Source organism: Rhamphochromis sp. 'chilingali' (genome assembly GCF_963969265.1).
Source record: "Rhamphochromis sp. 'chilingali' genome assembly, chromosome: 10".
NCBI lineage: Eukaryota > Metazoa > Chordata > Actinopteri > Cichliformes > Cichlidae > Rhamphochromis > Rhamphochromis sp. 'chilingali'.
In genome coordinates this window covers 14,138,827-14,265,322 of record NC_137937.1, presented here as the reverse complement: position 1 = coordinate 14,265,322, position 126,496 = coordinate 14,138,827, and the positions used below count along the sequence as shown (strand labels likewise).

Here is a 126,496-nt window from a genome sequence, read left to right as displayed (position 1 = left end):
CCGGTATGCCTTTGTAGGAACTGTTTAGTGCTGGCATTATTGTTGTTGTTGTTATTTATAGATTTGTAATTGATTGTAGCTGTGAATAGTAGGTCAAAACTGCTAATACCTTATGAATCATGTTCAATGTTTTTCACGCATTCATTGAGCTGGCTTGTTAAATGCTAGATTTGTTATAAGTGTAAACATAAACAGTATAAAATACTGTTTTACAGACGCTGAGTGTGACAGGGAAACACATGCACAGTAGTGCTTGGATGCTGAAAAGAAAGAAACTCAATGGACTTAAGCATTTTGGCATTTACACAGTGACATTAGCAAGTTGACATCTTTTATCTTTAAATTCCTGTTCTGATTGTTTTTTTTCGTTATCAATTAAAAAAAAAATTAAAACGTAAAAGATTTAATTTGAAAGTTCTACCAGGAAGCTTCATCGTTGTGCTCTGTGTGAGTTGACAGCCGTTCAAACGTCGCTGTGGTGGGAGGAGGAGGGAACGATAATAACGGGAGGAGGGCCACCGCGGGGAGAGTATCAACAGCAGGGCTCAAACTAAACGTGTAGTATGCTCTCTTTCTGATGGATCTTGCACCTGTTTGAGGATCAATGTGCTCCAAATCGACCGAGAGCCTTTCAACTTCTTTCTGAACTCTGTTATAAACTCTCCCGCACGATTAAAGGCACTTTGAGGGAGTTTGGACTGAGAAGATTGCGCACATTTAAAAAGAAAAAGAAAGCCAGTGCTTGGAGTGTTTAAATGGACTTTAAATGGACTGATGTCGGAGTCATGAGGGTGGCATGGGTTAATGGATTTTATTGAAGCTGCGAAGAGTTTTTTTTTTAGAAAGTCTGAGCACCATGGATGTCGAGGAATAACAAGACTTTCTTTTGATCCACGCTCGGACTGAAAGAGGGAAAAAAAATGTGACCACCTGCCTTCTTCTCCCAGCACCTTCTTATTTTTCTTTTAAGTCGTGTATGTGTGTGTGCGTTTGTGGTGTTTGATCTCTCTGAAGAGAAAGGAATAGACGGATAAACTGGGTCTGTAGTAGGAGTCTAAAAGAAGAGCATCAATGGACTGAAACACTGCACTTTCTGCTTCAAGTGAAAAGTGCCTCAAGCAAAGGTAAGGAGCTGGGCGGGCAGAGCTAAAACATCCTCCGCAGGCTAGTCAACACCAAACATCCTGTAGAAGTTTCTTTGTACTAAATCAGCACAGCTTGAATAAGAATATCTGTGAGATTTCTGTCGTCTTAAGGCCATATAACAGGAGCCTTTTGGTTGGTGTTTAAAGTACTCCATTTGGTTCCTTTTGTTATGATTATTGTAAAAAAAATTTTAAACGAGTAATTTTGCCATGGTTAATGCCTAGTTTCCAGTTAAAAAATACTTTTGCGATAACACTGTGCACAGAGTCATCTTTGTGCAGGATTTGTTTATGTTTTGGGTAGCACATGCAGCACTTGTAATCTCCGAATGAGTGTTTCCTTCATGTTAAAGCATTATGAATAGGTTTCACACGTTGTAATGACCCTTAAATCAGCACTGTTCCAGTCAAAATACGTTTTTTTGGTTTGTTCTTTATTTAGGCCCCCTCGTCTTAGGTGGCATCGGCTCTTCTGAGTCAAACAAAAGGTGTACCTGTTTTGTTTCATATAGCAAGATGGGTGTTGACATAAAGGGCTGTGCATCAAAATTTACTGTAGGGTGCAGCAGTACAGTGGCTTATGGCTTGGTGTTTGCCGTTTTATTTTTGGACTAGTTTATCAGGGTGATGCATGTTATGGGACAGAACCTAGTAGTTCTGTCTAAAGAACCTCGTCGTTTTGTGCTAAAGAGTGCAGCAGCCCTGTGCTTTATACATAATATACAGTGTGTGCTTTGTTGTTTCCCTTCCTTTGTTTTTGTTGTGCTTGCTGATTGGTAAAAAGGGAGGTGCATAGGGGTACAGATCACTACTGATGCCTTGTAGTCCCCTCTGTTAGAAAATCACTTTAAAGATTATGCTTGCTTTCAAATTGGAAAGAAATATATGTGCTATTTCCCCCCAAAAAGCACACTACTCTACACTACTCTGCTATTTTCACATGCACTAGTGTTTGCAACAGCGAGGTTTTTTTTGTTTTGTTTTTAAATTGCTTTTGCATTATTTACACTGAGGGAGCACTAAAAGCAGTTTTGCATTTTACTGCTAGAATCCTTAAAGTCTATGTTCAGCAGTCTCAGCTTAACAAAGTCTGTGTGTGTCAGATCCCAGCCCGGGTGTCATTTTACACACGGATATCCCCCCATAATTCAGCAAGCCTTGACATTTTACTGGAATATTGCATTGTTCAAAACACTATGTGGCAAACTGTCCCCTGTAGGCAGATTGTCAGGCTGCAGGAAATTGATTGCACCGAGGAGCAAATTATTCATGAGTCGAAAGTGGTTACTGAAAATGATTCTGTTATTGTGTGTAAGATGGAGCGTCTGCTCCTCCATGGTGAATTTAAGCCTGTGACAGTACTGAGGGATATACAGGAAAGTACATGTAGTAAAGCATAAAGATTAAAGAGAGGGTCTAATAAACTATTTCAAGCTTTGCAGTGTTTCATATTTGGATGCTGTTGCATGTAATAGATCTCAATTTTGACAGCTTTTCCTCTAAGCAGAGAAATGAGCAGCATGCCATTAACATACTGAAAAAGGCCAGTTCTGTGGACGTCCTTTGAGTCTCATTGATCTCCAAGTTAGGCGTGTGCTTCATGGCTGGACCCCAGAGTTTGTGACCTTTGCTTTTAGACCATTGATTTCTTTCACTGTCTTGTTTTGAAAGAAACTTTATGGGACTGACCTGGTCATGAAAGTTTGTTGGGGGGCAGGGAGACTTACAAGAGTGATGTTAGATGCCTTGCTTTACTCAGCACTCACCGTTCCCCTGGAATGTCTGAGTGAGTATTATCCTAGGATAAAACAAAACATGAAATTAAACCACTCATGCATGAAGCAGTAATCTGCAGCAGTATTTGGCTGCTGAAAAAGTGCAGAGTAAAGGTAATACTGTTTTGATGTGCGACTGAAAACGTTCAACCACGGCAAGCAAAGTTTTTCCTGGCTCGGAACGGACCTTTGGGAGAAGAGTAAGCATGTAAGCACGAACGAGCTTGTGTTACCTTATTTGACAGAAATCTAAGAATTTTCTTGGTATTTTCCAGCGTTTGATAAACACAGATGTCCTGTTTAGCAAAGGAAACCCTTATTTAAACAAAGTAGTGAAAAAAAATATTACAGTGTTGGGAGTGGGGGTTTCCTTTGGATTTGGATAAAACTTGTGGATAAAAACAACAAAAAGCTCCCTGTGCAGGAAAAACCCTGGTTCAGTTATCAGTGTTTTTGTGCTAGGTGTTAGGTTACTAACGATTACTATGTTAATCCATATAAACTAGGCTTTCCCCGAGAGCACAGGACTCTACTCTCGTGCCCAATGTGTGCTAAGCTCATTTCCTTTAGTTAAAGTTAATGTCAATACCATTTCTGAGCTTGGTTACAGTGCCAGGGACAAAATCCATGAATCGATCGCTACGCCGTGCGTGCTTGTCCAACCAGTCTGCTTTGGATTACTGATTTTTCAAACCCATTCCTGCGTTAATGATGGTTCACATCTTTGTTCTGGATGGCTGCGTGTTATTTTTACATCTGTATCAGAGTCTTGTGCGTACCTGTTAAAGTTTCTCCTTGAGCAACACTTGTAGTTCCTGCTACAGGCTGGTTTGTGCTGATGCCACGACCTGTCAGGATTAACAAGGATTACTAAGAGAGTAATGCTGCTGCTTATCAGGCCTGTATCTGTCACTGGCATCACTGATGGATCTGCTTAGGTACCGGTGGATAACGCTCTCACACCCATTAGGTCAGGAGTTCACTTTTTGTGACAAGTTTTAACACGAGCGTCACAGAAAACATCAGAGAATATGATAATTTACTCGTCATTTATAGGCCGAAAAAAGACAGCTGAAAAGATCACTTCATTACTCATGGTTACTCCTGCGTGTTTAAAAGTGCACCTTTCTTTTTGTGCATTATTCAGCTCATGTCTGAATAACATAATAGTGTGACACAGATGACAGCCATTGGAAGAGCTCACGCCCACCAGCTGTTACAGTTGACAGGTTGACATCAGCTTGCATTTACTGTTGATGTCATGTCAGATTTCAGACATGTTCGTTCATCCGTGAGAAATGGCACCCTTTTAATGCTTCTTATATTATTAAATATGAATTTGGAGGGTGTGAGGGTCTTTGATTTTACTTTTTGAGTCAAGTACCGGCGCTGTAGTTGTTACTACAGGTTTTGCAAAATTTTGAAAGTTAGTGGAGATCAGAAAGACCTTGAGCAAAACCCCTTGAATAAACCCCAGGTTACCTGGGTTTGTCAAAGCATCACGCGCCTACTTTTTCTCCACCAGAAGAAATTATAGAATCCCAGACGGCAGACTTGTGTGACTTGGCTTACCAGTGATTGATCACTGAACAGCTAGATGACAGACTGTCCTTGATTTGCCTCACGAATTTGATCTCTAATTCAATTACACTATTAACACTCAAAGCAGCAGGGCGGGATTAGACTGGGTGTTACAAATGGCCTGTCCAGAAGGCTAAGTCATGACTAGATCCAAAGCAATCTGTGTCAGTGAAATCCAGCATACACGCATACACGTTACAGAGCCGACAGTCTTATGCTGAAGCTTGGTTTTTTTATTTTTATTCTTGTTTTGTCTTCTCTGTTTTCTTTTTCTAAACACACAAAGGTTGTATTTTTCTTTAGTCAAGCTGGCTTTTCATCTCCCGAGAGGTCACTACTCTCATGATGAGTTAGCGTGTAAGACGTTTTACATGCAAGTATACTAATGTCTGTGCTTTTACTGTAGAACAGGAGCTGTTTTCTTCACACGTTAGTTATATACGTGAATCATGGTTGCTTAAAGGTAGTAATTGGCTTAGTCCAATGAGATAAATAGAAAAAGTTCCTGTGGTTAAATGTTTAGTGGCTTGTTTCAGTTTAAGTGTACTCATTTTAACATCTGGGCTCCCTTTGAAGCCCTCTCTGTTCACATGCCAATTAAATGGCCTTCCTCTGCTCCACTGCCTGAGGAAATAATCTGGTGTCCTCCTGCACCTGCAGACAAAGCCCCCACCCATCTGCCCCACAGGCTTCCCCTGTATGTGGTTGTTTCCACATGAAAGTCCTATATCCCGGTCTAGGAGCACATGCAAGTTAGGACGTATTTATTAGTTTTTTATTTTGTCAAAGTAACTGTGGAGCTGGTAGATAAGACAGTCGAGTGGTGCACAAACACTTCCCACATTTGTTGGCTGTCAGAAGTGACACAAAAAGAACAAAATCAGTGTCTTTATTTCTTTAATCCATTGTAAGAGTGCTGTTTATCCGTCACCCCTACTGACCAGCATTATTCCCACAGTCAGAGTAATCCGCCCTTATTTTTAGTGCACTGAAATTATTTTGTCATCCAAAAACTAATGACTATTTCCCAGACTTGCCCCTGACCACCCTCCTCTTCTTTGCTTGTGCAACCACATTCTTGCCTCTCTGTTTGCTTTAGAAAGGTGCAGCATAAAAGTTATTACTACTACCGCATCTCTCCCCCGGCTCAGCAGAAACGTTGTTGGTGTTGGTCAAGTGCGAGGAGATAAAAGCATCTTTGTGCCGTTCTATTCTGGGCTGTTTGTTTGCTCATGTGCCGCCAAGAGACTAAAGGTCTCAGTCAAATGAGTCAGACGCCCTGTGTTTCTGCAGTGAATCTCTGGTTGTAGCAGCGGCCAATATCCAACACCTCGCTGCTTTCTAAAAATACTCTCCGCCTTATATTACCTAAATGAACTTAAAGTAATAAGCTGGTATTAGGAGTACTGAATGACTTAAGGGAAGTGTGCGAAGGCTTCGTTATGTTTGAAGGTCAGCAACTTAAACTTGTGCCTGCAATCCAATTTGAAGTAGAGGGCCTTGTGGTTCGCTCCAGCTGTTCTCTTTGTTCACTGGGAAGGAGGTCGGCAAGTCGTGAAAAAGTCCGGTCTGTGAGGCTTGTGAAAATGAAACAGTGTTAACAATATAACATCTGGAGCTGGGCGGTGCACCTTTCAATATTGCTCGTCTAACCTGTCAATTGCTGTTGGCCTATTTAGCATTTGACGAGACCTTCTGGATGAGCTGGACCAATCACAAGGACCAGGTTAATCTGTACGTACACCTAGAGTCTTGTAAAGTCCTTCTCTGTGGCCACACATAAACACACACATACACACACTTTGGCCTGTGCAATAAAACATCTACAAGATTCAGACTCCAAGCAATTGCCCTGTCTATTTGTAGCACTTGTTGAAGTAGCTTATTTACCTTAATCCAACCACAGCGCACACGTACAATTTTCCCCAGGACGATGTGTTTTGAAAGAATATGGTTATTTATAAACCAAGAAGCATCTGGAATGCAGTGCAGTTGTTGGCTAATGAGTTGATGTTAACTCGAGGGGTGGGGGGATTACATTTATCTGAGGGGGGATGTGAGGGATGTACTTGTGCAGCGGGGGGATCTGTGAACAGTACAGAAGTATTCTGATGAGGAGTAATCGGTATGTGTGGTCTTCCTTTTTAGGTTGGGAGATGTGTGAAGGAGTGTGACGGACGGCCATGGGACTGGAGAGACAGTGGCTTCAGGCTGTCACCACTGCTGTAGCCATTTGTCTGCTAAGTAAGTATGCCAATGCAAATACTGAGCCATTGCATATATTATCAGTGCATTTGTGTATTTTATTTCTCCTTGTTGAGCTTTCAGAGATTTTTTGCCTTTGGATTTCTTAGAATAACCCCCCAATACACCTGAACTGTCGTGTCATGAATTGAGCAATTTTTCAGCACACACACAGGAAAAGCAAACAATTGTAGATCTTTTTTCTGCTAACGTGATAAAACTGATTCCAAAATATGAGGCCCGATTATGCAACAATGACATTGAAACATTATTTAACATGTCCACATAGGGCTTATGTAGTATTACTGTACAGATTAACAGTGATAACAGTCTTCTTTATTGGATCACGCTTCTTCATCGTGCTTCACCGTTTTGCTCCTTATCGCCAATCTTTAGCGACTGAAATCTCTTTCACGACACTCTTAATAACACTTTTACCTTCAACTTTAAATTTCAGCTTCAATTTTAATTTGTTGAAAGTGGTAAAATGTTTGAATATTTACTCTGTGGCAGGGCAATGGAAATAACAGCTGGTTGTCAGAGAAAATGAGATTGGAGAGGTGATCATAAGATGTTTAAATATGCATATGCTGCACATTGCTTTGGACAGTTGTGTCCTGTCTTGGAACAAATGTAACTTTTCCTAACATTTGCTAATGTGAAGCTTAGTTTGATAATACATTTTCAGTCAATACTGCCTCCTTTGTTAAAAAATAGGCCACTTTATGTTAACTTCTTCATTCAGACCCACCCACAACACTGATGGATTGAGTCTTGGCATGTGCACGTACAGGGCTTGTTGCACACGAGGTACTGAAGTGAAGTGTTGCCACACTTTTGTCTTGTAGTAAGAGGAGTGCATGTCTGTGTGTGGTTCACAATACTACAGCAAGTAGTAGCTATCACTGCCCTTTGCTCTCAGGCTCAGAGAGAGAGCTTGTATGTATTTATTGAATGTATTTATTGAAGTGTAGACCATTTACCAAACACTTTTTTTGCGAGCTGAGTAATGGACAGAAGCGATATGCAAAGGCATAATCTTGATGCTGAAAGTGATACTTAAATGTTACTCAGTCTGATCTTGTGAGATTGCTGCTGTGGCTTATATGGGAAGCGACCAGGGTGCACACTCAAACATAAAGCTGATACATTCATATGCCAGCAGATTAATGGAGAGGAGTGCTTGTCTGAAAGGGGATTAAGCCAACCAGTTGTTTTGCTCCATTTTGCAGTTTGTTTACATATTTTCACCAAAGTTGTTGCCAAATCTTTTACCTGCACTAACAAAGCTCGGATGCTTTGCAAAGCAGCTGGCATATGCTCCTGTTTTGTTTCTGCACGCAGTTTGAATGACACCATGATGACTATGGCACTGATCCAATTCCCTTGTGCTAGAGAGAGTGAAGAGGAGGGGTTACAGCTCAGACATGAGTGGACGAGAGAGAATGGGGACAAAATCCAACTTAAATAATATCTCTGGGTGTGGATTTAGATCAATCCTGGATTTATGCTACCCCCCAACCCTCAGCACGCTTCTGTGTGTGCGTGCTTGTGTTTGCAAGGGGGAGTGATGGTGGTGGGATTGATTGTGCTGGCCCATAGACCATGTGTGGACCCCAGGGGGTAGTGGGAGGTCGACTGGAGCGGCCACAGAGCGTCCTGCTGCCCTGCATCAGAGTATCGCCACCAACCCCCACCCTCTGAGATTAAAGTAATCACCAGGCCAGATGAGTAGCAGAGCAAACACTGGCACCCAGTCGCTCACACACCCACATGAGCACATGGCAGCAAAGGGAGATGGGATAGAGACAGGAGAGACTGCTCCAGGTGTCACTAATGGGATTGCTTTGTGTTTGCAGGCTTTGCAGCAATACGATCTTGTCACCAAATGGCACATGGATGTTTTACATGCCCTCAGATGGCCCGGCTTTTAACAGTCTGGGAAAGTCATATGCAATGTCCACTTCAGAAGAGCATTCATGACACTGTTATGACTCTTTCCACCAGGTTTTCTCTGTCAGGGCCTCTCGCTGCCTGTGTGGTCACAAGCTCTTGTCTTCTCGTCCCTCAAGTTCCCCTCAACTTCTTATCATAGCAAACAATTTTCACAGAAACCAATGACCAGAAGATTTCAAGGAATGTTAATTTAGCTACTTTGGTAGCCATTACTCACTTCAACAGGCCTTGAGCTGCATGATTTATGTGTTTACTCAGATGTGCGCTGTTTTATGGACTTTGCACTGTCAGAAAATGTCTGCAGGGAAACGAGTGCTTTATCCCGCTGATATGCTGTTGTCTTTACAGGTGTGTCTCAAGGTGCAGCATCGTTGGTTCGTGCCCGAGAGGGGAGCTCCGCAGAGTTAAGCTGTAGCCTTGCTCCTACATCCAGTGAAGCCACCACCCCAAGCCTCTTTCCACTACATGTGGTGGAGTGGGTGCGCCTTGGTTACAGCGTTCCTGTCCTCATCAAATTTGGAGTGTATGCTCCTCGTGTTCATCCCAACTACAAGGGTAAGCTTTATTCGGATCTGCTCAGTCATGCACTCCTTTCAGGAAACTGATGAAAGACTTATTACTTGGTTGACAGCGCAACCCCCTGAAGTAGAGGTAGATTCCCTTGAAGACCTCACGTCGTGTAAATCTTTCTTCGCCTGCTTTTTGTGGTTCCACTCCCATAAGTGAGCTTTAAAAGCAAGTAGGAAATAGAGAAAAAGCCAACAACGTAAAAGTCTCTGATCAGCGGACAGATTGCTCAGGTCGTGTTTCAGAAGACTTTTTTTGTGAGGGGAGGGGGTAAAACTTCCTTAGCTCATTTGTCTTGTGTGGGCAAAGATAGACATAAGGAGGTTACAGTGGTATTTTTGAACTACTGGGGAGGGGAAGTTTGGATCAAACAATACCCTAAAAAGATAATCCGTCCAGAGCACGGTCCCTGTAATTACAGCTGGTGTTCAGTCTGTGTGTTTCCAGAGTGCAGTTATACTGCACAGGAAAGGGGAAGGATGAGAATGGATGTGTTTTAGTGGAGGCAGTAAAGGGTGGGGGGGGTGGGGCAGCTGAGCAATAACAAGGGGGGTACCAGTAACGCTGCTCACAAGGGGATTAGGAGTGTAGGTGGGGGCTTGGTGGTCTGATGACAGTGTTTTATTAGTATGCTGAGAGGTGACCCAGTAAGGGGAGATTGTTGTGCTGGAAGGAGGATGGATGAAGCAATCGGAATAATGGGAGTTTTCTTGCTGGAGCCCTATAATCCTGTCATTGTCTACCAGGGGACAAAAGACAAAAAAGGGGTATCACAACCTCCCATTGCTTTGCCAAAGCCAACAGGACTAGTAGGACACCCCAAATCCCATGCAGTCCCAACTAGGTCACAGAAATGTACAGAGAACCTCGCTGGATTTGTTATGTGAGGACATACAGGAGGTGCTCAGAGAATCAAGCTGCTGATTTAGAAACATGTTTTCAGCTTTGGACGACTCTAGAACCCCACTGAACATTTACAGCGGTCGAAGCACAAATCATGCTCCCACCCCCCAACCCCCAAAACATGCAATTGGACTAAATATGTTTAGCGGTCTTGTAGGCCGTTAACCATATTATTGTTTAGGAGCAGCCATCTGATACACATGCAGCCATAATGAAGTAAAGAATGCAGCAGAGACGTAGCTCAGAGTTCAAGAATGTTTAGGGGGTGTCTCCGTGTTTCTGGCAAATTCACCCGTTGCGTGTACTTGTCTGGTGCGGGCTTTTCCCCAGTCTGCATTAGATCCTCATACCTCCCCTCCCACTGAAGGCAGATGGCAGCATGTGAAGCGTGTCAGTGTTGTGGGTCTAATGTATTCTACTCTCAAATTAAAAATGTTGTGGGATTTCAGCTTTAACCACAAGACGGTGAAGTCGGCCACCATTTCCTGGTCTTTGTCTTGGCTTGTTTGAGGACAGGAACAGGAGAATGAGGATGATTTAATTTTAAGGCTTAAGATCAAGAAACGGTTAAGAGATCAAGATAATGAATTATGGGGAAAGAATTACATTGTTGTTCAGTATTTGCAGCATAATGGCCACTTCCATTAGAGCTAAGTAAGGTATCAGACTTGAATTTGTAATACTAAATAAGTATTTAGTGAAGAAAAAGCACTACCAATGGGCTGTCTGCCCTTTGTCTGCTGCTTTGTGTCAAGCTCACTGAGGCTATTAACAATTTTAATCTGGGCAAGTTGTATCTCCATTCCCTTTTTCATCTCATTAAACCACCATCTTTTTGATAATGATATCAGGTGTCTCTAAGATTGCACTCTGCATTTGAGGAGTGTCCCAACTAGACACCAGCCTGTCCAGGTCTCAGAGACCATCTCTCGTGTCCTCTCGAGAGAATATCCAGTTCGTGCCGCTCACTCCTCTGCCTCTCTGTTTCACACACAGCATGCCATGGAGATCTGAACATTAGTCAGCTCAGAACAAAGAGCAAACAGCCAAATAAACTCTGACTGACACGCTGCTGTTATATTTGTTGAGACAATATGTTGGAGTCTTGCGGTGTCAGGATGGTTTACCGTTGCAAGTCTAGATCAAATACGTCCTGTGTGCTGAAGTAAATGAGTGGCGATTGTGAGCGTGGGGGGGGACTCTGACCTGAGGTTAGAAGGATAATAGGCAAACCCCGAGATCTCAGCAGGCCTCCATCACACTCTCAGTGTGACCTCGAACAGTGGAGAAGTTAAAGCCTGCATTTGTCACACACACACACGAGACAAGTTTTTATACCCGAGTATGTACAGACAGTCTTTCCCCTGATAAACTTATATGGAATTTCATATTAACTCACTGAGCTTTAGCAAACAACGCTCTGTTTGAGAACTCCAAAAGCAGAAAATAGATCACTGAAATGTGAAACTGAGGGCTCCATGATCTTCAACCAGTTTTTCTGCTATAACTAGACCAGCGTGATGAACAGCAAACAATGGCACAATAGAAGAAGAATACATAGCTGCAACTTGGGGATTTCATGTTCACGAGCTTAGAGCAGCAGGCCACCACAGAGGCCCTGTTACCTCATACCTTAGGTTAGGCAGCTAGGCACATATTAAATCTGTGAGATACAGTCCAAGGGCTTCAAACAGCTTCCATAAAGACTTGTAGGGGAATAGCTCAAGTAACCAATGCTCACTATAAGGAAAAACTTCAGCAAAATCTGGTTTTCTACCTGCAACTTTGCCTACAACAAGTTTGATATTCACAAATTATGGCATGTCTAACCAACCCGTTCTCACTCCCAAAGCGTAACATTTTACGCTAGGTGACAAATCGTCACCATATTACGTTTTCGGCTACCCACCACGTTCCTAAATGACGACCTCGGAAAAAGAGGAAATATGAGAACCGTCTGGACTGAACCTACACATGTTCGCTCTTTTTCTTCAAATCGCTTAGAAACACGCTATTTAACATCATTAAAGTCCTGGTTAAGGTCAGGAATAAGGTTATGGTCAGGGCTAGGGATAAGGTTAGGTTTAGGGCTGGAATACAGGGCTGGAACGTCTACTACCGCGGGAGCGTCATTGCACTGGATTCCAGCCATAACCCGCCGCGTACCATAAGAACGCCGAAGGTCTCCTTTCGCGTTCCTCAGGAACGCCGCGGGACGTGACAAAACGTCGACATGTTACGCCTCGGGAGTGAGAACGCTCTGGTCTAACTGAACAACTTTAAAATTTAACAACTGGCAATTATTAACATCAGCGTTATCTCTTCCTGAACCGAAAACAGCTCAAGATCAACTTCTGCACTGGAAAACAGCCCAAATACATCTCACAGCACCGACCTACGGATTTTAATTTCAGAGATTTTAATATTAAAACTAATACTTTTTCTTTGCGATCATGTGTAAGAGCTAATGCCTGTGATAAGTTGAGTTCCCATTGTAGTGAAATTCAGCACGTGAGCCGTGTGTGCTCGCTCGGCCAGAGTTGGGCAGAACAAGAGGGACAGAGTTAACTGTAATCTATCTCACGACAAAGAGCTATTCATAAGAGGGTTTAACTGATTAGGGGGACAGGAGGATTGAAGAGAGAAATTTGGGGGAACGGGAGGGGTGAGCTGTCAGAGGCAGGGGGTCGGTCTCAGACTTATGATTGTATTCAAATCAAAACACGTCCCACAATGCACTTCTGCCCGGCTCTCTTATGCACATACGAGTAGACAAAGAAAAGCAGCGCTGGTGCTTCTCCAAACAGAATAATCTTTCTTCCTCACTCGCTATTGTCTGGCATAAAATTCACAGTACTCCATGCATTACTTTGTCAGTAACTTCCAGTGGGAACTCAAAAGGCTAAAAATCACATGTTGGTTCATTCTGCCGGAACAATTAAAACCTTGTGCCGAGGCTACGGTAGTCACAACAATAGGCAAAGAAAGTGCTGTGCATCATAAATGTAAGTGTGAAATATGATGTGTTGCACTGCAGAGGTTTCACTTGCAGAAAAAGATGCATTAATCTAAACAGGAGATCAGATCAGTGAGGTGAAGCCAGCTACCGGCCAGTGGCATGGCTATAAAAGAACAGTTGCGCCTAACCTGCCACCCACTAGGCGAGAACCTGACAGGCTAATATGAGCAGGGTGCGCTTCGGAGCTTCAAACAGCGCTGCTGGATTAGCGTTTCCATTTTCTTCCCATTGGCTGCACTGCAGAGCAGCTCAACCTGTTGGAAACAAGTGCTCATTTTAAGATAGACTGTAGCTGTCATGCGATTGCTGCTGGAGCAAAAACAGTGAGGAGGAAGAGGAGGAGGAGGGTTGAGATGAGATGGAGGAGCAGTTATGGTTTCAGCAATCCTCTCCCTGAGTGCCATAGAGCCTAATCATGTTTGTCTCTCGAGGACTCGCGGACTTTGCGCTGATGTAGGACCAGGGAGAGTGATGAATGGCGTCTGTTGGAGCACAGAGGTCAGGAAGGTCAACCTCTCATTGGTTGCCTGTGGATTATTGATGAACCAAATTCGACTAACCTCTCTGTAACCTCTTGCTCAGTTCCTCTGGATTTAATAACAGGAAGTGTTTTTCACTGGTGTGGTTTATAATTTTCCCAGGTTTTGTATTCAGCTGTTGCAGAATATGTGCATTGTGTCTGAGAGAGAAAATCAGCCTTTCAGTGAACATCCTTAGGGTAGAGCACCTGCCGAGTGCCATCTGAGATTTCAGTTCACGTCCGAAGATGCAACATTCATATTTAAATAAAGCAACATTTGTCACGCAGCCTCCGTGTGTGCTCGGCCTCTTTTTGTGCTTCTCATTCATTTCTCTCACTCTTCCTTCTGCTCTTGGATGTGACACAAGATCCCCCGCCCCCTTCCAATTGTAATTTCTCAAATCTGTGACAGTACAATCCCCCCTCCCTCCGCTCGCATGATCGACCCGTGTTTGGCCGTGGCGTGTTTCTGCAGCAACTGAATTCAAATCTAAACCTACAGCCCGTGCTTTTCTTGGTCTAGTCTCTATGGTAACCTGAGAGAATGGGGGGGGGGGGGGGGGGGGGGGGCTTCCATGTCTTTGTGGTGACGGATAAGAGGGAGGCTACGGGAAAGGGTTAAGTGTTCAGCAGTGAAACCCAAATTTCCCTGTGTAGACTCAGGGGGCAGGGCACTCAGATTTTGAAAATCAACATGTGTACACACCCACGTGTTTCTGCAAGATCAGTGCCCGGGGCAGACGGACACGTTATAGCACCAAATCAGATGGATTTTTTTAAGTATCCCATAAGGTGGAAGTCAAAAAGAGGATGATGCTGCGCCTTCTCTTGTCCTGCAGTTGCTGATTAATTGCAGGTCTAATTAGAAAAAGTGGAAAAGGAAACAAGAAGCTCGGGAGAGGATCCTAAGGATCAGGACAGGAGAAAAAATACCCAAAGTTATCCTGTAGCTGTTATCATCTAGCCCTGCCCAGTTGTTTGAAAGATGCTGAGCTGAAATCAGAGGTATTCATTTTATGGAGCCTCTAAGTAACACTTGCCTGTCTTCTGGGAGGTCAGTCAATCATTAAACCTAGCTATTTAGCACAGCAACTGCCCCAGTCAGGAATGCAGGGTTAATTGTTAGCCATTGTTGCCTGTCTTTACTCTCAGTGTGTGTTTCACCTAGTCTTTAGGCCATATACAGAGTTAAATGACTTTCATAGCTGCCAGGCTCTCTCCAGACGCTGCTGTCTGGAGAGAGCTGGTGTGAATAGTGACGATATTGTATTTCTTGCGATATTGTTGCTTCAGGGTTGCAGGGCATTCAACGATTCTGTCCTGTTGAGCTGGAGAAGATGATATCTATGCTGGCTGCTACTTTTCTTTTTTTTTTGCAATGCTTTACTATTATTACTTTGCAGAGATGATTGATTATGACACTTTATCTAAGCAACGTGTTAGGAGCAAGCAAGAATTACAGGACGCTGGACACTGATGGGTCACTGTTTACTTTCAAACTGCTTTGGCAGGGCCTGGTATGAGCAACGTGTGTGTTTCCTTCCTGCACGCATCCTCCTGTCTTTTAAAACTCTGTGATTGAAGGGCAAGAAAAGAGTTCATTGAGAGACTGAATAAAAGGAGGGGGTGTACCCTGAAACCAGGCTGCAGTCACCAGGCAACCAGCAGATCAAGTTTCAAAGCCTGACAAGGAGTTGTAAGAAGTACAGAGAAGAGGAGAGGGAGCAGAGCAGGGGCTGTGTGTGACAGGAAAATGTGTGTGCGTGCTTGTGCGTGGATCCATCTGCCTTTTAATGGCGTTCACACACGAGTTCAGAGCGTGCATCTGCCAGGCCCTTACATTGTTTACTACTGTCCATTGCCCCCGCCTAACAAAAAACGGCTTATTTTTATCACACACTGCGGTGGGTTTCTCCTTTAAGCTTAAACTGCATTCAAGTATTCCTGGCATACTCATCTTAGCTCTCCACTTCACCAACCAAACCCTAAATGACAGGACAAAATCTGTCATCTTGCACATCGTTATAATCATCACTGTAGTGATTAGTGTCTTTCAACTCTGTCTCAGGGCCACTGACTTCTCATCACTTGAGCTGCAAATTTTCTTAATTATTGGTTTTGTTACTCGCTGCAAACATTCGAGCTACAGTTGCTCTTCGCACTGTTCGTGGGTGTGTCTGTGACTTTGATCGTGCCCATTGTGACACTGGGTCCTGAGCATGATAAGCCCTTTCCTGCATATGCTGACTCTGCCTGTCTGCTTGCGTGTATGTGCTGACTCTTTCTCTGTCCCCCTCACCCCTCCTCTCACAGGCCGTGTGTCTCTGACCCGGGGCGCCTCTCTGCTGATAGAACGGCTGACCCTGGAGGACGAAGGCTGGTTCGAATGCCGCATCCTGCTCCTGGAGAGCAAAACCGACGACTTTCGAAATGGCACATGGACCTTCCTCTCCATCACAGGTGCAGCACCGCAGGGTTTTGGGGACTCGAGAGCTGCTCCTTTCGTTGCTCATCACTGGCACTGTCCTTATTTAGAACAGCTACAGCATGGGGCCTGGCTTGGACTCTGAAGGCCCTGGCAAGCTGAATAGTGTTATTCCAGTGTATGAAGAGGTTCTAAGTGACATACCTTGCACCCAGTAATCACATCATGTCTGTCTGTGCCTAGCCTGCTGTGCAGTAAGGCTGGCTTTTAGAATGGCACTGTATCCTTGGTTTGTGTTTTACATGCAAAAAGCTTTTAACCCACGTACATCTCCGGCTCTCTCACCTGCACTGGTTATGTTGTGGAACACTTAGAAGTTAAAATGAAAGTGTGACGTGAGTATTAGATATGATTGTAAGCCTACATCAGGATCGACGTCAAGGCTTATTTTTGGAACACAACAGTGTTGCATTGTGCATAAATTGGAATCTGTTTAGAGTATTAGACACTGACAGTGATGATATTTTTAATGCAGAGATTGCATATATTTTTCAGCATGGCAGTGTTGTGTAGACATATGTGCCTCTGTCTGCCAGTTGGGCGCTTACTAGTTATTGTGCTACAATTACAACATGTCTAGCTAAATATATTCACAGTAACTTATGAAAATCTCTCCTTGTCGCCACTTCATATCCATGCCTGTCTCCACACACTTGTCAGAGCCTGAAATGACTTACCACTGAGTTCTAATGTAGTTTTAGAGGAGCCACAGGTGGTACTTCTAAACCACAGCAAATCATATCTGTTCCTTTGGATTAGCTGTTGGAGTAGTTCTCCATTTTAAAGTTCCTTTATGTGTCCTTTATGAGTATGTGGATGAAAATAAGTGGTCTATTTGATCTGTCTTTGTTTCAGCTCCACCCGTGTTTATTAAGACACCGCCAACTTTTGTGGAGGTTCTGCTCGGTGACTCGCTGACTCTCAGCTGTGGAGCCCATGGCAACCCTCGACCAACTGTCGTCTGGCATAAAGACGAGAGCCTAATTGAGAAACATGAGAAAATAAAAGTGAGGGGGATTAACAGATGGCATTTTCAGTATTCTAATTAAATACTTAATAATTAGCATTTTCTGCAGGAGTTGCAGCTTTGATTTTTCTTTGAAGCAACCTGCTTTGTTGTTCTCTTCATCTCTGCCTCATAGTCTTCCTCTCCCGTTCCATCTTTGTCTTTGATCGTCTTTACCTTGGCCTCTTTTCAGGTGCTCAATGGTAGCTTGTCTTTGGCCTCTGTCACACGAAATATTTCTGGAGTTTATAAATGTCACGTGTCCAACTCAGAGGGGAACCTCACCCACTACACGCAGCTGCAGGTCAAAGGTCAGTGTTTAACTATAAGTCATTGTAGACAGGTGTAATCTCTGCCTACCTCACGATAAGCAACAGCACAAATCATGTTTAGTGAAATTGTCAATGTATATTTTTTTACAACACTTAAACATGCTGCTTAAACCATGGATAAATATAATAGTGTATAGTGCCACCTACAGTCTTTTCCTTGCATTGCAGCAATTTAACAATTAAAAAAAAAAGTTCTCCCGCCATCATCAGTTGTCCATTAATTCTGGTCATTCTCGTCTGTCTTGTGCTTTGTACAGGCCCTCCAATCATCCTCATTTCCCCAGAGGACACCACTCTCAACATGTCCCAGGATGCAGTTCTGCAGTGTCAGGCTGATGCCTACCCATCAAACCTGACATATGAATGGTTGAAGCAAGGACAGAATGTTTACCATATTGAGTGAGTCCATCATTTCAAAATATCCATTAATATTTTTAAAACAGCCCTCGGACAGATTGGCGACCTGTCTACGGTGTTCCCCGCCTCTCGCCCTATGGCAGCTGGATAGGCGCCATCCCCCTGTGACCCTAAATTGGTTAAGCAGAAGAAAACGGATGGATGGGTCTCAATGCAGAACCTTTTAAAATTAATAATATTTTAGTTGCTTCAGCAAAGTGTTTTTGTGTCAGTTATTTTGAACGCCTCTTCAAATGTTTATCTTTTTGGTTTCAGATCACTTAAGTCTCGAGTGAAGGTTTTGGTGGATGGAACACTTCTTATCCCTAATCTCATCCCGGAAGATGCTGGAAACTACACCTGTATCCCAACAAATGGGATACTGAGCCCACCCTCAGCCTCTGCCCATCTGAAAGTTAAACGTTAGTCTCTTATCCTGCTGGCATTTTTGTGGTTGCACTTCAGAATCAGAAATCAGAAACTTTATTGTCATTGTCATGAGAACAACAAAATTAAGAATGGTCCCCGATCATTGCATCATCCCTAGCAATATCAAAATATAAATAAAACAATAAAATTCAATAAATAAAATAGATAGAATACTTAAAATACTAATAAGATATAACAGTAAAACATTCACATACATTCCCACACACATGCTTCAGACCGTGCATAGATTAACACAAGAGTGGCGTGATGGACATTTTTTTTTAGTATTCAGATGTGTTATTGCAGTTGGATAACAGCTGTGTTTGAGTCTATTAGTCCTTGCTCTGATTGCCCTGTACCGTCTGCCTGAGGGCAACAGTTCGAACAGGGAGTGGCCAGGATGTGAGGTGTCTTTTATGATGTTTTGGGCCTTTTTAAAACAGTGGGCGTTGTGTAGAACTTCCAGTGTGGGGAGAGGGCAGCCAGTGATCTTTTGGGCGGTGTTAATGATCCCTTGGAGTGCTTTCCTCTGAGCCCCTGTGCAGCTAGTGTACCAGATGCATATGCAGTAAGTTAGAACACTCTCAATGGTGGCTCTGTAGAAGGACACCAGCAGTCTCTGTGTGATGTTATTCCTCCTGAGAATTCTCAGGAAGTACAGTCTCTGTTGGGCCTTTTTCAGCAGCTCGGAGGTGTTCACACTCCAGGAAAGGTTCTCCTCTATATTGACTCCCAGGAAGCGGAAGCTTGCCACCCTTTCTACACAGTCCCCATTTATGAATAGTGGTTGGATCTCTGCCTTTTTCCTTCTGAAGTCTATTATGAGTTCTTTGGTTTTTGAAGTGTTGAGGAGGAGGTTATTGGCCTTACACCATGACGTCAGCTGCTCCACCTCGTCTCTGTACATAGACTCGTCTCCCTTGGAAATGAGCCCCACCACTGTGGTGTCATCTGCAAATTTCACAAAGATGTTGCTGTGGTGGCGAGGAGTGCAGTCGTGTGTGTAGAGAGAGTAGAGCAGTGGACTGAGCACACAGCCCTGGGGTGAGCCAGTGCTGAGACTCAGGGCTGAGGATGTGTGATGGCCAACTCTGACTCTCTGTCTACGGCCCGAGAGGAAGCTATTGATCCACATGCAGGTGCTGTATGGAAGCCCCAGGTCTTGTAGCTTGGCCACCAGTTTGTGTGGAAGGATGGTGTTAAAAGCTGAGCAGTAATCCACGAAGAGCATCCGCACATAGCTACCATGCTCTTCCAGGTGAGTTAATGCAGCATGGAGTGCTGTGGCTACAGCGTCTTCCGTGGATCGGTTTGCTCTGTAGGCAAACTGGTGTGGATCCAGGCTGCGGGGCAGGGCTGCTGTGATGTGTCTGCGGACCAGCTTCTCAAAGCATTTCATTACCACTGGGGTGAGTGCCACCGGTCTGTAGTCATTCAGGCCGGTGATGTGGGGCTTCTTAGGCAAGGGGACTATGGTGGAGGACTTCAGGCAGAGTGGGACAGTCGCCTGTGCGAGGGATTACCAGCGTTCCCTGTGAAATGAGCACTGTAGTAATTTTTTGTGAGTGATTTTTCTTCTGTCATTTTAGATCCTGCGCGTGTAGGCCGAATGCTGCGGGAAACATATTTGCCCGTAGGCATGGAGGGGGTCATTGTCTGTCCTGTCCAAGCCGATCCCCCTGTGCTGTACGTCAACTGGACCAAAGACGGGAACGTTTTAAATCCTGATAATGTAAGTCATGCGCCATGAAATTGAAATGTTTCACTGAGTAGAGATTTTCACCAAAGGGAGTTTGGAATCAATCTTTGTACCTATCCAGTACCCAGGTTGGATGGTGAACTCAGAGGGCTCAGTATTTATAGCGACAGCCAATGACAATGCTGTGGGTATGTACACCTGTACGCCTTATAACAGCTATGGCACCATGGGGCAGTCTGAACCCACCCGTGTCATCTTAAAGGTAAGGCTGTTGTTCTCAACTCAAGTCTTTAGTATCAGGAAGATGATGCACACTAATTAACGGGCAAAAGTAAAAAGGCTCTTTCCGTCCTCCAGGACCCACCATCGTTCCGCGTGCCTCCTCGACCTGAGTATTTCCAGGAGGTGGGCCGGGAGTTGATCATCCCCTGTGAAGCCAGTGGAGACCCTGCTCCAAACGTGACATGGAGCAAGGTACGGGAAATTCTCACGGATGCAGCAACGCGTACGTATTAATTCCTTATTTTAACTAATCTGTGTCCTCCCTCACAGATTGGCCCTACGCCTCGCTCCCCATACACTGTGTTGGCTAACGGCTCCCTCCTGCTGCAGCCAGTTAGTAAAGATCACCACGGGGGTTGGGAGTGCCTGGCCACTAATCGTGTAGCCACTGTCAGTGCAGGCACAGTGGTCATGGTGCTGGGTGAGTGATCAACCGCATCTCTGCAATAAATATGTGACTCCTGCATTCACTGAATTCAAGTGTACTGCCAGCAGTTCAAAGTGACGTTCTCCTCCTCAGGCACCAGCCCTCACGCTGTGTCCTCAGTGTTTGTCACCACAGAGGTGAACCAGGCAAACGTGTCCTGGGTGCCAGGCTTTGATGGTGGATTCACCCAGAAATTCACTGTCTGGTCAGTGACATAAAATACATAAAATATCACACAATAGTTAGATCCATTTTTTTTTTGACTGTTTTGTTTTTCTTCCAGGGTCAAGCAGGCATCCAGGGGGAAACATGAATGGGCGTCTTTGCCAGTGCCAACATCTAAAAACTACCTGCTGGTGACTGGGCTACTTGCCGCCACTGGCTATCAGTTCAGCGTCCTACCTCAGAATAAGCTCGGCTCTGGACCTTTCAGCGAAATTATAACTGTGCGAACTCAAGGTTTGTACAACTGAACTTATGCTTTGGGTTTGATTACCTCTTACACTTTTTACTACGAGTATTTATAAGTATTAACTTATACTTTGCTTTCTTACCAGCTGTGCCAACAGAAGCTCCTACAGCTGTCACCACTCTCCCAATTCTGGATCCTCCCATATTCCTGTCAGCCAACCGGACCGAGCAAGGCGTTCTGCTGCGATGGTTTCCTCCCGAAGCTCCATTTTCTCCACTGACAGGTTATGTACTGCAGGCCCGCAGGGATCAGGGGCAGTGGGTCATCCTCACCAGCAACATCAGCGCCAATCAGAGTGACCTGCTTGTTCAGGGACTGCTGAGGGTAAGTTCTTATACTTAATTGTTTTATATGAAATTAAAGTTATACTGATTTTTTATGAAAAGCCACTCTTTAAATGAGTGCTAGTTTATGTCTATAATAAAAATCCTGATCCGTCTCTCTCAGGACTCGAATTATGATCTGAGGCTTATGTCTCGCTGCAATAAAGTGCTCAGTGAGCCCAGCGAGTCTGTCAATGTATCCACCATCGGTATGTGGCTTTGTACAAATTACTAAAAGCATTACACCCCTCAAGTTGATAACTGCTGGAATTAGTGGCCTCTGACTGGTCTGATTACAGGGATGGAGGTTTACCCCCTGCGCCCAAGTCTCTTGGAGGTTATCCCTGAGCCGCTGTTGGCTGGTGTGTTAGCTGGAGTGTGCTTCCTGTTTGTGGCCATCGTTCTGTCTTTGGTGACAGCATGCTACATGAGTCAGAGGAGACAGCGCCGGCGCAGGAAGAGAAGACAAGGTAAAGTGTGATTTAATCATACAAACACAAGTTTTAAATTTGAAAGTTTGAGCACGTATACTTTTCCCAAGTTTAAGTTAATTATATGATTTGAGAGTTTCATCCGTGCTGGTGTCTGATATTTTTTCCTTTCCTTACATTTTGGCAGATCTGCCATCTGCACTTCAGAAGAGCACATCTCAAGAGTAAGTGTAGGAATCCCCCTATTTATATTGTATTTGAAATAGACCACATGCAGTAATATTTATTTATGGTGCTGTTGTAAAGCTTATTTTCTAATTGATATATGATTATTATGTGCATGTGATAAAACGGTAAAGGCAGCTATTTTTATTCTCTGTTACCACGGAAGAAGCTGAGCACAATCTTCAGCTTTAATCAACTTTAACAGCAATTTATTTCCTGTCTGACTTTCTCAGAGTTCGCTCACCCCCTCGCAGTCCAGACAGTGTCCTGAAGCTGAAGCTGTGTCCACCACTTCCTTTCTTTCCCAACTCGTCCTGCTCACAGTCCGATCGATCCTCGTTTGACAGGGGAAGTCACGGCGAATACCACGACCAACGGAAGCAACTCTTGTCCAATTCTTCTCCGCCACCTCATTACACACTCTTTGAGAGTCACCTGGGGTCTCAGGCGCCCTCACCAAGTGCTCTGGAGTCCATTTCCAGAGGTCCGGATGGACGCTTCATTGTCCAGCCACTGCCAGAGGGTTCTAGTCCCTCGAATAGAAAACATTTAAAGAAGACTGTCCTACAAAGTAATGGTGGAGCTGGTGGGGCAAGTGGCTCAGGAAGCAGCAGGACATCCTTTAGGGACTCTGCAAAGTCGAGCATTTTAAGCTCAGAGAAAGATGAGAGGAAGGATTCTCCTCTCACGGTGGATGTCCCGGAGCTGAGCAGGCCTCCTTCCTCCCCTGGAAGAGTACGGGCCATGGCCAGAAACTTCTCCCGTCATGGCTGCTTTTATTCTGATGACGAGCAAAGCTCAGAGGCTCTTTTAGAAAGAGCCAGCTTTTATTCAGACAACAGTGAGAAGAAATCCAGTGATCCTCTGAGGAGGTATCGCATGACAGGACACACAGAAGACCTGCTGCCCTCCTTTGGAAGGAGGACAAAGCTTCTGGATAGAGACACAGACAGGCCACAGCCTTCAAGCTATGAGCCTATGGAGAGTCAGTTGACTAATAACAGCACCTTAGTCTCACAACTTGACAGTGAGCTGGAGAGGGATAACATTAACAAGTGTGTCCAGCTGGCAAAAGAGAGGGAAGAAATGGAGAGAGAGCTAAAGAGCTATACAGCTGAGCAAAGAAGTCGAAATCGTGGGAGAGATGAACATCAGACTAATAAAACAGAAAGTCCTCAGAGGGATGAGCCTGAGTCAGAAGAAGAACCTGTATGGAAACCACAAGATGTTAGTATCAGACAGAAACATAGGCCTTTGGGTCAAACAAGTCGCGTGTCTGACTATAGGAGAGCGTGCTACTTTGGCAACACAAGCAGTCCCATGGACCGGCTCCCCATGTCTCGCATTCAGTGGGACATTAGCCCTGTAACATCTGTGACCAGCCTTATTCCTGTACAGACTCCTCAGGAGACCGCATCGCCCAGGCCACGGCGTCCTCGCCTCTGTAGAGAAACCACCGAGGACTCGCTTGCTGTTGATTCATCACGGTCTCCGGTCACCCAGAACACCTCTCTCCCCACAATCTCCCCTGATGTTACCAGTGAACCCCCTTCTATGTGTGTCGACGAACCAGATCGAGCGCGGTCACTGAGTCCTCAGGGAAATCCTGATATATACATGAAGTCCATCAATGAGCAGGACATAATGGAAAAGACACAGCATGAAGATATTGCAGGACGGAGGTCAAGGCATTCGTATGCTTATGGAGGCACTCATCTCTGGGAGACAGCTGCCAAAAGTCCTTCATTAATGAGTGAGAGGCCTGAAAGTTCAGCTTCTTCACCTTGTAATCAGCCTGAGAGACCTGCAGACACAGACTACACATCCACAAGGGATCCCAGTACCTCCAGTTACTCTACTTTGCCTTATGAGCATCACAAAGTGGGGCCAAAGGCTAAAGGGAGAGAGACTCCAGTCCAGGATGACCGACGAAGTCCAGGATTTTACTCTGACTTAGAGAAAGAAGGAATCCGAGCACGCTCCCGGAGGAGCGACAGATGCCTTTTCTCTGACAGCCCTAGCCCCATATCATCCTTAACTCTCGTGGAAGAAGCCGAGAGCGACCAGTCTCAATTTTCTGTCCCCAGAATGTCAGACTCCTTCAAGGCCAAGCCCACAGCTCAATCTCCCAAAATGTCCCCACTCCAGACAAGTGCAATTCTCGAGTATCTGAGCCTTCCTGGTTTTATTGAAATGAGTGTGGATGAGCCTGTGGAAGAAGTCACAGACAGCAAAGGGGAAAACTCAGAACTAAAGCCAGAAAAATCAGTGGTGGCTAAACCTGATGTAGTTCCTAAAAACTGGGAGGTTCATGTTCAGGAAAACCGTGAAACTGGCTCAAACCAAGAAGCGGTTTGCTTTAAACAAACTCATTCTGCAGGCGCTGCTGAGGCCAGCTTTGACACTAGTAAAAAACAAGATTATGGACGTTCCCGCCATGGGGAAGCTAGAGTAAGATTTCCTGATGACCCAAAACCATTCTCACCCGGCCCAGAAAAAACTAGCAAGCAGCTCTATGATGAGAAAACAAAGATTCATGTTGGAAATAAGAGCACATACAGGCCCGAATCCAGACTTGGGTCCAGGTCAGCTCACACCTTGTACAGTGCAGCTAAAGGCATGGCGGATATAGTGTCAAAACACTCGCAGAGTTTTGTAGACAGTAGTGAGTCTTTATCAGAGCAATCCCAAAGACAAGCTTCTCAGGGCAGCAGGACTAATAACATTGTATCGCGTATAAATCAAGCCCCTGTGCCATTTCTAAAGAAATCCTTAAGCATAGGTCCCTGCAGGACTCTTTCAGGTATGGGACAGCCTCGTCCTTTTCTAAAGAAATCTATCAGCCTGGGCCCACAGAGGTGGGAGCACTTTGAGAGCCCAAGGACTTATATTTCTGAGAGATGCTACTGGGATGAATTCCCAAACCCAGACGTCAGGGTGAAGTCCTATAGTTTGGGTCGCACACCGCCTTCCCTCCCCAGGCCAGGCCCCTCCTGGAGGGAGTATGTCCCGTTCAGGCGCCCCAGCATGGGCAGCTTAGAGAGGCCTCATCACGCACAAAGATCTTTAGCTAGTCCTTCCTACCTCACGCCTGCTGCGTATCTACCCAGACAAACCTCAGTCTCCCCACTGATGGAACCCTCCGATCCACGACGGCAAGCTACCGTTTTCCCAGAATCCTCCAGATGGTCCCCCACTTATCCTGAAGCTCTGAGGTCTGTCCAACATAAATATGTCCCCATGCCCTCCTCTATCCCCATCCCCCACTACCAGCACCAGCACTGGGCAGGATCCAGAGGGGATGGCCTGAAACCCATGGACTCAAGGAGAGGTCCTCCGAGGTCCTACCTGCCCAGGGGCATTAGCTGGCCCTCACCTTACTACGCCCCTTTCCCACCACGAGAGGGAGAGATCTACAGGCATCCTGACAGGATGATGGGGAGGGGAGGGGAGACCGAGATCCGGGAAGGCAGAGAAATCAGGGAGGGGGGCAGGGCCAGTTATGCCAGTCAGAGCAGTGGTAGAGGGAGTGCTGGACTCTTCCGGCAGTCCCTGTCCATCACTCCCACGCTGCTCAGCTCCCCAGAAACCACAGAGGAAAATGAGCGTCACAGAGCTGACATGGATTTGCCTGAGAGGAGAGCGAAAAGGTGAAACACCGTCACACCTGAAAAAGCAAAACAAACTGGAGCGTCCTCACGGCTGAAGGACTTCTTTCTGTTGCCAAAATAACATTAATATTGTCATTTTACTTGTTGGTAATTGCTTTTATTCTTACCACCTTGTTTTGTGTGTCTAGAAGGAACACATCAGTAGATGAGAGTTATGAGTGGGACTCTGCTGATGCCTGTGTGGACTCTGAGGTCCTGGAGGCCACAAAGTTTGATCAGTCACAAACAGGTTTACAGAGAGGCAGTCGGGATCAAGCCGGTGGCCTCCAGGATCAGCGGTTCAAAGGTGACTATTTCTGTTACTTTTCTTCTTTATGTTGCATGTTTCCTTATGAGTGAAATGCTTAGGCAGGATTCACACGGATGTGTTTCATGCTTCGGTGCTCTCACTTTTCATGCACTTTGATATTACCCCGACTAATTTGCTAGTTACATTAAATCTGGTGACATCACATGTTGCCAAACTAATTATGGATCCATTGCTTTGCTTTTGAAATGCCAGTGCAGGCGTCACATCACATTTATTCCGATTTTCCAGAAATCGTGTTAGGAAAATATCCTGAGAGAGCGATGTGCCCGTTTGTGCAGTTCATCGTCAACAAAAAGAAGAAGTCCATCATTGTATTGAATAATTAACCTCACCTGCAACCACTTGTGGCAGATGACTCAGCCAGGTGGAGGTTTCTTCCTGTTAAAAGGGAGTTTTTCTTTCCCACTGTCACCAAGTAGTTTTTCACAGGGGTCATGAGATTTTTGGGGTTTCTCTCTATTATTATAGTGTTTTTATCTTACAATATAAAACGTCTTAAGGCGATTATTGTTGTGAATTGGCACTATCTAAATAAAAGTGAATAGAACAAAGTTTATAAGAGCCAGCTGGGAAACAACCACCGTCAAGCACTGAAGCAGCATATCCATGTGAATCCTGCCTTACAGTGATGGCTGCATGTGTTCATCCTGTGCCCTCGTGCTGTGATTATTGTGAGCTTGTCCCATGACATGCCCATCCATGCATTTCCTGTGCCTCACCTCACCCACCCCCCCAGGCCCGTCTCCCTCAGTCAGCCCGCCAGTTTTCAATCCACCTCGATGCCAGTTCAGCCGCTCTCTAAGTGAAGCACGTTTCAACGCTCTCCGCCTGGAGTACGAAGAGTACAGGCGTGCTCAGGAATCCATCTGTTCCCGTGAGCCCTGCGTCACCCCTGGCCACGATTCAGACTCTGACTCCAGCTCAGCACTGCTCTAGCAGCTTAACTCGGTCCGTTATTCTGCCTGCCCTCTCGCCTTCTTCCTCCTTTCTCCACCTCTCACTGGTCGCCTTGCTTGCACCATCTTCTTGCCTGCTTTCATATCATTGATGTGCAGTGAAGTTGTGCTTGATTAAAACGTTCTGATTATATTTAAATTCCTTTAACCTGGCCCTTCAAGGTTCGTGTAATGCTAAACTCCTGTGTTTTTGTCTTTCACAGGTACCTCTAAGGGAGATATCAAATAGCAGTTTTAATGAATTAACGACAGCGCTGTGGTCACCACACAGTCACACCTCACTGGAGCTTTGTTATGTGAATCCTCTTTTAAAATGGACATTGCTCATCAAATGTAAGACAGCAACTCTTCGGTTGTTTTTGGATTGCGTATTCTTTTTCTTGTCTTGTTGTTCCATTGTGCTTTGCATAATGAAGCTGAAAAGGAATTATTTATTTTTCTTACAAAGTGCGTGCAGCTGTGTTTGAGGTTTTATTTTGTAATCTTGACAATCAGGCCCAAAGGAATGAAAAGTTTAGGGAGGCTTAAAATTTTTTTTACAGTCCACAGCTCAGAAAGACCTGCTTTATAAAAGCAACAGCCTGCTACGTATTTGGACTGTTTAAGACGCTCCTTTAGTAAAAAAAAAAAAAAAGGGGGAAGTTTGAGCAGTGTCTGTGTCTCTAATGTCGCCTGTGATACCAATCAAACAGCACTAAAAACAGTTTCTTCCCACTCCCACTTAATGAGACTAAGTACTTAAACAATAATAATAGTACTTGCAGTTTAAATAATGCTAAGGCTTCCTGCAATTTGTGTTACTGATCCTTTACAAGAATTTGCTCACTTCCTGCTATGACTCGCCCTTTGGTTGCCTAAAATTATGTGTCCCACATATTATCTGTCCCAGTAACATCCTCCCATTGAGCTCTTATTAATCAGTTCACCTAAAATCTTGCCCCTGTATTTGTTAAAAATGTATAAATGTTTATATATAGTTTATTGTGAATGATTGAATGTTGTATTGTGTACAGTCCTCTTCAAAGAAAAACGCTTCTTTACTCCACCTGAGTCAGTCAGACTTTACCTCTGCGATTTATGAATAACAGATACTGTAAGACTTGATAAGATACACAGGGAAATTTATTTTTGCCTTATTTTATTCACATCACCCTGAATGACAGTGGAGAGGTTTCGAGTGGCGGGATGTATTCAAACAAAAACCGGAGGATTCACACTGATCGAACACCTTCTCCTCACACAATGAGTATTTGTGTATATTTATTGAAGCGACTTACGATATGCAACGATGTTTACAATTCACATCCTCGATGTGAAGGCAGCACTGTGAATATTTCATCGACTTCTGATTCTGTATTTGAAGTCTGTTATGAATTTTGTGCCCGTTTTTTTGTTTGTTTTGGGGGTTTTTTTTTACCGAACAGAAGACGCTTTTGTACATCACCTGACAAACAGAGATCTAAAGAATATCTTTGTAGCTATAGTTTGGGATTTGTACTATATTTACTTTCCTAACCCAGATGAAAATGCATTTCTGACGATGGCTTTGGAAGCTCTGTATAAACTGGAAATTTTTATATCTTACCACCTGGCTGTTTTTTGTCATTTTTATATGTTTGTAATGAATAAATTGTTTTATTCAGAATGCATCAGACTGAAAGAGTGTTGACTGATTTTCTTTTCTAAACACTTAACACCTATCACTGTTAACACAATAGTCCCTCTCATTAAAGCTTGGGTAACCCTCTAAAATAAGGCTTCTAAAGAGTCTAATTCCCCTGTAATTAAATTGAATTTCTTTATTATTATTATTATTTTGTAATTATATTTATCTACAAGTAGTTGAAGGTAGGTACACTACGAGTTCTTTTTTTTTTTTACAGAAAAATTAGAAATAATTATAATCTAAGTAGATTTTAGATTTATATAGCAATAACAATTTTATTGATATAGCACATTACATGTGTAAAATCAATGTGCTTAATAAGACAACAGCATTAAAACCCTGTGTAGGTTTACAATGCCTTAAAGACAGTGAAAACAGCAAAAACAAAACAAATCAACAGGACCTATTCAGTGTAAACCCGGGTTAATAAAAAGGTTTGGAGTCTGTTTTTGAATATGTGCAGAGTTGTAGATCAGCAGGAAGTTGTTGTAAAAAACAGACTACAATAACGGAAAACACCTTCAGCAAAGAGAAAATGATTATATTGTAAGTGAATTTAAATAGTGCACAAGTGATCTAAAAGGTGTATCTAAAATTTTGGATATTTGACAGGAAAAGAGGCACAAGTTGTATTGTAAGTCATTTTAAGTACTGTGTACAAGTTTTTGGCAATTTTGCAGAAAAACTATATTTCCTCATCTATATTATAAGTACACTAGTAAAATAAGTACACAAGTAAAATAAATTCATATTCTGTTTAAATGCGGAGGAATTACACCTTTAGTCATGGGCCATGTTATAAAGTGTTACCAAAGCTTGTTTATAGCAAACCTGTAGGTATGAGGCTGCCATTGCTTTCAAAATGACACAAAGTCAAGTCAGCTTTATCTTTCATATTAAAAGTATTTCAGAGGCTCTGTTAGATTCTACTTACTTGCAGCTTGCAGAACCATCTTAAGCAGCAATGGCATGAAGTAATTGTTTTCTGCATGACTTTGTGGAGGTCTTACAGAAAGTGCCCAGGTCCTGTGGCCAAATCATTATCGCTTCCCCACCGTGCCTGACAGACGGTGTGAGGTGTTTGTGCTGATGTTTGTTTTTTTCTTTAACAAACATGGCCAGGCATCTCCACTACTTGTTCAGTTTTTTTCTAATTATACTGTTATAAGCTTTAACATTAACGACTGACTAAGATCAGCTAACTGAGGTCTCTAGAGTCTGATGTAGCTGTTGGGTTTTTCCCAGTTTTTCTCAGCATTGCGTGGTCTGACCTTGGGGTGAATTTGCTGGGATGTCACTCCTGGGAACACTGTGGGATTATTTTAACACACACCCGAATACTCCAAACCAGCAAACTGACAAAATGTCTGCATTTACAGAGAAGCTCACACTTGCTGATCAGTTAACTAAGTGCTTTGATTGACAGACACTAACTGCCACTTACCTTTGTTCCCAGTTTTTCCCAAGATTACTTTTCTTTACATGACTAACTATTGTGAGTGCAGGCAGTGTTCTGCAGAAAGCTGAATCACAGTTTGATTTAAGGACTTAAAATGTCGGGGTATTTGTGCAATATTAGACTTTGTCTACACTTTTTGGGATTAAAACTATTAAATATTTTCTCCATGTGATGTTTATCTGTTAAGTTGGTGGAAGTAGCTGTGATGGTGCTTTCTCATGCTCCCAAATCAGCAGTTAAGAGCACAAATGTACCAAAAGAGGACACTTGCTATTAAAACTCTGACTTGTTATTTTGAGGAAGCGCAGTGGATTTCACAGTCGCTGTCTTTAACCCCATCCTTAGCTCTCATATTGACCAAACAAGATTACACAACACACAGCATTTGCTGTTTTACTAAACTATTTTTTTTATTGTTTCAGGTAAGAATTCATCACAGTACACAGGTGTATATTTTGCAGTAGCACTATTTCTTCTCCAGATGTCACCTCACTTGGTTGACATGCGCATGACATGCTTGACCATATTTCCAATACCATCAAATATATAGTGATAGTGATAATCAGTCTCCCACATGAAGGATGGAGTGCTAACCACTTTGTTCTTCTCATCCACATAGGCTTCGTAAAGGAAAGGGTTAAGGTCAAATCAGAGGTTATTTCAGGATAATGACAAAGAGAATATTTTTCACTGATATTAATACTGAACAGAAACCTTGGAAAGGATATATATGGCTCACGGACGTTGTGGCGAGCACCCATGCCCTTCACAGCCTGCACCATGTTTGTGTTTGGCCAGTTTCCCCAGCGGGTGTTGTCGTCTCGCTCGTAACCCATGGTTACCTCAATGCTCGGCAGCACACGGCAGGCCAGCACAGGAGCCATGCTGGCGAGTCTGAAACAGGAGCAGGAGAGGACAGTTGTCTGAGGTCGGAGACTTACCGGTGTAAGCCAGACAGGTGGGACTGAGTCCTGAGAAAAGAAAGTCTCTCCCAGAGCAGCACTGATTTGGTGTGACACCACAAAACTGGTGGCTAGATTAGGATTAATATGATCATTTAACAGCAAATTAAATCCCCCCAAAAACAAAGTTTTAATTTGGAAAATGATTTATGAGATAAAACATCATCAGTTTGCAAATTCTAAACACAGTCACAGTCATTTTTACTTTCTACAATTATTAGTCAAGACAAAAAAACTCATGTATTTTGAAACTGGGTTTGTTTCAGAGCTGGGATGTAAATGTGCCTGTCTTCGGATCAGCTTCAGTTGTTTAAATGTGCTAAAGGCTATAAATAAAATAACCATGACAACCAAAAGTTTTTTATTTTGTGTAGATTTTTTATAAACCTTTCTTTAATTTAATATATGTTTTCATTAATAATGCATCAATCCAATTCATTGGGCTACATACTAAACTTAGAGGGCAGAAATAAAGTATCGTTCCTATTACCAGACTCAATCTGATTCCAATACCAGCATTGGTATCAATACTATCGATACTTCGATTGATCCACCCACCTCTAACAGACAGGATACGTCATTCTCTATTCTACCCACATTTTTAAATACTGTTAACAAAGCTAAATACAGACATGCATGAAGCACTGTTCAGTTATTTCTCAGGAGAAATGAGAGCAGTTTCTAATGCACTGCGCAGGTATTTGAGTTTTAAGAGTGCTGCCTGCGAGCCGCAGTCTTCACAGACATTGAACATTTCCTCGCCCCTCTTTGCACCTTTTGATCTGCCTGTCAGACATCGTGGCACTGAAAAGCTAAGGTTTTTTTTTTTTCTGCATGAAGCTGCAGCTGGAGGGTTTGTGCCATGGATGGAGATGCGCATTGCAGAGTACTCATTATGCCCCCCAGGCACTAAATTCTCGGTTTAAGAAAGGTGGCGTGATTCTAAATATAGGTTTGCTTGTTTTGTTGGCAGATCGTTTTCAGATTTAAAGACTCAATTACAGCTCTGACAAAACAGAACAATGGAGGGGGTGTTATATGGAGGCAGCAGGGCTCCCGTCTGCAATAGAAACATGTCATCACTTTGACAGTGATACTCACTCCCAAATTACACAGCTTGCAAAACATTTGAAGGCCTTTGCTCTTGATGGTAGAATGGCTACAAATGATGGCTGTTTTAGTCTTTAAATAATCTGTAATGGCTCCGACTCCTCTGTACGCATTAATGGCAGTAGGAAAGGATTAATCCTCTTTGGGTTGCGGTCAAGAGCACTTTTTAACCCTACTCAGCCTCCAACTCCACTCTTTAATTCCTGTAATCCCGCATCTCCTTTGACCTTTGACCAGGCCTTCTGCACCCTGTTCCCTGTCTGCGCAGCCACTGCTCATCACCTCATCAGTGCCCTTGTGCCAACGCAGTCACCAAGGCCAAACCGGTCAGAAGCAGTCTGAACAGATGTTTTCAAAAGACAAAAAGGCATTCTGTAATCAGATTACATTACGTAATCTAGCCTCGTTCAAAACTTTTTAGTGCGATTGGGTTACTGATCCAAAAAAGAAAAAAAAAAAATCTGGATTATCCTAATCCCAACAGAAGAGTGAATTTAGGGGGATTTTGTGAAGAAAATGTAATAAAAGTTTAAAATTGATCAAATAAACCAACAGTTGGAGAGATCATGTAGATGAGGTAAACATTAGGCTATGTATAGACGTTTTACTGCAGTAAAGTGGGAAAAAGGTTTCTCTAACCAGAAAATCAGCCCTGTCATACATCAGGACTGCCTGCAATGACACAATCATCTGAGGTGCTGCAGTCAAAAAAAGTGTAAGTACACATTCATGTAGGAAAGCCAGCTTTAAAAATCTGTTCTCTCCATAAATGAGGCTCATTATGATCTTATGATTTAAAACGTGGGTTCAGAATACCCAGAAGCCACAGCCAGCACCCTGCACTGTCATAATGTATGTAGTCCCATTTAGAACAGGCGCAATCGGGATTTGGTCGTCTCATACAGTTTGAATCCGGATCAGGATGAAGTTAATCCAATGCTAATTTAAAAAATTAGCATTGGATTAAGTGAAAAAAAGCACTAAAGTAAGAGGGGTTACATGAACCTGGAGATTTTCATAGATTATTGTGATCCTGATTTTTTTTTCTTTCTTTTTCCTTTTTTAAAAAAAAAAACAAACTATTTTTGAACAACACCGGAGTGTCAGTACCAAGACTGTCCTGTCTGCTTTGAACTGTAGGATTTGTGTGGTCTGCCTGCCCTCATGTTCCTCGATGTCAGCTTAGGACTCTGCTTGTCCTGCTGTCTGCTCTGATCAGTGAGAGCCAATAAGGAAACTTTTAGCACACGATTTGTAAATCTTCTCAATCACTTATTTAATTATATGCAGCTTTTCTTCTCGACTGGGTTTGTTATTTTAACACACTGACTATTCTCAGTAGTTTCACTGTTCCACAGTAGAAGTCAGATTTCCATGTGCAAATCTTTACTCGCAGGAAATGAAATGACTAACAAATTTTAAGGATGCGATGTGATCATTTTTACCTAATAACATCATATTAGTAACTACTAACAGAATCACACTATAAATATGAAGTCTCTCAGTCAGCAGCTCAGCATTCACTGCCTGACTGTTTTCCTTTTTACAGCCTCTCCATTGTCCCAATTCCATTACGGGGATTGTTTAAATCTTTAAATAGTTTAAAGTAATCTAACATAATCTGATTTAAAGCGTGCCAGAACTCACTGGCGGTCTTTAAAGTGGCCTCGTGATTTATCAAATTCTCCATCAGTACTGCAGTAGTGAATATTGCTCGGATCATACGCACCCGATAGGCTTGCGTGAACGATGGAAATCCTTAAGCACCCTTTCCACGTCGCCGTGCAGCTTGCAGTCTTTGCCGTCCTTCATAAAAGATGATCTGAAGAGTAAAAACTAATAATTAGTGGTTCATTTTTAATGTAATACAAACTTGTGTTGTATCTAATCCTAACTCTGTTTTACACCAGCCGGTCTCAGAGTGATTTCTTCACATGTCAGCACTCCTCACAGATTCTTGATGATTCCATGGCCTCCTGGAAAGATGACGGCATCGAAGCTGTTGACGTCCAGCTTGGACAGGTCCTGCATTTGTGTCATTCCCTGTCCGTGACTGAAGCGGGCTGCCTCCATCATCATGTTCCTGCGGGGATGGACAGAATTCATCACAAAGTGCACCCACGTAACCATAGACAAAGTCAAAACGCCCACTGCGCCCATCTTCGAGGCCCACCGGTTCTCTCCAGAGGCAGGTTGCTTTCTCATGTGGTCAATCACGTGCATCTGCTGTTGATTTGGAGCAAACATCTGGAAGCGGGCGCCGTTACGGCTCAGGTGGTACATGGTGCTGAAGACGAGAGGGGTGCATTACCATCTGCCTGTGTTAATTCAGTCATGTGCATTTCCTGACCTCAGCAGGAGTGATACTCACTAAACCCCTTCATGGACATCAGTACCGTCCCACCATCCACATCCTGAGAAAACCTGAAACACATGGACTCACCAAATCACAACTACACCCACACTGGATCTGCTCCTTTCTCCCAGACTGATCTGCATCACTTACCACTGCAACGTTAGTATTTCCCCAGTTGCCGTAGTCACCCTGGTGCACAAAGCAGGCAGGCTGGCGAGAAAGAACAGCCAGCGTTTGTTTTGACAGCAAAGCCCTGGTTGCCAGCATGATTTAGCTTCAATCTCACTGTTGTAGAAGAAAAATAAAAAAGACTTCACAGTTTTACCACCGAGCCACGTAGAGACTTTTAATGGTCGTGGTGTTGATGTCAACGAGGTTGTCCGTATATATACCTGTAGAGTGGGGCTAAGTGACGTTGCCACGTAAGCTCTGTCTTCTGAGAAGAGTCGTCTCTTGTTCGCCTTGACTGACTTACTCTCCTCCTCATGAACACTCTTTCCTATTAATACCTTGTTTATTTATCTGATTAAGTCATTTGGCCACAGAGTGACACTTCAGCTTTGAAGAGCAATGTAAACATGTAGTGCTTCAACCCAAACGGTATCTTGACCTTTTAATAGTTTAACTCTTGGTGACAGATGCAGACGAGCGAACTTGCAGAACAGACGCTAAAAATGTTAGAATAGCTAACATATACTTTGGCAGAACAGTCACAGTGTCTTTTATATAAGGCAACAATCGAAGTGATGCCTGAGTGAGCCCTTTTTTCCTGCTTTCTATAGTTACTCCTTTGTCCCAATTCAATTACAGGGATTGTTTAAATCTTTTGCGTTTAGCTAGTTCAAAGTAATCTAAGGTAATCTGATTTATGAAGTGTGGCAGAACTTGACAGTCTGTAATTTAACCTCATGACATACGTTATTCTACAGTAGCTCATTATTAAAAGACTGTTTATTGATCACATTGTGCATCCAGGAAAAGCCTTGCAGTCTTTGCCAGTAAGACTTTTTTTCTTTTTGCAGCAAAAAGATCCTGGGTTCAAGTCCCCCGGTCGGATTGGGCTTTTCTATGGGGTTTCTCTGTTCTTGGTAGGGTGAATGGTGATTCAGAATCACTCATTTGTGTGAATGTGATTGGCTTTCTGTCTTTTTGTGTTAGCCCTACAACAGACTTGCGACACGTCTTAGACGTACCCTGCCTCTCTCTGCTAGGCTCCAGTCTCACTGCGACCCTCAAATGGATAAGTGGTTAAGAAAACGGATGGATCAAGCTTTTAAACTGCTTCATACTTCTGAACTCTTCACAGTAAAAGGCGTACCATACGCCCTCTAAAGTCCATTAGACCTTAAGACTCTTACTCTCTTTAATGCCATGTTGTGTCTACAGTCTCTAGACTACGAGACCAGAAATACCCCAGGCAGACGTGAACGTTAAAGTCACAACACTGTTAGATCAATGCAGATCCTTCAGACTGCATTTGCTGAAATCCCATTAAAACAATGTTAATTCACAGATGACGAGCGAGAGGCAAAAGTATGAGGTTTCCTTTATTATGATCACTTCTTTTTTAAATGTATAAATGATCATTATTTACAAATTGAGGAAGGGAGGGGGGTTATAGTGACAGTTTGAGGGACAAATGCAGAAAATTATGGAATCAACAGAACAATACACAACCAACAAGAATCACAACATCAGTCACAAGTCCAAGCCTCTGTCTGTGGGAGATGTTCTTGTTGAGATTGTGACTCAAAGTTTAAAGTCTTCACACAAATGAACTCATGCACTGGAAATGCATACTGAAACGGTCACATGTGGGAATCACAAAGTGCAAATAAATTTTTTTTTTTTTTTTTCAAAAGCAAACACAAGAAATATAATGAACAACTTCTGATGCTGTGAGGTGTTTTTTAAACTAAATGTCACCCTTACTGTGAAATAATACAAACATGTTTCTCACTTTCTCTCAATTGCCACACACACTCACTCACTCTCTCTTACACGCGGCGCGAAGACACACACACACACACACACACACACACACACACACACACACACACACACACCATGATTCGTTTTAAAACACCAAAGACCTGGCTCACAATTTCTGACAGTTTTCTTATGTCAAGTACAGAAGGGAACAACGAAGACTTAACTAGTGAAAAGAAGAACAAAGCAAAAACTACAAAAAGACAGCACAGACAATAAATGAGGTCCAATTTGATATCTTATATAAAATAAAGATGTTCAAAGAATCTCGTCAGTGTATTTCTGCATCTGTAAGGTGTCGGTAAAATGAAATTCACACAAATGGCAAGCACGTCAAACTAAAACCATAACGCAAACAAAGCTCCACTCACATCCGGTCAAAAGCAAAACAACTGCCGACAGCGCTCATTCAACTAAATCCTACAAAAACAATCCAGCTCTGGTTGTTCCATCAATTAATTGTCATGAGCCGTGTTGAGCACTTCCAGCAAGTTTAGTTTTCTTTACATGTAAGAACCAAATCCCTAAAAGCCATTTACATGCAATTCACCAACAACTCCAGTGGTGAAAGTAAGAATTAGCTTCTACATTTCTGTCACCACTAAAGAAAGCTTTCATGCACCCAAGCACCGTCATTCAAGGAACCTGCGCACTGACACGCTGTGTTCACTCAGTATTTTTGCAAAGATATCCATTTGATAAAGAGCGGGGCTTTGCCCATCAAGCTAAGTAGCTGTGCTGAGAGAGAAAGGTGTTAGCAAGGCGAGTCTGGTGGCATTAGGGTGTGTATGCGGGTGGCGGTTGAAATTGATTGGCAATGTCATAATCGGCAGGAAATGTTTCACTGCTGTCCTCCATCTCCGAGAGCAGCTCTAAAGCCTGCTCTTCCTCCTCAGTGGGGTAGTGACGAAGGAGATTTGCAGCTGTGGCGAGGATGGATGCTCCGCCCGCGCCCGCCACCAGGTAGAAGCTGATAGCAAAAGTGACGTATATGAGAGAGCCGTGGTACTTTTTGTGCTGCTGCTGTAGGGACAAGATCAGCTCTGAGGCCCAGTAGCAAAAACCTATGACTGTGGCACACTGCAGCACTGGTGGGAGACAGAAAGAAACGGTTACAAACCATTGAATTTACACATTGTCTGTCTTTTTCTAGACAGCATGAGGGGAAAAAAGATTATTACCTGTGAGAATATGTGCAAAAGCATATCTGCGGGTTATTTTCAGGGCAGGGTGCTTGGGACCAAACACATCCAAGAGAAAAGCAGTCAGACTGCAGAGGATTCCCAGGAAACAAAAGCCAGCGATTACTCTCAGCAGCAAGATGGTCTGCGGGTTCACGCAGTAATCTGATGGGAACAGACGGCCACATCACAGAACATTACACGTGAGCTCTGGGATTAATTGCTACTGTGGGTTTTTAACGGAGCTTGTGTGTGGGCCTCACCATCCAGAAGCTTGGGGTCGATGTATCCCAGGACATCTGACACCCCCAGCTCTTGTCTCGGACAGGTTCCTCCGTGGACGCGGAGCCAAGCCGGCTCAGCCAGAGCTGTACAAAGCGCTGTAATGGACAGAGCTCCGGGAAGAGCCGACACAAGGCTCCGCTCCGGCTGCTTGGGCAACGAGGTGCCCCCTCTCCTCCTTCGGCCTCCAGGGACAGTAGAACCCGGCGGGGCATACATCCTAATCCGATTTCCTCGTCCTCTATTGTATAGTGTTGCTTTCCCTTTATTGTCAGTGTACCTGACAGCACTGCGCTAGTAACGAGCAAGTAAGCCACAAAACCGACAACCGGTAAAGCTAATTCTGGACTGATGACAGCGGCTCGGCTCCTTTGTTCACTCAGTTTCCAAATTAAAATAGACCATAAAACTAGCTGTTTAATCAAAAGCAGTGCAGGTGTCTGACTGACGGCAACACAATGGACAGATGGCGTTCAGGCCTGCTAGCTCTGTTGTTAGCCTGAAAAGCTAACTTCTCGTAAACGTAAAATTTCGTCAAGTTTTTCTTTGTTACAAAAAATAACTTTAACAGCGACCGACACGACAGTCATACGTCTATAAAGTAATATAGCTAACAACACTAATAAATTAACGATCGATTTGGTACACAAAAAACAAAGACAAAACAAAAGGAAACGTCCGCTGGCTTCCTCGAAAACACTTGACTTCCTTGTTCATACCATTCTTCTTCTTCGCGGTCTCGATAGCTGTGAAAGTCAGTACTCCCACCTACTGGCGACTCCTTCTATGGGAGTGAAAGTCATCATACAATAACAAAATTCTCGTCTTTATTTTATTAAACTCACTCATTGTACATTAACAAAATAAACGTGCTCGCGTGAATAGTTCATAGGAAATCATAAAAAGAGATGACAAAAAATGTATAGCACAATTAAAAGAAACAAGTCTGACCAAAGTGCTTTGCAAGCTAGGTAAGAACAAACAAGATAAAACCTCAGATCAATAGAATACATACAATAAAATACAACATAAAATAAAGCACCGTAAATTTCACGTAATTGTTTTTTACGTGAAATTTGCCGACGGTAAAAAAAAAAAAAAAAAAAAAAAAAGACCACGAAACTGCAACCCACAATGCAGCGCGGGGACTATATAAGCAAAGATGGCGGCATTTTGGTCACCGCTGATGTTGTGAACTTATGCACTTTGTTGTTTGGTGCTAGTTACAGGCTGTGTTTAGCGCAGATACGGCAATTCTTTGTATCCGTGCCCTGGGTGTTGACTGTGGTTTAGGGTTTACGTAGTGCTGCTGCTGCTCTCTGTCTGCTTTTGGTGTTTCGGGCCATTTCCTGTCTCGTTTCTCGGCTAAGTGTCAGTGACAACGACTCGGAAGTATTTCCCCAATTCGACCATGAAGGAGGCTCTGTCCCTGGTTCAGAGGTTGAGCGCACACCCGGACTCCCGCTGCTGGTTCGTCAGCTGGAGCCCCAACGGGACGCTTCTGGCCTCATGTGGGGGCGACAAGACCATCCGGATATGGGGGAAAGAAGGTGAGCTCTCCGTGAACTGAACCACAGACACCCCCAGCCTCAGTCGCATAAGCATTATAGTACAGTAGTTGACATCCTTCACCCCTCTACCTGGCTCTCATTTTTCAGGTGACTCCTGGATATGTAAGAACGTGTTGCAGGATGGACACCAGCGCACTGTGAGGAAAGTGGCTTGGTCTCCATGTGGGAATTATCTGGCCTCTGCCAGCTTTGATGCTACCACTTGCATCTGGAAAAAGAAGAACGATGACTTTGAGGTCAGATGACAGGTCTCCTGTTCAGTGTGTTAAATGGCATGCCTTAGAAATGCTGCATCTCTGCAGATTGTTACCCACGCTTTGTCTCCTAGAGTTTGACTGTGCTGGAAGGACATGAAAACGAGGTCAAGTGCGTGGCGTGGGCCCCTTCAGGGAATCTTCTAGCCACATGTAGCCGAGACAAGAGCGTCTGGGTTTGGGAAGGTTTGTGTTAAAGAGCGCCTAAATTGCACATACTGATCTGCACCATTGCCTGTTTCTAAACTTGACCATGTCTCTTCCTGCTCTGCAGTGGATGAAGAAGACGAGTATGAATGTGTTACAGTTGTGAACTCTCACACGCAAGATGTCAAGCACGTTGTCTGGCACCCGACCCAGGAGGTAGGTCTCATTCGGATCTGTCCACATGAATGTTTTTTTTTCCATCTCCTGTTGTAACACCACGTGACCCTGCACTCACCGTGTGATTGTACAGCTCCTGGCCTCAGCCAGCTATGACAACAACATTTGCCTTTACAAAGAAGAGGATGATGACTGGGAGTGCCGGGCCACCTTACAGGGACACACGTCCACAGTGTGGAGTTTGTGTTTTGATGCAGATGGTCAGAGGCTGGCTTCGTGCAGCGATGACCGCACTGTGAAGATCTGGAGAGAGTATCCAGCTGAAAGTGGACAGGGTGAGTCAGCATTAGTTTTATCATAAATCAATGTGGTAATAAAAATATCGACAGTAATGTGTATGTTTTTTCTGGTCTCCTGTTTAAGATTTGTCGTGGAAGTGTGTTTGCACTCTGTCTGGGTACCATGGACGAGCGGTGTATGATGTCTCCTGGTAAGACAAATTTGTAATAGACTCTTGTAGGAATGCTTCAGTCAATCATTAAAGGTGCAATCAGTCATTGTTTGAAGTCATTTAATGGAAAAAAAAATCCCCATTGTGCTGATAAATATACATTTATTAGTGTGTAATTACATCTTCCAACGAATTGATGCATTCTCATAAACTTCTAAACTAGATATATAGTATGCTAAAGGACGGGGCATTCATGTGGTGTGGAGGCAATTTGTGTTTTCACCTTCAGACTAAAGATATAAAGGATCATACATGTTTTATAACCTTTCACAAACGCGGGCTACCAGCAGACGGGTGCAATAAGACAAAAATTAGCACACATCTCACCTGACAATCAGCAGCATACCCAGATAAGAAAAAGACTTGGATGGATCCAACTTTTGCTATCTGTGTACAGTAGCTACAGATTAATGGCAGTTTTTGAGGCAAAAACTGTAGTTAGGATTATGCACTTGAATTGGTGGGTGTAAGAAAACAGAATTCAGCTGAATGTGTTCTTGAATTTACTGACCTTTAGTCTGGTCGTCACATTTAAGATCAACTTGCGATAGCAACGGGGTAATTGTTCCACAACTTGTAATTTCTCCATAACAATGCAGTATGGTTACATTTGAGGAATATATGTTGCTCTGTGTCCAGAAATTATGCGCAAACATAAAGTGGAGGTTAATTGATCACCAGAAATCCCAAAGATGTGGTCTCCATGTGCATTTGTCATTGTTAGACGTCACAGTGAACCCAAATCTTTCTGCAGGTGTCGGCTGACTGGCGCTTTAGCAACTGCCTCTGGTGATGACGCAGTGCGAGTTTTCAAGGAGGATGAGACGGCCAATCCCGAGGAGCCGGTATTCTCACTGGCTGCTCAGGTGGCCAGAGCTCACAACCAAGATGTTAACTGTGTGTCCTGGAACCCAAAGGAGGCGGGATTCCTGGCTTCGTGCAGCGATAACGGAGAAATCGCCATTTGGAAGTTCCAAGAAGAGGAATGAACATCCCTGGAGTGCATAGTTGTGTGTTAAATTGGGAACTTTCTGCGGCATTCACCACAGATCATTATTTTATAGCTCATCAGGATTCTGCTTGACATCAGCGCTCATCTGTGTCCATGCTGAGAATACTGCTTCATGTGCTTTGAGTAGCAGCGCCACTGAGAATTAATAGAAATAACATGTTTAACTATAAAATAAAGTGAAAAATGTTTCCTCTCCTTTTTATTGCAAAAGCATTTCAGACAGCACATCATAGTAAAACACTTCAACCAGTCCAAGGATTAAATTTCATAATAAAATGATTTCAATCCAAAATATAACCGGACAGTTGTTTTTAAACACCCTACCTGGTTTAAGGATGCACCATCCCCAGGATTTATGTGTTTCTTTAATCCACAATGGCCAATAAAATTTTTGTCAGATCCCAAAACTGACACAAAAGTACAAAGTGTTAAACTTCTTATACTGAAAACAGACTGGGGCTTGGGTAGCCATGTATCTGTACTACATGTGGACAAACAGATCCTGTACACTATATTCTTGGACTGGCATCATTTAGAGGACTTAACTAAGAAGCAACTGAAAACAAACATTTTCACAAGAGCAGAGATGGTAATGGCAGAGTCAAAGTAAAGAAATGTCAATCAGGTTGGATATCTACAGCAAAAAAAGAAAACTACTGATCCCAATCTATCAGAGAACCGCTGAAGAAAATAATCAAGTCTCTGATTAGTCCGAGTCGCTGTCTCCATCACTGTCAGCCTCCTTTACATCTATGCTGAACTTGTACTCCTGGTCACAGCCCATATATGCGTCACTCATGAAGTACAAGGTGTAGTTGTGGATGCCCATCGCTGGGGCAACAAAGTCCAGCTTGACCTGCGGTGGAGGGACATAAACTAAGTGAGGCCTCTGGTGGTTAAAACATAATTTCTGGCTATTACAAGATGACTCACTGACCTTTGCTTTCTGCTGAAGAGTCAGCCTCTTGATAGAGATCAGGCTGTTAGACTTGGGGTCTCCGATCACCACCCACCAGCCCTCCTCACGTTTCTATAACAATGACAAGTATTTCCACAAGAGTTGGTCATTAAGGTGAAAATTAAAGAAATATATACGTCATGAAGATGTTTGAAAAGTACTAACCTGGGGAAAGAGCGGTGCAATGACTGGACCCGTTACCTCCTCCTCTCTCTCCAGCTGAACCTGAACCAGAACTGGACTGCCACTGTGAATAAATATGGAAAGAGATCAATTTCCCACCCATCTGTGCAATTTTGTAATGTAATTTTTCATTTCCAGGAAACGCAGCGAAAAGTGCTGCTGCCAGACTGTACACGTACCTCTTGACACTGTCCTTCTCTGCCACTTCGTACGACAGCTCGATGTTGGGGTAGCGGTTACAGAAGCGAGCCACGTCGGCCATCTGGGCATCCGAGAGCTGCAGCAACGCGCTTCTGTCTTCATCCTCCATTTCCATTATGTCAAAGATGCTCTCCACTCCCTTATGAGCAAAGGAAACGGAAGCACGTTCAATCAGCATGAGATTCATCTACACTAAAGTGAGAGTCAGACTTTCCTAGGATCATTTTACCTTTTCTGTGCAGCGCTTGATGTGCTCTGAGGTGAAGAATGGCAGCTGTTTGAGGTACGAGTCCTTGGACCACATGGCCTGAGTGACCATCTGAGCCAGCTCCATAGCAGCCAGTGCAGGACTCAGCCAACCGTTGCTGGACAGCACATCAACGCACGCCTGAATCAGTCGGACAGCCTACAAAAAAGACAACACACACACACATATTCTTTAAGTGTACAAATATACCTTCCAATATAAAGCATCTTGAGGCGACTGCTGTTGTGATTTGGCGTTTATGTAAGTAAAATTGAAATGAATTAAAACTGAATTTCACTCACGGCACTCACTTTGGGAATCACTGATTTACAGTGATCTCATGATCTAACCCACTCCCTATGGGATCATTCTAAAGTCTTTTTGGGCCTTTGTCATATATTTCAGTCAAATCCAAAATTAACAAATTTACCTGTCTAATTTTTAAATGCTTTCTAAAATCTATTACAGCAATGTTTTGGTGTAAGCCCTTGAAATGTGAATCTGAACAGGGTACAAGCCGTCTTTTGTTCATGTGATAAGAAGGCTCATCCTACAGTAAGAGGACTCCTCACCTCCATCACATGTACAGTGGATTTAGGACATCATGTATGTTTTACAACTGTTTTACTAAAACATCAGCCTAACTGTTTTTTGAAACCTGGCAGCAATTTCTTTCCTATGTATCAAATATGGAAGCTTGCTCATTTCCTTGTTTGTTTGTTGTCTTTTTGGATGTGTGTAACTGGTCTGGCGATTTTGTTCATTCTTTTTAAGACACATTTTGTTTATATGTGTGCTTTTTGTGCAAGTAATAGCTTGTTCAAAAACATATAGATGGATAAAAATCCAGAAACATAACTGTTAGGCTTTACAGAGAAAAAACTGGACCTTGCTGAGGATCTCCTCGGTGTCTGACTGGAGCTCAGCGCTCAGCTGCATCCTGGAGAGATGGGCTTGCAGCAGCAGGTTAGTCTTCACGTGGGGGTCATTGAACTTCGGGTTGTTCAGCTTGTGGGGCACTTTCTGTGCAAGCTGAAATGCAAAGAGCACATAAAAGTGTGTTATTTCATCTTGGTGTCTTTTTGCAGATGTGTTAATGCTGCTCTCTTTGAGTCTCGTCACTTTCTTTACCTGTCGGAGAAGTGCATCCTCGTGGTGTCTGATGGGAATGTTCTTATACTCGGCAGCATTGGAGATGATCTCAATTAAGCCGCGGATCTTTGTCTTGGCGTTCAGTGACATGCTGAAGAGCTCTGTACGACACAAGAGCAAAGCACCACAGTTAGGCTTGAGTTGAACACATACGTGAAGGAATGATGACACAAATACAAAAAATCCAGGAAGTGCAAGCACAAACCGATGGTGGTGTAGTTGATGTAATAGTAGGCAGCAATCATGCCCAAATTGAGTGGTGCTACATCCAGCTCATCCTCGATGCTGATGCACTTGGACTGCTCCAGGTCGTGTAATGTGTTCTCCACCAGCTCAGACAGGTGGTCAGACAGGTGGCGATGTGACATGCCTGTCAGGAGGACAGAAGCCACAGCTCAACATGGTCCCAACATCCGAAGTATAAGTCGGTTATTCCCTTTGAAGGACGGGACTCACCTTGCAGGTTGTAGTAGTTGGGGTTCTGGGTCATACGGCGGTAAAGGAATGTCCATGTCAGGTAGTCGACAGCATCCTGCTTGTTCTCTATTGTCTTGGTGACGATCTCAGCATTGAAATGGTCGTGGAGACAATGATCCAAGTGAGACTCCACCGGCAGCGGCTCGTACAGGAACTTCTTGAAGAAATCCTATCAAGAAAAAACAAAGTGGTTTGTTCTGTTGTACAGTCATTGTTTCAAAGCCAGAAGTGACTGAGGTCTGTCTACCTTCTTAGAGCCTTGACACATGATTACACAGCGCCCCTCATCATCCAGCATTGGCCTGTTTGCCTTGCCCACCATCTGGAGGACATCATATATGGGATAATCCACATATCTGATAGAAGAAAGCAAAAAGTCAATATCACCAGCAGAGTACATACTAACCTTCATTAAATATGTTTCATATAACAAAAAAAAAGCCAGTATAAACAGAAGATGCCTTACGCGTGAATTTTGCCATTGTAGTACTGGGTGTCCATGACGATGACAAGGTGTGCTGAGATGTTGATGCCCCAGCACAGTGAACGAGAGGACACGACGACCTGAACAGCACCTGTCAAAGCAGAAGAAGAGAAGGAAAAAATGAATAAAAAATTAGTCTCAATTTTGTTTTTTCCCCTTTTCTAAAAACCACCTACCTGTCCAGCACAAAGTGCAGCAGAAGTGAGTCATACCTGAGTTGAAGAGCTGCTCCACTATTCTGCGTTCAGTTGCAGAGAGGCCCTCGTGCAAGTATCCCACGCCGTTGGCCAGAGTCTCTTTCAGAGTAGAATCATTTATTTTCTCCAGGAATGGAGCCAGGTCTTTCTCAGCACAATGCAGGAACCTGCAGAGACAGACATTTACTCTTTGACCACAGTGTGAAGATGTGATGCTGGCATCATTTCCATGAATTTGTCTAAGGTGAAAATCTCGACGTGCTGACTGACCTCTGAGGAACCACATCAGCAGCACAGAAAGTGAGAATGTCAATCGCTGTGAGGCGAGTCTGCCTGCGGGATGGGACGAAAACCACGGCTGGCTTCGAGGGAGAGTGCTTCATGATGGCGTGATAGACCGGCTTCGCCATGGACAGCAGGCGAGTCTGAGTATGACTCACATTGAAACCCTAGAAAAACAGTAAAAGATTGACAGCCAATCAGAAACCTGACAGGTACTTTCTTGGCTGTGAGCACTGATCAATTTAAGAAATACATTTCTCTTTTTGTTGACTAACATGCTGTTTACAGACCTGGATGTGCAGCTCCAGAGGCACGGGTCTGACATTGGGATGGAAGTTGAATGTGGCTGTGGTGCTGCAGCCCAGCCAGTGGGCCACATCTTTGGCGTTGGACAAAGATGAGCTGAGGGCCACGATACGGATGGGACGCTCAATCTGGGAAGAGATGTATCTCATCCTGGAGCAGATGACCTCCAACACAGGCTGATGACAAGAAACAAAATCCATTAACACAACACACACACACACACACACACACACACACACACACACACACACACACACACACACACACACACACACACACACACACACACACACACACACACACACGCAGCAGCAAGTAGTATTCTGTTCTTACTCCATTTTCGCCTCCGATAAGGTGCGTCTCATCCACAATGAAAAGGCTGACGTTCTGGACGTTCTTCCTCTGCTTCCAACGACGAGACAGGATGTCCCATTTATCAGGGGTACTGATAATAATGTCACCTTTTCCCAGGAGCTTCAGATCAGTACTAGTCTCTCCTGTCAGCAACACAACTTTCTTGTCCAGGATGTCCTGGAACTTCTGGTGCCAGTCAATAAACACCTGAGACAAGGATAACCACACTCATGTCAGTTTTAGATCTAACAGAATCAAGCTGGAAGAAAAACAGTTTGCCAGTTTTCATAGGTGCGCTCCAAAATCTAATTTAATTCAGACCTGTTCAGCCAGTGCTTCCATTGGGGTGATGTAGACACAGCGACCTTCTGCATTGTGCAGCAGCATTCTCAGAATGGCAAACTCTGCACAGATGGTCTTTCCACTGCCGGTGGGAGCTCCCACAAACACGTTATCATCACTGTTGTACACAGCATTGAAGACTGCGGGAGTAAAAGTAAAAAAAAATGAGTGAAGAAAATTTTGTGAAAACAGACCACTGTTCCTAACGGGGAAGCAACTTTTAAATGACGATGAAATTGGATTAAGGAGAACAGCATGTAGTCTCTACCTTGTGTCTGAATGGGGTTGAAGAAGGGGAACTTGTTCTGGTAGAGCGCCTCAAAGGCAGAGTTCCTGAGGGCAGTGACAGGAAGAGGCTGCAGGTCCAGCAGCTCAGTGGGTGGGGGGTACTTCTCTGGTAGGATAAGGTGACGGAAAGATACTGGGAGTTGAGTCTCGCAGGCTTGGGGAAAAACAAAAGAAACAAACATGAATTAAAATGCTGACATGATTGTGATGTGAAGCTATGACACTTTTTAATCAAAGCACTTACACAGCCAGCGGTCTGAGACCACACGGATGAAGTACTGCGGTGGAAGAGGCTCGAACACCGGGACAAAGAAAGTCACAAGATGCTCGTCCTGGGCGTACTTGGCTTTGAGGAGGAAATACTCATGGTGGAGGATGACCTCACTGTCCACGTCCTCAACAAGGATCCAGAAAGCCTCAGACGACCCGTGAATCTAAACAGGAAAACGAAAGTAAGTCAGGAGTATAGAAAAAAGAGAGTTCAGTGTGTTCTCTGGGCTGATCATTTTTTTCAGGGATTAAGGGTGCAGTCAACATACTGGGACCAATACCCTGATTTTGCCCCCCCCTCGGAGTACAACAGTATTGGAAAAACTGTCTGATTAGCATCCCATTATAGATCTAAGTCCTGACCTTGTCATCCCACTGGAAGTCGGGTGTGACTGTAAGCTCCACTTTGAGTGTGGAGCGAGTGATGGGCTGCACATGAACGGCCAAGTCCAGCTTGGGGAACTGGTGGACATATTTGTGAATAGTCTTCCCCATCTTTGGCATTCGGATCAGTTCACCTAGAAACCAAACATCCAGGAGGTTTTTAATTACTCTCCAGGCTGAGGAAAAAATTCAGAAACCGTAACACAGAGGAAGGAAACTCACCAATCTCGTTGTGGTTCAGGTCGTAGAGTCGCTCAAATGGGAAGTTTTTCTTCTCAATCTTCTTGATCACTTCCTCTGGCAGCTTCTTGAACTGACGCAGAGGAGACATGGACTGCCACCTGCACAGAGGACAGAGTATCAGATGCCTGTAGCTTTGACCAAGCAAAGGCAGTGTTAATCTAGGAGTGAAGAAAGAGCTTACATTCTCTTATCGATCATCTTGCAGAGATTCAAGGTCTTGTCTGTGAGCTGAGCCCAGCCTCTGCTTAGCACAATCTCAAATATGGCCCGCATCAATCGCCCAGCACTCTGCAGGAAGAATATACAAGGAAATTTCTATGAATTATATCAAGCCTGGGACTTTTCCTTCAAGCTAAAATGAAATAAAAATTTTAAATAAGCATATAGGGAAACATGGAAAAGTAAATCAATAACGGAAGTACGCCGGTTCTGTACCTGTGTTACATACACCATATCAGCCATGAGAGCAAAGCCTTCGAGCTTCAGCTGAGAGATGTATGCCTGGAGCAGCACGTTGATCTGAAATGAGAACACAAAGCACACGAAATATTATTTACTGCAATTTGCAAACCACTCCAAATGTTAAGTAATGTTTCTCTTTATAAAAGCACAGTGTGCATTTTCTGGAAACCAAGCAGATCATATTTTGCGTTTCATAAACACCATCACTGGTTGTCTTTACCTTCGCACTGGGCTCCTCAATGCTTTCCTTCACAGGGATAGGAACTCTTTCCAGTAACTTTTGAAGCTCCAGTTTTTCTTCCTACAAGATAAAGCTGTATGTTGCTTTTCTTCATTTTAGATCTAATATTTAAACCATCGTTGCTGTGTGGGGGGTCAGCATACCTCTCTCACTGTGATGTTCCTGAACTCTGAGGACAGTGAGAACACTCGGAACAGTTCGATCTCGCTGAGCGTCGGTTTCAGCAGCTGGTTGTAGGTTTGGATTGAGTCGTGGGTGATGTAGAAGTGACTGGCAATGCGGCCCAGGTCTGTAACCTTTGGGTGAAGAGACAAAAAAGTGAAGCTTCTAATCAGTATATCTACAACCAAGAATAAAACGACCAACACTCAGCTGAGATGTGCATACCTGGAAGCTGCCGGTCCTCTTGTCATATTTGATGAGACTGTTCTTGTCCAGGATGTTGGCTGCTGTGTGCACCAAGTCCATCCTGCGCCTCTCCAGCAGGGGGTCTGTACTCCGGTCGTCGTGAGAAACACCATACAGGGTGGGGTTGCGAAGCATGCGCACATAGAGATACGTGTAGCCAAGCCAGTTCACAGCATCCTAATAACAAATTTGAGAAATTGAAACTTAAAGCAATGAGGAAAATTAGATCCTTCTGTCTTAAATAGCTACATGTAAATTTCAGGACACTCACCTTTACATTCTGCACATTTCCCAGTACTATCTCTGCATTGAGCATGTCAGCCAGCTTGCCCACCATCTGACTCTCAATGGGCAGCTGCTGGTTCAGCAGGGACAGATAATACTGCAGCTCTCCGTGAGACGTGATCAGGATTCCCTCTCCTTTGGTGTCATACTGAGGACGGCCAGCTCGACCAAGCATCTGGAATCAAACACATTTTCGATAAATAGAGTTAGTGAAGCTGCAAACTAAAGCAGCCGTTACTATGTTTGATAACAAGAAAGGATGGGCTGACCTGTAAAATGTCCAGGGCACCCAGTTCAGTCCATCTGCCTTTCTCTGGGCTGTACACTTGGGTCCCTTTGATGATGACAGTATGTGCAGGCAGATTGACACCCCAAGCCAAAGTAGCTGTAGACACCAGAACCTGGATATGTCGATCGGCAAACAAATCCTCCACCAGCGTACGGTCAACTCTGGTCATACCAGCGTGGTGGATTGCAAAGCCGTATGGGAGCAAATCCTTCAGCTCTAGGTTCTGCATAAGAAGGTTAAATTTAGCACTCAGTTCTGGTATTAAAAGCATTTACCACACAAGAGTTTTAAAAAAACGTTTCCAGTTAATGACATTTGCTCACCTTGCACTGCTCCGCCTCAGTTCTCAACACTTCAGTAGATGCAGAACCCTCTCGGAGGAAAAGACCCAGAGTGTCCTTCTCCAGGCACATGTCCCTTATGGCCCTGGCAGTTTTCCCTGTCTCCTTCCTGGAATGGACAAACACTAGAACCTGATGGGAGGAAAAAAGTAAGGCTTTCAGATTTGGTAACGCAGTGCTGTAGATTTTTTAGAGAAACAACACTGAAGTAAGAAGTTGCATTCAAAACCTGTGAGTTCCCTGTGTGTAAACACACAAGAGCACCTACACACTGGAAAGGTCTGTGTGGACACAGGGCTGAAAGGAGGCCCGGGTTTAGAGGGACCTCGACCCTCCACCTCTGGGAGCCAGAGAGGAGAGTTACAGAGAGTAGTAACCTGCAGGTTTATCTATGGAAATCTACTTCCTCTTGATATTTTGTTGGGCTTCACCTCTTTCCTTTATCTTGATATACTGATCACTTAACAGTGAGTGAACTGTCGCTTTTTAGGGCAGATGTAAAATGCATGGATATGGAAACATGAGTGTGGGATCAATTTATAACATAAGCCACATAGTAACAACAATGAAAGCAGCACAATGTCAAATGTCTTGTTTTTCACTGGAGGGCAAAAATGATAAAAAACAAAAACAGGAGTTGTGGTTTTCTTGCAGAAGAGGTTTATACGATAGAGGCGAAGTGCAGACTGTGACTGAGAAGACAGTGTTAGGAGTCCCCGGTTTCAAAAATCTAAGTTTGTGCTTATCCAGCAAAAATAAATAAATGAATAGGAAAAAAATAAAGAGGTGTCTAATTAAAATGAGGTCAGTAGCATTTACAAAGCTCAGTTGGCAGTAAAACATATTTTAGCAGACACATCTGAGATGACGCTTGGCTAATTCAGGTCACCGAATTATATCACTTTGGAAGAACAAGTCAAACAGGACTCACTTGGTTCTTTCCAGCATGCTCCATTATCTTTTCATAGACAATCTCATTCATGATCTGGAAACGCTTGATGGCCTTCTTCTCGGTGATACCAACATAAGTCTGCTCCAGGGGCACGGGACGGAAACTACAGAGAAAAGCGGTACAGTAATAAGCAATAAGGAAGAGAAAACAAACAGCTGTTCATAGAAATCATCATAAAAACTTTTTTTTTGCTTAAGCACCACACCTGTTGTCAAAGTAGAAGAGCCCTTTGGCAGGATCGACACGCAGGCAGGTAGCCACGTCTTCATAGTTTGGCAGTGTGGCGCTGAGGCCCAGCAGACGCACATCCTCCTGGGTCAGCTCCACGTTGCGGATGGTCCTCGCCACCAAAGATTCCAGCACAGGTCCACGGTCATCGTGCAGCAGATGGATTTCATCCTGAACACCCACATTAAATTGTTCATCATTAAAAGTCAAGTCAACTAGCACATTTGCTCTTTTTAGTGACAAAACTGTTCACTTACTATGATAATGAGGCGCACTAGCTGGGTGTAGGTACGTTCACCACCTTTACGAGTGATGATGTCCCATTTCTCTGGAGTGCAGACAATGATCTGAGTGGCATTAATCTCCTCTTTACAGAGCTGGTGGTCTCCCGTCAGCTCGGACACTATGATGCCATAACTTGCCAAACGCTGGGAAAAGGATGGAAAAGGTTTTCAGATTTGTGCTCCCTGATGATGGTCAAGTATGCAAAGAAAGCCGCACAGGACAGACAAGGCTCACCTTACTAAAACTTCCCACCATCTCCTGTACTAGAGAGCGCATGGGGGCTATGTAGATGATTTTGAAGTCGTCCACATTAATTGTTCCATCAATGTTGATGTGCTTTCCAATTTCTCTCAGCATTGCCATCAGGGCGACATTGGTCTTACCGGCTCCCTGTGTGCACAACACAAACTCATTAGACAAAATCCAGCTGGGGCAAAGTACTGACACACTTTTGGCTTTAACAAAGCGTGCTCACCGTTGGAGCACAGACTAGCAGGTTCTCATCTGTCTCCATGGTGGTCTTGAACAGCTTGCTCTGAATGCGATTCAGGGTTTTAAAGCCTTCAAATCCAGCCTGGGCATACTTGGGCAACTTCTCAATGGGAACAAGTACCTGATGACACAAAAACAGTGCTGACTGTAGGATCCTAACACAGTTATATGCTACTTATTACTATTATTTTTCCTCAGCTGCTGTTCAGTTGGACAATTAAAATGCTCCCATGAAGAAACATAACTGACAAACCTCATCTTCAGCAAAGGGTTTAGGTTTGAGGGCAGGTACGTGGACTTCTTCATAGCCCTTGCGCTGTTTACGAAAAGAGCCATCTGGCAGCTGGCAACGCTTGTTGGCCATGAAATGGCTCCCCTGACTGAAAGTCAGGTCGTCAAGGTCTAGCAGCTGTCGAGGGGCCACTGACTGTAGGACAGAAAGGACAATTTTCCTATGCCGTTTAGAAATGTCTAAAAGAAAACTGACAACAAGTAATGTTCCTGACAGGATGATTTGTACTTAATATACTGAAAGTGTTATATACCTCTCCATGGTCTATGTCCATTGCTTCCAAGTCATCAACACGGGACTTCCTCACTCTCTCTCTGCGAGACCGCTCTTCCTAAAGGACACAAAAATAAATAATGTGACAAACTGAGACTCACAAAGAGTTCACATAATCTCACAATCAAGCCTCCTTACTCGAATAATATCCTCCTTCTCCGTCTCTTGCAGCTGGTAGAGAATCTTTGACAGCTCCTGATCAGACTCCATCTTTCCTATGATGCGCTCCTTTTCTGCCTCACTCTGAGCACTTGCCAGCATGGTACAGTACTGGACTGTGTGTCAAGGGGGAAGAGAAAGAAATCAGTACATTTTCAAAGACATTAGCTCTGTAACAGTTTCACTCAACAAAGCAGACTTACTCATGCGACGATGCTGACGCAGGATTTTAATGAAATCAAAGGTGTTGAAGCCGAGCAGCAACACCAGCTGGTTTTCACATTCTCTGTCATCACTGGCGGTCTGTAAAATAAGAGACGAAAGAATGATGTTGACAAATACAAACTTACCTGCTCTAAACAAACAAAAGCACAGGGAACGTCACAAACCTACCTTGAGGATTTCTAAGACCTCATCTGCCTTTTTTTGTGAGACAATGGCGTCATCGTAGAACCGGCTGAGCTGACGCTGGAGCCAAAAGGCGTCGATGTCTCGAGGATGTAAATCTTTCTTCTTCACTGTCATCACGTCACCCGCACCACCGAGCTAAGTGAAAGGTAATTTATTAGTTACTGTGCAGCATAGTTGCAATATCTCACAAAGACTAAATACAAACATGGGCTTAATACAGTAATGCCATTAATGGAAACTTACATTAGCTGAGAGAGTGGAATCCACAGCTGCCTCCACTCCTTCACTGTCTTCATCTGAGTGTTCATCTCGTACCTCGCCATACTGGTCTTCATCAACTTCCTGTATGTTAAGACAGGAAAAGTCAGTGACACAAACTCATCAATGTGCTCAGCTGTAAATCTTAAGAGCCGCAAGCCTCACCTCCTCATCAGATTCAAACTGAACATTGACACCATATGTCTCGTCAATGTTGTCATCTGTGGATAGAAAATACCGCACATAATGAATATTTTTAGGGAAAACTGATGGATCTTGTACAGTTTTCATTTCACAGTTACTTTGAACGTGCTTACCCATATTCTGCAAGTCTTTGTCCCCCCCGTAGTCTGTGATCTTTTTGCCCAGATTGACTAAGACGTGGTAGCGCGTGTCATCAGCAGGTCCGAGAAGCTGCTCTACTTCCCGTCGCCTCTCTTTGTCCCTCATTTTGTCATTCTTGAGCACAGCCAGAACTTCATCAGCTGCTCCACAGAGAATATCACGCGGCTGTAAAAATGTAATGAGATAGTGAGTAAAACACGCAAGATGTAACAGAAACAGAATATTTCAAGAAAGCAGTTGTGGCGTTCGCTGACCTGATCTCCCAAAGCAGCATGGATGAAGCTCAGTAACACTTCATATGTTTCTCTGGTCTCTTTGGTTTTTGGTTTGTACACAATGCCCACCATCTCATCAATGCCTTCAGATAGAAGGGTAAAGCCCTTCATTTTGTTAATGTCGTGTCTGTCTTCATCTCTTTTTCTTCTCCTGGATAAAAATAATAATAATTTTAAAAAAAGATTAACAAAAAAAAAAAAAGATCATATGTTAACAGCAGAGCCATGTTTGGCCATTTGAGTGGCAAACATCTTCCAAGGCATGTCACATATGTTCACTTTTTCTCTTTTTTCTTGAGAATGGCCTTGAAGACACATCAAACTTGACAGCTATTCTTCCCCATGCTTTTATTTTCAGTTTTTCAAAATTAAGTTGTCACGTGGAACTAATGAAGTGATTTTTAATACCGGATTGTTTTGTTTTGTTTTAAATCAACCAGTTTTGCCTTCAAACTATAGATTCAACAAGTTAAAGCCAATATTTCTCAGAGAGTTGGGGCCACACTGACATGACAGCATCGCACAGTAGCTGCAGATTGGACAACTATACATCATCCATAATGCAAATCTCCTGTTCCTCCACATCCCAGAGGTGCTCTATTGGACTGACATGTTTAAGAAACCAGTTTAAGACTATTTGAGCTTTGTGACATAGTGCGTTATCCTGCTATAAACAGCTGTCAGATTAAGGTACACTGCAATTATAATGGGATACTTAAACAAAAAGATTCCCTACACTATTAGACCATCAGCAGTCTTGCTTTCATGTTGTTTATCCCAAATAATACCATCCATATATGTTGCGCATTCAGAGATGCTTTTCTGCATACTCAGACATGTTCAAAGTCACCCCACCTTTCTTCTTCATTCTGATATGCAGGTTGACTATGCCTTATTGCTTAAATGCTGGCATGTAATTAGCTATTGCACATTTGCATTAATGACAATGGGAAAAGGAACTTCAAAGTGGCCGGTAGTGTATATAAATTATGTATTGCTTTAACTTCACATGAACAATATATGTAGCTGTATGCACTGACTTTTCTCGTCTCTCCTCCAGCCTCTGAGGTTTGGTCCTCTGGGCCTTGTCACCCATCTTGGTCCCCTCCAGCTTCCCGACCAAGGACAGCACCTCACCGGTGGGCTCATCTCTCCGGGTGCGGTCGATCAGAGAGCGATCGGCTTGAAGCACCAAGTTAGAGTTCTAAGAGTTCGGCATAAAAACAGTGTGATTATGAGACACATCAGTCTGCGCTGCAACAGGCTAAAGTAAGTGCTAGTTAGCACTACGGCTAGCTAAACAAGGAGAAATATCAATTAAAAACAGTACAATCCAAACACCTTTCCTGATAACTTTACAGAATATCGACCGCTGCCTGTGATTTTGTTTTTATTTTTTTGTCTCACTCTAAATACACTCACCGCTTTGTACTCGTACTGCAAGCTTCGAGCAGTAACATCCGCCATGGTGCTGGTTTTCCCTCAGGTTTTAGCGCACTTTGTGAAACGGCTAACTGACTGTTATTATCCACAGAGTCGACCTCACTCTGCCTGCTTAAAGAGACGCTGTGAACATGAGTGCACTGATTAAACTTGTAGCATTAGCCAGTTTTTGAAAAGTCCGAGTTTCATACAACAAAATGCGTTTCCCATACGTCACAATAGCACCGCTAACACGAGCGCACAACAAGCCGCGCTCTTCCTCTTCCGCTGTCAAAGGTCAGCGCAGGATCAGCGAGGCAAAGGAGCAGCGCCCCCTGCAGGCTAAGTTTATTTCGTTTCGATGTCCTATTGTTTGGTGTATTCATAGGTATATAAACTTATGTAAACTTGCCAAATCTCCTCTGCTAACAGCTTTCTTTCTTTCTTTCTTTCTTTCTTTCTTTCTTTCTTTCTTTCTTTCTTTCTTTCTTTCTTTAGCTTTTTTAGCTTTAGCATCTGGTACCCCAGAATCAGGTGTTGACAGTCAGACGCTGATTAGCACCACCTGTGAGCATGGACCCTGTTACAGCAGTCAGTTTCAGTTGGTGTCTGCTCCAAGCATGGCACATTTGACTGATCTGGATAGGGCCTGTGCCATAGGGCAACTTTAAGCTGGTGTCCTAGTTGTAGCATTATCTGGAGTGAGTTCTTGTACCATCTCCAAATTGAAGGCCAAGTTCCATATAATGGAGGATGTCAGAAACAGGCAAAGAAGTGGGCATCTGAAGAAGACGACGGCACAAGACAATTTTGTTGTAGCACTTAGGAACTGTTGGCGCTATTCTTTAGATTTGCCGTCATGGTTTGCAGGAGAATATGGCCGACAGCACTTTACTCAGAAAATCAGAAGACAGGCAATCTCTGGTCTCATAGTGCTGCCGGGAGGATCCCATGACTGCCCTTCACCATTAGGCCTGTTTGCGCTGATGTCAGCGACACGTGCAGGAATGTTCTGTTCAGCGATGAGTCCAGATTCTGCCAGTGCCACTTCATAGATTTAAAGTCACTGCTATGCTCATTTCTGCAGGATAGCGTAACAGACCTATCATCATAAAGGCAATCATCATAGAGATATTAAGATGAGATTCCGTAACCAGTATATCTCCACAGTCTGGGATCAAACTCCAAGATGACAACCCTTGCCATTATCAGAGATTGCCTCGAGAATTTGGGAGTGGAAAGGATGGAATGGCCTGCCTGCAGTCCTGAGATCAGCCCCATTGAACACTTGTGGGATCAGCTTTGGGTGCTCTCTTCATGCCAAAATGACCAACACAACCACAAATGCCTAACTTGCAACAAATGCTGGTTGAAGAATGAGACACCATCCCACAACAGAGTACATTGTTTGGCACTGGCGGAGATGATTTGGCAAGTTTTTCATGGGTGGAACCCACATGCTCAACTCTGATCCTCAACCCACAAATACATTTTCCTTGCAAATGTGACACCATTTAAGGAGAAATAAACAGGCCTTCTATTGATATAAGACTTATTGCTAAGACTCATTTTAACAACAAAGAGACAAACACACTTTTTGCGCTAACTTCATTATATTGTCTATCATGCTTACATCCTGTAAAACTGGAATCATTTCATAAGAGTCATGTAGTGTTAATACTACTAAAATAATGTCCTTCTCACTATCACTACTAAAACTACTAGTAATTATTATTATTATTACTGCTATTGTGTATCAGATACTGATTTACCATAGTAGACATCTGTACCACCACTTGCACAGTATAGTACTACTTAATGTGATAGCCCATTGATAAATACCATACTACTGTACAGGGAGTGCAGAATTATTAGGCAAATGAGTATTTTGTCTACATCATCCTCTTCATGCATGTTGTCTTACTCCAAGCTGTATTGGCTCGAAAGCCTACTACCAATTAAGCATATTAGGTGATGTGCATCTCTGTAATGAGAAGGGGTGTGGTCTAATGACATCAACACCCTATATCAGGTGTGCATAATTATTAGGCAACGTCCTTTCCTTTGGCAAAATGGGTCAAAAGAAGGACTTGACAGGCTCAGAAAAGTCAAAAATAGTGAGATATCTTGCAGAGGGATGCAGCAGTCTCAAAATTGCAAAGCTTCTGAAGCGTGATCATCGAACAATCAAGCGTTTCATTCAAAATAGTCAACAGGGTCGCAAGAAACGTGTGGAAAAACCAAGGCGCAAAATAACTGCCCATGAACTGAGAAAAGTCAAGCGTGCAGCTGCCAAGATGTCACTTGCCACCAGTTTGGCCATATTTCAGAGCTGCAACATCACTGGAGTGCCCAAAAGCACAAGGTGTGCAATACTCAGAGACATGGCCAAGGTAAGAAAGGCTGAAAGACGACCACCACTGAACAAGACACACAAGCTGAAACGTCAAGACTGGGCCAAGAAATATCTCAAGACTGGTTTTTCTAAGGTTTTATGGACTGATGAAATGAGAGTGAGTCTTGATGGGCCCGTGGCTGGATTGGTAAAGGGCAGAGAGCTCCAGTCCGACTCAGACGCCAGCAAGTGGAGGTGGAGTACTGGTTTGGGCTGGTATCATCAAAGATGAGCTTGTGGGGCCTTTTCGGGTTGAGGATGGAGTCAAGCTCAACTCCCAGTCCTACTGCCAGTTTCTGGAAGACACCTTCTTCAAGCAGTGGTACAGGAAGAAGTCTGCATCCTTCAAGAAAAACATGATTTTCATGCAGGACAATGCTCCATCACACGCGTCCAAGTACTCCACAGCGTGGCTGGCAAGAAAGGGTATAAAAGAAGAAAAACTAATGACATGGCCACCTTGTTCACCTGATCTGGACCCCATTGAGAACCTGTGGTCCATCATCAAATGTGAGATTTACAAGGAGGGAAAACAGTACACCTCTCTGAACAGTGTCTGGGAGGCTGTGGTTGCTGCTGCACGCAATGTTGATGGTGAACAGATCCAAACACTGACAGAATCCATGGATTGCAGGCTTTTGAGTGTCCTTGCAAAGAAAGGTGGCTATATTGGTCGCTGATTTGTTTTTGTTTTGTTTTTGAATGTCAGAAATGTATATTTGTGAATGTGGAGATGTTATATTGGTTTCACTGGTAAAAATAAATAATTGAAATGGGTATATGTTTGTTTTTTGTTGAGTTGCCTAATAATTATGCACAGTAATAGTCACCTGCACACACAGATATCCCCCTAAAATAGCTAAAACTAAAAACTATTTCCAAAAACATTCAGCTTTGATATTACTAAGTTTTTTGGGTTCATTGAGAACATGGTTGTTGTTCAATAATAACATTATTCCTCAAAAATACAACTTGCCTAATAATTCTGCACTCCCTTTTCATGCTGAATCTCTGCATAAAGTTATCTGTGGAATCACTATACCAGCCAAACTTAGCTGTAGACCAATCTGCAGATGAGACACTTTCCTGTGGCACTGGCTGATGTTTATTTGTTTGGTCACATCAGTTTGGCAGTGGCTAAGTGTTCAGTGACAGCGTGACAAGGAACCGACAGACTTTTAAATAGACCAGGCAGTTTTATTAAATGAAAACTTCTTTGTATCCCTGGCACAAAATAGGGAAAAAGAAATTATTAAAAAATGTGATTCATATCAGTCTTTGCTTTCACTAAAATGTTTCTTTAAACATTATAGATTACATACATTATAGATCCAGGATTGGGACATCTCTAGTCCTGTGTGTTAGCAGGTAGCTCCACAAATAGGGGGCAGGTGAGGGTGGCTGTGGTTCAGGAATTAGAGCAGGTCAACTGCAGGATCGATTCCCTGGCTCCTCCAGTCTGCATGTCAAAGCATCCTTGGGCAAGATACTGAACCCTGACTTGCCCCTTATGCATCCATCAGAGAGCAAGTTTGTGAACAATTTCACAATGGATAAGTCCATGTTTGATTTGGGATTTGTGTCTATACTTCTCATCTAAAAAAATTGAAAACGGAGCTACAATAAAAATTAGAGACTGTTCATATGAGCAAACTTACAATTTCAAGTGAGGATCAAATAATTATTTCCCCCATGTACATTATCTTCTAAGCTGCATGACGAGCTGATGCAAGATAAAGCTTTGAGCCCCACACAGGAGAGTCCACTGTAAAGAGTGGAGTTAAAGTGTGGATGTCCTTTCGGTTCACTCCACTCTAAAGAGTAATTGTTCAGCACCTTCAACAGTGTGAGGTCAAGATCCAAAACGTTTTCTTGGTGTAAATAAACGTCAGATTTATGAAGTGCAAAAAGAAGCATGTACAAGAACTGATCTTCAGGAACTCATCTGTTAGTCTTTGACTGTCATTTTGATCTAAATTAAAATTGCTAAATGAGAAAGATGAGCCTCATTGTGGACAATATAATTACAAGTACAGCTGCACTGTGAACTCTATGATTAGCGGCGTGGGCCACAGTCTGTGAGCTACAACATCCAAAATGTAATATTTCAAAATATAAAAAAAATTACAATTCTGTGTAGGTATGACAATGATTAATGAAGAGCTGTCCAGGTTGGATTTTCAGGTACCTCTGAGGTTGTTATCATCCCACATAACATTTCTTTCCATCAACCACCAATATTCTTCTAAAATGACATACATACATTTTAACTGTACAGCCACATATTTGTAAAGCTTTTAGTGCCCTAATACAATTTTTTTAAACACACTGTTGAGTTTTTGATGAAAAGATATGCTGGTTTTCAAAAGATTCCCTCTCTCTCTTTTTTTGCTTATTTCACTACTTTTCCCTGAAGCACTTGACTCATTTGCCGATAAAGGCATTTATTCAACTGTTATATACATGTTAGTCATAAACATGTGTTTTGGTATGATGTAATGATGCTGTGTGATTCATATTGGATACACAAGTGCTTTGAAAATGTGTGGTAAGTGGGTTGCACTTATACAGCTCTCACATCCAGGTGGCAGCACTGAGAGCAGTTGTCTTTCTCCGGGACACTGACTTGTCAGACAACTCTATCATAGTCCCCTCAAACTCCTAAGTTCCCAATATATGTATATCATTTTGCTGTGGATGGATGTAAAACGGATAGTGAGTGCATGTTTAATGTAGGTTATCTTGACCCAACTATGAGCTGCAAGAATCAGTCAGGATTTAATGTAGAAAGTGTGTGAAAAGAAAAGGAATAAGATGAACTTAACCTAAGTTTCACTGTTGTTTTTTTTCCCGGAAAGTACTTTGGTCAACCATGTTGTTTTTAAAGTGCTCTATAAGGTTGGATTGTTGTCTTTAAAGAGGAGAGTACTGTATGTTCCTGTTTGTGGCCCCATATAACTTCCATCGCCTTTGCACATCTGGCTACAGCATCTGTCACTTTCCACTAGTCGGAGTCTCTGAGGCCACCGAGGCCTCGGTCACACCCAATGACAGACAAATAGGGAGAGGATGACACAGATAAGGTTCTGCATCCATCAGTGAAACAAATTATAGGTTAAGTCTGTGTGATAGTGGAAAGAGACCGTTAGCAATGTAGTGTGATTCCACTGCATCAGTTACATGGTGTACTCACTCTTCTGTCATATCGGGTTCAGAAGATGTGGTCAGTGATTAATAATGCTTTGTCACTGGCATAAGATTCAGGTTGGAAATCCATCGCATTTTAGCTGTGTGTCCAGACAATGTGATCTTTGTGGTCCTCTGTCACAGCAACACCACATGAGGACACCTCAGCTGTCTGAGCAGCTGCTCCCGTTAACGCCATCTGCGAACTGCCTTCGCCCTGGGGCTCCAAACAGGAGTGTGAGAAGTGTCCCTGAAACACGCTCATAAGCATCCTACCTACACGGTGTTCCGCAATCTGGGGATTAATACTTCCTGTGTGACCCAGACCTCGGCCTGAGGTCAGGTTAGCCTGGTTTAGGAATTAATGACGGGGGAAATGGTGCTCCTACTCTAGTCTTGTCCTGACTGAAAATAATCCAGCCACGTTCAGTCAAGTTGTCCTGTGCACAGTCATCCAAAACCTGCTTGTTTTGGCCACATTTTCTATCTTAACGTTTAATCAAACCAGCAATAAAAAAACCCCCCAAAAACAATAAGCAAAATGGGACACTGAATCAGCACACACTCAGCCTTTTGTAATGTCTCTCTGTACAGTTTTATTTACATGATACTATTCTGTTGTAATGCTGGATAGCAAGATTATATGTAATACATAAATATCAACACAGTTTTGTTTTTTCTTTTTTGTACAAATTTGCATATAACTAAGAATCAGAAAGGAAAAACTCAAACGGATACATACAGTTAACTTTAAATGAAAAAACAAAACAAAAAACACATCCATACGGGGGAGAAACAAGTCACAAACATACATCGGTTTCAATGTGTCAGGCAGCCATGAAAACACACTGTCGCACAGGTATGTGCACGTGCACTCACACAAAAACACACGCACACTTTTTTCCCCTCCCTTTTTTCCCCCTTACAGTGCTCTATAGCAGAGACACAGAGACCAATAGCTGTTAGACAGATGAGAAGTTACATCTAATCTTGGTATCTATTATTTTTCATAAATCTAGCTCTGGCATGCTCCTGTAGTTCTGTAAACATGTGCTGATAAACTGGGTAGCTCTACAGTCAAAAGGGATAAGGAAGAGGTGAGGACAGAACACATGCACACAGCCCAACACACACACACACACACACTGTGCTCACACGAATGTTTTGTTAGCGCATTTAAAAAAAAGAAATCATGGTTCACATACCCTAACTCCATCAATGCACTGAATACATGTGCTAACATCAGTACAATGGAAGAGAAAAATAAGCTAATAAAACATAACAGATAATTGTCTTTCAGCAAATAAAACATCTGAAACCCTAAGTTGAATGATATTTGTGAAACACTAAACACAGATGAAGAGTGACTCATGCATTTATCCCATTCATTCATGCCCCTACAATATTGATGCCTACATTGACCCTACCAGACCCATGGGGGAAGGGTGCCATCCTTCCCCTCAGGCCACACGTCGGCTCAAACACACACACACACACACACACACACACACACACACACACACACACACACACACACACACACACACACACACACACACACACACACACACACACACACACACAGAGTCCGGCAACAGTTGGTGGAACTCCTTCAGCGAGTAATTTGTGTGTCCCCCGTCTAGCATGATACCTCCAAACAGCCTCAATCAAAACCCATCAAAGTGAAAGCAAGGTGTGCCGATTGGAGGGGTTAGGGGAATTCACCGACGCCGACTGTCACGATGATCAACTGCTCTGATGGGGTCGAAGCTGACGAAAAAAGTAAAAGGGAAGACAACGTAGCTTAACGCGGCAGCCGTGAGGTAGGTAAAGCTAGGAAAAGACATCGCAACAAATCCCCCCCTCCTCGTGCGAGGCAGGAGACGCTGACCGACTCCAGCGCCGACGGAGCACAGAGCGAGAAGTTCAAAGGTTGAGGGACACAACTTGTATGGACTGTTTCTGTGTAGTCTGAATGCTTTTGAGAGACCAGCCAGTGTCTTGACACGTGGCGGCGCGTGTTAAATGGCCGTCTACGGTTTGGCACAATAATGGCGCCTGGTATGGGTGAGAGGAGCACAGCTTATCCTGGACATGTAGCCTGGTCTGCTCTTAGTAAGACAATACATATTCTTAGAAAAAACAAAACAAAACGTCGGACTGAACGGCGGCAAAAAACGAGAAAAACAAAACAAAAAACCACACCACAGAAAACAGGATAAAAACTAATGAGTTAATCAAAAAAAAAAAAAAGAGGGAGAAAAGTGATCATTCATGCATCTTCCTCAGACAGGATCTTTTATGTTTTTCTTTTTTTCCTCTCCATGATCTTCTTGAGGTTGTAATTTTGTAAATCAAGTCTGTTCCATTCTCATTTATGCTCATTTCAAAGGTTCGCACTCATACTCCAGTCTTTTGTCAATGGTGTTTCATTGTTGCTGCCACTGCTGCTCTGTCTCATCTATTATATTCTCTGGATCTTGTCAGCCACCACCACGGGGTTCTCTTTGCGGATCTTGGCGGCAGCCTCGGCCTTGTAATCATAGGGACAGTTGTGCTTGTCAGAGTACCGGTGGATGCCGCAGAACAGGTTGCCACAGCGACAGTCGAAACCTGGAGGCGCAAAAATCAAGGGTTAAAAGCTGGAATGGGAGCGTTTCACAAGTGCACTGACAGAAATTCATGCTGAACTGCGACCTGCTCACTCACCTGTGAGGCCCACTCTCTTGCGGCACATGAAGCACCTGTTCTTCTTAGGTTTGGGGGTGTCACTCTTACTTTCCTCACTGCTAGAAGAGGCTACAGGAGTAGGGCTAGAAGCAGCAGGCTGGCTTACAACTACGCAGAAAGAAAGACAATGGGAGGGAAAAAAAAAAAAAGTCATAAGTCACGGAAGCCTTTAATGTGTCATTATCCCTTTAATTCCCAGAGCAGCAAACAAGGCTGTTTGTCATACTTTTACAAGACAATGAAAGCCAGTGGCCTCTAAAATGTTGCATTGTTGTCCAAGATAATAGTAATTAGTATTTTCCTTATCTCTAAATTGCCCCTCTTGTTGTTGGCAGCAAAGAATACACTATTCTGAGCAAGCCTCTGGCAGGCAACGTTAAATCTGAGTGTCCTGAGAGTGGAGGTATTTTTAAACAGGTTTATTTTTAGACAGCCTCTCTTTCTTGGAGGCTGTAAGTGAAAACCAACAGCGGAGCTTAAGGTATGCAGCGAAGCATCAAAAATAAAACGGAGGCTACAGAAAGAACTATGTAGCAGTGTTTGCCTCGAGAAGTGTGTTTTTAAGCTGTCAACTAGGTATGTGTAAAATGCCTGCAATGTTGCCAGCAACCAATAGGAATGAAAGCATGTTTTTACCAGGCTCTAGGGGTTCAGGTTTGTCCTCTCTGGAGATGCTCATCTCGGTCATTTGCTGAGTCACAGGAAGAGATCCTTGAATGGTTCTGCAGGTTTAACCAGCGGGGAGCGAGGTGAGTCAGTCATCACATTGCTCATTCAATTTCAAGAAAAGTAACCAGCAAACATCACGAGAGCTAATGGCAGCGGATACTGACCTAGACATGTCTGGTGAAGGGGCAGGGGAGGCATCAACCTTTGCTAGACTGGCTTCTAGTCTCTGGATGGCAGAAGCCTCTGAGGTAGGACTAGCAGTTGAGCCTGTATGATGACAATGATAATAAATTTAAAAATCCAAATAAATATAATCCAAGTGATGTGGGTTTGCATGCCAACAAGTGAGCTGAATAATAGAAACTGTTTTCAGCAGTTTCAGGCCTATCTAAAAATGTATTCAACGTCACTTCTCTTTTGGGACATATTCTCCCTTGTTCCTTGTTTCAAAGTACTGATAGTGTTTTGCATCAAGAAAAACTTTAATGTTGGATCACAGAAGTGCTTAAAGGAGCACCCCATCACCCTGACCCTGTCTGTTATTATCCACAGTGGAGTAAAAGCTTTAAATATACTGATTAAAGTTCATGTATTTGTTTACATAGAAACTGATGTAATCAGTCTGAGCTGCAGTAACTCTGAAGGAGAAGACAAATCAAATCTGTGTGTGCGGTCTTACCCATTGGGCCGAGGGGGCTCATGCGGTCGCTGCTCTGCTGCCGTGTCAGGTGTTCCTTGTAGCATACGGAGCACATACCATTGGTTCTTGGGTTGCCATAGAAACCGCAACCTGTGGCACAAAGCATGGGCACTGGACTCTGGTTCGTCTCTTGAGCCATTGCTGAAAGAACGAGGGAGACAGAGTGAGAATGCTTCTTAGACCGACGTGCAGTTTGCAACACCAACACCTCGATCTGACACGTGCATGGAAGAAAGAAAAAAAAAAAAAAAAGAACTGAAATGTTTTCCTGGACGCATTTCCACCCCTACCGCTCTTCCTGTTAGTCTGGTTCCAGAGAAACTGGTTGCAGTATCAACATAGCTGACTGATAACACGGCTGTCATTTTATGTAAATTCAGCTTTCTGCTTTGACTTGCCCTTTAGCCTGAATACAGTAATGAATGTGTCTCCGCAGGAATCCCACAGAACAAACAACACTCACTGTTCTCTGTTCAACACCTTTGGCAAAGGCTCGTATGTGCTCTGTTCTACAGCTTTGTTCACTGCAGTGTCACCTCTTCCCTCCTGCCGGCTCTTTTGGTGGTTCTGAGAAAAACTGAGAGGTATTCCCATTATCCCCCCCATCCTCTGCTTTTTGTAGGCTTTAGTGTCAGCTGTTCTTCTTCCTCATACCAAATTCAGGCCCTTACTTCCTCCATCTAATTAAAAACAAAAGCTCTGACTCACTCGCGGTATCATGATCGCAAAAGAACACACAAAACACTTCAGATTAAATAAGATTCTGTTTTTGCTAAATGGCACAAGGCTATAAGCGATAAACAAAGTAGGTCAGCTGTTTCACAAAGTGTTCCCCTCCCTACCCTTGGCTCTTGCCTTACAAGGCATTTCAAAACCTCCCTAGTCATTTCTCACCACGCATACGCCCAGAAAATGAGCGTGCATGTGCGTAACTTGGCAAAACAAGTAGTCCTGTGACGTTTGCTACCCGTCTTTGTGCAACAGCGCAGGAAGTTGTGTAATGGGAGACGGTGACTTTAAGGTGATTGATCAAAAACAGCCACATGAAAGGACAGATACACATGGAAGGCCTGGATTAGATAGGAAAGAAGAGCTGTGCCTGCCAGCCCTGTCCGGGCCATTTTACAACTCAGCCGATCACCTATGATTCTTCTCCCCGCCCCCCACACACAGAAAATAAATAAAAATAAAATATAAAATCCACACACAGCAACGGGCTCATATTTCCTCTGTGGACAACCTTTGCCCTGTTCTGGTGCAACACAGCAGCTGCTTGCATTGGTGTGAAGCTCGTCTATATTCTGGTCACGGACACAAACAGGGCAGGCGAGCTCAATGTTCTGGCAGTTGGTTTAGAACGTCCTGTCAGTCCACCCGAGGTGTCCTAAATAACAAGCACCATTAGCTATCAGACCCCCACCCAAACCCGTCTTCCTACCACTTCCTCGTTTCTCTTCACCTGGATGTTTTCACCAGTATGTCAATAAAGGGTCTCCTTGGAAAAGCCCACAAAGACCTTTTTTTCCCTTTCATTTGTGTCACGTGTCCAACTGCTGACTGCTGAAAAATACCAGACAGGGGGACTCAGCTAAAAGCTAGTAACTAATGCGTAGCTCAAAATGCTTTTCATTTCAACCCCCTTTATATGGATCATCAGTAATTTCCTTTTAAAGCTGACTGACTTATCAGTTTATCGTGTTGACTAGATGTAGACTGGACGATTTTAGCTCCACGTTACGCAGAAACACTTCAATAAAAGAAAAGGTATTGATTTAAATTGCGACTAAATCACATCTGACGATGCAAAAACATATTACAAAAGAGGCCCATAGCAGTTAACACATTAACTTTATGACACAAAGGAACAATGGGTCCAGGTGTTTGATAAACAGCAGGCATGGTAACCTAATATTTACCAAGACCTTATAAGCACAGCGATAAGGTAAAAAAGACATGGCCACGCTGAATACTTCAAAAGACTTGCATGTTTTTCGAAACAAAGGGGGATCTTCCAGAGATACATAAAGCATACTGAGGGTCATTACACATTCACCTCAATCAGTCCCTACCTATAACAAAACATGCACTTGTGAATTATTCCAGACAATCCTATGAAACACTACAGATGTGAAATTGTAAAATACCCCAAACAAAAGGAAGTCGGGGGCTTTCCAGCACAGAGCAGATCATCAGTCACGACCAATAAACCCAACTTCCTTTCACAAAGGATCCAAACCCTTCACTATAACCAAATGTGAAAACTGGTCTGACTAGAAACTATGCCATTTGATTTCTGCGGACAACAAAAACTACTGCGGAAACAAAAAAACGTACGTGTGATAATCTCCAGCAAACAAAAGGGGGAAACTGTGCTTCTTTATCAGGCGCAAGCCAAGCTCATATTTCAGGCCCTGCTGGGCTTAAAAAGTCCTGAGTCACACTGAAGGGCAGGGGAGAGAAGAAAAAAAAACAAAACATTTGGGCTTGTCACATGCTGTAAAATTTGCTCTTTAAAAATGGACAGTGTTGAAAACAAACCACGAGAAGCCTACGGGAAGATAACGGCACTAATGTTTTCTGAAAACCCACTGTCTAGACAGTGAGGTATCGGCTCCCTTTGTTTCTTCTTTCTTCCTTTGTCTGCAATCTCCCTGCTTCCTGTTTAGACATCGTTTTGTAGTTCGCTTTAATCACTTTATTTGTACTGAAATGCGGTGTTCTGCGTGATTTAAGCGAAGCTATGCGGACAACCACGGTTATATAATCACACTAAGGCACTTAGAAAGAGACTTGGTGATGCCACATAGTTCTACACATCGAGCAAAGCTCGTCTGAGCCAAAGCTGAAACTACTTCCTCCATCGGCCGAAGCCGTGCGAGAACTTATATTCAAGAAAATGTTCTGTAGCAATTTCGAAAGCAACTCTCTCGCCCTGCTTGCCTATTCAGCTTATGAATTTTCTATTTCTAGACAGGAATTAGCTGGCTTTGGTGCCCCATCCCCCAGCTCTCGGGACAAACAGAAAAATAGGCACAGCAACCAACTAGCTCGCTCCCTCCCTTGTTATTTTCACCTCCTTGAAAGAGACGGAATCACGTTCGAGGGCTTTTGACATTTCTACTCAGGAGGAGGAGATGGTGGTGATGGCAACTTTAACAAGCTAAAGAAATGGGGGGTGGAAAAAGCTTGTTTATCACACTCAGCCATCACGCAACGCACCGCCTGACCTTTCAATCCACCGTTAAAGGTCGCCATCACCGACCGCCACCTCTGCAAACACCCATCGTTTGGCTGATTACCTCGATAAGCCGAGCTCACTTCCAAAATCATCCATATTCAGAAAAAAATCCCAAAAAACAATAATCCAAGATCATCACCTGCTAAAAATCGATGAAGTTTCTCGCGAGACGACGGGGAAAAGTGGCCGTTAGTGTGGGCAGCTGGAAAATGTCGATTGATTTCAGGTCCCGGTGAGGTCCTTTTCTCTTTCTTGCTTCGGTTATGTGCCGTCGTCCTCGGTGCCAGACAGGTTTAGAGGGGTTTTAAGTCTCCCTTCCTCGGCCTCCTACCTTCCTTCCTCTCTCTCTTCCTCTCCCGTTCCTTCTGTATGGATGTTTGTTTCCCTCTTTAGTCAGAGGAGTGGCGGTGATGTCACGGGTAAAACAACGTGTCCCCATTGGCTACCCGCGGAGCCCTCGAGCTCTGTGTACAGCTCTGCCAGAAAGGGAGGGCGCTGAAACTCAGTCTGCGCTTGCGCCACTTCGTGATTGCGTTATTACACATCTATTCGTCATCCTCCTACAAGGACGACCATATTGAGTAATCCACCTAAATGATAGGATGAATGAATAATGGTGCTGACAATGAGTGAATTAAAACAAGAAGAATGCAGGTCCGTGATCCGTGATGCCTCTTTGTAGAAGATTCTACACACTTATCTGTGAGATGGCACTATTAATGTGACAGCCTCGCCCCTCCTGCTACTCACATGGCCTATGATTATTTCTGTCAGAAGAACAAAGCAAGTACAGGTTGTAAACATGTTTTCCAGGAGACAAGCCAAGCGGACTCATTTCACAACATTTGGCTACAAACTGCTAATGTCCCAGTTACTGATACTAAATAGTGACCTTGACATTATCAATACTGTTAGGCCCAGTGAGGGCCCAGTCAGTCGTTAGGCCCTGATTTTAACCCTATTTCAAATCAAAACTGCTAACATCAAACAGCTCTTACAAATTGTGGATGAAGTTAAAAATGTTCAGACATTGTAACTATTTTGTCGAGTCAAACTAGTCTTCACAAAGATAGCTGTATAAGAGAAAAACACCCGAGCACCTGTGTTGATGTTGGGGAAGTTTTCAAGAAAAACACGTGAGCAGCACCATAAGATTGGAATTTTTTTAAAGGTGTACATCTGTTAGAATAATGCCTTGAGGAAATAATAAAGGCTGGCGCTAGTTACTGGACTGTGACCACTGAAAGAGCTTAGTGGGATTTCTGGGAATTTATAAAAGAAACTGAAAAGAGATTTTAGTCACAAAACATTACTCAAAGTGAGCTTTTAGAACAGCAAAATATCTTATTCTGCACAAATACAAGTAGTAGTCCAAATTGTGCCATTATGGGTAAGGCTATATTACCAAAGTAGCTGTGTTAAATATTCCAGTTAAATTAATTTACTAAAAGTAGAAAACATCTTATAAATTATTTTTGGTGGCTTGTCAAATGTCAAATTGGCAGCAAAGGCACTTTGGCCCTCAGTATTTCTAAAATAAAGTCTTTCCTTGTGGTAAAAAATGTTTATAGTGAAACAAAATAGTTGACACAAAGTTTGAGGGGTCGCTTTAATTGACTTAACCCATTGTTTTTACATCAACAGCCACCAGAGCATTACATCCACTGGATTTGTTTTTATGATACAAAATACACCTGTACTCTCCACTCACTTGCAAATGCGTCATACTACATAATTAAGTACATACATAGGGTACTGTGCCTTAAGGTCTAACAAGTCTCTACATATCCCCTCCCACCTTGTCAGCATAACATCACACAAATCCCCAGGCACTACAGGTCAGAGCTGAAAAAAACAAAAAAGTGTTGAAGTCGGGTGGTGTGAGCTTGTGTTTGGGGCGGGGGGATGTTGTCATCTCTCTGTGTGTCGATTCGTGGAAATCTAGAAGCTTACAGAAGTCTGGAAATCACTGAGATTTCTCAGTGTGTTTGATCCGGTTCAAACTAGCTTTATATGGAAACTGAAAAATGGTGGTAGCTAAGTGAAAGCAAAAGTGACTGCTGATCTTCAGCTGACTTTTTCAAGGGGAAGTCCTTCTCTTTCCTTCTTATACACACACACACACACACACACACACACACACACACACACACACACACACACACACATGCGGAAACATTGCTGCTAAAACTGGTTTCATCATACACAGATGAACAGAGGACAGCTTGTGGTCTGACCTACTTGTCTTTTATTAGCTTCCTGTGCTGTGTCCATTTGGACAGGTTTACTTGATTGCATATTTACTCGTTATTTTTATGGTATATTTTAAGAGTAAAGTATTTTAAAAGAAGAAAGGTAAAAATCATGAAACGACTGAAATGCTTTGTGTTTGACTGGGTGATTTGGAGAGTTAATAAAGCAACTGATCTCCAATAAGCAACATAACTAAAGGAACATAGTGCATGCATGGCAACAAACCCTAAGGAAGACTCCTTACATTATCATAAAACAGCGTGTTTTTTGTACAAGTTAATATCACGTGGCATCACAGTTTTATTATCTTTTGAGATTTTCAGAAAGACAAGCTTTGATGACCATGACTTCTTTTATATAGCCTTTATAACCCGGTCTTTCTTCTCTAATCAAACCTCAGTAAAAAGATTCCAGTTATAGTTTAACTCACAGCTCACATATTACAACACAGGCTCAAAACAGTGCTTGTGGCAACCCACCACGCTGCAGTTTCATGCTAATGGTCTTCTGTGTGTACATACATGCGTGTAGCACTATCCCTCTGTTGACATTAGCCCGAAAGCTTTTCATATGTGAATGAAGAAGGGTGGATGGAAGACTGGGATTACACTGAGGTCTTTGTGCGCATGTGTTGTGTTAATACACAGCCCTGCAGGGAGCAGACGAGAAGGAGCATGTGTTGAAACATATATCTGTTCAGTATGTGAAGGTTCACGGTTTTCAGTGAGAGGAGGGGGCAGCCGAGGAGAGAGTGGGAGGTGTTGAGTATCGTTACCCATCCCCCTCGCTGTCATAGCTAGGCTTTTGTATCTGTTTGTTGAAGCAGTATGTCCCTTTTTTATACATTAACATGTCATACACGTGAGGGGCTGAGTAACAATGCTGCCGTGGCAACAGATGCCTACAATTTCTTTTGTTTTCTTTTGTTGTGTGTTTTCTTGTGCGTGTGTGTGTTTGTGTAAGGGTGTGAGGATTACTTATGTGAATCTGGAGCAGTCTGTCTGTAGTTACTAGGCAGATATTGGTCGACCCAACACAAACACACACACACACATGCATGTGCAAACACACACAGAGGCACAGCTTGCCTGTGTCTGGCGTCGGTGTGGTGAGACACTGTCGATAAAGGGGCTAGTGGTGGAGATGGCAGCTTATCCATTTACATAAGCTGTGTGTGGGGCTTGATAAGCTCTGACTAAAACCATCGGTTCTAAACTTGATCTCCCTACCCTGCTCTGTCTACGCTCGGCTTCATGCGCAGCCCCCATAAAGAAGGGGGTGGTACTGTTTGTGTGTAGATGTTTGTGTGGTCTACAGTAAAAAAAAAGAGAAGCATTTTTCATGAACAGACTGTGTCTATCTGATGTGGTGGGAGATCAGGGAGAGATTTGCTGAAAATTCCTGTTGCTGAAAATGTTCAGGAAACATTCAGTGAAGCACTTTGGAATTAGAGAATGCTTCCAAGAGATAGGCAGACAGAAAATTAAAGAGACTCAAACCATTAAAGGGGAAGAATGAGCAGCACAACAGGCTCAAATTAAGGACCACTGAGTCTGTTGCTTGTTCTGGTACTGCACACCTCCCCTGAACCTCTCGTGAATGTGCTTCTTGTTATTTGTGAGCAGGGAGGAGTTCCCCAAAAGTTTCCCACCACAGTCTCTATCTAAAGTCCCTCATCCTCCTTCTTTCCTCTTCACACACAGGCCTCACTGTACACGGGTATCTGGGTAATTGTTGGATTAATATGGAGTGTGTGTATAGACTTGTGCACACATGGTTCATGTAAAAGGCCAATGAAGAGGTGATGCATATGCATTTAAAAAAAAAATCAGTTTCCATTTACAGGCTCTGTGTGGGTTTGCCCTTCACAGCTGATATAAGACACTCTATGTATGACCTGACCACATGTCTGCATGTGGTGATCAAATGTGAACCCCTGCATGTGTGCGTGTGTGTGTGTTGGTGTGCAGCAGATGTCCTGTGGCCCAGACTGGCTGGTCTTTGTTGCTGCTCCCTCGTGCAGACGGGCCTAGCCACGTGCTCCTCTGACTGCAAGGGCAAGCCACGCCTCCACCACTGTAATCTGTCAATTGCAGCAGCCAAGTCCCACCCATAAAAACACCCACAGTCTGCCAAGGCCTGCTTGCCTGCTCGATGACGCTGCTTTACTCACGCATACTTACCATGCTCTCTGTTTGTCTCTCGCTCACACCTACACACATCTGTTGCTGGCCCGTGAACATGGTGTGCAAATTTGAGCAGCTCACTTTCTCTTCATCCATGTAAACCGTTTATTTTCCCCTTTCCCCCTCTGCCTGCTTTTGATATATTGCAGTGTGAAGGTATTTTTTTAAGCATTTATTTCCGTGTTGGAGAAATAGTCAAATCCCCTCCTCAGAAACACCCAGAAACAGGAAGAAGGAATTTCTTGAGGGAAAAAAACACAAGACAGGGAAACATCTAGATGGGCAAGTAGTAAAGACTTGCTATTAATCCTGGCAAAATGCCAACAGCAACACTTAAAGATGCCTGTTTTTCTACAGTCTGTACTATTGATAAATGGGTCTAATCTTTGCTCAGGTGCAGTCACTCATCCCAGATAGTCTTTGGGGTAAATAATCTATTGAAAGTGCACATCAAACATTGTGCCTTAGACATCCTTATATGCCAGGTCTCTGTTTACAATGATTACGTCATTTTTAGTCCCCCCTGGCAAATGTCTATAGTCTGAGTCACACCTGGATTAGCTTGCACTGTCCTCTCAGCTCTCTTCTTTCTCCCTGACAAAAACAGCCAAGTTTTACCCTTAGGGCCAAAACCTCCTGCTGCTTTACATTTAGTGTCAACAGTCGTGCAACTCAGGCAAAATAAATGCTATACAAAGTTCACTGGTAGATTGTTGTTATCAGGGAAACACAGGCAGGCTTTCTGCAGAAAGTGTTTACGAATTTGTGTTTATTACCCAGTACAGCTGGAAAAGAACTGGTTTTGGTGATGCTTCTCTAAAGTAGACCCCCCCCCCCCACACACACACACACGCACAAACACAAAAACTCCACATATTTATTTTGGCATAGTACAGTACAGTGCCTGTAACCCTCACTAGACATCCTTCCTCTAAGTCTATGCTGCTTTTCTCTGGCCTGCATTAGGGGACAGGGGGCTTGGCTACAGACATATTCTGTTACAGAAATGCTATTTGACTCATACAGTACATGCAGGCAGTTTGCAGGTCTCAGTAGTCTTTTATCAAATGATGAATCACTGTCTAACGCCTGCACACTGATATCTACATTGGCTGTTTAACTAAAGAGCAACAGAAATGCACAGATAAACTCTGCGTTGCATGCACTTCAACATGCTCCTATCATTTCATGCTCACTCGCTCAGTCTCTTAGACATGTATGAGTTTATGTATATTTCTGTATAATTTCTATTATTATTATTATTCCCAGTAAATACGCCTCTTTTGGGTTTTGTTTTGTATACTTTTACAAATATTTTTTATATATATAATATTTTCCAGCAACCAACCATTTTTTTTATTCTTAAATGTCATCTATACTATATTTTAGACAGTGTGAAGCTAAAAAAAGATGAAAGGTGGGCTTGTTTGTACAGGCTTCTGAACCGTTAAGGCTTGTTGCTCCCACATGCTAAGAAAGCATGGTGGTGCAGCGGTAAACAATGCCAACTCATAGCAAGAAAGGCGTGGGTTGTCTGAGGAATTTGCAGTAGTGCTGAGGACGAAAAGTGTGCTTTCACCTTTCCCCCAAACAAAGTGGGCATGTTTTTCTGTTTTTCCGAGTCTTTTTTCTTTTTCATCGACCTGAAACATTTCATCTTTTATTTTTAACAAAATCTTAACTGCATTTGGCCATTTGGCAAAATTGTCTTTTAAGCAGCTTCTCAAGTTTTGCTGGATGAGTAAAATCTAAGAGAAAATGACCGGTCATCAGCTCACTTGTGTCTTACAAATTCCAAGTTTTTAATAAGTTTCATTTTGGTCTCTATTGGTTGCATTCAGTAGCAACTGCTGCTCTCAGAGTCCTTTAAATTGTTTAAATTTTGTTTCACAATCATTTTTGTACTGGAATAAATGTGAATGTGTTGCTTTTGAATATGCTTTAAATCTACAAGTAATGAGTAACAAGCAGTTTCATAGCAAGGTAACTTTATTCCCTGATTATTCCATAACAAACTTTGCAGTCAGTGATTCCCAGTGAGTGTTGAACTTGCATTTGGGAGCAAGTTCAATTCTTGGAATGCTCATATGAGGCTCAAAGAGATGTTGACGCAAATGATGGAATCTGTATTTAGACTGAGTAATCCAAACGAATATACAGCAAAATTTTAGGACACAAGTAAGATCAGTTAGACCAAAAGTCCTGGAAGAAAAAGGAAGACAACTAAAGTGAATGATTGCCAAATTCGTTCTTTAAGAAAACCACTTTACAATATCCAACAAGTTGAGGACAGTCTCATTGAACTATTATTGTCAAAGTCTACAATGAAGAGAGACCTTCATTAATTGAAATACAAGTTTATAGAATATTTGGTTTACAACAAGGTCCAAACCAATGGTTGAATTCAAGTACAGAAAGACCAGATTAGACTTTGCCAGAACAAATCTAAACGAAGCTGCACTGGTTCTTCTTTGGACAGAAGAAAGATTAACCACATTATCAAACATGTTTTAGGAAGCGTTACAGCATTGGTATGTGCGGCTGCCAGTAGAACAGGATCTCAGGTATTTACTATTTTTATGTGACTGCTAATAGAAATAGAAAGATACAATTCTGAAGTGTACAGGGTTATACTCTCTGCTCAGATTTAGCTAAATGCTCCAAAAACTGATTAGCTAACACTTCACTGGGCAAATCAATAATGAGCCAAAGCAAACTCCAAAAGCAACCGATGAGTTTCTCAAGGTAAAGAAATTGGATATTATTCAATGGTCAACACAGTCACCTGACTGCAACCCAACAGAGCATGCTTTGCAATTACTGAAGACAAAAATTAAAGGTGGGCGGTAGAGACCCACAAGCGAGCAGCAACTGATGGTTGCTGTAGTAAAGACCTAGCCGAACATATTTGGTGAAGTGCGCAGATTCTAGACTTCAGGCAGTCATTGACCGAGTATTAAAAGCAATCCTCATATCTGAAAATTGAATCCACTGTGGTTACAAAATTGGAAAAATTGTGCCATTCTCCAAGTACTTACAACCTAATATGTATACCTGTATGTTGGCTGTGAGGTTCAGGCAGGGAAGTATCTCTAGAACAGCTTTTGTATCTGTCAGACAGGACTTTCTTGCTTACCGTATCACACCTTCGTAACTGAATCTCTGTCTTGTGATCTGTCATGTGCCTCTGGCTGTATGCATTGTGCTTCCTTTTGTGCAAAAAATAGATATTCTTAACAGGTATCTCCTACCTTTGTTATGCAGAAAATATTTAATTGCACACCTCAGACACGCCTCTGATGATCTGTATTAACTCTATATAAGATGATACATACTTTTCTTACACCTAAAAATTTTCAAGACATTGTTTTAAACGTGACGTAAACTACTATCTCTTTATCTTCTTTCATTAAACTTATCCTGCTTAATGTAGGTATCTCAACACACCAGGCTTTGAAGTTCAACAATCTTGTGAATTGCTTATTCCCTTATGTTTCTGCCAATTCAATTCAATTCAATTCAATTTTATTTATATAGCGCCAAATCACAACATAAGTCGCCTCAAGGCGCTTCATAGATACAGAGAAAAAAAACCAACAATCATATGACCCCCTATGAGCAAGCACTTTGGCAACAGTGGGAAGGAAAAACTCCCTTTTAACAGGAAGAAACCTCCGGCAGAACCAGGCTCAGGGAGGGGCGGCCATCTGCTGCGACCGGTTGGGGTGAGAGAAGGAAGACAGGATAAAAGACATGCTGTGGAAGAGAGACAGAGATTAATAACAGATATGATTCAATGCAGAGAGGTCTATTAACACATAGTGAGTGAGAAAGGTGACTGGAAAGGAAAAACTCAATGCATCATGGGAATCCCCCGGCAGCCTACGTCTATTGCAGCATAACTAAGGGAGGATTCACAGTCACCTGGTCCAGCCCTAACTATATGCTTTAGCAAAAAGGAAAGTTTTAAGCCTAATCTTAAAAGTAGAGATAGTGTCTGTCTCCCGAATCCAAACTGGAAGCTGGTTCCACAGAAGAGGGGCCTGAAAACTGAAGGCTCTCCCTCCCATTCTACTTTTAAATACTCTAGGAACAACAAGTAGGCCTGCAGAGCGAAGTGCTCTTTTTTTTTTTTTTTGCCTGTCCCGTTTGGCTCTTTTGCCATCAGAATTATTGTCTAAAGGCAAACAAAGATGCCCAACGGATTTACTTTACCAAATTGACCATCCCAGCCTTGCCGTAATGGTCCATTTGATTCACCTTTTATTGTTTATTTTATTTTCACTTACTGAATACGGGACAGACTTGACTGGGGGAAAGAAGGGGAGAAAGAAAGAGGGAAAGAGAAACAGCTGAGAAGAGGGACGGGGGAGAAGGGCAAAAAACAAAAACCAACAGAACGGGCAGAGAGAAAAAAAAATGCATATATCGATCACCTGGATCACCTGCTGAGAAAGAAAAAAGAAAACAAGCAGAAGAGAACAAGAGTAATAGAATAAACAACATCACAATGATATATGGGAATATGACAGTAAATACTAAATATTAAACATTATTGTGCAGCACATAAGATCAACAGAACACAGTGTGCTTTGAGGTAGGAGCCAAAAAGGGTGTAGTTTGTGGGTGTGATCACCCGTGTGTACACCTGTGAGCATGGACGCGCTTGTTTTTTGTTTTTTAAAAGGTTCCTTCATGTAATGATCTGCTAGAGGGTGTGGGGGGGCCACAGCCCCGTCCTCCAGGGCATGAAGCAGGTATGGAGGAGATCAAAACTCCAGACATCCAGAGGCCCCCAGAACACAAGAGACCAAGGAAGACCAACAGAGGGGCAGCCGCGCCACTGTCCCAGAGAGAGCTGAGGAGAGTCCCAGATGAGGGCTCACTCAGCAGCCGCGGAGCAGAAGCCAGGGGGAGTTGCAGTGACGCGCCCGTGAGCTCCGCCGGCAGCCAGCCGCGCCTGAGTGACCAAGCCCCAGGCCGAGAGGCCGGGGGCACCCCACCTCCGAAGTGGCCCGAGCGAGCCCCAGGCTCCAGGCCCCGATAAGCGGCCGCCAAGGAGTGAGCCGGTGTGTACCTGGACGCCCATCCCCGGACACAAAGAACCACCAACGCACCGATGTCTGAGGGAGTCCGCCACTGGCAGGGGAGGTAGTGGTAGGGGGAGATAGGCCTCCAAGCCTTGGAGGGCCTGAGATGTCCCCAGAGAGGTGGCGTCTGATACCCAACCTGACATATAGACACAGAAATACAGGCACACACAGATACAAACATCCATTCCCACCCTCATGCTCTCATATGCACTCACTCCACACTCAACCAACGTGGAGACAGACATAAAGAGACACTGTACACACGATCACACTCCCCAAGCGTACTCTACAAACCGGGTCTAGGTACCCTTGCCCCTGGAGGGGGGAACTGCACCCAGACCCAGGTGGTGTTACCCTTTTCCCTGCGGTGGGGGGAGGCAGACCGCCCCGACTCCGCAGCAGCAGGAAGGCCCCACACTCCAGACCGCAGTCGGACGGCCAACTCCTCCTCCTAGCCCCCCCGCTCCAGCAGGTCGCAGAGAATGGGGGTGAGAGAAGACTCCAAACCTCCCTCCACCCGCTCATTGTAGTGTTGATGCATGTGTGTTTTAAGGTGCATTTAAAACCCAGGAGGGCATGGAGCTACCTGCCAGAGAGCAGCAGGTAAGCGCATGGTCCCTCCTGCTAGCCCTCAATGTCTACGTGTATTTAAAATTGAGAGGTGGGCAACGACGCCAGGGGTGGGGTGTACACCCTGATGGTACTTTGGATTCCGTGTATCGTGCCCACCCCCAAGATCCTATATGTATGTGTAATGAGAGTGTGAGTAATGTGAATGTCTAAGTTGTGGGATAAAATTGAGGCAGAGGCAGCCAGAAGGGGACGGGGGGGGGGTGGGGGTGGGGGGGGGGGGGGTGGGTAGCCTCCTCTGCACCCTGGTGACATACCCCTACTCCAAGGTCCTGCATGTGTGGGTGGTTGTGGTGGAGCGGGAAGAGGGAGGCAGCTGGAGATGGGGAGGGAAGGAAGGGAGGGGCAAGTGACCCCTCCCTGGGGCCAGCTCCCCCGCTGACCCCAGTAGGCACCCCCATACTCCGCGACCCGCCAGGGAAAGGGGGCCCAGGCCCATCCAGACCGGGGCCCAGTGCAGCAGCGCCTCCCGGCCCCACAGAGCCCGGGACAGTCCACCCAACCGCACCACAGAGAAAACTGCACCCACCCCACCATCCACTCATCTTCCAGACTACATAAGACAATAAACACCCAGGCTGAGATCTTCCTCCACCTCTCCTGTATCTCCCCCTCCTGCAGAGGGAGCTCCTGAGGAGAGGAAAGCTCCTGCAAGATGTGATGAGATCTCCCCCACCAGTTGAAGAGCCCCCCAGGTGGCTCGATGCACCGGCGGCACCCTGCTCCAGGGCTGGGCCCCCATGCACCCACCCGCCCACAACCCCGGCAACACACCAACCAGGACCCAAGCCCCCGAGGCCCGGTCCGGGTCCCAGCCCAGAGACGGAGCGCCCCCAGAACCTCACGCCCATCCCGGACCCACCCAGGGGCAGCCAGGCTACCAGGTCAGTAACCCACGTCCGTCAGCACAGACCCTCCCCTAGCCCCGCTGCACGCAGCTGCGAGGAAACAGTCACCTGAGAGCCAACAGAGCCCCTAACCGGACATGACCGCTACCCCGGGTTGAGCCCCCCAAGGAAGATGCCTCCGGGGAACCCCCCGACGCCCTAAGCCTGTCCCTACCCCCACACCAATCACAACAGTGAAGGCGGGACCAAACTATGACCCCCCACCCCCACTAGGTGATGGAGCTGATCAAAGGAGCCCAGAGCAATTGATCTGATGTGGTGGCAGAGGCTGTATCAAGACTAATGTAATCTAATAGATAATTTCTATATTGGTTAGAATTAAGATTATTTTTATTTTTCCAGTTCATGAGGACTGTTTTCTTGGCTATGCATAGGGCAGTGAAAACCATATGGGCGATATTCTTTTCTGAAGTGACATTATCTAAGCTGCCCAACAAGCACACTAAGGGGGAAGTTGGAATGTTACATTTCAGACACTTCGATAAGTCTTCACATATCTCGCGCCAAAACTTCTGAACTGGTGGACAGAACCAAAGAGCGTGGATATAATTGTCCGGTGAATTGGTTTGGCAGTGTGAGCAGTTGTTGGTAGACGTAAAGCCCATCTTGAACATCCGATGACCTGTATAGTGCACTCTATGTAATATTTTGTATTGAATTAATTGAAGACTGGGATTTCTAATTAGATGAAAGGTTTTTAAGCAAATCTGAGACCAGAAGTTTAGGTCTAAGTTAACTGATAAATCCGCTTCCCATTTTGCAATAGGAAGTGATATTGATTCATCTGTTTTAGAAAGCATTCTGTATATTTTGGATAGTAATTTGGGGGTTTTAAGAGTAAGAAATTGAACCACACTTGGTGGTGTTTGTAGTTCAACTTGATCCGGTTTAAATTTCTTTTTTACTATGGATTTAATTTGTTGATATTCTAAAAATCTTTTCTTGTTGATCCCATATTGTGTAACTAGTCCATCAAATGAAATAAATTCTGTTCCTTCTAGTATATGTTCTAAATATTTGATTCCTTTACCACTCCAATCTGAAAAGTTTATCATATTATTGTTTTGTAATATGTCAGGGTTGTTCCAGATAGGTGTACGTTTGCATGGGATTAATGAAGACGCCGTCAATTTTAGAAACTCCCACCATGCTGTCAGAGAAGAGCTGATGTTGATGCTTTTAAAGCATTCATGTCGTTGGATGTTTGAACTGATAAATGGTAGGTCTGAGCGAAGTGCTCTAATAGGGCGATATGGTACTACAAGGTCATTGAGATAAGATGGGGCCTGATTATTTAAGACCTTGTATGTGAGGAGCAGGATTTTGAATTCAATTCTGGATTTAACAGGAAGCCAATGAAGGGAAGCCAAAACAGGAGAAATCTGCTCTCTCTTTCTAGTCCCTGTCAGTACTCTTGCTGCAGCATTTTGGATTAGCTGAAGGCTTTTCAGTGAGTTTTTGGACATCCTGATAATAATGAATTACATTAGTCCAGCCTGGAAGTAATAAATGCATGAACTAGTTTTTCAGCGTCACTCTGAGACATGATATTTCTAATTTTAGAGATGTTGCACAAATGGAAGAACGCAGTCTTACATATTTGTTTAATATGTGCATTGAAGGACATGTCCTGGTCAAAAATGACTCCAAGGTTCCTCACAGTGTTACTGGAGGCCAAGGTAATGCCATCCAGAGTAAGAATCTGGTTAGATACCATATTTCTAGGCTTTTCAGGGCCGAGTACAATAACCTCAGTTTTATCTGAATTAAGAAGCAGAAAGTTAGCGGCCATCCAGGTCTTTATGTCTTTAAGATTGCCAGGAAAGGGATATTGCTATATTCACACTCAGGTGAGATAACTTTGTTTTTATTGTATTGTTTAACCTATTCTTATACAGGCAATTCCATTGAGACTCAATGTCTCATTTACAATAGAGGCCTGTTTTAGACAAGTTTTACTCCAAATTTGCAATACCCTGTCCTCTGCCTTGGCAATGCTTTGTCCAAATTCTGCTGCCAAGCTTTTGGCCACATCATCCAAGAGGTCTCATGTAACACAGGTTTAGACTGTCGGTTCATTTGTTTGGAGCCTTGTGTGGCAAAAACCTCTGGCTACAAAGCAGCAGAATACAAATTTTGCTTTTTTTTTTTTTTTTTAAAAAAAAACGTCACTCTCTGCTCTAGTAGCCTTGTCAACCTTCCTCATCTTGCCACTTCACTGACACTCTCATAGCTGCATCTCACTTTAGCTTTAGAAAGCCGATACCCTTCCCATTTTTTTCTTGTACACATGCACACAAACATGGTGTCATGTCTCTGAAACTCTGGGCTTTCCTGCACAAGGTTACAGACAGTCATGCAGAAAACAAGTCACGTGACTATAAAACATAACTTTAAGAAGGTTGATGTGTCATCCTGTCTCTTCCTGTTGTTTGGAATCCACTTTGGACTCAGTGTAGAGCAACACCACCCTCTACAGGTTCTTTAACCTTGATTTCATCTCTCCGTATCTAAGAGTTACATTTTTATGAGCTATAAGTTCATCCAATTCTTTTAATCGTCTGAGTCTAATATCCATCATTTATTCTGTTGTTATTATATATTAATGTGATTTCTTTAACTGAAAAAAAAACTCTTTCTACATCTGATTTAATGATCACATGGTTTGTTGTGTATGAGCCACTTTCTAAAATGTAAATATTTTCACCTTCTCTCTAAATCCAAAGAAGAAACTAAGGTCTAACTAACCAACCAACAAAAAAAAGGATATTTAAGCTCAAATGTAAGTTTTAAAAACATTCATACTTTTGTGTAGCCACAGAGCAGACTCAAAACAGACTTAATGGCTCTGAATTAGGCTCAAAACCAGACATACTGGAGTCAGACAAGACCACTTTTACAGTATGTTCTTCAACAGTTTGCATCAAAACACAATTAAATCCAAATTTATTTATTTCAAACACATACTACGTGGCACATATTACTATTTATTCAGAAATGACGGGGATATATGTTGAAGAAAGTGTGTGGGAAAACAGTTTCATTGAACTGCTGGGTATGTAAATAAAGAAAATCGGAACCCTTTACCCTCCTTGAATCAAGGGTCCAGTTTACTTCTCGGGTGGGCAAGGATCCGGAGCTGGTGCATGAGGTTGAGAAATAGTGGCTAAATATAACTGTCCTCACCTCAGTGTAAAGCTTGGGCTCTGGAACCAGTTTCCTGTAGAGGGGCTGAATTCTGTTCCACTCTGGAGTTGGTTTAGGTAGTGGCGGTAATCCCACAACCAGACTGCGGACATCGGAGGTGAAGGGAGCTGTCAGGCTTATTGGGCTTATTGAACCCCAGGGGCAGCTGACAGGTACTGGCACCACCAGTGGAGTGCACCTTTAGTCGTAGCTGGGGTGAAAATTCAGGTGCATGAGGAATTCAGTAAGACAAAGGAACAAGACTTGCAAGACAAGACTCACGTCTCTGCAACATTGCCTGATGAACTGAGGTGGTGATTCTGGATTGGGAGAATGGGGTGATTGTTGCCCTGGGGGACCAGAGTGGGACCCCCAAATATAGGGGGCTCACACTCATCATTTTTTCCAAGGAAGTCGATACCAAGGTACCCAAGGTACTGCAGGGGAGACTCAGGAGGAGCAATTCGGTTTGCGCCCTGGATGAGGAACACTGGACCAGGTCTTTATCGTCTTGAGGATATTTAAAGGTGCTTTGAAGTTTGCCCATCCAGTCTACAGTGACAGAAATTGAAATCACCAATTGAGTATGTCTGGGTATTGTCCATGAGTGAGGGGAGAGTGGAGCGTGAAAAGAGAGACATGCACTTCAAAGTGCTGCTAAAAGTGGTTGAAATTAGTTTCCTTCAATAGGTGGCTTGGTTCTTCTTTAGAGATAGAATTAGGAGCTCAGTTATCTGACAGGGACTTGGAGTAGAGAGTAGGTGGTTCAGGCATCTGGCTAGGATACCTCCTGGGCAAGGTTTTTTGTCGTACTGGGAAGATGTCCTGGGGCAGCCCTCGGACTCACTTGAGAAATTTTATCTCTCAGCTGGCTTGAGAATGACTCATCGTCCTCCCAGATGAGGTGAAAAAGGTGGCTGGGGTGAGGCAAGTCTGGGCTTCTCTGCTGAAGCTGCCTCCACGACATAAACACAGGTAAGTGGTAGAAAATGGATGGATGGATTGAATGCTTTCAGGACACTGATAGATATTGGTATTGGTAGTATTTTTAGGTATTTCAGGTATTGTAAGGTGAATGCAACTTTTTAAACGTCACTTTTCCATTTCTCACTGAACCCCAGCAACTCAATCACAATGAAATTACACAAAGCCATATGTCAAACAGTACTGACCTTCACTTTGGCTGGCTGCTCAATTAACCCCCTCTGCTTTGGTCTTTCCACCTGCATAGTTACAAGTACACACTCGCTCATAAACATTCACACACAGCCACATAAAGAAAGTCATAACTGTTTTGAATAATTGATTGCTAGTGAAATTGTGTGGCTCTAGGGTTTCCAGGCTATCAATGTCCCTGTTTCGGGTCAGTGGGTGGCGAGGAAAAAGTAAACTTCTCATGCGAATTACTCATCATGTACCAGCCCTAAACACTCACCCCCACCCCCACACACATTTGGATAAGTTGCATCCTCACCTGAGATGCAGAAGATGTAAAAGGAGGGAGACCAGCGTAAGACCACTGAAACACTGTAGCTTTACTCTTTTTCTAGCTTACATGACCTCTGGATGGTGGAGAAATTCTTCCAGGACCATGAGAGGAAGATGCCTCGGGACAGTCTGATCACCTCTGAGAATGACAGTAAGCCCATTAGCATGCTTTTACATATTCTTCAGAGTTTTTATGACGGCAACACATTAATTCTTTGTGGCTGGGATGATACAAGTCGATTAGATTTACAGGCCTTTACTGGAAAAAAAATCTAATTTCTACACAAATATCAACATGTTTATTAGGGAAAATGTTGATATTGGTAAATACTCATTAGTTAAATAGAGGAAGAGCTTTTGGTCTTTGTGGTAGTTGTAGCTATGATAACTGATTTGAGTGTATTTTTCTGACAAAACATCCTAATTTATTGAGGTTAATGTTCAGTAAGATGAAGTACAGTTACTTGATGTCTGCCTCTAATTAATAAAATCATTAAAACGCCAGCTATTGCCCAGCACAAAGATGTTTAATCACCCAGTTCTTGCCTCCTGTTCACTTTGCTGCATATTTGGGAGCTGGCCTCTTGCCCTTGGCTGTCTCCCCCATCCTTGTGGGCTTAGTCATCCCGTCTCCCTTCATTAAGCCATTGTTTGCCTCTTTTGTGCCCTTCTGCTGCACCCAGCCATAATGACCCATGTGATGGCCACTCCGGTTACACTAAGGACACACATCAAAAGGCCGACTACATAAATATCTGTTCAGTCTGTCAGTGGTCCTCTTTGTTTTCCTCTTCATCCCCCTTTAGTGCACAATAGTTCGAGGTGCATAATGAGGTAGGTTAAGCTCCACCAGTGAAAGGGTTCACTGTGGTATTGGAGATGTGAAAAAAAAAACAAAAACAGAAGGGCTGGATTTATAAAGAGGTTATCTAAAAGGTTTAGTTATGTTGTAGAGAAGTCAGATGTATTTATCTTAAAAATAACAAATGTAAAGTTGCAGGAAAAACACAGCACGATAATGTTAAAAATGTTTTATATCATGGAATACAATATTCAGAAAGAGAAAGAATTAATACTACTCATCTCGCTGCAAACCTAAAAAAGCTCTTAAAACAACATCTGGTCTGTGAAATAGCAGGAAGCCTACATGTCTTGCTTTCAGCAAATCTTTCCTTTCTTATTATTTTTGTAGTTTCTGTGTTTGCAATATGTACTTTATACTAAATCTGCACTTTAAAACATCATTATACTGTATCAATTAGGACTTAACATGATCAATAATGACACACATTTGTCAGTTTTTAACCAGGAGATCTTAAACTTTCCAGTAATCTAATTATGATCATCACTCATGCTGAGTAACTTAAAAAAGTTGTCTAAGACCTAAGTTTGTCTTTTCTGTGGACCCTTAAATTAAAGGCATCACTTTAAAAGGCACATTCTTTGCTACAAATATGCTCCCATACAACTAAACTACAGTCTTAATTTTTAAATTCATATATACTCAATGGACATTTTATGGAAACTTATCCTACTGGAATCAGAAATTATGACTCTACAATCCAAACATCACAGCAGAAATCACCCAGAGAAAAAGCCTTGAGAACTGCTGCTCACTGGACATTTTCAAACCATTCTCTGTAAACACTAAAGCATCTCTGAAACACTCAGACCATCTGGCACCAATGACGATGACACATTCAAAGTCACTTAGAGCAGCTTTCTTCCCCATTCTGATGCTCAGTTTAAGCTTCAGCAGGTCATCTTGACCTCGTCTATGCGTCTAAATGCATTGAGTTGGTGCCATATGATTTGCTGATTAAATATTGATTTTAAAAGACAGCTGAACAAGTGTAACTAATGAAGTAGCCACTGACTGTATTAAGCTGGGACTCTGGTAACAGAAAATAGAGGGGAGCCTCAAGGTCATGAAAATTGCAAAGACTTAATGGGTTCCAATGTGATGAACACTCATCTATTTGTAGTGTGCTCATATCAAACTTGCCCTGATGATTAAAACAAAGTTTAGTTTGTGTGAGAACATAATTTTTAAAAGACATGATACCACAGATTATCGAATTTAAAAATGAAGCATAAGATAAAACGATTATGAGGCAAATGCAGTTATTATGGCTAAGATGAAAAAAACAAGGTATACTCAATTCTTTAATTAATTTTCATTGATAAAATATCTGTCTCCCATTGTTCACACTGGACTGGATTTTGCAGGTACTTATGCAGATGAAGGTTAGTCTTCAGCTTGTTTATTAAAAATACTTTAAATAAGCAAAATTACTAGAAAAAACAAAACAAAACAAAAAAACTTTATTAGACTTTATTTATGTTTGACTTTTGGCAGAAAAATAATTCCATGCTCGTGTTTCGTTTCTTCACACAGATGCTCCACTACTGTTGCCACCAACACACTTTGAAAATCATTTGAAGTTCTTTTGATTTTCCTCAGTCATCACAGTACTATCATGCCTTAAAACATGTGATAGCATGAGAGAGGAAAGGAAACTATTTAATTTAGCACGAGCCAACTTCACAGTATCAAAAGATAACTTTCTGTGAGCATCGCAGTGAAAAGAAAGCAACAGTACTGACAGATTGACAGTGTTATGTGAGTATAAATAGTAAGAAGTTAACAAAAAGTAATGTTTAAATGTCAACTGCAGGTGAACAAGATGCAGATTTGTCCTTGCAAGAGGAACATGAGAGTAAAACACACAGAACAAAAAGAAGAGATGGTGACAGGCAGAAAAAGAAGAGGAGAAATGAGAGAAGAAAAGGAGGAACAAGAGCGGGAGAAGGGGAAGAGGATTTACAGGCCGTATCTGAGAAAAGAGAAAGAAGCAAGCGAAAAAGAGCTAAGAGTAAACAAGAAACAAGCAGAAGAGAGAACAACGAAGAGGAAGAAGCTCAACTGACAGGTGGCAAGGGAACAAAAGCAAGAAAGGATATCAGAAATGAAAAAACACGCAGAATGGAGAAGGAGGAAGTGCGAGAAGTTGATGAAAATGTTGATAAGGGAAAAAAGAAACAGGGAAGTACCAAAAAGGGAGAGAAGAAAGAAGATGGAGGTAAACAGCTGGTAAAGGAAAAAGCCCGGGACATAAAAAAAAAAAAAAAGCACAAGAAGGCTGAAACAAGGTAGTGTATCATCTTATAATTTCACCTTATCTATGGAAAACTCTGTCAGTTAGACAAAAAAAGGGCCCTAAAAGACATTAATGCTTCAGTTCAGAGCCAGAGACAAGCGAAGAGGATGATGATGAAGAAGAGGACAATGACAAGGATGTGGTGAGGCCGGAGTGTCTCTCTCCAGAGGAGCTGGAGAAGCTGAAGGAGGCAGTGGATGAGAGGAAGAAACTGATCCAAAGTCTAAGGGGAAAACCCTGGCCAATGAAAAAGAAACTTGTCACTTTAAGGTACTTCATATGGATAAATCATTCTGATTTGTTCTGCTGTAATTCAAAATACCAGAAGTATTTTGAACTCTAATATTTGCTTTTTTATTTCAGGGAGTCTCAGGAGTTTGTGGAAAAATATGAAGGTGCCTTGGGAAAGGGAAAAGGCAGGAAGCTCTATGCATACAAAGTCCTGATGACCAAGGTGAGGACTTACTTTTACTTCTTTATGTAATCATTAAATAACATAAACAAATACACGATTCATTAAAAAAATTATTCATATCATTAGAAATGGATGAAATTCCAACGGGACTTTGAAAACTTCAAAACTGCATGCATCCCATGGGAGATGAAAATAAAGGAGATTGAAAGTAGGTGTGCTTTTATTTTTTAAATACAAAGGGCTGCTCAATAGTAGCATTTATCATTTCTAATTTCCAAGGCCTTATCTTTTCTGTGAGAAGCAGGATAGCTTACATTGTGGTTTTATAGCAGATGCACATATTCATTTGTTCATATGTTATTTTGTACTCTGCTCTGCAGGTCATTTTGGCTCCTCAGTTGCCTCATACTTTATCTTTCTGAGGTGGATGTATGGCATCAATATGATCTTGTTTGGTCTGACCTTTGGCCTGGTTATGGTACCAGAGGTATGCTGTCTTTTTTTTCATGCACCGCACCTGAATTATGTCTTTTGCATTTCCCCCCAAAAACGATGTAATCCTTCTCTGTGCATTTTGCTTACAGGCATTAATGGGGCGACCTTATGGGAGCATGCCAAGAAAGACTGTCCCCAGAGCTGAGGAGGCCAGTGCGATGGACTTTGCTGTTCTTTGGGACTTTGGGGTCAGTGGGTATTATTTTATTTGTCTTTGTTGGCAATTTCTCCTCTGATGTAGTAATAAATAGTCACCCCCAATTAAAGTATTGTATCCACAGGGTTACGCACAGTACTCAGTCCTCTTCTATGGCTACTACAACAATCAACGTACGGTGGGCTGGCTCAAGTTTCGCATGCCTCTGTCTTACTTCCTGGTTGGTGTCTGTACAGTGGCCTATAGCTACATGGTGGTCATCAGAACGTATGTTTGCTATGTCTATATACAAAAGACAAATCTATTCTGTCCACAGTGTTTTAGTGAATCATGTACTTACTTTTAAATTAAAGGATGGCACGTAATGCAAATGAATCAGGGGTCGGCGATGATAACAGCTTCAATTTCAGCTGGAAAATGTTCACCAGCTGGGACTACCTGATAGGAAATGCTGAAACAGCAGACAATAAGTTTGCTTCCATCACCACCAGCTTCAAGGTTAGTGCAGCTCACTGTCTGCTTTCCAGTATGCTGATTAATGCAAGCCAAGTATCATACAGTACATTACACTCTACCACTTCTTCTACCACTATAGGAGGCAATCTTAGAGGAGCAAGAGAGCCACAAGGATGACAACATCCATCTGACTCGATTCTTGCGTGTGCTGGCCAACTTCCTGGTCTTGTGCTGCTTAGCAGGAAGTGGATACCTCATCTACTTTGTAGTGCGGCGTTCTCAGAAATTTGCCTTAGATGGACTGGAGAATCACACGTGGTGGGAAAGGAATGAGGTAGACATGAGAGAAAGAGAGAGGGGGAATTAATGAGAAATAACATTTACAAAAGGAAGTTTATGAATAATTTTGGCTGCAAGCAAAACTTGCTGAGGTTTAATTAAATAATATTTAGAATTTGTCCTGCAGTTCTTGTCCAAGGCCAAAATAGTGACAATAAAAAGTGCAATCCAAACCCAAAGAAAGGAGTTTTATAGTTTAACATAGTCACTAAGGAGCATTTTGGGAAAGTGATCAGGTCATTTGGAGAGGGGGTGTGGTGGGTGAGTCCAGATAAGATTCTTTACACAAGGTGAGAGCAGGTGAGAGTGCTGTGAGTATTTCTGGAGGAATGGACCAGTTTGACTGTGACGGGTAAGTAAATCTGAGAAGTGAACTTCTCTATGGGAACTGGGGGACACTGGAAAGCATCGAAATAAAGGCGTTAGACTTTAAAGTTTACAGGAGAGCATAAAGAAGCCTGCTTAGCAGTCAGGAGAAACGTGTAATCTGACTGGATGTTGGAGATGTTTCTTAAATATTGGCTGATGATGAAGCAGATAAGTAACAAGTTCCATACCTGAGCAAACTCACCTAGACCCAGATCTAAATGTTGAAGTTCGTTAGCTGTAGCACATACCACGTGTTCTACATAAAGCTGTTTGAGGTGAGTTGTTAAAATATTCTCAGTTTGCTCTGTGAATTACACTGAGGAAGAAATTTTAAACTGACATTTTGAGTCATGTGAAAAATAAAGTTTTCACAAGACTTTATGTAGACCATGTTGAAGACAGCAACACAGTTTACGTTTGTAAATTTCACCTGAAAAAACCACAAGACATCTGGACCAATGTCCTCTGAACTGACAAGACCAAAGTGGAGATGTTTCGCCATTAGCACCATGTTTGTGAAAAACACAGTAAAAACCAAACACAGAATATCAGCAAAACTGCCTCATACCAACTATTAAGCATGGTAGTGGAGGGCTGATGATTTAGGGTTATTTCACAGCCACAGGAACTAGGACCTTGCAGATATTGAACTGAATAAATGCATACTAAAGTATTCTAGAGTCAAATGTTCATCAAAGGACATCTGTCTGAAAATCTCCTCCTGCGCGTCCAATCTCATTGTTAAGTTTGCAGATGACACTACAGTGCTCGGACTTATATCCAACAATGATGAGACAAACTATAGGACAGAGGTGCAACAACTAGAGTCATGGTGCCACGACAATAACTTGGTCTTAAACACCAAAAAGACCAAGGAGATCATTGTAGATTTCCGGAAGAGGGGTCATAACAACCATCTGCCTCTCTTCATTGGCAGTGAGGCGGTGGAGAGGGTGAGCAGTTTTAAATTCTTGGGGGTAACTGTGACCGAGGACCTGTCCTGGGGCAACCATATCACCTCAGTTGTACGGAAGGCCCAACAGCGCCTCTACTACCTGAGGAGACTGCGGAGCGCACACATTCCCAGATCTCTGATGTTGAACTTCTACAACTGTGCCATCAGCAGCGTTCTGACGTATGGATTTCTAGTGTGGTTCCCCAGCTGCACCAAGGCCGATCAGCAAGCACTCCAGCGGGTGGTGAAAGAAGCTGGCAGAATTATTGGAACAAGTCTGCCAGAGATCAGTAATATCTTCCCCACTCGCTGTCTGAGGAGGGTGCACAGTATCCTGCGGGACCAACATCACCCTGCGCGCCACCTTTTCCATCTGCTGCCCTCAGGGAGAAGGTACAGGTCTATACAGGCCAGAACATCCAGACTGGCCAACAGCCTGTATCCACAGGCTGTGAGGCTCCTGAACTCTCTGCCCCCCTCTCACGGACAATAACCATATCCAACTTCTTAATAGCAATGAACTGGTCTGCATTGGTGCATCATATCTTTATTCTCTTCCCCCTCCTGCCCCCCCCCCCCCCCCTCTTTCTTAAATAGATAACTATCATATCTGATATCATATCTCACAGTACAATAATATTGAATGGGTTGCATTGTTGTATTTTGTCATGTTTCTCAGGTCTTTGTCTGAATTTCTACGAACATTATTGCTAAGGATTGTCTTATTGCATTGGAGTCACACTGGGTTAAATATGTACACTTGGGTTTTAAGGGGTATTTATTATTTTCTTCTTTTTTTTTGGGTTGTATGGAAGCCCCAAACGCAATTTCATTGTTCTTGACAATGACAATAAATAAATAAATACTGAAAATAAATACTGAATAAATACTGAAAGCTAAAGACCTGCCTATGAGCTACAACTCTGCAATCATGGCATGTACTTAGTTTTCACAGGAGTGCACACCGTTCATGTCAATGGTAATATTCTGCCCAGATTTACAGCGATCACAGCCACCAGCTATTCAGTTGCATCAAATGTCATTTTTGTAAGGCGTTATACAAAGTTACACACTAAATAAAAAACCCATGCACTCCCAAGTTGTCCTCAGAGTAATTACATTAGTTTTCTGATGTATTTCTCAGGTGAACATGGTCATGTCATTACTGGGGATGTTCTGTCCGATGCTGTTTGATGTAATCAGCACCCTGGAGAACTACCACCCGCGGGTTGCCCTGCAGTGGCAGCTCGGTCGCATCTTTGCCCTCTTCTTGGGAAATCTCTACACCTTCATTATTGCACTCATGGATGAGATCAACCTTAAAGTGAGAAGTCATTGTGTATCGATTTATGAGATTGTAATTTTATAGGATGATTAATCCAAAGTGTTTGTCTCAGAGGAAAGAGGAAAAGGTAGTGAAGTTTAATATAACCATGTGGGAGGCCAGTCTTTACAATGGCACCGTTTTAGAAAACAGTACTGCTCCACCCGTCACAATCCACCCTGCTGATGTGCCCAGAGGGCCTTGCTGGGAGACAATGGTAGGCCAGGTCAGTGTGCATGTGTGCGTCTGTACTATTATGTAACTAAGTGATGTAATTGTTGTTATGGCATTAGGCTGTGGATACCAATAAATAAGGAAATGATAAAATTAATGACAATATGAAACAATCACATGAATATAGTGGGTAAAATAATTTAACTGCAATGAGGGGCCACTGGACGAGGCCATGAAGTATTTAGCCATGTTTTGTTTGGAGGTCAAATCATTATTTCACTCAATGACATGCAAATAAATTAATACTTCTGAGCTGAAATGAACTAACTTACAAATTCAAATAATTATTTCCCCCATTATTATAATGCTTTAGTTGAAAATCAAAGTAAACATTGTAGTTGCAGTTTGTACTTTAGTTAACTTTGTATTAATGGATTTCTGTTGCATTAACTAAGGAAACATACTCTGATCTTATTGTTAAAAGCGATAAACATTACAAATGTTCAGGGGCTTTTATGTTGAAATAAAACTGTTGTTTTCAGAGTGGGTGATGATGTTAATTTTGATGTTGACAAGAAATTAATGCTAAATGATTTCTTAATTTGTAGGAGTTTGTTCGCTTGATCATATCTGACACAATGACAACTTACATCACACTGCTGATTGGTGATTTCCTGAGAGCAGTTCTTGTTCGTTTTCTCAACTACTGCTGGTGTTGGGACCTAGAGGCTGGCTTTGTGAGTCATCTTTTCTATCACTTATTTGTTACTCGAATTTAAAAATGTCACTCTTTGGAGAAAAAAAAAGTGTGGCAAAAGTAATAGTTGCCTTTAATTTCTCATTTGTAAAAGCCATCCTACTCTGAGTTTGACGTCAGTGGGAACGTTTTGGGCCTGATCTTCAATCAAGGAATGATATGGTAGGAAAGCAGCAATTGTTTCACTCAGAAGATTCTTATTTCAGGATGGTGTTTTACTTTCAGCTAGGTTCATCATGGTTTTCATATTGATAAAAGCCTCTTACTAGCTCAGCATCTGTCCTGCTTTTTCTAATCTTTGCTTTCAGGATGGGTTCCTTCTATGCGCCCTGTCTGCCTGCCTTAAACGTCATCCGGCTCCATGTCTCCATGTACCTGCAGTGCTGGGCTGTTATGTGCTGTAATGTGCCACAAGAAAGGGTCTTCAAAGCCTCTGGTTCCAACAACTTCTACATGGCCATGTTGCTGGTCATCCTCTTTCTGTCCACACTGCCTGCCATCTACACCATTGTCTCCATTCCCCCTTCATTTGACTGTGGACCTTTCAGGTAATGACACTAGTTCAGGGTATCTAGCTTTAAAATAAAAATGACTTGGGTTTTTATAACCACTACCATCTTTTTGACAGTGGTAAGAACCGCATGTTTGATGTGATCCACGAGACTCTGGAGTCTGACTTTCCTCCATGGTTTAGCAAAGTTTTCAGCTATGCCTCTAACCCTGGATTGGTGCTACCCTTCATACTTCTTATGGTGTGAGTTAACAGCAGACTATGTAAATCCATAAATAAGTATATTTCACAATGCTGTCATCATTTTCTTTCAGTGTTAAAGTGGTAAGAACTTTGGTGGTAATCATGTGTTATTTTATCTTTCAGACTGGCCATTTATTACTTGCAATCTACATCCAAAAGCTACAGAGAAGCAAATGTGGAGCTGAAGAAAAAGCTACAAATGGTAATTTCAGTTTTGCTTTTCCTCTAATGTAGCACGTACTGCTGTAGCTGTTTTGTGGTTTCTCTGACCAGAAATTGCACCTGAATAGCATTCAGAATCAAGTGACGAGTTTTGAGAGTAAAAAATATCCCAAGAAATTTCATGTATGTAAGTTGGATGTTCTCTAGGTTTGTTTTCATAGTTAATTTTAGCAGTTGGTATGCTTTCAAACAGCACTGAAGTTCACAAAGAGACCGCCCGAGGCCACTGTGATGCATGACTGCTGTCACGCAATTGTATTAGTGTTATCTCTCCAGCAGAGAGCAGCAAAGCCTGACAGTTCAGATCTATCCAAAAACCCACTACAGGTTCCACCAATAACAAATCTGCAGAAGAGATGCTGGGTAAATGTACGTGCTTGCTCTGAGTGATCTGAAAAATAACACGTGTGGGTATCTTTTGTTTTTGTTTTGTTTTTGTCTCTTGGTGATTTTTTTTAAGCAAAATGAGGAGAACAAGAGGAAGAACAAACGAGCAGCACTGAAAGCTCAAATGGATTTGGAGGAGGCCAGAAAGACTGCACAAGAGCAACAAAGGAACAACAATGCTTCAGTACAGGATCAAGAAGGTGAGTCTTTTGATTTCAAATATTAATAAAGAAGGTAAACCTGAAGATTTAAGATGATTTAAGATAATTCACAACTTCAAGATTCATCTTATTGTTTTAGGAAATTTGACTTTGTTGTGAAATTAACAAACATAAAAGTAAAAGTTGGGATGCTGTAAAATGAAAGAGAAATATTAACAGCACCATCAGTGTTATATTAATATCAAATACTGGATTTAAAAAAAAATGTATTTATTTACTTTTTACCATTTGAGAAAAATATCAGCTTATTTTGAATTTGATGACAGCAACACATCTCAAAAACCTTGGGGCAGGGGCACGTCCCCTCTTCTTTTATGCTGTTTACAACCCTTTTCACCTTTTCAACCCCAAGTTACCCAATTAGTTGGATGATCTATTGTAGTGTTTCAGAATAATTCAGAGTTAATAATCAGAGATTTCAGTCTAATCCACCCATTTTAAAATGGAGCCTTAAAGTGATCAAACCTGCGGCAAAGGCTCAGTTATTAAAGGAGTTTAAGAAGTAAGATGAAAAACATGCACAACATTATGTCAGTCTCTAATTACATAGAGGCAGTCCACCAAATCATCAAGCACTTAAAGTAGCATTATTCAGTATAGACACTGGAAAATCACCCTGCCACTCCATAGACTTGTACATGAAGCAAACTGTAATAGTTGTTTTATATTAAAGTTTTTGAATTCATATAAATACTCCCTTTGTTATGCAACCTCAGCACAGAGCAACATGTACCCCAATTTCACGAGTGGATAACATATTTGTATTCCATCACATCAATGTAGTGGGAGTCATCCTGCCATGTTTAGAGTGGAGTTAATCCTGTAAAATGCTGCCATTCATACCAATATACTCTTTTTAGAATCTCTGTCTTGTCTCTCGCTCTTTCCACCCTCTACACTTAACTAGAAAATACCAAAAATATAATCTCATAATAATTATTATAAGAGCAAGTAAGGGATCCACAATGGACAACAGTACAACACACAGCTGTGAAATTATCATTATTGACTATGGGTAAAACAGAAGTTGCGCCTTTATCATTTTTGATAAATTTGACCACATGTTCTCTTTGACCTGCCTCTTTTTGCTCTCGCTCTCTCTCTCTTTGCTGTCATCAGCCCTCTCTATCCTCTTCTCTCAGTCTTTGTGCCGTCACCGAAAAGTTAAATGTGAATGAAAGACATAAACTGATCCACATCAGTTTATACCAATATTAAGACTTATTTAGTGTATTGATGACAAGCCACACTGCTGAAGCATCAACACCTCTGTAGGAGCGCGCTGTAACATCATGACATCAACAACACTGGATATTAAACCTGTTTTCATTCTATCCTGTACTTCTGTCAATAGAAAACTTAGGAAAATATAACATCTGAAGATAATGAGGATGAATGAAGAGTACTAAGATATGCTGTCATCACAATTATTATTTTAGTTACTTTTAGGGGTGCTCTGAATTTCCAGTGCTCTAAATTTGGGGGTGCTGGAGAACCCTCAAAGGTCTAAACTTGCCTTTGCAGAGGCTATAGCATCCATGTTTTCCAAAAAGAGTTTGAAATTTCAATTCATCTAAGCATAATGCTGTTTTCCACTTTGGCTCAGTTGGTTTTGAATGAGTGTTGACCCAGAGAAGACAGCATGTCTTCTTTGCATGTGCTTTAATGTCCATTTGTAGGTGCTCAGGAGTGTTGGCAAAAGTACAGACATTCTGTGCTTAAGTAGAAGTACAAATACTACTGTTAAAAATACTCCAGAAAAACTGAAGTACTAATTCAACTAATTTATTCAAGTAAAAGTAAAAAAGTACTGGCTCTGAAATATAGTCAAACCAAGAAAGTGAAAAGCAGCTCTTTGGAGGAGGTTTCTATTTTTTTGTGCAAAGCTAACTGAACCTTGTGTTATATTAAAATAATGATAAAAATAATGTCAGTAGATGTGAATACAAACTATAACTCTATTTATATAGTATATATAACATATAGATATATCTACATTTATCCTATTTTCTGTTGCATACATAATAGAGGTTGACGTTGCTTCTAAACAGTAAAAGATACACATGAAAAGTGCTTGCAGTTTCATGCGACAAATTTGGAAACACAAGTTTTTTGCAGCTGGATGAGCCTCTGCTTATCTTTGCTTCTGAGAAACTCTACCTCTCCAAGACACTCTTAGAAAGAACCCAATCAATGTTACTGACCTATTGCATGTTAACCTTCTGAGATATTTTCCTATCATAAATTCAAAATAAGTCAGTATTTTTCTTAAAATTGTACATCTTCTCAGTTTAAACATATGATATATTTTCTTTCTTCTATTGTGAATAAAATATGATTTGTAAAGTTGAGTGAGCTTGCAAATCATTGCAGTCTGTTTTTATTTAGATTTTACATAGCATGACAACTTTTGCTGAATTAGCTAATGAGATTTATTTTTTCAAGAATAGAGATTAATCTGGAACACAGAAGCAGTATTAGTCTTCGTAATATTAGCAGTAAAGGTTTACAGTGTGAACTGTCAAATGTTATTTTCCCCACTGGATTATACTCTGTGTTGATGGCGGTTAGCAGTGTCATTGTTTTGTCCCCACACCTGAAATCATAGATTCCTCTTATTTTGATTGCAGATGATACAGATATCCACGTCAGCGGTCAGAACCCTCCTCCTGTTGGCGGCAGAGGAAGCCAGATGCCGTCCAGCAGAGACTCAGGCTCAAGGACCCACGACCGTGGCAACCACGGGCCTTCTGGATACCTGCCTGGTTTTGCTCGGCAAACTGAGCCCAGGATGTACAGGGTGCCGAGCCTGCAGAGACACTGACACAACAACACAAAACAAATATGGGAAAATAAAGCACTTTACTGAGAAATTCATGCTGGACTGATAGTAGTTAGTGCACATTAATCGCTTCTTATGAATACGTTTTTTTTCTCCTTTACAGTCTGTGTATATGATGAAAAGATAGATGAACTGTACTGTCACTCCTTTGTTTACTAAATATATGTTAACAAAATCAGTGCTTTGTTTTCTTTTTAATTTTACATTAAAGTTCTCATGTAGTCCTTGTCTTAAAGCTATTAACCAACTAAAAGCACCCTCTGGATCTGCAGACTTCCAACAAGGTTAACAGTCCACTTCTCTATGATGTGTAGAACCATGTTTTTAGCCTGGAAATTTCAAATACCGCAAATATCTGTATTTCATCTGTATTTCTAAGAATATAAATATCTGTATTTCCTAAGAATGGCTCCAGAGTCCAGTAACCTAGCTTTTTTTTTTTTGATCGGTCAAGATAAAACCGTACTTTCTGTGTTGCAGGTTAAGCCAAATTTGACTGTATTCCTCTGGATTGATTATATTGAATGTGGGGAAAAACTAGATTGTGAAAAAAACCCTCTTAAGCCTTTTTAAAAAAAATACAATTTCAGATGTCTTGCTTTGAAATGATCTTGAACTGTGGAATCCAGCAATGCCTCATTTGGACATATATGAATAAAACTCAACCCTTTACTGGTGCTATGACACCAAAATATAATGGGGTCTTCCTTCACTTCTTCAGCCTTCAAAGTAACCAGCCTGGTAGTTTCTTAGAACTGTGACCGGGCCAAAGTATTAAACAATTCATTAGACACGGAGGCCATTTAACCTAACTACCAAGGTTTAAATGAATCATTCACCTCTTGCTGGACTAGATGCTCAGCTTGACTCTAATTTTTTATCTACATGTGGTAAATATGATACAATCCATGAGTTTTAAGTGCCACATCAGAAGCCAGGTTATTAATTTTTGCCAAAGCAAAATGAACAAAACTGTGCCAAAAATTCAGATTTGACCCGCATCATGTAGCAGAGATATCTGACTCGTATCATCTGATAAATGAGCGGCCTTATCAAGTGTCCCTACAGCTAATTGCACTCTGCACTTGCTGGACACTGAACAGTCCTGTCAGTCAACCTGACATTTAAATCAATGACGTAACACCGTTAGCCAAAACTAACATTAATTGAACTTTAGTAACATGACAGTCTATATTTACACTTCTTTCATCTCAGTTTTGTGCAGATTTGATTTGATGAAGTTTTAGATCTGTACAATTTCCAGGTGGCTGCTGAGGAATAACTGTTGTTTCTACATTATTTATGACAACAGGCTAGCAAGCTCATAATGCGACAGACCTTCAGTGTCAGTCAAATCCACTTCTACTGATGCTCATGATCAATTCATGGCGAGTAAGCATTAAGTATTAATTCTGCAGTTATTTGAGATCCTGAGAATTGAGTAAGTCTCTATGCTTTGTTCTTTCACCGGCAGCCAAGGGGCTGTCAATCACAATATTTAGTGAAAGCTGACGCAACTTTGATAAGCAATAAAGAATCTGCATCCTCTCTGTACACCAAGACTCAGTCATAATCTGCCCCACACTCTATTTGTCCAGGTAATTTCAGTCCTCTGATGACCCCTGTTTCACCCTCCTTCTGGAGTTGTGTTTTGGCTCTGTCCCCCAGTGTCCCTCTCTTCTGGTGTCCCTCTCTTCAATGTGGCAGAAAACTGAGCCATGACAGGTTGCACATTACCGGATATCTCAACGTCAGGTGATTGCAATGGGCATCTTTTATTCACTAATAACAGAGAAGGAAGAAGTGAGGCATTGTGGTAGTATAAGCACTGATTTGATTCCTTGGAGGGTGTCCAGTTTTGGGTTTGAGAGCAAAGGTCAGTACGGTTGTCTCTCTAGCCCTGCCTGAGTTTTCACAGAAGACTCAACATGCTTCACAGAAACATGTGAAATTGTTGAGACCAAGCACAGGCAATGCTCAAGTGCCAAAAACTGCACTTCTTAAAGGAGCTACTTGAGACCAGCCTTTTAAACAAAGTCGGGCCCTGATAATGAGCAGCATTTCACTAGAAATAAGCATATGTACAGAAATGTTTACACAGGAAGTGGAAGCTCACTTCAGCTTCACTAAATGGACCTGCTGACTGTGTTTTTGGTATCAGTGCCTTTTGGAGCATTTAATTAAATGATCTATTCTATGATTGCTTTGGGTGATAGCCTGGACTTTGAGCTTGGGCAGTTCTTTACTTGTAGATGCTGCCGCAGAACCTGAACCCGGTTACATATACCTGTAATTGTGGAGAATTGTGCTTTGCAGAGACCTTTACAAAATGGTGAAACATTTCTTGATTTAAGTTTTATCCATATGTATCAAATCTAGGCTATCTATCTCTATCTGTCTGTCCGTCCAGTGGACAACCTCATGTTTAGCAGCATTCAGCTGTGTTAGTTTAAGGAATTCTTCCAGGCAGTTTTATCACAAACAACTTGTCAAAACACTGAATGAATTTGACCAATCAAAAATTGCTGCTTCCTGTTAATTTAAACTGAATTTATTTGCAGTTTTGTTTCACTTTAACAGAAGAAATGACAGCAGCTATCACCTTCTCTTATTATTCTACAGGGTGAACCATTTATATGGATACACCGTAATAAAATGTGAATGGTTGGTGATATTAAAGTCCTGTTTGTGGCACATTAGTATATGTGAGGGGGCAAACTCCTCACGATGGGTGGTGACCATGATGGCCATTTAGAAGTCGGCCATTTTGGATGCAACTTTTGTTTTTTCAATAGGAAGAGGGCCATGTGACACATCAAACTTATTGGTAATATCACAAGAAAAACAATGCTGTGCTTGGTTTCAATGTAACTTTATTCTTTCATGAGTTATTTACAAGTTTCTCTTTGTTCACAGCCATTGACATGTCAAAGAGGTTAACACGTGAGGAGCGAATCGAAATCGTGTTGATATCTGGTGAACGCAGTAACCGGGTCATTGCAGCAGATTTCAATGCAAGACACCCTACGAGACCACCCATCTCCCATGCTACAGTTAGCAAACTTCTTGCTAAGTTTCGTGAAACTGGTTTAGTGTTGGATTTGCCAAAATGTGGATGCAAGAAAACTGTCACTAATGAAGAAACATCAGTGGCTGTCCTAGCTTCTTTCAGCAAGAGCCCACAGCGTAGCACTCGCTAACCCACATTGGATCGATCCCTCCAAGACTGTTGGAATAACAGAAGTGATGGTTTGGTGTGGTATATGGGGTACAACGATAGTGGGTCCATTCTTCATCAATGGAAACCTCACGGCCACTGGATACTTGAAATTGCTACATGATGATGTGTTTCCCTCTTTATTCACTGAAGCTGGCACGTTCCCTGAGTTTTTCCAGCAAGATGGTGCAACCTGTCACGGCTGCCGAGGCGAGCCGTGTGGAGTTAGAAGAAGGACCCAAGATGCATGCAGTGGATGAGATGCCGTTGAGTTTATTTACAGAGGTGTAGTGGCAAACAGACAGTGGGGCATAACAAATAACTGAAAACACCTAAACTGGGAGAACTAAAAAATAACAGCCCTAGGAGCATACGACAAAGGGCAGAGAGGCAGACGACGAGCAGGACACCGAGTAACACAGACTGGCACGGAGGAACACAGACGAACCGGCAACAGGCAGAAGAACACACTGGGCTTAAATACACACACCAGTAATCAGGGGATGAGAGACAGGAGGGCAACACAGCTGGGAGGAATCTGAGCTGACGGGACAGGGGAAACGTAAACTGAGCACACTCACATATGACACAGACCTTCACAATAAAACATCACACGCAGGCTCGACATCGAGAGACAGACAGGAAATGACATAAGAAACTAAACCCGCATCTTAAACCCAGATAAACAGAAACATGGAACTCTAATAATAAACATCATAATCATCATCATAAACACAACAAGAGAACAAGAAAACAATCCCCGATGCAAACTAAAACCCAAACATAATAAAACTCAAAATACTGACCCAGAACCGTGACAGCACCACCTCATTATGGGTGCCAGGTCCGAGCATTCCTAGATGAACAATTTCCTGGAAAGTGGATTGGTCGTCGTGGGCCAGTTGAATGGCCCCCAAGGTCTCCCGATCTGACCCCCTTAGACTTTTATCTTTGGGGTCATCTGAAGGCAATTGTCTATGGTGTGAATATATGAGATGTGCAGCACCTGAAACTACGGATACTGGATGCCTGTGATGGCATTTCTCCTGCGGTGTTGCTATCAGTGTGTGAAGAGTGGGAGAAGAGGGTTGCATTGACAATCCAACACAATGGGCAGCACATTGAACACATTTTATAAGTGGCCAGAAACTTGTAAATAACCCATGAAAGAATGAAGTTACATTGAAACCAAGCACACCATTGTTTTTCTTGTGACATTACCAATAAGTTTGATGTGTCACATGGCCCTCTTCCTATTGAAAAAACAAAAGTTGCATCCAAGATGGCCGACTTCTAAATGGCCATCATGGTCACCACCCATCGTGAGGAGTTTGCCCCCTCACATATACTGATGTGCTACAAACAGGACTTTAATATCGCCAACCATTCCCATTTTATTACGGTGTATCCATATAAATGGTCCACCCTGTACTTTAACCTAAAAATCAGGACCCATTATTGAATCAACAGCTTGTGTCTTGCCTTTAAAGTAACATAACTGATTTTTACTCCACTAGTTTGCTCGTTCTACACCCTAGAAGACGTTGTGTATAGTATTTAAATACAGCGACTTGTTTCACTCAGGATTACTTAAGCTTTCATCCAACTTTAATGTGGCCCAACCTTTATTTCTGCATTTGCTTGGGTGTCTCCTAACGGGGTGGCAAGTAAGTGAAGGCGACCATCAGTTTTCCTTTTCAAAACGGTTTTGTTGCATTGCTAGATGTTGTATATGACAGTGACTCAAGATATTGGTCATTATCCAATTCAAATAAACTTGAGTGTTAAATCACCAAAAATTTATATCTTCTTATATCTCTCCCCTGTATAATATCAGTTAACATTTTGATAGACAAGTCCATTGTCTCTCAGATTCTCTCTGGCTCCTGATTATCATCTAAGGGCTGGGTTTCTTTGGCTGTTGTCATGGAGCCCAGCCTTTGAGCAGCACAAACAGAGGTGTGTGTGTGCGTGTGTGTGTGGTGTGTGTGTGTGCTTATGTGGTTATGTATACTGACTTACTTTCTGTACCTTCACAGTGTACTGTGTCAGTGAACTGAGTGACTCATGGATGAAGGTGAGACTGAGTCGGAAGTGAGTAGGGGACAAAAAGAATATATAAATAACTAAAAGATCAGAAGGATGCCTCCAAAAAGGAAAAACGATGCTATAATTCAGGCTGAAGATGGTGAGAAGATGTTTTAATGCTATTATAGGGAAAACTGACTCATTCATTCATTGCTATATTTATTTAAACATTTGAATCTAAATGGTTGTATTCATGCATCTGTTCAGTTGGGATGGAGGTGGATGCTACGTTGGACAGTGGGAGTGAAGGTAAGTCATATGGGACAATTTTTCTGTCTTTAGTTTAATTTAATAAAAAACGTTTTGAAAATGTTTATAGCTTTTAAGGCATTTTCGGCCCTTTTTGTCAGTTCTTATTGTTGATGGTTGTATTTGTTCAGGGACATGTTATTGCATTTTCAATATCAAACCTTGTGTAAAAAAATAATATATATTTGTATGTGTGTGTGTGTGTGTGTGTCTTAGATGAGACCAGAAGGAGAAGCAAAAACAGAAGAGCCAAAGCACAGCGTAAAACCAAACAGGTCAGTGATGATGAGGATGATGAAGAAGATGAAGATGAGGCACCGAGGAAAAGGGGACGAAGGAAGAGGACCAAGCCCCAAGACAGTGACCAAGACGATGAGGAAGACAAACGAAGGGTGAGACAGAAAGGAGCCAAAGCTCCCAGGAGGAAAGCTGCAAATGAGGAGCGTGATGAGGAGAGCGAAGAAGATCAGGGTAAAAGGAAGAAAGGAGGAAGAGCGCCTTCCAAACAGGAGAAAGAGGATCAGAATAAGGAGAAGAAGGGAAATGTTAAAGGCAAAGACGAGACAAATAAAGGCAGTGAGAAGGACAAGAAAAAGAAGAATGGAAAGCAGAGCAGGTGCAGTATTCTCTGAGAGCTGTATTTCACCTACGGTTTCGTCCATAAATATTTACAGATATAGGTGTTTTTTTTTTCTTGGCTCTGTAAATTACCACTATGAAATTTAATTCAAACAACTCAGATGCAGTTGAAGTGCAGACTTTCAGCCTTAATTCAGTGGGTTGTCCAAAATAAATTGCATAAAAATTTGAGGGACTAAAGCAATTTCTTTAAACACAATCCCTTCATTTCAGGGGCTCAAAAGTAATTGGACAAATTAAATAACTGAAAATAAAATGTTCATTTCTAATACTTGGTTGAAAACCTTTTGCTGACAATGATGGCATGAAGTCTTGAGCTCATGGACATCACCAGATGCTGTTTTATTTCCTTTTAAATGCTCTGTCAGGCCTTTAATGCAGCGGCTGTATGTTTTGGGTTATTGTCCATCTGTACTATCAAATGCCAATCAATTTGACCGCATTGCTGGGACGGGATTGCTGTTATCAAATTCAAAACGTGCTTCAAAATGGTACATCTTCACATTTACACATCTGTTGTCTTTGTTCCATTGTGAATAAAATATGTGTTTATGAGATTTGCTACTCAATGCATTGTGTTTTTATTTACATTTTACACAGAATCCCAGCTTTTTTGGAACTGGGGTTAAGTGAACACTGCACCGTGTGCAGTTAGATATAAATCTACTAATTAAAACCACCAGGAAAGCTTTTCTTGAGGTGATGAATCGTGTGAGAATTATGCCTTCTCAAAGTCATTGCGAGTGACGGTTGCTTCCCTTTGGCAGCTCTCCAGCTTCTTCCTCTGAAGACGAGTCTGAAGACGAGTCTGATGAAGAGTCGATGTCAGAGAGAGAGATCGCTGCCCTGAAAGAACAAGTAGAAGAAAAGAAGAAGCTGATTGCTACATTAAGGAACAAACCTTGGCGGATGAAGAGGAGGCTCGTACTGCTAAAGTAAAAATGAAAACAAAAAACTGTGGCCAACTCTTAATCCTCTTCTTTGGCCTGCTTTTTGTTACAACCGTAACTTCTGTTCATTAAAGATGTTGTTCATTTTGAGTGCCTTTTTAAAATTGCTTATTACTCCATTTTTGCTGGTGCACATTTTCTTTTAATACCATGTGAAGTTGGACATTTATTATTAAATCTTGCTCACTGCTACTTTACCTCTTTGGTACTTCCACTCATCAATGCTCAACTATACAAACAGACAAAACTACTTTAAAAAAATGTGTTTTTAGACAGGGCAAAGCATGTTTCTTCTTTTGAGTCCTGCAACCTATGCAAATGTTTAGATCTAGGCTTTTATTCATCTACAGTGCATCTGGAAAGTATTCACAGCACTTCACTTGTTCCACATTGTTTTACAGCCTTATTCCAATATTCCAACATAATCTGTAAATGGAAGAAGTTTGGGACCACCAGGACTCTTCCTAGAGCTGACCGCATGGCCAATCTGAGTGATCGGGTAGAAGGGCCTTAGACAGGGAGGTGACTGAGAACCTGATGGTCATTTTGACAGAGTTCCAGTATTGTTCTGTGGAGAAAGGAGAACCTTTCACAAGGACATCCATTTCTGCAGCACACCACCAATCAGGCCCATGTGGCAGAATGGCCAGACAGAAGCCACCTGAATGCCAACTCGTTGGCCCGTCATGTCTGCATCATCATGCAGACACCTCTCATCACCTGGCCAATACCATTCCTACAGTGAAGCATGGTGGTGGCATCATCATGCTGTGGCGATGTTTTTCAGCAGCAGGAACTAGATGCTTTATGGACCTCAGACTGGTCTGGTTTATGTTCCAGCAAGACTGCGACCCTAAACGCACAGCCAGGATGACAAGAGTGGCTTTGTGACCGCTCTGTGAATGTCCTTGAGTGGCCAACTCTGAGCCCAGACTTGAAGCACAGTCATCTGAATATGGCTGTGCTCTCCATCCAATCTGATGGAAGGGTTCTGAAAAGAAGAATGGGAGAAACTGCCCAGAAATAGGTGTTTCAAGCTTGTAGCATCATAATCATAAAGACTTGAGGCTACAATCATTGCTAAAGTATTGAGCAAAGTGTGAGAATACTTACAGTACATGTATGTGATTTTTGCAAGAATTTCGAGGAAAATTTTGTTTACTCAACATCACAATGGACATATTGAATGCAGAACAAAATGAACTTAATCCATTTTGGAACAAGGCTGTAACATGACAAAATGTGAAACAAGTGAAGTGGTCTGAACACTTTCTGGATGCACTGTATGGAAATTCTGCCCTTTGTGGAATTTGTATACATGACAACAGGGTCCTATAAAATCTCAGCACAAGCCAAGCTGGCTGTATCTCAGCCTGTTAGATATGTTAGAAGACAGCAAACTGTTCTGGCTTCCTAGCCAGGGGTAAGGCTTGTGTAAGTCAGTGTGTGTTTGTGAGGTAAGTATGTATGTTTGTTATGTATGCAGGCAAGTTTCTGGAAAGGGAACATGATAGCCGAGTTGCCTTAACTTTTCATGAGCTTGACACTGTTTAATGCATGTTGTTGTGGTGAGCTGACCTCCTGCTTGCTGTGTCTTCCTGCCAGTGCTCTTAACATATGCAGCGTGTCATCAATCAGTAAATCATTCCAAACCTGTTGTTTGTACATCCTGTTCACTAACTAAATAATTAATTCACTGAGTAGATCATGATTTTCAGTTGGATGTGGGCATGGATGGTATTTCATTGCTGAACATTTGTGTACTGCCTGAAACAGGGAGGCCCAGGAGTTTGTTGAAAAATTCGAAGGTGCTCTCGGGAAAGGAAGAGGCAAGAAGTTGTATGCGTTTAAAGTCATGATGACCAAGGTAATGTCCTCACTGTGCAAAATGCATTGATTTATAATTTGAGTAATATTGTTTAAGTTTGCTTCTCTGCACTCTCCCCTAGAAACTTATCAAGTTTAATCGGGACTTTGAGAACTTCAAAACAGCTTGTATACCCTGGGAGAGGAAGATAAAGGAAGTAGAAAGTTGGTACCACAAAACCAAATAATCACTAAGCTATAATCTTACATTTGCTAATAAGCTGTCCTCACAATTATGTATTTTCACCCCACCCCCTTCCCCCCAGGTCATTTTGGATCATCGGTGGCATCTTACTTCATTTTTCTGAGGTGGATGTATGGCCTGAACCTGATCCTGTTTGGGTTCATGTTTGGTCTGGTGGTGCTGCCAGAGGTAGGCTTTGTCTATATGTATGCTAGCAGCCAATAGCTAATGTGGCAAATGCTGAGCTCTCTCCATCCATCTCTCCATCCCTCTTCTCTGCATTTAGGTTCTCATGGGTCTCCCCTATGGCTCCATTCCCCGGAAAACTGTGCCACGATCTGAACAGGACACAGCCATGGACTTCTCAGTGCTCTTTGACTTTGGTGTGAGGATCCTAGCTTCATGCATCCCTTAATTCATTTTTTCCTCACACACGAGCTCTCTTTTTTCCCCAGACTGGCTAACAGTAGTTTTTGCCCTTATACCAAAGAAAAGAAAAATACATTTTTTTTAAAATTTCTAATACTTGTTTTTTTTTTTTTTTTTTTTTAACTTTTGATAATGTTTTGGTAAGATCTGGTGACTGTGGATGCCATAAGAGTTCAGTTAACTCAGTGTCAAGTTCAAGTAGCCAGCCTGAGTTTCTTGTTCTTAGATGAGGGGAGCATCACCTGCTGTTGTAGCTCACCTGCTTCAAGGTTTAAGATGTTTAGAGAGGCTTTCTGCATATCTTGGTTTTAGTTCCCTTTCTATCAGCTTAAAGGCTTCTTGCCATTCTCCTCTGACCTCTGGCATTGAAACAGCATTTTATCCCAGAAAATTACAGCTCACTGGATATTTTCTCTTTTTTGGACCATTCTCTATAAACTCTAGAGATGGTTGTGTAGGAAGGCACAAGTTGATCAGCAGTTTCTGAACTACTCAGACCGGCCTGCTGGCACCAACAAGAATTCCTGGATCACTTAAATCACTTTCTTCTGAATTCTGGTACTCAATTTGAACTTCATGGCAGCACAATGGTGGTTATGAGGATCAGCACCTCCAAATCTGAGGCCATGGTTCTCAGCCGGAAAAGGGTGGAGTGCCCACTCCGGGTCGGGGATGAGTTCCTGCCCCAAGTGGAGGAGTTCAAGTATCTCGGGGTCTTGTTCGCAAGTGATGGGAGAAGGGAGCCGGAGATCGACAGACGGATTGGGGCTGCAGCTGCAGTAATGCGGACGCCGCACCGGTCCGTCGTGGTGAAGAGGGAGCTGAGTGTAAAAGCGAAGCTCTCAATTTACCGGTCAATCTACGTCCCTACCCTCACCTATGGCCACGAGCTGTGGGTAGTGACCGAAAGAACGAGATCGCGGATACAGGCGGCAGAAATGAGCTTCCTCCGAAGGGTGGCTGGCCTCTCCCTTAGAGATAGGGTAAGAAGTTCGGCCATCCGGGAGGGGCTCAGAGTAGAGCCGCTGCTGCTCCACATCGAAAGGAGCCAGCTGAGGTGGTTCGGGCATCTGACAAGGATGCCCCCTGGGCGCCTCCTGGGTGAGGTGTTCCAGGCATGTCCCACCGGGAGGAGGCCCCGGGGCAGACCCAGGACACGCTGGAGAGATTATATCTCTCGGCTGGCCTGGGAACGCCTTGGTATTCACCCGGATAAACTGGAGGAGGTGGCTGGGGAGAGGAAGGTCTGGGCCTCTTTGCTTAGGCTGCTGCCCCCGCGACCCAGCCTCGGATAAAGCAGATGAAAATGGATGGATGGATGGACAATGGTGCTTAGCACTGATACCTCAAGGCAAGAACAGTCATGAGTTTGACTACATCATCTGGGTGGGGTTGGGTTAATTAGTGCTTCTTAATTGCCCAAATGTGTAAGTCTGAATGGTTGTCTGTCGCTCTGTGTTAGCCCTGTGTCAGGGTGGCAGCTTGCTCAGGGTGTACCCTGCCTGTTGCCCTATTTTAGCTGGGATAGGCTCCAGCCCCCTGTGACCCTGATAAGCAGAAGAGAATGAACATTCGCATGTTAGCAATATAGATAGCAGCCTTTACACCCTCAGAGATGATAGCATGGCTGTTTCAGTCACCATTTTGATATTTTCTAATGTTATTTATACATTGGTGTGGTGAGAAACTTACCTTGAGTACAGACTGTATTTGCATGTATGCGTGACTATACCTTTCTGTTTCTCATCAACAGGGATACTGCAAGTACTCTATTTTGTTTTATGGCTACTACAACAACGAACGAAACATTGGCGTGCTGAAGTTCAGACTCCCTCTGTCATACCTGCTCACTGGTGTTGGAATATTTGGATACAGCCTAATGGTTGTCATTAGAATGTAGGCAAGACATATGCGGGCATTCAGATGAAAATCATGTAGAAGTTTTTTTTTTTTTTTTAGGGTTTCTTTATCATTTCTTTTTGTTTGTCTCTTCAGGATGGCTCGTAATGCAAATGAGGGAGGAGATGGGGGTGATGAAGGAGAGTTCACCTTCAGCTGGAAGATGTTCACCAGCTGGGACTACCTCATAGGAAACCCCGAAACTGCAGATAATAAGTACGCCTCCATAACCACCAGCTTTAAGGTTAGCGTGTGTGTGTGCATGTTGGAGGATTTTCAGAAGGAAGTTTTCATATGTGGTGTAAATAAAATAGGTCCATGTTGGGCATGTCATTCCTGCTGCCAGCAAACACATCCCACTTGTTAATTTGCCACTGATTTCTCCATCCCCTATAGTGTTACAGCGAAGAGAGAGGTGCGAGCATAATGTACTCCACGTCAACATTTTCATATGCTGAGCCCCAATTTAAGATGGTTAATCATAAAAATCTACTTAATAAGGAAAGTGGGGAAAACTGTCCTGGCGCCATTTGCAGGGAGATTTAAACTTCTGAAATGTGAAGGTGCTAAATTGTGTAACTTGAAACTGAAAGAGATCTTAAGTGCTTCTTTATTTGTAATGCAGGAGTCCATTGTAGATGAAAAGGAGAACCAGAAGGATGAAAACATCCATCTCCAACGTTTCCTCAGGATTCTGGCAAATATTATGATCCTGTGCTGTCTCGGTGGCAGTGGTTATCTCATCTACTTTGTGGTGAAACGTTCTCAGGATTTTGCTAAGATGGATCCAGCGTCTCTCACGTGGTTTCAAAACAACGAGGCAGGTTTACACTGAGCACATGGTGTTCTTTTCCGACACAAGGAGCGATGAAAAGTTGGGATAGTTGAGGCTTGAAAAAATAAATGTTTACATTCTCTCTTGTCTTTTGTATCAGGTGGAGTTTGTGATGTCTCTATTGGGACTAGTGTGTCCTCCACTGTTTGAAACCATTGCAGAGTTGGAAGATTATCATCCCCGTATTGCCCTTAAGTGGCAGCTGGGGAGAATTTTTGCCCTCTTCCTGGGAAATCTTTACACCTTCCTCTTTGCTCTCTTTGATGAAGTTAATGACAAGGTATGGCTGATGTGCCTTCATGCATTAGTTACAGTTGCATTTATACACTGATGTGAAAAGTAATGTACACTGCAGAAGTCTTGGTTTTTTTGCATATTTGTCACACATGTTTAGACACATTTATGAGGACAGAAAATTGACATGCCACTATACGTGTGTTGACCAACAGTCACTTGGGGACAAAATGTGCGTCCCCACAACGTTGAAGGCACTTTTGATGCTCGAAATGTGGTTTTAGTGTCAGGGTTACAATTAGGTCATGGTTAGGTTTAGGCTGAGGATTAAGGTTAGGCATTCATTTATTGATGATGACGGTTAGGGTAAGCGGCTAGGGAAAGCATTATGTCAATTAGATATCCTTGCTAAGATATGAAAATGAGTGTGTGTGTTTGTGTGTATGTGTGTGAAATATTGCCCCCTAAACCTCATAGCCGGTTATGCAGGTTTTGTTTTCCTCAGTCAGATCCTGGCTACTGTTCCTGTGTTTGTGCTAAATTAAGCGACAGTGGTATCGGACCTTTAACTCACATCTTAAGCAGAAAATAAACAGTCCTTCCCAAATTCCCAATAATCAGTTATTTTTAAAAACCTGGAAACTACATTTATGTGTGTATGAAATATGCTACATGAACACTGACACCTTAATTTTTCTTTGATGCATTAAATGTTTTTCAGCTGGAAACGGAGCAGGAGCTCAAGAATGCCACTGAATGGGCTATACATGAGTACAATGCCAACTACAGCTCCTACTACAACACGACGGATGTGCCTCCACTGGTCGTGAATCCTGCAGATGCTGTCAGAGGACCTTGTTGGGAGACTGCAGTGGGAATAGTTAGTAGAAGCTTTATGTATAACAGTGCTGAGGGAAACACATTACAAAGTACTGCATTACTGTAATTACACTAAATTGTCTGTAACACAATAATCACATCACAGTTACTCATAGAATCACCGGTCACAATTTGTGTTGCACAAGTTCATTAATAACCTGCATAGTTAAAAAAATAAATCTCCAAACTGGTCTATTTATCTATGCTAGTGCAGTGATCAGTGCAACATTGTTTCAATTTGGTAGGGGTCATAGACTCTACATATGTTCTGCCCATGATGCTGACTAATTTCATTACATGTAAATGTTCCATGTAATCTTGTTACATAGGTACATTATAAAATGTGAATTTTCTGATCAAACAAAACTTATTTGATTGGTATATATTTAGTTCATACCAAGCATATTCCCTTAAAAATTAAGTATTTGAATAAATAAACATTTGATTTTAAGTATTTGGGGACAACATCACAATTCTTTCTTTTCTTTATGTCTTTACTTTTACCTTGCAGGAATTTGTGAAACTTATCGTATCAGACATGCAGGTAACCTTTTTGACTATCTTGATCGGTGACTTTGCGCGAGCTATCATTGTTCGCTTCCTCAACTACTGCTGGTGCTGGGACCTGGAGGCCGGATTCGTGAGTACTCCTAATTGTGTGTCAGTGGGTCACAGTGTCCCGTGCCCTTAACATATGTCCATCTTAGTTTGTTTGACTGAAATAATGTCGTGCTCATCAGCAATGTTTGCAGGGAACAGGCCTCAGCAGGCCTCAAAACTGATTGTTGCTCAATTGCCGTTAACACAATTAAAATAAATAAATAAATAAAACGTTTAAGTCTGCACTTGCACCACTTGTCTCAAGTCCTGCATGGGAATTTAAGGTGATTGTGTCAGTTTAAGTAGTGGTTATGTCATTATCATTCAGGTATTACTGAACACATGAACAGAGGAGGCGGTGCAGACTTTCTGCTTTAATTCAAGGGTTTACCACCGCAGTTCGTAATGCATCTACATCAACCTGATACTTTGCAATGACATCTGGCAAGACAGGTGATCCTGAACATAGAATGAAACAGGACACTACAATGAGAACTTAATTACAGAGTGAAAGAGAGAGAGAGCAACAAATGCAAAGTGTATTGACCTGCTGTTTATTAATTCAGGAGTACATGCAAATCATGTTGTTTGTGTGTTTATTCCAGCCATCATATGCAGAGTTTGACATCAGTGGGAATGTGCTGGGGCTTATCTTCAATCAAGGAATGATATGGTGAATTACTCCATCGATGATTTTATTTTCGGACTCCTTTCTGCTTCACTGGAGATTCTCTAATGAGATGAATAGCTCACTAATAAGCTTCCCTCTGCTGAAACACAGCTCACGTTTCTTTGATCCGCCTATCATTAATGCAGCAATCACAAAATCTCTAATAACACTAATTACACTATTCAGTGGCTGATTAGTTTGAAATTGCATCGTGATCTTTTTCCTTTTTGAACAGTGTTGCTTAATATGTTGTTTTTCTTAGGATGGGAGCATTTTACGCTCCAGGTCTGGTGGGTCTGAATGTGCTGCGTCTCCTGACGTCGATGTACTTCCAGTGCTGGGCAGTGATGGCCTGTAATGTTCCTCACAAGCGAGTTTTCAAGGCATCGAGGTCCAACAACTTCTACATGGGCCTGCTGCTCCTCGTGCTCTTCCTTAGCTTGCTTCCTGTCGTTTACACGATAATGACCCTGCCCCCGTCCTTCGACTGTGGTCCATTCAGGTCAGTATGAGGTTAAAATAAGAGATCTAAGGTGGTGCATGAATATCTTTTTTCTTTTTCTGCAGATTTACATTTTTTATTCGGTTAATAATCTGCATGAACAAGCTTATTCAGATTCACTAGATGATCATTAACATAATTATTAGAGTCAACTTAAAGAATGAACATAATAAAATTTTTTAATCTGCAGCGTCTTGGCAGGTTTCTCAAGCATACTTCTGCATGCACATGTTTTTTTTTGTTTTTGTGTTTTTTTAAATCCAAGGGTTAGTAACAATAATGATAACAGCAACAATATCCCCCCAGTGGTCAGGACAGGATGTACGATGTGGTTATGGAGACTATAACACAGGATTTACCAGCTTTCATAGGGACCATTTTTACATATGCCACCAATCCTGGACTCATCATGCCTGTCGTCCTCCTCATGGTGTAAGTATAATTTAAATAATGAGTCAAACATGGCTTCTGTACCTGCTAAATGAAGATACATTTTTACATTTTGTGTGTTTTTAAGCGTGCATGATAAATGTAAGAAAACAAATGAAACCTTTTGTGCACTGCTAATATATTTAAGGTTGCCTACACAATCTTATTATTTATTTAGAAAAACAAATTGTGTGCATTTCAGTTGTCTCTATCTTAGTGAATACTGATAATGTGGTGATGTTACCCTTACACTGTCTTTTTTGACACTACCACACAGTGGCAGCAAAAGTCAGCCTTTCTTGGAGGAGTACAGTGAAAATGTGGGCCGTGATAATCGGAGGGTAGTCTTGGTTGGTCTCTATGGAATGTGTTTGTCAGATACTCACCCAGATTAGGATCTGAAGAATTCAGAGAGTAGAGAGATTTTAAGGTGTCCATCTGTTCCTGATTTTGTGGTGTGGCGGATCACATTGTCCTAACTGAGTGGCACTGATTTTGAGGAATTCACTTTAGCCCCACATCACAACAAGAGTCCCCTCAAGGTGCTTTATATTGGAAGGTAAAAACCCTACGATAATACAGAGAAAATCCCAACAATCAGATGACCCCTTATGAACAGGCAATGGACAGGAAAAACTCCCTTATAACAGGAAGAAACCTTGGGCAGAACCAGACTTAATGAGGGGCGGCCATCTGCCGCAACCGACTGGGGATGAGGGCAGGGAAAGAGGACAAAAGCAGTACCAGTGGCATCTATAGTTGTGGTGAAGATGTGGTCAAGTAAGCAAACACATTTTACAGTTAACAAACAATCTCTTTTCTTAATAAATTTAATTACTGTGGTCAGCTGGCAGGTCTAGTTTCTGTACAGGTGCTCCTAAAGAAAGGACCAGCTTTAATCCTCCATTTAAATTTAAATCCACAAATAAAACATGTGTGCTGTCCTGTGGATTTTTTTTGTTAGTCTTTATCCTTGTTATGGCTCTTAATGGGGAAAACGCATGCTTGTGAATATTTTTGTGGTAGTTGCCGTACAAACATCTCTGTCATCTCTTCTCACAAGCAACAAGTTTCCCTGCAGACAAACCCAACCTAGCTTTCTTGCTTTTTACACCTGGCTCAGTATTTTGAATTTTCCATTCTTCCATTTGTTTTTGTGGCCTACCCCGTGGCAGGTGGCTACAGTGGATACTTTTTGTGCTGTCTTTCTCATATGCATGTAGCTGGCCTGAGCCCTGGAGTGGTATATCTAAGCAGGCAGCTTAAGTTTCAGGAGGCTATTCATTAGCTGCTTTTCAGTGTAGTGGCATTTTATTTGCTCACCCTAAGCTTTCTGGCAAGAAAACCAGTGTTTGCGAACAGTGTTTTGTTTCCACTCTGACATTATCACATTACGTTTGGGTAGATAACAAAGAGCAGATAAGCTACCTGTGCAGCTTATGAATTTAACAACAGTTCTTTTAAACTTGTAACTGATGAGGCGAAGTAACACACGTCATGGCACCCAGACAAAATATAAATTTGCCTAAAATTTCCATGATCAGTGCATGTACATAAACACAGAACAAAATGACAGAACAATATGATCTAGCACTGTGTGCAAAGCCTGACTGTAATCTAATCCATCTGCAGTGGCACAGTAAAAGACTTATACTGTGTAACAGGTTGGCCATCTACTACCTTAACACAGTGTCAAAGGGATACCAACAGGCAAACCTGGACCTTAAAAAGAAGATGAAAATGGTCAGTATGAATTTCTCTTAATTTCCCATATTTAAGCAAAAGTTCAAGATTAGATTCAAATCAAATGACTGTCGGGTTTGTTGGTCATCACTTCAGGCCCGAGACGAGGAGAAGAACCGCAGGAACAACAAGGACAGCACTAATCAAGTAATGAAAGACTTGGAGGACCTTCTGCCAAATAAATCTCTAATACCGCCTCCCACTGAGGAAGAGCCGCCTCATGGTACACTCATATACAGGCTTCAGCTGCATATACTGTAGGATAATTAACACCCCACTGACCTGACCACGTTTTCCAACTCTCAATCTGTCTTTTTAGATATTGTAATTGAGAAGGGAAGCAAGTCTACCAAAATGAAGCCAGGATCAGCGGGGAAAGGGGTCAACCTGCAAAAGGAGGTGTCACTGGCTGCCACAAACCCCAGAGGGCCAGTAGCCCATCCTCCTCGGGCACGGGGAGGGCCTCCTGGACATCTCAGGGGCCCTCTACCTGGGCCTGGCAGAGGGAGAGGTCGGGGCGCTCCTCCGAGGACATAAGAAGCATGATTCACAGTTACAGATATCTGCTAGGATGGCTCCAGCTGCATATGGAGGAGGAATCAATTTGGGGTTTACTGCAATGATGCAAATGAACACAAATTTCATAACATCATTTCTTATTGGAATTTTATTATATGAATGAAAAGCATTCAATTAGTATTTTCAACATGGTAGATGAGACATCAGTCATACCTAACACTGGAAAAAGTCTGTAGTTACTGCAGCGACTCAGTTAAAAGATACAGAAATGGTGTGTTATCTGTGTCAGTAGTATTACAACTGCAAAAATGTCAACAAACTCTATGTCTCAGCAACTTCTACCAAGGACTCGGCTTTTTTTCCTGTTTACTACAGTGGAATCAGTCTACAGTTTACTGCTTATCTATACAGACGACTGATTTCATGTGGAAATCCCTGTACATAGTTTTTAAAGTGACTTTCTAATTTTTTGCATGACATCTATTAAAATGTTCTATTTATGAAAAATTGCCATTTACGGTGTAACTAAACTATCAAACACACGAGAAGCAAAACTTCAAAGAACAATCTGTTTACAAACCTGTACACTAGAGGACCACCATAGATAAAAGTCATGTAACCCTGGCGGTATATGACAAAAATAAAGAAAGTCTGTGCAGAAAATGGAATAAATATTCACAAAGTGGCTACAAAACATGCAGGTGCAGCATGATCTAATGATCTGACTCTGGCTGATGGTTTAAACAGGAGAAATGTAGACTGGCAGTATCATGAGCGCTTCTGTGATATTCTGATTGTGACTGCCTTGATTTCAGTGTACTCCTGCAGTGCATATTCCCCCCTGAAATAAGAAAAACAAGCACTACTGATTAAAAAGAGAAAGAGTTTACTAGTCAAGTTGCAGCGCATTGTTACAAAGTCTCAAAGCAACGATTACGTAGTTGTTTGATGGACATTAATGCAGCAAATGTAAAGGTTAATTTCCTTAGATTTCAAAATGGCAACACTCACAGTTCTCTCCCATTCCCAGACATCTTGAAGCCACCAAATGGACACTGAATACTCATGGCATTGTAGCAGTTCACCCTAGAATTAAAGCAGCATTAGTTTCACCTTATTCCTTAAAAACAGGCATACAATAGTAGTAGCTGCACTATTCCAAAGTCTAATGGGACTTTAAGAGAGGCTTCAGTTATCATGCTCTGTGCAAAGGATGTGATCCATACCAGACCATGCCGGCTTGCAGAGCAGAGGAGACTGTAAGGGCTTTGTTGATGTCATTAGTGAAGACTCCTGCTGCCAACCCGTATTGTGTGGCATTGGCTCTCTCGATGACTTCACTTATGCTGCGGAAACACATAATCTGCTGCACCGGGCCAAATATCTGCAAGAGGATGGTAGAGAAATCTTACAAAAGCAAAAAAATGAGCAGTAGAATTAGACTACGTATTTTAATATGTGCTCCACCGTTGGGGGTGTGAGTACCTCTTCTTTAGCGATACGCATATGGTCTCTGACATTTGAGAACACGGTGGGTTGGATGAAAAGTCCCTGCTGACCCCCTGGAGAGCCACCGCACTCCAGAGTTGCACCTTCTCTCTTCCCGCTTTCTATTAGCTCCATTATCTTATTAAACTGCTTCTGGTTGATCTGAGGAAAAAATAAACAAAGCTCATATTATTCTGACCTGTCTGACTTGTTAGTTGGTGTAACAGTATTCAGGCCACAGTATACCTGTGGTCCCTGGTCCACGCCTGGCAAGAGTGGGTTTCCCAGGACTTTGGATCTGGCTTTCTCTACACTGCGGCGGACAAATTCCTCGTAGATTGGTTCCTCTACAAACACCCTGGATCCTGCCAGACAGCACTGGCCCTGATTGAAGAACAGACCACTGTGTGCCTGCTCCACTGCGTACTCTACTGCAAGACATATACACAGAAAAGCCACCTTTAACTGCTGGTAGTTGGCAGATTTCTTTTTAACAACAGATGCCCTTTGTGACACGACCCCAAAGGGATTCTTCTACTCCCAGGTTCAAACGAGGGACCATTCACTTGTTAGGGAAAACCACTACAGTAAGATAATACTACTACAAGATATATCATATAAAGATATCAAATCTAAAAGAAAGATTTATACACCACAAGTGTGACTTAATATGGTGCTGCACTTTATTTGTTCAATTCAGAAATGGTTAGACATGGTAAAGGTATAAAAGAATATGACATTTAAAGAGAGAAATGTGACGTAATCAAGTGAAAAAAGGTCCCACTCACAGTCACAGTCTGCAAAGACAATATTAGGATTTTTTCCACCAAGTTCCAGTGTGACTCTCTTCAGGTTGCTTTCACCTGCAGCCTTCTGGATGAGTTTTCCAACCTGGTAACCAGTGACAACCATGTGAGCTGCATGGTTACAGTAAAGGAGTTCATTTGTACATGAGTGAAATGCACAAAACCAGAAGAGAGCAAGCTGTTCACACAGACACACTGTGCTGAGATTTATACTAACAGCAGTAGATCCGGTAAAGGCTACTTTGTCTATATCCATGTGGTGAGAAATGGCACAGCCTGCTGTCTGACCATAACCAGGCAACACATTAACCACTCCAGGAGGAAACCCAGCCTGAACACAGAGAGTTGAAAAGAGAGCCACTCAGTCATCTTCTTTCAGTAAGAAATGGACTTGCGCCAGTTTTTGCACTTATATAATTGCATAAGATTGTTGTGGGTGATTAGTAATTTGAATCTAACTACCTCTTTGATGAGTGCAGCCATATGCAGAGCTGATAAAGGGGTCTGTTCAGCTGGCTTGATGACTACAGTGTTCCCACAGCACAGAGCAGGAGCAATCTTCCACACGAACATCATCAGTGGGAAGTTCCACTGAATGCCAAAGTGCAAACTCAATTTTCAGTTTTCGCTTCATAAGACTTTTTGGCTTAAAAGATTTATGTGATAATGAATGTGACACAATCAGAACCAATCAACAAATTATCTCAGGTTCAGCTAAAAAACAGGTTAAAATTTTTTTCACCACATTCAGGACCATTACTTTACTCACAGCTGGCTGAATGTAAACACTGAAAAAACACAAAAACTTGGTAACATAACAGTTGAATGTTTGCCATCCTTTAGTGTTTATTTCACTTACAGGAATGATCTGACCACATACTCCAATGGGCTCATGCCGTGTGTAGGTAAAATATTCTCCATCTAAAAAACAAAAAAAGAAAAAACACACACAGTTCATTTATTATAGCACTGAATGCATCCAGTTTTTGTTGTGCTGATGGTTTTAAATATGGAAACACGTGTAACCTCTGATCTAAATAAAAAAAAACGAATTTAACTCACCTACGGGGATGGTTTTTCCGTGAATCTTGTCTGCCCAGCCGCTGTAATATCTCAAGGTCTTGATTGTAGCCATCAGATCTACAAAATATGCCACGAGGAAAACTTTGCCACAGTTTAGAGCTTCTAGTGTCTGGAAAACAAGAAAAAAAGCACACACAGCGTCATTATAATCCAGTCGTGATGTTTTGTGGAGCAACATTTACTGATGATTTACTTCAGGTACGTGTATGTGTGTTTCTCACCGCTAGCAAGAGCCGGTCTCGCTCCACCAAGTCAGCAAGTCTGTTAAGTAAATGGCCTCGGTCTGAGGCATCCATGGATCTCCACGGTGATCCCATCTGGAAAGCAGCTCTGGCACTCCTCACTGCCTTGTCTACATCGTCCTGTTATTAGCACAAGTTAGGAGGTTTCCACCACAATCACGCCAGATCAAGTTTATGTGTTTACTTGAAAAATTTGCTTTAAGGAGATTCCCAATCTACACAGCATACAACACGTTAGACGTTGTACAAAAAAGTGCTCACAATGTAAGTCATAATAATGCTCCATAAACATTCAAAAGTTTTTCTTGTAAAGCTCATCTAACTTACTAGCGACGTGTAAAATACTCACTGAGTCGGCCTCCTCCACTTCACACAGCAGCTTCTCGGTGGTGGGATTATACACAGGAATCTTTCTGCCACTGCATGACTCATGCCACTCGTTACCGATGAACACCTGATGGTGAAAGATAGAGACAAAGATTGTGTGATATATCCCCCTCACTCTTTGACTTTACAGTGATAAGCACACAGTGTGGGGTATCATCTCTGAATGCTGTTCCAGGTAATTACTGCATCCTAACTGATAAAGGACTGGTAAATATTTCCTATATTCAAATTATTTCATCTTATAAATATGCTTTGCTTCTTGGCTTGCAGCTTACCTTAGTGTAAACAATTTGGGGGTTTGCAATTGGAGTGGGCAGTGCATTTGTCTCCAATCCATCTGCATTCTGGGAATTGTGGTCCTGGTGGTTGAACCCATTTCCAGACTGATGTTCATAACCATTGGCTGGCTGGGAGCTCAGGCTGTAATTTTTTCTTTCTGAAAAAACAAAAAACAGAAATGGAACACAATGTTGTTCAAGTCTCTTTGTCTGATTAGGTGTGTGAATACACAGATACATACACACACACGTGATTGCGAAAGCTAACATTTGGGTCACTGAGTGAGGATAGTAACCCTGTGCACACGATGCTATCCCAACCCAGTGGAGTAAATAGAAACTGTGCCAAATTAGTTATTGGCATTGTCAGCTTTTTTAAACCGGATGGTCAAGGGTCATGACCACGCACTGACATGGTTTGCTAGCTCAGAAGAATGGACTAGACCTTAATTAAACTGAGAGAATCTGAGAACATCAAGTGCTGTGCCAGGGCAAAATATGAGCAGAGGTGCATTTCACTGTAATTGCTGAAAAACCTGATCATGCATGGGCTCATATGGAAGAAACAAGTTTAATTAAGGCATTGTGGATTTCTGTGTCAGATAAAAGACAGTTTGAATATGTTACTATATCACTTGTATAATTTTGTAGAGAAGCCAGACAATAGATTATGTATACATAACTATGTGTCAATACAGCACTTACAGACTTTTAAATCTGGCAAATTAAGCCTATTACTTTTGAACATTTATGTCTGTCACAATAATAAAAATAATGATAATAATTATTTTTATTTTTATTATTATAAAAGCACTTTTATCTGGTCTTTCAACAAACATTAGAAAATGGTTGTGGAATTACATTACGTAAACATAAAAAATTGTTCTACCTGTGGGTGATGCTGATGCAGTTCCCCCCGACTGGTGTATTCCCACTCCGATCACAGGCATGTTGCAGCTGCTCTCTCCTTCCTCTCGGTGTCAGCTGACCGGAGAGTCTCCGAGCTTCTTTATATACTTTCAGCTCTCAGCGTCAGAAAGCAGAAATGCGCAGGATTGCGCGCTGTCACAGAAGGATTTCTCCTGGGTCATTTGAGGTTCTGCCTGCACGTGCAAATAACCATTAAGATGGACCCAATCCCAGTTTACCTCATGTGTCCCGGGAGGCGGCAAGCTCACTAATCATCTGACGTGACAATGGAAGTACAGTATGGTTAGACACATTTTTAATTATTAGCCATTTTTGCAATCAGCGGGAATTTATCAACTTGACAGTGTTTAAATAATTCTTCTACTTCACTATTTTTATTCCTTCACTACAATTTGAATCCTGCAGATTTACTATTACTGCTTATTAATATTTTACTCAGAAAGCTTCTAGTACACTGGCAATAAATAATAAATAAATAATTAGCACCATCTATATCAGAATACTGATTGGTGGTAATATAAAGGGACTCTGTGGATAATTTTAACACCCCTGAGTTACATTTTTCTGCTAAGCTAAGATTATTAGATGTTATCTTACCTTGTTAAATCTTTGTTAAATCTTTCTGTGCATAAATCTTCCATTTCAAAATCGCCTTAAGTTAAGCACACTTCTAAACATTTACCAAGATAATTTTACAATACAATAAACTTTTTAGATGTTGAAGAGGAAGAACCAAGCCCGAAAATCTTGAAAATCTTGAATTTGCCATCATTTTTACTTCTGTCTTCTATGAATCAGTTCAGCCCAGTTGCCTGGTTAGACCCACCTCCAAGTCAACAAGCATAATTGGGAAGATGTTTGCTTTGATAAGGGGCCTCCTGCTGCTTCACTGTCTCCCAGGAACAATGTGATCACATAATTTTGTCTGGTGTGCCCATTTTCTGTCTCGATATACACACATCCTTTTGAGAATTATCCCCTTTGACAACACAACCTGATTTAACCCTCATTAAACAAAGAGAAGATTTGTAGAGCTGCATCTAGGGAGTGTTGAAAACATAGTGAAAACCATCCTCCCATACTAATGCGTTCACCTCTTATTTGTCACACACTTGACTTGAAGCCTTTTTCTATGAAAGAGTTTGGACTGGAACTACAGCACACTGTAAATAAGTAACCTAGATTCTTTGGGTCTACTTATCTCCAAAGGGTTTGTTCCTCATTAGGGAAGCACATAGTCAATGTTGATCAACACATACTCGATCCTAGTGTCAGGTGGGGTCTGCGTAGGTTAGCTATACATTGAGCATGTACACAAACTCATTCAGACGTTTTGAATGGAGTATTAAATCTGTAACTCTGGCCTTGTTTTAATGTTCGGACATATGGAGCACAATTGCTTCATAGAAATTCTACCATCCAGAGAGTCAGTGTGTGTCTGCCAGAGTTAAGGACAAAACTGGACTTCCTCTGTCTACATAGGATGTGGACCACCAGGTCAAAGGAGCTGTCGGTCGGCCTCAGACGCCCGTGTGTCCCACAGCTGAACTTGACCTAAATTGACAGTTTGATAGAGGGCAAGAAAAAAGAAAGGGAATAAAAAATGGAAAGTAGGAGATGGTGAAAGAACTGGAGACAGTGCAGTCATGCATGGGGTGGCTGTAGCTCAGGTGGCAGAGCAGGTCAGCCACTAATCAGAAGGTCGGTGGTTCGATCCCAGGCTGCCTCCTGGCTGCATGCTAAATATCCTTGGGCAAAATACTAACTCCATGTTTGCCTACTGGTGGTGGTCATAGGGCCCGGTGGCACCAGTGTCTGGCAGCCTCGCCTCTGTCAGTGAGCCCCAGGGCACCTGTGGCTACAATGTAGCTTGCCATTGCCAGTGTGTGAATGGGGAATGACTGAATGTAGTGTAAAGTGCTTTGGGGTCCTTAGGGACTGAGTACAGCGCTATACAAATGCAGGCCATTTACATTTTTACCATGAGAATGAGAGAAAAGGTGAGTGAGCAGTGTGGGGATGAACAAAAAGTATTTGACCAGCATAATATAATCTGCAGTATGATCATTGCTTTAACCATGTAACAGATAGCTTTAAGATGGCCTTAAGATGTTATGCATACAGTTATTATGTTGACCTTGTATTCCAGGTGCAGTTATAACTATTTTATACATATTGCATATCTGTGCTTATTTGAGTTGATGTTCAGGTTCTTTAAAGGTCTTAAGCTTCACTGACGTGACTGTTCAGGTGATACATGCTGAGGGAAAACTAGAACATAGAAGGAATTGCAATACATGCTTACAAAACACTTATATCAGGTCATTTTATATTAAGGTTTTAGTAGAGGTTCTTGGTTAAAACATTTATTTAGTAGAAGACATACACATAGTCTCAGTGAGCTTCTGGTCTAGTGAAAGGTCAGAAGTGCAACAGGTGAATTGGGAAAGAGCATTTGAGGACGAGACACAGACAGTAGGAGGTGAAGAGGTGACACAAAGAGCATGTGAGGTCAACACATACACACACATTAGTTAGACTTATTTAGAGGAGAGATTAGTTATGTCTCGACAAGAAAGAGGAACAATTCACTTTGAGACAAGAACGGAAAGTACCAGCCATAAAAATAGAAGATGATTTTCTGGGTGAAAAGTCATGGTGATGTTGATCTGATCTATGTATAAAATGTATCGGTGACGCATGAAGGGGCGTCAGTAAACAAACCCTGATGCTATAAAATATCTGTTCATGCTTTGATTAAGTTGAGGACTACTGGCTGTCTGCGTACAGAGTGTCTTCCCACATGTGTGTTCATTAAAATCATTGTTGGACCAAGAGCTTCTGGACCAAGAGTGGTTTGTACTCTCCCTCCTCAATTGTGAACCTTAACATTTGGGGGCTTCGTCCGGTGGTTGAGGAGGGGTAGATGGAGAAATTTGGTCTTAGGTGGTCTGACGGGCAGACATGAATTCCAGTGGTCGAAGTGAGTGGGCATAAGCCGGCTTATCCAAAAGGTAAGGCACTACCTGTTGAATTATTTCCAAAGTGTGTCAAATTGGACATGATAAAATTTAAGTCTACTCACTGAAGTTACTGGTGGATGTCTGTTTTGATTTTGATGAAAATCTCATGAGTTGATGCAGCTAGAGTTCTGCTAAGAAGAAATGAAAGTAGTTAAGAGTCTGATAAGAAAAGTTTAAATACTGGGTTGAAGTCCCAAAGAAATTGAGTTCGAGTCTCAAGTAGTTTGGTAGGGAATTGGTTATTGTGTTGGTTAGAGTCCAAATTTGGTCATAAGAGTGGACCTGAGCGGTCATTTTGTGAGATGGAGTCTCCATTGACCACTAGGTTGCACCTGCCTCAGTTATACACTTGTTTCGGGTGTTGATTGTTGTTTCAAAGTATTATAAATTATTTTAGAACGGAACCGTGGGGGTTCTAGGAAGCGCAGAGCCCGGAGGTTACGCTCCCTCCTTGTCGTGGACGCGCGACATTGACCTGTCGGCGAACAGGGTTAGTTCAGTTTGGCTTAACTGTGGGGTACAGGGCATCCTGGAATGAAGCTAGGAGTTAGAGTCTCCTTACCGTTTGGAACGGTACCTGCGCTTTTTTGGTCAGAAGAAGTTGGACTTCGGGCGTGTAACTTTAACTTAAAACTTCAGGGTAAGCCTTGGCTGTGAAATGCCAAAAATAGAGCTTCAGGCAAAGTTTGGGTTGGTTGACGCTTTTAAATTGTGTTAGGGACTTTAGAGATGAGGCCAGAAACTGTTGGACAGATACTGGTGAATTGGTCGCAAAAAACTCAGGGAGTTTATCCGCTGGGCGGTTATTTTAAATTTGTCGAAATTGTGTAGGCGCTAAAGCTGACAGATCTGACAGTGGTTGTAAATATAAGACGTCGTTGTAATATAGAATAAGAAAATTTGGTGTGAGAGGAGGCTGTGTGTCGAGTCAGCAATGCACTGACTGCCTGCTGCCATTTTTAGATGGAGCGTGTGTGTGCATGCAAATGAGGCAGCTGATGCAGAGCGCATGAGAGGACTATGCTTTCGGTTTTGTGTGTTATTCAGCTCTATAACTATTGTTTGCAAATGTGGATAAATGTCTGCGATTAAAATGCTGGCTTAGTATATAATAACATTGTAAATATATGAATGGTGACAGCGTTTCAAAGTAGAATATAAGAATTGTTTGTGTTTAAAACCAACGTTTAGGTAAGAAGATTTAAGGTGGATTTGAAGGCATAAACAAAAAATAAAAAGGGTTACAGTCTGCAAGGGTTGTTAATTAATGAGCTGACTGGATGCAGAGTAAGTGGAGTGGTCATCCTGAGAGGATTGAATGATGCTCTAACTCTGTGGTCAAGTCAGACATAGGCTTTAAGCAACCATGAGCCACTAATAAGCGTGACAGATTAATGAGTATGGGTAAATTGAACTTGTTAAATAGCCTTAATAGAAGTAACTCAATGAACACGCAATAAAGTGGACTTTTTAGGGGTAGTTTACCACTGATACCATAAAAAGCAACTTAATTAGTAGTTCAATAACAAATTTTAAAGATAACCTTTGTTATTTGATAAGAGAGAGAAAAATTCAGGTTACATATAGTAAATAAATAAGGAAATGTTAATCTCTGCCTCATTCCACACTGAAATTTCAATTGTAGGGGATCATTTGGAGGTGAATTGTGTAGGACACGGGGAGACAGAAGAATCTCCCCATGAGTTTTCGGTGTGCATAGAAATTGAGGAGGCTGAACTGGAAGCCTGCCTGGGTCGTTGTTTTTGTTTATTTGAGGGTCTGCTGGAAATTTGTGAGAACGACCACCTTGATATGTGGGAGCCTTCTCGGGCAGCGATTTTTTGTTAAACATGTGGCAGGCTGTGCAAAATGGAGAAAGCTTTGACATAATGACATAAAGGTGATTTCTTGGTTTTAGATTTATTAGTACGGGATAAGTTGAGGGATGCTTGAGGGTGTGTTGCTGTAAAGTATATAAGGGACGCGCAGCGCCGTTAATGGGTTTAAAATAAATGAAAAAACGGAAAAACACTAATCCGAGGAACTATTGGAGAGGTAAGTATACGGAGGTGAGCGCGTTGCGCATAAGGGTTGCTGGTGTCATATATTAACACTTTGAGGGCGAATAATTTTGATTGAGTGTCAACGCTTGAGAACGCGAGGACAGCGTCTAAAGTGCTGGGTTAAACTTTGTGTGTCACCGAGCAGGGGAAGAGGAGCCAGTGGTTGCGAGAACAGCGAGACGAAGACTGAAACCGAAAGTTAAGCGTGTCTGGGTGACCTAGACCTAGAAGGTGGAGTCGACCAACGCCATTGGAAGAGGTAAGTCTGTGTTTCAGAGAATGGCTGACAGCTCGGGTGCGACACCTAGTGGGAAAAGGGGATGCAAACCTCTGAAGGATCAGCTTGAACAGCTTAAGAAAGCTATTCGTTTGGCTTCCCCTGGAGTATTAAAATCAGCAGAGAAGGAGTGCCAAGCGATGGAGGTTGAGGTAAGCAAACTTATTACATCCCAACAGAAAGGGCTGGGTGATAAAATAGCTCTGAGCTTGGTGTTAAAAACTGAAGGAGAAGTGTATGGACAAATGCATGAGGCCCTACGTGCGTCAATAGAGGCATTAACGGCATTGGAGGTTATAAAGCAGAGAGTAATGCAGGGAGGGCCAGAAGAGGAGAATGAAGACCGTGCGACGTCATCAGAAGAAGAGGACGATGAGGAGGACGAAGATGGAGGAGCTGAACCCCAACCAAGTACAAGCCTAATTTTGAGGAAAAGAAGTGTGAAGAGAGACCAAGCACAGAGACGGCCCATATTTAAGAGCTCAAAGGGAAAAGGAAAGTTGAGGAAGAGTAGAAAAGTGAGTTTTGAACAAGGAGCTCCTGACCCTGGTTTAAATCTGCCTCTAATAGCAGGTCCAAAGAACGAACCAGTTTATCGCGCCTATAAGGTGAGAGATTTGGAAGCATTGGTTAAACAACTTCCACCAATAACCAAGGGAGAACATTGGGAAGGAGAAGAA

At 42.5% G+C, this 126,496-nt stretch overlaps 9 protein-coding genes across 14 annotated transcripts; 4 read left to right on the top strand and 5 right to left on the bottom strand.

Annotated features, from left to right (window-relative positions):
* The first annotated feature begins 495 nt into the window (after positions 1-495).
* On the top strand, positions 496-28,802 carry igsf9b (immunoglobulin superfamily, member 9b). 3 transcript variants are annotated; one of them, XM_080895185.1, is made up of 23 exons: positions 497-1,124; positions 6,181-6,235; positions 6,650-6,745; positions 9,050-9,256; positions 16,024-16,170; positions 17,051-17,202; positions 17,395-17,512; positions 17,791-17,932; positions 18,206-18,351; positions 19,948-20,090; positions 20,179-20,319; positions 20,415-20,531; positions 20,610-20,760; positions 20,860-20,971; positions 21,050-21,225; positions 21,324-21,562; positions 21,686-21,770; positions 21,861-22,031; positions 22,180-22,216; positions 22,451-25,867; positions 26,017-26,174; positions 26,935-27,146; positions 27,358-28,802. In XM_080895185.1, the coding sequence occupies exons 3-22, from the start codon at positions 6,685-6,687 to the stop codon at positions 27,132-27,134; spliced, it is 6,120 nt and encodes a 2,039-aa protein (XP_080751311.1). In that variant the 5' UTR covers positions 497-1,124; positions 6,181-6,235; positions 6,650-6,684; the 3' UTR covers positions 27,135-27,146; positions 27,358-28,802. The 3 variants fall into 3 exon arrangements, with proteins under 3 accessions (XP_080751312.1, XP_080751311.1, XP_080751310.1); XM_080895184.1 differs by lacking the exon at positions 6,181-6,235; XM_080895186.1 differs by lacking the exons at positions 6,181-6,235; positions 26,935-27,146 and having other exon boundaries at positions 496-1,124.
* Positions 28,803-30,670: 1,868 nt separating this feature from the next.
* gatd3l (glutamine amidotransferase class 1 domain containing 3, like) lies at positions 30,671-35,169 on the bottom strand. 3 transcript variants are annotated; one of them, XM_080894066.1, is made up of 7 exons: positions 35,100-35,169; positions 34,858-34,992; positions 34,723-34,775; positions 34,525-34,638; positions 34,303-34,434; positions 34,081-34,173; positions 30,671-31,173 (listed from the first exon to the last, which is right to left on the bottom strand). In XM_080894066.1, exons 2-7 carry the CDS (start codon positions 34,972-34,974, stop codon positions 30,690-30,692), a joined length of 993 nt encoding a protein of 330 aa, XP_080750192.1. In that variant the 5' UTR covers positions 34,975-34,992; positions 35,100-35,169; the 3' UTR covers positions 30,671-30,689. The 3 variants fall into 3 exon arrangements, with proteins under 3 accessions (XP_080750192.1, XP_080750193.1, XP_080750191.1); XM_080894067.1 differs by having other exon boundaries at positions 30,671-30,899; positions 30,983-31,173; positions 34,858-35,143; XM_080894065.1 differs by having other exon boundaries at positions 34,858-35,144.
* Positions 35,170-36,237: 1,068 nt separating this feature from the next.
* Positions 36,238-38,882, bottom strand: tmem127 (transmembrane protein 127). Its single transcript, XM_080893014.1, has 3 exons — positions 38,141-38,882; positions 37,878-38,042; positions 36,238-37,784 (listed from the first exon to the last, which is right to left on the bottom strand). The coding sequence occupies exons 1-3, from the start codon at positions 38,376-38,378 to the stop codon at positions 37,474-37,476; spliced, it is 714 nt and encodes a 237-aa protein (XP_080749140.1). The 5' UTR covers positions 38,379-38,882; the 3' UTR covers positions 36,238-37,473.
* A 414-nt stretch (positions 38,883-39,296) lies between these two features.
* Positions 39,297-42,019, top strand: ciao1 (cytosolic iron-sulfur assembly component 1). Its single transcript, XM_080893013.1, has 7 exons — positions 39,297-39,709; positions 39,818-39,966; positions 40,059-40,170; positions 40,259-40,347; positions 40,442-40,643; positions 40,732-40,798; positions 41,574-42,019. Exons 1-7 carry the CDS (start codon positions 39,571-39,573, stop codon positions 41,806-41,808), a joined length of 993 nt encoding a protein of 330 aa, XP_080749139.1. The 5' UTR covers positions 39,297-39,570; the 3' UTR covers positions 41,809-42,019.
* On the bottom strand, positions 42,004-55,894 carry snrnp200 (small nuclear ribonucleoprotein 200 (U5)). Its single transcript, XM_080893012.1, has 44 exons — positions 55,618-55,894; positions 55,236-55,399; positions 54,175-54,346; positions 53,893-54,085; positions 53,741-53,796; positions 53,561-53,659; positions 53,300-53,452; positions 53,110-53,209; positions 52,886-53,022; positions 52,728-52,805; positions 52,436-52,609; positions 52,166-52,303; positions 51,925-52,080; positions 51,663-51,833; positions 51,383-51,576; positions 51,157-51,280; positions 50,208-50,357; positions 49,865-50,107; positions 49,582-49,770; positions 49,290-49,487; positions 49,046-49,198; positions 48,882-48,962; positions 48,635-48,718; positions 48,381-48,487; positions 48,179-48,297; positions 47,936-48,090; positions 47,547-47,736; positions 47,283-47,456; positions 46,994-47,154; positions 46,652-46,879; positions 46,303-46,494; positions 46,001-46,179; positions 45,746-45,897; positions 45,516-45,624; positions 45,297-45,405; positions 45,029-45,218; positions 44,778-44,942; positions 44,552-44,673; positions 44,309-44,452; positions 43,403-43,579; positions 43,152-43,312; positions 42,955-43,036; positions 42,769-42,861; positions 42,004-42,687 (listed from the first exon to the last, which is right to left on the bottom strand). Exons 1-44 carry the CDS (start codon positions 55,660-55,662, stop codon positions 42,538-42,540), a joined length of 6,411 nt encoding a protein of 2,136 aa, XP_080749138.1. The 5' UTR covers positions 55,663-55,894; the 3' UTR covers positions 42,004-42,537.
* Positions 55,895-61,769: 5,875 nt separating this feature from the next.
* On the bottom strand, positions 61,770-68,913 carry zfand5a (zinc finger, AN1-type domain 5a). Of its 2 annotated transcripts, none has more exons than XM_080893534.1 (6): positions 68,597-68,913; positions 65,277-65,438; positions 64,762-64,864; positions 64,565-64,650; positions 63,908-64,036; positions 61,770-63,811 (listed from the first exon to the last, which is right to left on the bottom strand). In XM_080893534.1, the coding sequence occupies exons 1-6, from the start codon at positions 68,625-68,627 to the stop codon at positions 63,663-63,665; spliced, it is 660 nt and encodes a 219-aa protein (XP_080749660.1). In that variant the 5' UTR covers positions 68,628-68,913; the 3' UTR covers positions 61,770-63,662. The 2 variants fall into 2 exon arrangements, with proteins under 2 accessions (XP_080749660.1, XP_080749661.1); XM_080893535.1 differs by having other exon boundaries at positions 68,675-68,913.
* Positions 68,914-84,280: 15,367 nt separating this feature from the next.
* On the top strand, positions 84,281-97,289 carry tmc1 (transmembrane channel-like 1; the record flags this gene model as incomplete). Its single annotated transcript, XM_080894585.1, has 19 exons — positions 84,281-84,430; positions 86,958-87,432; positions 87,522-87,710; positions 87,804-87,894; positions 87,982-88,063; positions 88,236-88,342; positions 88,440-88,538; positions 88,632-88,774; positions 88,861-89,005; positions 89,103-89,297; positions 91,771-91,950; positions 92,024-92,176; positions 92,733-92,861; positions 92,976-93,043; positions 93,190-93,429; positions 93,510-93,635; positions 93,759-93,837; positions 94,318-94,444; positions 97,096-97,289. The coding sequence occupies exons 1-19, from the start codon at positions 84,358-84,360 to the stop codon at positions 97,287-97,289; spliced, it is 2,895 nt and encodes a 964-aa protein (XP_080750711.1). The 5' UTR covers positions 84,281-84,357.
* A 5,285-nt stretch (positions 97,290-102,574) lies between these two features.
* Positions 102,575-115,257, top strand: tmc2b (transmembrane channel-like 2b; the record flags this gene model as incomplete). Its single annotated transcript, XM_080895171.1, has 20 exons — positions 102,575-102,712; positions 102,820-102,861; positions 103,078-103,477; positions 104,268-104,435; positions 106,227-106,317; positions 106,400-106,481; positions 106,583-106,689; positions 106,787-106,885; positions 108,683-108,825; positions 108,925-109,072; positions 109,454-109,648; positions 109,764-109,943; positions 110,619-110,777; positions 111,288-111,416; positions 111,982-112,049; positions 112,309-112,548; positions 112,855-112,980; positions 114,642-114,720; positions 114,817-114,943; positions 115,040-115,257. Exons 1-20 carry the CDS (start codon positions 102,667-102,669, stop codon positions 115,255-115,257), a joined length of 2,847 nt encoding a protein of 948 aa, XP_080751297.1. The 5' UTR covers positions 102,575-102,666.
* A 574-nt stretch (positions 115,258-115,831) lies between these two features.
* LOC308404405 (aldehyde dehydrogenase 1A1-like) lies at positions 115,832-120,614 on the bottom strand. The gene is made up of 14 exons (XM_080894434.1): positions 120,413-120,614; positions 119,521-119,681; positions 119,208-119,312; positions 118,838-118,978; positions 118,596-118,725; positions 118,393-118,454; positions 117,996-118,124; positions 117,751-117,864; positions 117,516-117,618; positions 116,974-117,158; positions 116,725-116,889; positions 116,466-116,623; positions 116,251-116,325; positions 115,832-116,080 (listed from the first exon to the last, which is right to left on the bottom strand). Exons 1-14 carry the CDS (start codon positions 120,471-120,473, stop codon positions 116,008-116,010), a joined length of 1,662 nt encoding a protein of 553 aa, XP_080750560.1. The 5' UTR covers positions 120,474-120,614; the 3' UTR covers positions 115,832-116,007.
* Between the last annotated feature and the right edge of the window lie 5,882 nt (positions 120,615-126,496).

Bases quoted from the DNA above. Each gene is read 5' to 3' on its own strand.
- igsf9b (XM_080895184.1), top strand. From the start codon at position 6,685: ATGGGACTGGAGAGACAGTGGCTTCAGGCTGTCACCACTGCTGTAGCC. The intron at 6,746-9,049 runs GTAAGTATGCCA...TTGTCTTTACAG, and splicing joins TGTAGCCATTTGTCTGCTAA to GTGTGTCTCAAGGTGCAGCA. The intron at 22,217-22,450 runs GTAAGTGTAGGA...TGACTTTCTCAG, and splicing joins CAGAAGAGCACATCTCAAGA to AGTTCGCTCACCCCCTCGCA.
- gatd3l (XM_080894066.1), bottom strand. From the start codon at position 34,974: ATGCTGGCAACCAGGGCTTTGCTGTCAAAACAAACGCTGGCTGTTCTT. The intron at 34,639-34,722 runs GTGAGTATCACT...TCTCGTCTTCAG, and splicing joins GATGTCCATGAAGGGGTTTA to CACCATGTACCACCTGAGCC. The intron at 34,174-34,302 runs GTGAGGAGTGCT...TTTACTCTTCAG, and splicing joins CATGGAATCATCAAGAATCT to ATCATCTTTTATGAAGGACG.
- tmem127 (XM_080893014.1), bottom strand. From the start codon at position 38,378: ATGTATGCCCCGCCGGGTTCTACTGTCCCTGGAGGCCGAAGGAGGAGA. The intron at 38,043-38,140 runs GTGAGGCCCACA...TGTTCCCATCAG, and splicing joins CGACCCCAAGCTTCTGGATG to ATTACTGCGTGAACCCGCAG. The intron at 37,785-37,877 runs GTAATAATCTTT...GTCTCCCACCAG, and splicing joins TTTTGCACATATTCTCACAG to TGCTGCAGTGTGCCACAGTC.
- ciao1 (XM_080893013.1), top strand. From the start codon at position 39,571: ATGAAGGAGGCTCTGTCCCTGGTTCAGAGGTTGAGCGCACACCCGGAC. The intron at 39,710-39,817 runs GTGAGCTCTCCG...CTCATTTTTCAG, and splicing joins CCGGATATGGGGGAAAGAAG to GTGACTCCTGGATATGTAAG. The intron at 40,799-41,573 runs GTAAGACAAATT...ATCTTTCTGCAG, and splicing joins GCGGTGTATGATGTCTCCTG to GTGTCGGCTGACTGGCGCTT.
- snrnp200 (XM_080893012.1), bottom strand. From the start codon at position 55,662: ATGGCGGATGTTACTGCTCGAAGCTTGCAGTACGAGTACAAAGCG. The intron at 52,081-52,165 runs GTGAGCACGCTT...TTGTGCACACAG, and splicing joins TGCTAGTCTGTGCTCCAACG to GGAGCCGGTAAGACCAATGT. The intron at 47,457-47,546 runs GTAAGTGCTTTG...TTTTTCCCCAAG, and splicing joins GGTCTCAGACCGCTGGCTGT to CCTGCGAGACTCAACTCCCA.
- zfand5a (XM_080893534.1), bottom strand. From the start codon at position 68,627: ATGATTTTGGAAGTGAGCTCGGCTTATCGAG. The intron at 64,037-64,564 runs GTAAAAACATGC...CTTTCTGCGTAG, and splicing joins ACCTGAACCCCTAGAGCCTG to TTGTAAGCCAGCCTGCTGCT. The intron at 63,812-63,907 runs GTGAGTGAGCAG...TTGCGCCTCCAG, and splicing joins CAAGAGAGTGGGCCTCACAG to GTTTCGACTGTCGCTGTGGC.
- LOC308404405 (XM_080894434.1), bottom strand. From the start codon at position 120,473: ATGCCTGTGATCGGAGTGGGAATACACCAGTCGGGGGGAACTGCATCA. The intron at 119,313-119,520 runs GTAAGCTGCAAG...TTTCACCATCAG, and splicing joins CCCAAATTGTTTACACTAAG to GTGTTCATCGGTAACGAGTG. The intron at 117,159-117,515 runs GTGAGTGGGACC...TATGTCTTGCAG, and splicing joins TGTCTTTGCAGACTGTGACT to TAGAGTACGCAGTGGAGCAG.